We start from the raw sequence: 144,179 nt of genomic DNA on the forward strand, positions 1-144,179 counted from the left end.
TCTGAAATAACTGTTCAATAGATATTTTGATAATTTCTGCATTCTATATTAATTGTACACATCTAAAAATATGAACCTGGCAGCTATTGCAGATAGGACTTACTCGCCCCAAACCCTCATTATGAATAGAAAAGTCGCATCTGCTTTTTCATGATAAGTTGAAGTGACGGCAGAGTCCAATGTCGCTAATTCGTCGTAGAAGGGATGACGTAACAGGATTGACTTTCATAGCAATGGGTCAAAACAATATTTGAATATATCGCCCTGCACTGCAAGCAGGTTGCACCTGTATATGTCTGCAATCATAGATCGATACAATACCGCTCTTTTCAAAGATACTAATATTACAGGTGCGAGTGATCAACATGATATGAATATTCTATATATAGAATTACGATCTGGTCTTTATCCCTGTTCTTTGACATCTATGGTTCAATACAGAGGTACCGCGTGAACCTACTAGTGCTGTGCGATAAAATTGTTTTGACCTATTGCTATAATAGTTAACCCTGTTATATCATTTCTACGGTGAATATTTACTAAGTTATTGGCAAATTAAAGGAGTTCGAATTTGTTTTCAGCAACTGATCAATTGCCTGTAACCTAATAACCATATGAAGTTCAATTTATGGGTTTGCAAAAACGTAGTATTTTTAAAGGGCTAGTATTAATGTTCGCGACATTGGGCTGGCTAACTTTTTGCTCGTGTCACGTAACAATCCGTTTGTGCTTTGATTACTGAAGCTGAAGAGACGCATTAGAAATACACCATATTCTAAAAATATATGTCAATTATAAAAAACACCATAAAATACATCTTTCATTTTCACATGTCTGTATATATCTATACATATTCACGTATACAATTTGGCAACAATATATTTTATTCAATAAAAATTCTATTTTACGAATTAGATATCAAACCCATAATTATGTACATTATTCCATTGAAAAAGGCAATTTTGAGCGACGTCGGGGAATGGACTTATACGAAGTATACGAGTTTATGTTCACATTGTATAGAATTGACAAGATACTGTTCTTATTTTGTTTCCCTTGTACAATATAGACATATCGTATTTTTTTCTCATTATTGTTCTAATTTAACAATGTCATTGCGCTACATACTTCTTGAAGAATTAGTCCTATTTTACCAAATGTTTTGGTTCAAAAGACGGTTATAACTCATAAACCATATACTATGGTCAAAGTTTCCAGCATGACAACTGTTACTAACTGTCAACATTTGACAACCAATTGCATCAGGTGAAGGTCACTTTCTGGAAAGCTGGACTGAACACGATCATCTGATGTAACTGATTGCCTATCATGACACCTGTTACCAACTGTCAACATTTGATGACCAATTGTCTCAGGTGAAGGTCACTTTCTAGAAAGCTGGACTGAACACGATGTAACTGATTCCCAATTGCTCTCGGCTGTATGACGAACTTACTGGTAAATGATCACCATGTTCATTTCTGAGACAGGGAAAGAATTAATTTGGGAATCAAACCTGTTAAGAAGAATGTCTTGAAGGTACTTCTATAGTCTAATGATTATAGCTGCAATGAGTTTAACTCAATTTTAACAGGACTGGTGCAAAGTGCCATGAACAATAATTACGATGAATACTCGAAATCTGCTAACGTGGTGACCGTGGTCAGCCTTTTCCAAATACAGTAAAGGTTCGCCTAATGGCGCATATGCTCTCTTGACTTAATTGGAATTTCAGGCACAAACTAAAAATACCCTCCCGTAAAATTCCCACAGCAGATAAGGGCACTCACTAACTCTTAATTATTGGTGGAAATTTCAGAGGGGAAGCTCTCTATTTGTACGTGAAATTTACCCTAAGCCAAAGAAGCCCATGATGTGCGCTATTGGACGAACCTTTACGGTAGGCGTACATATAAACTATAGCTTGCTTTTTTAATCATTCCCAAGTGGCTGTCATGGTACATCCGGATGGTACAGCTACAGTGGTATCCAAAACCAGTCAAATAGACACTCCCTGTCTATATTGGATAAAAAAACATTTAAAAATAAGTTCACTTATGATATTTGTTCATAAGGCTCGTCTTCATAGCAAATTACAGCTGAAAATTGGGTTATTCAGTTGAAATGGAATACATCACCTTAATCTCTCACACAGGGGTGTAGATTTCAAATGCACCCATTCTAGTATACCCCATTTGAAATTCACTATACCTGTGTTGAAGATTAAGTGGTCATGTCTTCCCTAGTAGGTGTATAGATTTCAACTGGAATACTGAGTAGCCCCAAAATACCAACATTTTAATATACCTATTGCGCAACATTTCATACGTTTCGTGGTCAGAAGTAATACTGTATTAAAATCTACAATAAGTTACTATTATTATTAGGTCATGTACTAAAATGTTGTTTATAAAAAACGTTGCATAATCCTTGTCCGCTCACTATCACATTAGGTAAATTAAGTTGTAGCTATCATAGCCAGACAAGAGTTGGGACGAAACAACTTAAAAAGAACACTATTAGCTTCTGTTGAGGCTGTGGCTCATTGTCGATTTGAAAAATATTACAAAATGTCTTTGCTCCTTTTCTCCCGCAGCTGCTACTCTCTTCTTCCACGCTTCCACCTCCTCTCACCTTTTGGATGGTGTACAAAGTTGTCGTTAACCAGTGTAACAGGCACCATTATTTATGCGCACAAAGTACTGCGCAAGTGCAAGTAGCTGCAATTCGTTCATGTGGACGATTAAAACATCTAGTATGGGCCCAATCTAGGCACAAAACATACTAAGCCATAGGACTATCAAACCCAGGATTAGTCCGTCCATTGTCCGGATATGGATTATTCTGTGGCACATTAAATCCATTCGAAGGCCTGGGATTATATTTCACAGATTTCTCTGGCACATTGAAACCATTCGGAGGCCTGGAAGCAGGCTGATTTTTCGTGGACGGTAAAAGGACACGACCTCCCATTGTAGTTCCATTGAGTTTGTGAACTTCAGCGGCCTCATTCCGGAATCTTTGTAAGGCTGGTCCCCAGAGTTCACTGGGATTTGCTGCGACACGAAGTCTCTGAAAAAGCAATCAAAGAAAATACCTGTTGTTAAAAGGGCGTTTATGGCATGCATATTTTTTGCATAATGAAAGAGCAAAACCCTTTTTTCCGCGATATACCAGGTTTTCTGTTCATAAAACTGGTTTCCTGATAAACGTTGGCTTTTGTATCCAGAAAAAAATAGCTTATCGAATTTGATAAACCAGGTTTATCGATTCCAGAAGAAAGGTTTTCGTCAATAAACCTAGTTTATCGGTAGATCGAGAAACCAGGCTTTTCGGCATACACGCCTCAACCTACATCATTACTACATCGTTTGATATTGCTAACAAAAATCAAGGGATTGGTACAAGAAGGCCATAATCTGCAAAAGCTGTCCTGTAAACATTTGACAATTTCGATATTATACACATCTAAAAACATTGACACCTGGCAGCTATTACAGATAATATGGCCTTCGTGCTGTAATCCATCGAAATGTCCAAGTTAATGGACCCCGAGTAATGGACTGATGTTACAGTCACTCGAGTTTAAGCTTGCCACAATATGTGCCCCATCACGCCAAAGGGCACATCATTACTGATATATTTTCCCCACCCGTCCCACCCTCCACTCCCTCCCATGTGCACACACTATATACAAAAACCATACCTAACTCTCCCAACCCAACACACTGAAAATACACTCGGATGCTTGCATACTACGATACAAAACAATGCCCTCACAATATGTCATTGTTTTAGCGCAAAGTAGGTTTCCAGAACCTGGATGCATAATGGGCGAACAAGGGAGCAGGATCCAAAAAAGACACATAAATGACGATCAGTTCCCATTCCAGATCCTGCTAACACAAATTTGTCGACTGCATTTAAAACTCTTATGAATATTCAGCTATTTTACTTACATCAATGATATTTCCGGGTGCACTGTAAACTTCCCATATAGCGTTAAGCGGTATCCATATAATTCCTGATAGGGTGACCATCCAACCAATACCACGGGCCCATGGCGGGAATGGGCCGTTGTATTCTGGCTCGGACCAATTAATGAAGTTAAACATCAGGACAAACTGTTGCAAAATACAAATAAAAATATCTCCGTCACTTCTTAGTCAATTTTCATAAATGAAGTGTCAAATTAAAAAGAATGTACATTAATATTTTTATTGAATAAGTTCCTAGCAACAGTCCCTTATAAACTTGAGTAGTTACAGGGGCACGTTGACGCAACGGCACGGGCTCTACCTCACAATCGCCGCGGTGGTGCCATTGTGTTGTGCACTTGGGCAAGGCGCTTTACCTCACTTGCCTCTCTCTACCCAGGGGTGAAATGGGAGCTGTTAGGAATATTGTCCATTGGCATGATTGAGCACCGCCCAAAGGTATGAGCATGCTTTGGGCATTGTATGACAGCTGACATATTCTTCATGTTCAAACGACAGTGGAATAAATGTAAAGAGCTTTGATATGTATGTGAAACACACTGTATAAGTGACATTTATTTATTTATTTATTATTTATTTATTTATTTTCTCAGTGAGCTGAGATGAGTGGCATTATATACTCACGGTCATAAGGGCAGGTGTAAGGGCGCACCAACATATGGGCCACCAGAAAAAGGTGGGGTGATTCACGTACTTATCCCCAATCATCACTCGTACATCATTGACAAATCTCTTAACGCCGTATAACCATGCGATGGCTACGGTTTCCATGAGCGCATACACAAGATACGGGAAACCAGCCCCGTAGCTATCCAATAACGCTACCCAGTACGGACCAGTCTAAGAAAGAAATTAGAAAAATACATTATGAAACAACGTTTTAAGAACAGGACTATTATGGATTTGCCTTAAGTTTTGTAAAGTGATAAACATGGTAACGTCGGCATTCTATGTCAAACCAACAGGGTTCACGGTCCAAAATGACAACGTCGTTAATGCAAAAACTGTGAACACTGGCCTCAAGGCCGCTGAATCGTTGTCACTTGAGCTGGCTCGTCTATGTTGGGACATTTGCAGAGGTTGGTCGGTTTCGCCAATGTAAAGTTCTTTGCACTCCTGGTCCTTAGCGCACTGGAAACCGTAAACTACACCCACTTATGCGGCCATATAGGTTGCTTGTTCTTTGGGTGCTCTAGCGACTGCCGCAGGTATTAGTTGGCTGAAAGTGTTGCCGTGATCACGGTAGATTTTCTTAAGTTTCTCTGAAACATCCCCGTGATAGGGAATGGTGACATAAGTCTTGGCACCAGAAGGCGTGTTCAGTTGCCTTTGATAGCTGGTTTAGTGTCTTTCTTGCCACGATTGAGGTCTTTGCCAATTGCCCAGTCTTTGTAACCACACGTTTTCAAGGCGAGGCGCAGATGCTGGTGCTCCTTTGTATCAACCCTGTGGTAAAGCGTGTTCACCGTGCACACCAAGTTTCTGGAATGGATGATTAGAGCTGAACTGCAAATATTGATCAGTGACGTGTGTTGGTTTGCAAAATATGGATATGGAGAGAGTGCGATCTTGGTTTACAGTATAGTAACCAAGCAATCCAAAAAGGGACGTTTATTGTCTGTCAGACCTTCTTGGGAGAATTTAATTTTGTCGTCGACGTCTACTTGGTTGATATGCACGAAAAGGTTGTCGAGTTCTGATCCAGGTATCATTGACATAACGGCACCATTTGGAAGGTGGCGAACCGGAGTAAGACGACAAGGCAAACTGTTCAAATCCCATCATGTACAAGTTGAAAATAACCGGCGATACGGGAGAACCCATCGAACAACAATGGCGTTGCTGGTAAAATGGATTGCTAACTGATTGTTGTTAAAGTTAATCTGTCCTATGGTTGGGTTCTGGTCATCCAGCAACCTCGGATGACCCAAAATCATCCACCAGCTGAAGGCCAAAAGGTTTGGCCGCAACGTCTGTGATAATATCTAACCAAAAAGTGAGTTTTATGGTTGACATGATTTAATTAATTACAATTTGAGCATTTCCCAGATTGCTGAGTGTATACACAGGTTTATATATATAGTTCCGGTAAGTTCCCTTGCATAAAAGCGTGCACATAGCAGGACTAATGCCAAAATGTGATTATACAGCAGTAAGCTTTTAGTAACCTTTACATAATTTTCCTGCATACCCCGATTTCGTTGAAGTGATAGTTGATGGCCTCACCGGCACTCTGCGTGGGAATAAATCAATAATGTGCTTACTAGAAATCGACGGTTTTTTAATTTACGATTTTGAACCTCAGATTTCAGGATATTAATTAGAAAAAATGTGATCTATCATATGATACCAAAATTGGAATATTTGCCAAAGACATGTTTCCCCAAATTAGTGTAATTTTCGGTATGGTTTTGTTCTTGGCGCCGCGCCGCCACTTCAGACTTACCGTCGTAACGCACGTCAATCCGAGTATGTAGCCAATAACAGATGCGGTCAACATGACCCATACTTTGCGTTTGCGCAGTTGATCGGGAAACTCGTCTACTATTGCCGTCACTACGTTCTCCATGATTGTAAACTGAAGAGATAAGAAAACATTATGAATATTCATAGCTTAAACTTATGAATATTCATAGCCAATAGAAGCTTTATAGAAGCTTTTAGAATTAATTATATATTCTTTCTAAAAGTGCATTAAAAGGTGGGTATAGGGCTAAAAGGTATGGGGTGAGACACCCCACAATACCTAGATATGTCCGCAAAATGTTTTGGTATTGTCGGCAAAATAATGCGTTCGTCGGCAAATTACAATGCGTCATAGAAATGTTAATCTGTGTTGCTGGGGATATTGGAAATTGTATTTCAATATATATTATTTTGGTTGAAGTCATAATAAATAAGTAGTTGGCTAAGAACTGAGTCGCTCCTGTGAAGGCGCGCTCAGTACACACATCTCTAATGGATTGGTGTTTGGTAGATTGATCTGATTCAGAGATCACCCCCGCTCCGAATCTTTTTCTGGTGACAGCCTGCCAATTGCCAGATAAGACCAACTAACATGACTAAAGGATTAGGATTAGGCTATGTTTCATTTGGCAAAACAGGGTAGACTTTAGTACTGGAATCGGAAATACAATTTAAGAAAATACACCTTCTTACCTGGCTATCGAGACCCAATGTCAGAAGCATGAAGAAAAACAATAAAGACCAAATAGTTGGAACAGGCATACGTGCCACAGCTGCCGGGTACGCTATGAAAGCCAACCCAAAACCTGGAAAAAGACAGCAATGTAGGAAATCAGAAGAAGAAAAATGACAGAACGGGAGCTACATTTATATCATGATTCAAAATAAATTTATTCCGATGTGTACAATTTCAATACTCAGATATTAGCATTCAGAAAGACTGAAAGTGTCAAATGCCTCGAGCAGTCGAGTTTATTATTTTTAAAGAGGAATGTGACATATTACTGGGCCTCAGCAACAGAATTTGATCAAAACACCCAATAGCTCAAGTAAAATTGCTGCAGTCTTAACTACTTTTTTCCGGTTTTGGAGTGTCCCTGGACTTAGAACTAAATGCTAGGATCATTCATGGTTGACCTACATAAATGTGTTTTTAATATGCATGTGATAATTTGTATTCATGATATTTTGATATTTTCAAAATGGATACAAATTCAATGCATTTTAAAATCATTATTAGAGTATGGCATGAACACAAATTATCACTTTGCATATTAAAAACACAAACATTTTATTAGTATACGTCATAAGTCTGTTCCTCCCCCATAGGAAAACCATTTTAACATGCTTTAAATTAAACTTACAAAATTAATTTGATATTAATTTGTTACTGGTTATTGTTTTGGATTAATATAAATGTCACTTAGCAATTTATTTGAAGTTGTTGTCTTTTTATGGTCGATAACCACCGAATGTCTGCAAACCTCGGTTATTCCATTGAAAATCAAGGTCTGCAGACCTTTAAATCTGCCAAAACATACAAAATTAGCTCTGAAATTCTAGAACAACGGCCACCATATTTTTTTCGCTGCAATGAACCTTAGGGTTCATTGCAGCTAGTAGCCCAAAGGCAAATAAACAGAGGGGGTACTTCCATATTGATGCTATGCTCCAGGGGAATCGGAATATAGGCGGAACGGACTTTCGACACATGGTATACTTCAACCATGAATTTAGCTCTAGGTCCAGGGACACTCCAAAACCGAAAAAAAAATCTCCTGGAAGAATCTACTAGCTTATGCTACTCGCAGACTTGACACCTTTCAAATATCAAATGACAAAAATCAGTTATTACACATATATCTTTTCTTGCGCTACATATTTGGTATATTTTCTTTCTCTTACCAGCGTCGACGACTTCATCCACTTCTTTCCCTAATTCATGTGCCATGAATCCAATGATTGAAAAGATGACAAACCCAGCAAACACACTAGTACAACAGTTGGCCACAGCCACGAAGAGGGAATCACTGCAATGAATAATAATGGTAAGCTCTCACCAATTCCCGGGTACAATATTTTTTGTTTTGTTTTTTGGTTTATTTTGGGGTTTTTTTTACAAAAATTACAAAAAAGAAGAAATTATAGACCCTAAATATGATTCAACCATGTGTCTTTTTAGCAAGTATTTATAGGCGTGTATCCTTTCGCATACGTAGCGCAGCTCAGTACTTATAATTGTGTAATTATCCACTTACAGTTCTCCATTACAACTGGGTGAGGTGAAGCAAGTGAGGTAAAGCGCCCCCTGGAAAGGGCCATACCCTAGAACTATTATTATATAGCTCCGTTCGCCCATTGAATAGAGCGAGTGGAGAGCATTGTTGGGATATCTTATCATCAGTGTCCTAGCACAGAGCCTGTGCAGGCTGTGCTACCCTTGCACCCGTGCCCAACACGTTTGCGTTGCAGGGATTCGAACCTACGCCTCCAGCTACCACGCGATTACGAGTTTAAATCTTTACAACTGCGCCACTGCACCGTGCCCTCACAAGTGAGAAGGGACATATTGATCACAGGCGAAGGCAAGATAGAAATTCATTTTTGATGCGCTTTCAATTTTGGACACTTAAAATAATATTATTATTACTGACAAATAACAATCATTTTTGAATTTGTTATAAGAAGACAAAGTCACTAGACCACCACTAGCAGCACTTAATGAGTAGAAAATCTGAACGGCAGCATCCAACCAGACCTATTGGGAAAATGTAACATATCAAACAATGAATCACTCAGTCAAACAAATAACAGTTATTATATAAACAATATTATAGAATTAGTTCATTATTATAGAATTAGTTCATTAAGTGTTGGTAGACATCATTATTGTGCATTTTCAAATTTTGGGATCTCAACAGAAGATTAGACGTACTATAAATTTCCCACTCTTTTGTTTTTCATTGCTCCTTATAATTAATTAAAAATTGTAAAAAAATCACAATAAAGCAACTATTCTGCAGGACAGGTTGCTTCTAAAACTAAAACAATCTGTTAGGCCTGTCTCTAAAAGTAACCTGTCCATCTTTTATTATCAAACTTTGGTAACCTCTACTTTTTATCATGTATTGGTACATGTACTCTGGCGCTATATACTGTAGTTATCAGTGATGTACCGGGCACAGTTTCTAGGTGGAGTGCAAAATTGTTCAACTGACCCGCTACAAAATAACTTTACCGGGACATACGCGTGTAGCGCGCGAAAATGTGCAATTTTAATGCTAAAAGGGTTAAAAAAAAAAGGTTAATTGTGGCCTCGGACGAGCTGGTTTGGACGATAGCACATCCGATAACAAAGTAGCCCGTTTCGGACGGGCGGACGGGCGATATTTTACACAACCGTGCAAAAAATATCAAGCTCAGTCCCTTGACTATTAAGGGAGTTGAAATGTGTTCTTACCTGCGCGTTGCCAATCTGCTTAAAATCCGGGGTGACGAAGAATTTGATTCCTTTTTCATAACCCGGAAGTGTTAAACCACGAATCAGTAAAATAACGAGAACTAGATAAGGAAATGTTGCGGTGAAATACACCACCTGAAAATAAGTAAACAAAGATTTAAAAAATAAAACTTTGCCAAATTTGGCAGGAAAATATCAGGTTATAATTAGTACTTAAAAATAGAATAGTTCATCACAATGTTGGGAAATGTAGTGAAACAATGAATACGAGAAAGAAAAAAAACCCGCAAAAGTTGCCAGAATATGCTGTACTACAGCAGACAGAATAACCACAACAAATTAGAGATGAAGACTCACCTTGCCTGATGATTTTATTCCTTTGATCAAACAAAAGAAGATGAGTATCCAGGCAGCTAATAAACTTAGAGCCAATCCCCACACCACACCATTTTGTTCATTCATATTGGGTGATTCGTGTAAAACAGAATACCTGTAAATGGGTAAAGAAGGGAAAAATAAAATATTAATACATCAGACGTAAACACACTTTAAAGAAATGAATTATTATTAATTTTTTTGATATGATTTTATGACGGGAGTTCATTACAATTATTGGGTTTGTTTAACGGGTTCGCCGTCGTTTGGAAACTGTCAATGTTTCGTCAGGAGTAGCTCTGACTTCTTCAGGACAAAGTACTAAGAGTGAGACATGTAGGACGCCCCTTGCCTACTGATGGCTCTGAAAAGAGCCGTTCACTGAAGACTGCCCCTTGCCAACCGAGAACAAGCAGACCTCGCCTATCTGCTAATGTGAAAGATTTGGTGTTCATTGAAGACTGCTGTTCATTGAAGACTGCCCCTTATCAACAGAGAACAAGAAAACCTCGCCTATCTTCTAATTTAAAAGGTTTAGTGGCTCTGAAAAGAGCCGTTCATTGAAGACTGCCCTTGTCAATAGAGAACAGGCAGATTAATTGTTTCTCACAGGGTTTTTGATGGTTTATCAAAAGATTTTATTCCATAATTTCTTAACCGGATGCGGGAAGATTTAAGGAAAGTTTGTATTTTTCAATAAGGGTTGACTTACTTCCAGTATTCTTCACTCGCTGATACCCTATCTTTTTCGAGTGGGTCTGAATACCCGGTTGTGTTATATCCACCAAAGTTTTTAGTAATGTTATAAGCACCAAGTTCCGAGTTGCTTAGACTTGACAGCTGTACGCATGTGCCATTAAAAGTCACTATTCCACCTGCGTCGACGCATACTTGATATAGGTCACTGCAGTACAAAGTGTTGAAGTCATGATGACAACCGACCCACGGTAACACACGTGCGAATGAGGCGAAGAAATAATATATGGTGTATGTGATGATTACATTGTAGTAGATAGCTACGTAGGCACCGACAAAAATTTGGCCGTATCCAATACCTGCATGTAAGGAGAAAGTTAAGTTTGACGGTTAATTTAGCTTAAAGGATGTCTGCGGCAATCACAACATTATGCCTTATATGTATAATATTGACATTAAACGAATAAAAACAGACGCTTCCCAACACGCGATATTCAAAACTCCCGCCCCGAAATTGTCTAGTACAATGACGTCATGGTTACTTGTGCTCAGCCTTCATTGTATTACTGGGATGGGACGTCATTGCACTGGAAAATTTCGGCGCCCGGGAATTTTAAATATCACGTGTTGAGAGACGGCTGTATTAATTCGTTTTTATGGTCAATATGAGTGTGTTTCATATAAAACCACGTGATTCGTGCTTGATAATTAATTTTTTATCATATAAGGCATAATGTTGTGATTGCCGGAGTCATCCTTTAACTGTTAATAAATCAAATACGACACAGTGTTATATGAATTATCGCACCATACATAGCTAGCTGGAGCATATGGGCCTTCAGTAGTATCGTGGTAGGGGTGCTTATTAGAGGTATGCCTATTGGGGGCTTAATAGGGACCACTTATTGGGGGCCCTTATTGGTAACCTAATGTTGGGCGACTTCCTATAGAAATTAACGGTTCAGTGTGAAAAAATTTGACTGACTTTTCCGTTTGCTCTTGCGACAGTCGGCTAAAACCAATGGCTAGTATTATGAGAGAAAAGTTGGGCGACTTCTTGACTATGACCATGTTGACCCGCGATTCTGCTTGAAAATCTATGGCAACCAAAATCTGAGTCCGCTCATAAATTTATGCCCAAATCTTAAACCCCTTCTAAGCTGACCAACCCCTTAAAACAACTTTATCGTATTATGCGATGCTACATGCTATTTCACTACATTTAACATGTGTAATTTTTATTATTACGTAAAAGCATATGAAATAATCAGTACATTTAATTGAAAAGTAAATTTTAATTTAAAAATCAAGATCATTATGACATTTAGTATTACGCAATTTCCCATTAACAACAATAATGCATAATATTTTTTTATAATGACAGGAGGAATAATAATGCAGGGTGGGGTATGAACGTTTGGACAGTATTTATTGTGGGACATTAGAGCACATCAGACATATCGAATTGCATTCTGAATACGAAGAATGTCCTTCTGATATCAAATGATTTTTTGAAATTCGCAATGTAATACACATTTTATGACAAATGATTAAAAATTGATATTTTTGATATTTAACAGTACTCGAAGTAAACTTTATAAATCTGATGATTTATACTTAAAGTGTATGTAGGTGGGATGAAAGCCGACGATCAATTGAAAATTTTGACCTTTCGTATTGAAGATATGGATTTTTTCTCAAAACACCAAAAAAAAATCGGTCTTTTCAGCTAAATCCGTAACTTCAATATGAAAGGTCAAAATTTTCAATTGATCGTCGGCTTTTCCTCCCAGCTACATACACTTTAAGTATATAATCATTAGATTTTGACTGTTATATATCAAAAATGTGAAAAATATAAAATTTTAATAATTTGTCGTAAAATTTGTATTATATCGTGAATTTCAAAAAATGAAAATTATTTGATTTGATTTGATTTGAGTTTATTAAGCATATCATCGTAAGAGTCAAATAACATATTGCACAGAACATAAATACAAGAACATAGTTATTATAAAATACATATTAAAACATAAATATTGACACGATAATACGCCAAGGATATCCCTTAAAGTCAGAGACTTATTTCCAAAGGGGTCCTTATAAATAACAATGAAAATATAATATATATTACAACTATTTAAAACATGAAACACCTAAATTACAATATTAAAAACTATATAACCATGTGGTCTAAGAGGATAATTTTAGCATCTTTTTAAACCTTGATTTTATATTGCACAATTTTACATTTTCGGGTAGTTTGTTCCAATCATGGATTGCATTGTAAAAAAGGAAGCAGAATCTGCTGTTTTGATTTTTGGAACTTGGAAGTTAAAATCGCTACTCCTAGTGTTATAACGATGAAGATGAGATAATTTGACAAAGTTTTCTTTCATATAGCTTGGGCAAACGTCATGAAAAATATTAAAAACATGGTTCAAACGGAGCTGCTCAGCCCTTGTTCTGATATTCGAAATGCCTAAATCCTGAAAGTCAGCTTGGTTAATATGATACATGTGATCTTTTCCCAGGATAAATCTGATAACTTTGTTCTGAGCTCGCTGCAATCTGATTGAATGATATTTAGAAATGGCACAATACCAGGAGGAAATAGAATAATCAAACAGGCACAAAACAAGAGCTGAGCAGACCATTTTCTTCAATTTTTGATTTAAAAAATTTGCTTGTCTGTAGAGGAATTTCAAACGAGAATTAACTTGTTTCACAATTTTGGTTGCAATTTCCTCACCATCAAGAAACTGATTAAGTTCTAGACCAATATCAGAATACTTTGGAAAGACATTCTTCGTATTCAGAATACAATTCGATAGGCCTGATGTGCTCTCATGTCCCACAAAAAATACTGTCGAAACGCTCAAAACGCTCATTCCAGATCCCTTAAACCCAGGCTGGTGCACAACAGTTCAATTCAGTTTGGGCCAAGGGTGAAAATAAGAGCGTTTGAACCAGGGGCCACTTTGGCTTAAAAAGTAACACCTGGTTCACCAAGATTTGGAGTGAACCAGGAGTCACTTTGGATGAACCAGGGGTCACTTTGGATGAACCAGGGGTCACTTGGGCAGCTATTGTTCTTCTTGGTCATCATTCTCATCTCATTGCATTTTTCTTCAGTTCTTAATTTTCATTTTCATCTTCATTCTCGTCTTCATTTTTCTTATTGTTCACCCTCTTTCTTATGATCCACCTCTCACCCCTCCTTGATTTCTTTTGTCCTGGTAACATTACCAATTTGGGTTTAGTAACTTTAGTTAGACAAAAATTATGTTCTTCCATTCTACATGTAAAGACGCACCCATCCCAAATCGATTATGAGCATTTTACAAATGATATTGCAAGATCTGGTGAATCTACTATATTCACGCAGTTGACAGAAGCAACAAGTTGTTATTTAACGTAGTCTTCACCATTCACCATCCAAAACCACCCCATAACACTATACACACCCCTACTCAAAAAATAATTACTTACTTAACGTAGGCCTATAGTTATGTACAATGTGTAAGACATAGAAATTTATATTTTCTGAAACGGAAATCAGTCAGATTTTGGGTAAAACACAGTTTGGAGAAAATTTCAAAGAAAAGAAAAACACACATTTTTTGCCTCAAAATTTTGTAAATACGCCTACTAAATAAAAAAGTAAAAGGCAAAATTTGGCTTTTTGTGTGTTTTTTGCAATCTATACATAGTGTTTTTACTGTTCGGATATTGGCTTTATTTTTGAATTATTGACAAAATAAGTCCAATTTTGGACTTAATATGACTTCTTTTAGTCAAAAATGTTAAAAAGTCGTATTTTGGCATTATTTGGTCAATAATTTAAAATATAAAGCCAATCCCGGGGACACAAATTCATACGCACAAACACACATTCAGGCCCCTATTCTCATTACGATAACCTATATATACAAAGAGAGGGAGACAAACAGAAAGACTGACAGTAAACAAAGGAAGATTCACCTCTCATGATAGGCACTGATCGCCAGCATGTGATAGGCCCTGAGCTGCAGTATTGACCAAAGGCAACCTCGAGTAAAAACAAAGGCAATCCGGCGAATGCCAACATAATGACGTAAGGCACGAGAAAGGCACCTGTAAGAAAACGACATGTGAAAAATACAAGATCGTTATTATGCATATGGTGCATGCTTTGAGAAAGTCCCGCCAAAGCTGTTCTTCTGGGGTGAACCAACCCTGCTTGGTTATCAAATTAATCAGTGAAAAGGTTATCTCTGAATTTGACAGGTGCTAATTGATGTTTTAATGTTATTGCATCAACTAGCACCTGTCAAATTCAGAGATAACCTTGTCACTGATAAATTTGACAACCAGGCAGATTTGGTTCACCCCAGAAGAACTGCTCTGGTGGGGCTTCCTCTTTAAGTAATTTGCGCCAAAATGATTATTGTAGGCCTATAGCCATATAGCCTACCTTGTATCACCATGAAAATTAGTGCTCTGTAAGGGATGAAGTCAAAACTCAACCGGTGGTCGACCGCTGGTTCCGGGCGGTTCCGTTCGGTTGAAACCGGTTTTTATTGTTCTAAACAATGGAACGCCGCGGTTCAGCCGCCGGTAACCGGCGGTCAAGTTTCATCCCTTACTTTTAGGTGGAATGGAGCTGTTCTCTTGTATTTAAATATTAAACAATATTTCGGAAAACATAGGCCTATCTGTGACTGCTATGTGATCAAACTGGTATACATGTAGCTTTCAATAAATATGTTGACAAACAAACAGACAAACAAACCACTTACCACCTCCATTTCTGTACGCAAGGTACGGAAATCTCCAGACGTTACCCAAACCAACCGCATACCCAAGACACGAGAGGACGAAGTCCATCTTGCTGCCCCAGTTCCCCCTCTCCTTATTCTCGTCCCCATCATCGTCTGCATCTAGTAACTCGACTTCACTCTGTATAATAATTTATATTAAAATAAGCATCAAGAATTTAAGTGTTCTTCATAAGATCTTTCAAATTTTATGTCATTAAATGAAAGAACACACATATACTATAGCTTCATTTTAATGAACAATGTCCAATTCTCTTTAAATTGCAAATCTTGTGCAAGAAGTTACTATTTTCGATTGTTTTGTCATCATTACGGTTGTAAACTCAAAGAACTATGACTTTGCTAAAGAGCACTTACAAATTGATATATGCAACTTGTTTTGTTCATAATGACATGAAAGTGTATATATAAATAGATCTATGGTTATGGGATTTTTGTAAGATTGTGTAGGTTTATAAGGCTAAAATGAGCACCAAATGGAGGCAAGACCAAATTTTAAGAGCCCTCAACTTCATGAAGCTATTTTTTTTAATTATCTACCAATAATGATGGTTCGAATCAGTATCACCATGATCACCATTAGCAACTTTTTGAATACAATGAAGACCACAGTTAGCTACAGTTCACCACATCACCAGTATAGGGTAAGGTTAATATTCAGACCTAATTTAAATCCCGTGCTGGCCATCTTTCGGATCGGGTATCGGTTTCAAACACGCGCCGAGTGCATTAACTGCTTCAGTTAACATGCATTTCAGCTCACATATTTAAGTCAAACAAATTCCATATATTTATAAACGTGGTAAGATCATCTTTTACAACAATAGCACCATGTGTTTACCGCAGACCTGGGGTGCAAATAAATTACCATTTAAATAAAGTTTTGTATACATAACATGAATTCGTGTTGCATACAATTTTATAGCTATACTGATTTTGTGCAAACTATAGTACTGTCATCATGACTGTGAATTATTTTTTTCTTGTGTGCTTTTGTTCCGGGTCTTAATAAACTTGACAACATGCTTTCTATATAACATAAAAGTCTGATAAATGGGGTCACTGGGTTTTGTGAGTTTTTTGCGCGCAAACAAACCCTTCCATACATGTATTTCCGTCCGATTTGAAAACACGACGCAGCCGGACTCTTGTACGTGCAAATTTCGTTGTCAAAAAGGTTACAGTGCAACAGCTTTCATTCATTCAAAAATTTGTTTTCAGTGAAAATCGCCAGCATTGTGCAAACAAACAATAATAAATAGCCTTTCAATTTTGCCTGAGGCAAATTATTTTTAAAGGAATAACATGTAAATATAAGGTGAAGGGTTATCGGTTAAGATCTACATTTTTGTATATAGCGTTAAGACCTGAATTCTTGTACTTTTCTGTTTTTGAAAAGGTGACTATGACCGGGTCAGCTCTTCAGTTTAAATATTAACATGATTAATATTTTTCAAACGTCACCATGTGTATAAAAATTGTCGTTATTTGTTTGTTTATTTCCATATGAATGAAATATACATTCATTCAGAAGCATATCATCTCAGGTGGAAATGTTGACCTTGAACTCAGAGACGATTCAATATGGCGATCGTGCCATCTTCACATGTGCTTTAAAGAATTGATTTTCGTTATATGTCCTCAAATTGATATATCATGATATTAAACAACATCATTGCAGTCATAAAAGTGATATTTTGAATTTGAGAATCAATACATTCGAATTGCATTGATCAATGTAAAGCTATTTTTAGACATGTAAAATCACCATACATAGTGCTATGATTTGCGTATGCATGTGAAGGACTCTGCTTTCGTGATCTACCAAAATAGCAAATTGCATTTGCTAAAATGCTAAAAATAAATCTACCATAATTACTTTTAGTATACCAATTTGCTTGTGATAGCCATCATGGTAGTATACCAGAACAATGCTATCTGACAGCTCAAAATGATCTCCTATAACACAACGGAACAGTATTTCAAAATGAGCTGCGCGATTGTTACATCATCATCATGAATAAATTAGGCGATAACAATAGAATTTGATATGCTATAATGACACCAAGTCACTGCTTGCTATCTTCAGATGATAGTTGTAATCATTTTTGCCTAATTACATGTCTAATTACAGATAAATGGATAAATACGTTGTGTATCATGAATAAGGGTACTCATCTCATCGAATGGGCGTACTGAATACTGACTCACATTCGATGGGAGTATTGTAAAACGGTCACCAATATAATTTACGATATAATAATGCATGTCATTGCCCATTCAATTCCATCTATTGAGCTTTGTAGGCCACAAGGGTATGCTGTTATTATGCGATGCCATTGCTGCATGACAAAACAATACAATACTAATACAATACTGCATTGTAAAAAAAAACCCGTCAAGTCCGTCATACGGCATGCAAGCTATTTTGCTATCTTCAGCTGATAGCATTTCATATTACGGTACTACACCGTTATAATATGCAATGAAAATTCGAATTTACCGTAAATACTCTGGTAACAAAATGTGACAATTAATTATATTTCAAAACAACCATGAAACGTAATTTTCTAAAACAAATCCCTGGGCTCTTACCTTGAATTCTGAGGCACTAGGCGCTGCTGTCAGATCCCCTGTAGACGATGCGTAGGCCGTCATGACTGAACCACTGTTACCGTATACTAAAATTCAATAACTGTCATACATGCATTAGACAATCGCTAATATTTATGTATTGCATTAGTGTTTATGTTTAGTTTTTCATTTTTGCCATCAGTCATGTATTGTTATAGAGAGCGCTTAAAACATTCACAATACCATCATGGTCAGTTAAATTATAAGAATACAGTGGTTCCGTGATTTTCATGCAAACATATTAACGGAATGCGGCGGCGAGAGGTCAATTTAGTCCGGGTCAGTAAACACGACGGCCGACTATTGAATTTTGCAACCCACAGATATTATACATGTGTATTTTTCTACCAAGATAAATTGTATTCAAAATACATGGGGAGTGACGCATTATCGAACAAACCACTATTATTATATTTTTGCCTTTTGCTGATTCCGCATTCTTTTACCAATAATATACCCTACGGGTAGAATTAATTGAGCATGATCGAAGGTTGGGGATCATTGCGAGAGGTCTCGCTATTGTCATGTTAATAATTGGAATTTAACTCGATTCCAGAAGGCCTTTGTTCATATATTATTTTAATGGTGCGACGTGAATATATGGGAATTTGATTTCTGGAAATTGTGTTAAAGAATCACCTGATGATAAATAACAAAATTGACTTATAATTTATATATACAGAGCAAAGTTGATAAATTACTTCCAAATTACCAAACTTTATCTAAAGAACATATTGTTGGTGTCTTTATTCTTGATTTTTGGCAATGCAAAAGTTTCAACATTTGTCTAGGTTTTTTTCTTCAAATATTAGTGAATATCATGATGACCAAGTGACAAATAAATAGATTAATAATTAATAATATTAGGCCTAATAACAATATATTGAGCGCATCGTGTAATTAACTAGCCTCTAATGCGCTAAATAAAAAAACTGATGAATAAAACTATTATTTATTTTGATTATATAAATGATAAAAATTGTAAATAAAAGTTTTGTTTCCTACATGGAAGGAACTCATTTTACGACACTATTCTAATGTTTGTTTGGTTTTGGCGGGCGAGTTAATGGTATATGTACATGCATAAACATATTTCTAACTTGCTGTACAATTACAAGCGAATGTAATCGAAACCTTACCACGGATTTCAAATCAATTTCCCTAACATTTGTTTACTTTTCAATTTTATTGACACCTGACTTGACCATTATTTATAATGTTCATCATGTTCTCCTTTGTGTTCATATTAAATTAATGTTGTTGCGCAGTGAGCTGCTCTGACGGATACTTGCGAGTTATAAATTTCCAAAGTATTATTAATATTATAATGTATTGATGAATATGGATTTGACGCATATTTGAATCTTGAAAAAGAAAAGAGATTTGAAACCTTATCTTTTTCATTTTAGGCCCAAAAAAATGAGACCGCGCGCGTAGCTTTAAAATTTAGCGCATTTCTCAAGGTATTGGAAGTTTTTATTTTAGTCATTTAAAATGTTTTCAGAAATCTATTGCTTCGTGGCCTAAAATGCAATAAAAAAAAGTGGTCCAATAACGATAAAAAATAGTATATTAATTATCAAACACTATTTTGGTAGACCTATGACATTTAATCATATTGTTGCAGCTATAGTATTATGGATTGCCAAAACGCGCTAGTTTAAACTTATTTAAATTAAAACAGAAATTTAATATGCGAATAATTCCAACTCCAGACCCTGGATCTAAAAGACTCCCATTCATGCAACCAGACCTCACTCAGCTGGTATCTATGCCTCCGACACCTGTTTCAGCACATTTTACCAATGTTCAATTAATCAAGACAATGCCAACCTATTGTTTTCTCAGTGTCACTGTCTGGCCTACATTTGAAACTTGATCCTGTGATATTTGCATTTTGCTGTTTCATTTGGCTATTCCAATTAAAATCCACACTACCCCTGCGGAAGATTTTGGAAATATGTTCCTCAGGGGGAGTATGATTTTCAAATAAAATAAGCACTTTGGGCAGCTCCATTTGAATTTCATACACCCTCTGAGAAAGATTCAACCTGAATCTTCCCCAGAGGGAGAGTGAGTTTCAAATGGAGCTGCTAATGTATTCATTCCGTTTGAAATTCATACTCCCCCCTGTGGGAGATATTTCCAAAATCTTCCACAGGGGGAGTGTGAGTTCTAAATGGAATAGCCCATAGAATTAACGGGACTACAGTATCGTAGTGACTTGAAGGACGTCTTGGACATGGACAACATTACCTGATTTCAGGAGAACTTTGTTTTGGAGAAAAATATGACTCATTTATATGTTAATCATAGTATTTTCAAGATAATCTGAGGTCATAATTTTGATTTAAATCTTAAGCACCTAAAGATTTCGTTCCACTCAATGCATTCTAACAATTGCTCAGAAAACACACAAGGTGGGTTTCTTGCTTTTACCAAATATCTGCGCAAATTATTCCACGACACGGGTCCAATAATTGCGTCACCGCCATGTGACGTAAACAACCGAACAAAAACTAAAGCAATATGTTTGATGCTGATATTAGTTATTCAAATAGATGCAAAAACAAAATAACCAAGTATAATAGTTGTTGCGCCACTTCTTCAGATTTGGTTTAATTATTTAAAATATGGTTTCAAATCTGTACCAGCAAGTAAAGCGTTAAAGAGCATCGTGAAAACACTCATGGTGGAAGTTTGTAAGTTGTTAAAGTACAATAGTTTACGGGTTGGAACTGCCTACTTGTTTGAGTATGCATAAACTAAACATTTTATGTTTGCAGGAGTCGCTTTAACAATAGGAAATAGTGTCCTTTGCCACTTAAGCGCGAAAGCGGTCATTTTGGAATAATCTTGTGAAAAGGAAAATCTTCTTGGTCAATTTTTTCGGCGACAAAACAAACTAGTATTAGAAAGCAACGGGCTGTGATTCACCAAAGTTGGACCAGGTCGTAGTTGGACATAACTTTTGCCCTCTTTGTATTTTTGTTGCTTGAGTGGTCATTGGTCAGCTACTAAAGTGGATACAAACTTATGCATTAAGGTGGGCAGATAACACTTTGGACAGTCCAACATGGCTGAAGACGGGGTAAGTTGTAGAATAATTTTGTGTTTTTCGCTATTTCGGTCTATCATCAACCATTCCAACCATTAGATCGATTGGCATGATTGGTGTATGCACTTTTGGGCGGCACGGTTTGATACTGATACGTTGCAACTTTTAAGCAATTCGATATTTGATACTATCTTTAATTAACCCACAGGTAGTTGTCATGGTTCTGATAGTGATACGTATATTGAAAATTTAACTGCAAGATATTTCATGATTGTGAGAAAATCTGTCCTATTTTACAAATATAACGATCACAATATTTTTAAATATTAGGAAATCTTTTATTTCTACATGGGCTGGATGGGTATAAGCTTGAATAAGTCACGATAAGCTGACATGACTGACTTATCAAGCACCTCCAGTTTAAACTTGTTTGAGATGTAATACCAGAGATCGAGAAGATGGTATTAAAATAATAAACGTGGTAATATATACCATTGGAATTGTATGTTAGATCCTACAAGGCCAAGTAAAAAAAAATCAAGATGGTCGCCAATTAAAACAAATTCCACTGTTCAAATGAACGGGACATGCGGGGTAAGAGAACTGAGCATATTATTTACCATGTTTACAGTAGTTTTAATTATGTTGTAACACCATGTTACCACCAGATAGTATTTAATTCAAAATGTATGCATGATGGCTTAGAGTTACCACCAGATAGTATTTAATTCAAAATGTATGCATGATGGCTTAGATTTACCTATACGCAGTAAGGCTGTCAATCTTAAATTAGCTAATGTGTAAACGTATTTTTTTTGGCCAAAGAACTATTGCCAATAGTATTGGAGTTCAAAAACAAGTGTGGTTGATAACAAATGCTGGACCCTTTTACAACATTTTGAAATTATTAAAGAAAAGTGGACACAAAATTTGAAAAATAGACACTGTACTTTCACCCAACTGTCTGTAGTTGAATAGTTTTAACATTTTAATGAATGGTGACGTTCATATCCTAAGGTAAATTCAATGCATATTGAGCGTCTCCGTTCACTAAATTTTTAAAACAATAAAGTAAGGACATTCCGGTGATAATGCGGTGTCCACTTTTTCACATTTTGTGTCCACTTTTCTTTAATAATTTTAAATTGTTTTAAAAGGGTCCAGCCTTTGTTACCGACATTGTTGACTTGTTTTGGAACTCCAATAGTTTGGCTTCCGCGCTTTGCGCAACATAGGAACACATCCCCTGACCACGAGAGCCAAATCATTCATCTTAATTATTTAAGCCTTACTTGCCAAGAATTTTTACATAAAACACTCATTTGATGAAAAATGTGCATAGTATTCCAAGGATGAAATTAAATTTTGACAAGTTGTGAAGAAATATGACGATATAATGGAATGCATTATCATGCTCATAAAATTCAACATAGGACACAATAAGGGACGCACCATTAGATACCAAGGGGGGGCTGGGTAGTTTTTTGAAAAAAAAAATTTTGTCGCACCATCTGAGCAAAAAAAAAAAATTTGCTCCACCTCAGACTAAAAAAAAAAATTTGCTCCACATTGGACCAGAAAAAAAAAGATTTGATGTCAAGGGTGAAAAAAAATTTGTCACAGTTAGTGAAGAAAAATTAACCTCATATAGCTTTTATATTGCAAAATTTTTCACGCTTCGCGCAAATTTGCTCCTTTTTCACCAAGAATATTTATTTTAGCTCCGAACTGGTACGTATTTTGTGCGCATTTGATTGTGAAAAGTTATTAATATGTGAGCCGGATCTGTGAGTGAAAACACTTGATTCGCTCTACTTCACAGATTTTCACCAAATTCCACCCCAATGTCAAAATTATTATAGAAATCTGTGCCTGCCGGGGCCACATGACTGATTGAGAGCATAGGCGTAGATCCCGGGGGGCCAATATTTGCTAGGGGTGGTCCATACAATCATCACCAATGTTGACGCATGTATGTGGGTTTCTGACAAAATTAATTTGAAAAACCCCAATTTTTGCGCGCTTCGCGCGCATTTATTGTACATTTATACCATATTTCACCAGTTTAGCTTCAATATGCCAAAATTTTTCGCGCCAAAAGACGTTCATTAATCATTATACTTTAAGAAAGTTTTTACACATAAAAATATTGATGTTTTTTGTGGCACTCGAAATTTAGGTGCTACAAAACGTAAAAATGATCAAAAATATGGACAAAATTTGACAACTCGACAAACAAATTGTTGAAAATTATAGGACTTTACGATTGCAAAAAAAAAAAAATTTGTCTCTCCGAGGTGTTGAAAAAAAAAAAATTGCTTCATCCAGGGGCTAAAAAAAAAAAAATTTGCTTCACCGAGGTACTAAAAAAAAAATTTGTCACGACCCCAACTACCCAGCCCCCCCTTGATATCTAATGGTGCGTCCCTAAAGGTATATTAATTCGTATTAAAGTACCTTAATGTGACCTTGAAATGTAAATGTGTTTGTCCCACAGAATTCTGTGGTTTGTCCCAATCACGTGCACGCCTACATACAAACTTTGTTTGTGGCAGCTTTAACTTAGCCAAGGGTTTTGACTTCATGTATGGCATTGGCCGTATGGAAAGTAGACCAATCCCGGAGGCCAATACATTTATAAACGCATAAGGGCTGGGGGTAATATTTTCAAACGGCGTGCCAAAATTTACTCCCCCCCCTTTTGGCCAACAAATTATTGCCCTCTCCCCGGGCCTCTCCCTCTTGGCCTACCAAAAAATCTCTTTCCTTCAATCATATAGGCTATGCCTAATATTTTGGTTCCCAAATTTGCAAACTTAAAGGATATATTGTGCATTTGAACGTACGCGTATACTGTTTTCTTAAGCTTTTTTGAGCATGTTATTGTGTAAAAACATGCATTGCCAAAATATTCTTTCCAGGGATTATTGTACAGCCCCTACATTGTAACTTTGCAGGTCTTGAAGTCCTTCGTTTTGTTCACGTCATAACTATAGGCTATAGTTTTCAAGAAGGTTATTTATTCAATTAAAATTGTATTTTAGCATTAAATGTCTGACCTAGGCTTACATTCAATTTGTAATTAATAGCAAAGTATTTTTTAGCTTCTTTTGGTTTTGCCAGACTTTGTGAGCTTTTGCGGGACGGTGAAATAGCCGAATACTCGGATAGTGCAGGAGTGTCCTATAGGTCTATATGCAATCGGGAATCGAGCAGCACCGAAATATATCCTGACAGGGGAATTTTTGCATTATTCGGAGCTATTGGGCAATTCGAAAATAATATAATTTAGCTAAAATGGATGAAATTGACCCAATTTCACCCAAATGTATAGTGACATGGCATGGTCAAAGTGTTTACTACATACTGTATTAGGGACCGTTCAAAATTTACGCCATGGGGGAGTCACAGTTTTGAAAAAAGTTCCCATTACCCCCTTGCGTCCCCTCAAATTTTTGGATTCTCCCTTGTTTCCCCCTTTTCTCCACTTAAGGTTGGTCTGAACCCTGGAATTATGGAAACTTTCGGGCCTCATAACTTCTAAATTGTTGGTCTAAAGTATATAAAAGTATACATATTTAGAATGGCAAAGACTTGATAAGTTCATCTGTGAGGTCAAATTTGGGCCAAAATGGCACTTTTTGGCCCAAAATCCCTAAAAATAACTGTTTTTGGCCCACTTCTTTTTTGTGCACCGTAACAAAAAAATTCTTGGGCCAAAATTTTTTTGAAACTAATTTTTAAAAACTAGATCAAAATATCTAGGACCCGTTTTTTCATTTTTTTGAATTTTGACCAATTTCACCAAAAATATTTGAAATTTGTGCCAAAATCGGGCTTTTTATGATTTTTTGAAAAATCAGCATTTTTGACCATTTTTGGCGCAAATTTCTCAAAGTTAGTCGAAATTCAAAAAATGAAAAAACGGGTCCCAGATATTTTGATCTAGTTTTTAAAATTAGTTTCAAAAAAATTTAACTCCAAGAATTTTTTGTTACGGTGCACAAAAAAGAAGTGGGCCAAAAACCATTATTTTTGGGATTTTGGGCCAAAAGTGCCATTTTGGCCCAAATTTGACATAATTCCAAGGTTCAGACCAACCTTAAAACTTAACATTCCTCCTTCTCCATTATGATTCATACAGTAAAATATTCAGATTCCCCCATCAAAAGAAAAATTAAAACTCTCACCCTCGTAAATATTGAACGGTCCCTTATCACTATGTGATTTCAAAGTTATGAATTTTACTCTAAGCAGATTTCGGCCAGAAACGTGCCTTTTTTCACGGCAGTGAAATGATGCCACTTTCCCCCACATCTTATATGCACAGTTTATCCCTTACATATCATGTGTCATGAATAGGTATTGTAGCCCACTAGCCCTGTGGTTAAGAGTCTAGGAAATAATTCCTAATATCTCATACCCTAGTTTGTATGCCTTTATCTAATCTTGCCGCACATGACAACTTACTAATTAGCCCTAACCCGGAAAAGAGTCTATCCAGTGTAGGGATTTTTTAGCCTTTTTTAGAAACATGTTTGCAATTGGCTTATAGCCATCACATGCTGACAATACACATAACTAATTACAAAGTAAACATATCATTCTGTATAGATAACTGTGCAGCAGACGATTTACTTCAGAAAATTACTACATTGCACAAAACTAAGTCCATTATCTATAGTTAATTGAATGTTTATTGACTCTTGTATAAATAACCCATGTGTATAAACCTGTATAATATTGGTGTTCATGTGTTCATATTAAAGCAGGACTATAAAGAGACAAATATCCCTGACCCTGACAAAAGCTAGCAAGAGCAAGCTGTGTAATTTGTTTACTTTAGTGATAAGATACAATTTTCTTCATAGTTATAGCCAAATTTGTTTCCTAGTAGGTGACTTAATAAAAATCCTTTAAAAGGAATGGAGCGCCCAATGTGAGCTTGGTCGTGATGTGGTAAATTTCATGGTGTTTAGATTTGGTATTATTATCTCTTGCAAACCCGGTGACACCTCATTATAGAAATCAGACCTGTCGATAGGTTGTAAGAGGGGATAGCCTTTTCCAGGCACGAATTGGGCCATATATAAAGAAAGTTTTGCTACTTTGCAACAAAATAAAACCTAAATGCAAAACGAGATCCTGCAGGTGGCTCCCGAGGTGGCTTAAAAAAAACTAAATGCAAAATGAGGTTTTTAAAAAATATTGTTTTCCAGAGTCAAAACGCAGGTATCATTATTAAGCCTCATATCACTTATTTATTGTTGAATAAGTGCAGAGTAGGTCAGATATGAATATTGAATGTTAGACCAAAGTAGCTCAAGTACATGTACTATACACCTGATCCGTGAACTTGTCTTTTTTAAAGACATATTCTTGTTTAGAGTGCATTTTTCGTAAGATGTGGATAAAATAGTATTTTTCTCTACTGGTAGCAATTGTTCAAGAAAAATGCCTTTTTAATTTCAAAAGTGATTTTCTTAACATTGTAGCTTTCTCTAATATTGCTCAAAAAAAGAAGAAGATTTTTTAACAAGTACCTTCTTATGTGTAATATGCTCCAAAGCTTTCTGCTGTTAATGTTGCAGACTATAATAGCCTGGAAAGAGGTCATATTAGTTTTGTACCTTAATCTTATTATTATCATAATAACAAAAATAGTTGATATTGACCATTGGTCATGGTCATTAATTGTCATTGTCATTGCTAATATTTTTGAAGAAAAGTAATAGGAATATGTAAAAGGATAGGGACGTGAAAAATTATAATGCTGATATTCTTCCATTTGTGCTAAAACAGGTCCAAATCAAGGAGTACGCCAATGACGAGAATAAAGAGAGGGGTAATTGGGGCAGTAAACTTGATTTCATTCTATCGTGTACTGGTTATGCTGTCGGTTTAGGAAATGTATGGAGGTTTCCATACCTCACCTACAGAAATGGCGGAGGTAAGCTGCAATTTAAAGTTGGAAAGGGTAACGGCGGCTTTCAAAACTCAGTCGACCGGCGGTTGAAAGCGGTTGAACCGTGTTATATTGTTTTGCTTAGAACAATAGGAACCGGCTCGGCCGGCTCCAACCGGGCGGGACCGGCGGGCAACCGGCAGTTGAGTTTTTATAGCCATCCACAAACTCATAATCGCTTTAGCTTTAGGTGTGGGTTCGATTCCCTCTAGCGGCAACGTGTTGTACACTATGGGCAAGGCGTTTTATACCTCATTTGTCTCACAGTAATGGGGAGCTAGTAATCCTCTGAGAGAATGAGAAGAGAGATGCACTTCGGTTGGACCCTTGTCAAAGCTAAATGAGTCAGATGTATCTCAAGGGTAGCGCAAAAATGTAAGTGCCCTCATAAAGTTGGGTATAACTAAAATAGGTAAGGCCCCATAAGTTGATTTAAAGTGTGAAACATAGACTGAAAAGATAAACATTAAAGGGGGTAACCCTATTGGTTTTGGATATGGATTGTCTTTAAAATTACATAATAATATCAAATATCTCCCCTTTATGCTGCTTTGTGAAAAAACGAGAGCATTTTCAGCGTAAATGTGAATAAATAGCCAAATTTGCAATCCAATACCTTGTATACGTGAATTGCATTCTGGGTAGGCATGCAACAACAACAATTCCCGTTCGTATGACGAATGCTGACATGCTGCAATGCCCGGCCCGTATTGAACGGAAAATATTTGGTTTTTTTTTTTTTTTCGTACCGTTTCAGAAAAAAATGAAACAAAATATATTTACTCTTGCAATATGTACATTTCAAATTAATATAAAAAGTTTGGGTTAAAATGGAGAGGAAAAAACCTTCCGATACCGGGTTTTGAACCGGGTACCTCTTGGGTAAAAGAACGGCGCGCTAGCCAATTGAGCTATTTCACCAACTGAAATAATCAAGGAATTGTTTTAATTATATACGGCGGACCGTCTCCTCAGCACTTAGCGTAGTCTCCTACACAGCCAGTTTGCGTCGGTCTGACACTCGTCGATCCTCCTAATGTATGTTCGTGATAGCCACATACAGTCTGGCCGCGAGACTACACTTAGCGTAGTTCGCTTTTTTCTCTTCCCATGATCCGAAGTAATTTTTATTGTTTACAACTGGTATACCTGTAAAAACCGCTGTGATTCATGATTTCTCCGGAAATACATCGACTTGGAGCGTCAAATTTCAGGATAGTAATGAGAAAAATAGTATCTATTATGTGATACCAAAACCTCATCAACAATGAAAAAATCGGGGGATGATGCTGTCGATCGGGTCACGGACCTTTAAGGGCTGGGGTATGAACGTTTGGACAGTATTTATTTTGGGACATCAGAGCACATCAGACATATCGAAGTGAAGGCTGAATGCGAAGAAGGTGATTCTGATATCAAATAATTTTGATTTTTGGAAATTCGCAATTTAATACACATTTTATGGCAAATCATTAAAAATTGATATTTTTGATATTTAACAGTAGGCCTACTTGAAGTAAACTTTAGAAATCTGATGATTTATACTTAAAGTGTATGTAGGTGGGATGAAAAGCCGACGATCAATTGAAAATGTTGACCTTTCGTATTGAAGATATGGATTTTTTCCCCAAAACACCAACAAAAATTAGGTCTTTTTGGGAAAAAAATCCATATCTTCAATATGAAAGGTCAAAATTTTCAATTGACCGTCGGCTTTTCCTCTCTGCTACATACACTTTAAGAATATAACATTAGATTTATATAATTTACTTCGAGGACTGTTATATATCAAAAATTTGAAAAATATCAAATTTTATAATTTGTCATAAAATTTGTATTATATTGTGATTTTCAAAAATGAAAATTATTTGATATCAGAAAGACATGCTTCGTATTCAGAATGCAATTCGATAGGTCTGAGGTGCTCTCATGTCCCAAAAAATACTGTAGAAACGCAATAAACGCTCATTTTAGATCCCTTAATGTGAGGTACTTTTATGTCTAAAAGAAAATTGAGCCATTTATGAAATTTGATGCAGAAGTTCACATCTATGCTTTTCTCTTAAATAACTTGAATGACAAGAAAGTTGTACCTCACCGACGAATTGTACGATTACGATCGTAAGCTTTGATTGATTCCAAGGTCATCCGGGGTCATCTGAGGTCAAATAAGTAAAGATGATGGATTTTCATAAGATTTGGTCAAAATTAATAGCAATGGGTGAAAGCAAAAATTTTACAAGGTCGCTTAAAAAAATTTCAAGTTGGTGGGAGCAAATGCGGGAGCAAATGTTGACTGTGAATCCGTATTATTAAAAACATTATTTCTTCATTTGACAGGTGCATTTCTCATACCCTACTTTGTGATGTTGGTGTTTGCTGGTCTACCTATATTCTTTCTCGAAATAAGCTTTGGACAGTATTGCAGTGAAGGACCAGTGACTGCCTGGAAATCGGTCCCAATGATGAGAGGTTTGTACTAAATATATGGTTTTTGAAGGTATTTCGTTTTATACCGGAAGTGACCCCGTAATTGCCTTTGACCCCAAATCTCTGTACACCCCATAGACACTGGGTAATAACAATGCATGTGTGCAAGTGGCGTGACTGTTCTACATAATTTGTGGAAGAATCCCTCTTTTGATGTTGTCAAAAATGTTTTGTTTTTGTTTTTGTTTTTTTGTAGGTGTGATTTTCTCCAAACAGTTGTTTTTACACCAAATGTGTTTATAATCGGATTCCCCGATTTATTTCCTTTCGAAAAATATATTCATTTATATATCGTGTGTGAATAATTAAAAAGTTAGGGCACTTTGACTTCAAGCAATTCTGAGATTGCACAGCTGCATTCAATTTAGAAGAGGGTTTACAGGGTGTATCAAAATCATTGGTACCCGTCCGTTTTTGGTGTTTTCCAAATGCCTGCCTATTCCAGACATACAATTTAATCTACTTGAAATGACCAGACTTTTTGAATATAATCATTTCAGAATCCAAAGGTGCGTTTGGAAGAGGCGGGCTTTTCAAAAACACACTAACAAAGGCGCAAACACTAAATTTTGATGATTTTTGCGATTTTCCGAATGACTAAATCGCTGATTGAACCTTTAACCTTTATTGCAGGTATTGGCTACGGCATGCTCCTTGCCAACTACTTCGGTGGTATCTCCTATAACATCATCATCACCTATTCCTTGTATTACCTCTTCTCATCGTTCACCTCTATGCTCCCTTGGGTTGGATGCAATCACTCATGGAACAGCATATACTGTAGCGACCTATTTGACGACTGTGTTGCAAATAAAACCAGCATCATCGTAAATAATGGTATGTAAACGTTCATCAGAACAAATAAAAATGAGTAAAAAGGGTACAAGCGATGCATGATGTGTATAAACCAATAGGTTGTGGGATAGCTCTTACGACGGGACTACATAACAATTAGTAAGTTTTTAGTGGGTTCACCGTCGGACAAGTTTAGAACTGTCAAGCTTTCGTTAGGAGTAGCTCTGACTTTTTCAGGACAAAGTAACTAAGAATGTGATATGCAGGCCACCACTTGCCTACTGGTGGCTCTGAAAAGAGCCGTTCACTGAAGAATGTCCCTTATCAACAGAGGACAAGCAGATCTCGCCTATCTACTAATGTAAACTGTTTGGTGGCTCTGAAAAGAGCCGTTCACTGAAGACTGCCACTTGTCGACACAGAACAAGTAGACCTCGCCTAGCGCCTATCTGCTAAATTTAAAGGTTTGGTGGATCTAGAAAGAGTCGTTCACTGAAGACTGCCTCTTGTCAACAGAGAACAAGCAAACCTCGCCTATCACCTGATGCAACTGTAGAGAGTTTGCAACATACTGCAGTTACTGTCCGTTTTCCTATACACAATACACAGTGCTCTTACCATTGACGCGTGACCTCTACAAATGATGTATGTTGGAAGAATGGACACTTGCCTAGTTAACATCACTGTGTGAAAAATAACCAGCCAATATTTAATTTATTCTCCAAAACTTCTAGCAAATATGTTTCTCTAACATGACCTAAAATTACAGCTAGGTTAGATGTTCAGAAATGGTCGCACTTATGTAAAATATGAGTGAGGGCAAAGCATAGCTAGCTCATAGCTAGCCAACTCCCCGTGTTAATTGAATGGAGATTTGACCGAAAATATTGAGCTATATTGGTAATGGACCGCTCCGTTCTGAAGGATGCCACAAAAAACGGTACAAGCTACATTTAAACTATTCTAAATAGGTTCTAGAAAATATAGTTTTGTAACATGTCCTAAATTTTTAGCTAATTTAGATGTTTGGAGAGGGTAAGGATATGTAAACGACAGATAACACCAAAAATATGAAGAAATTATTTCCAAACCGTGTTAAGTCAACAATCATTATGTTGCTCATTTTGAAGAATGCTGGTTAACAAAAAGCAGGTCTTTGTCTCATTTCGTGAACAAAGCTACACATACCATTGTTTCCTATATAATACCAGCTTTATTGCGATGTCGCACATTGAAAACAGACACTTGTGCACAACCAGAGAAGATCTGATTTAATCAGTTGAGCTGCTTCGGTGAGTGTTATCTTGGTTTAATAGCTTTTAATGGGGTTTAAGTCCTGCAAAGGTCGAGATGAATTCTACTGTAGACATGACTGCATCATGACAAAGTATGTTGCCCCGTACCTCTTTGTGCTACCAATAGGGTTGCACGTTTTGAATTTGTACCTTCCATCGGTATATCAGTTTCATAACTTAGTTATTTCTGCATTTGATCTTTGAACCCTAACAATATCAATCATCTGCTCCACTGTTTCTCTTCAAGGTACATGTGTTCCGTTGGATTCATTAAATGACACATCGCGTGATTACTACAAAGTATCTGTTTTACCCAATGGAAGTTATGATATTTCAAATTATATGGATCCACTGGGTGACGGTCGTGAACGATCCGTAGAAGAATTTTGGATGTGAGTATGATTGTTTAAAAAACAAACAAAAGTAGCAGCTTTATGATGTTTGATTTGTCAGAGTCATTGGTGTTATTGACCATTGAAGACCTGTTGCGGCCATTGGATCTCATAGAACATGGAATTGTTATGGAAGAGATGAAAAGAAGAGCAGAGAAATATGATGAGGAAAGTAAAAACTGGAGGAAAGAGACGAGGGAAAAAAACATAGAATATTAAAGCAGGAAAGAAGTTTCCCCTCTTAACCCACCCTCTGAAAAAGTGCTGGCTACGCCACTGTAGAAGAGGACGAGGAAAAAAGTATATTTTGAGGACATTTGCATCAAATTGCATGATCTCGCCCACCCATTAATGAAGCTGGCTCTTTGTAATTAACCTGCCACCACTAATAAAATTTTGTTTGTTCATTCAGCAATGGTGTACTACGGGAATCCCCTAGTATGAATGAGACTGGTACCATCGTGTGGCAGCTGGCATTGACTCTCCTCCTGGCTTGGATTATAGTCTTCCTATGTCTCATCAAGGGAATCAAATCATCTGGAAAGGTAGTGTAATCAAATTAAAAAGACTAGTTTATATTGTCTGACATCAGGTCAAAGGTGCAGCGTGATTGGTTGCTGACCTACGCAGTACGACATTTTCGACCTGGTTGACAGAACGTCATACACATACCTTCCTCCTGCCTTGGATCATAGTCTATCCCATAGGTTGAAATTTCAACGTTGTATATATTAATGTTCAAATTCAACCTGATTTCAACAAACCTCTAGGTTGAAATCAGGTTAAAATCAGGTTAGGTTGAAACTTCGACGTTGTATCAACGTTGATTTAACGTCGAAATCCTAACCTGTGTCCACTGGGCTTATCAAATGAATCAAATCGAGGTGAGTTCATTCGAGTTCATTATTTATTTATTTGTTTCTTTCAGGTTGTATATTTCACTGCTACCTTCCCGTATTTGGTTCTCATCATCTTACTTGTCCGTGGATTAACTCTTCCTGGATACTACGAAGGAATCAAGTTCTTCATTACACCTGATGTTTCTCAACTCGCTGAGTCACGTGTAAGTAGAATCTAGCCTGAGTCCGTCGGCCCCGATCTCAAAACAATAAACATGGCGGCACAATGACCATGCGTAGCAGTTGAAGGACTGGTGGATCAAGACTAAGTAGAATCCGACATTTTGGTATTATCCCGAAAGACTTTGCATGCCGATTGGACGACCCGTGTATACATGATGCGCACATCTTTACTGCGCAATTCTGCCCATGATGCATCTTGATATTATTATTATACGTTGCTACATGTAGTCCTCGTTTTGCAGGAAAATTGCAAGAGAGTAACATGAGTGGGTATAAATTTCACTTTGAACACATGTCAGTCTGGGCCACCCCAAAATATACGCCATACAGTACAACTGTTTAGTATAATAGACTCTCACATCCACATCTGGGTTTTTTTAAGTGATGGCTTTAAGCTCTAAATGTGCAATCATGTGTGGTAGCCTATGTCTTGTGTAAGATATTGATGTTTACCTGGTAACTTGTTAAAATCGTGTGCCGAAAAATTAGTTGTTAAAATCAGTGTGTCGAAAAATGCCCGGGAATGTTGACATTTGCTTTTTTCCCTTACATTACAATGTCATACTTTGAAGTTCCAAATAGCTCAGTATTATTTCAATATGTTAGGTAACTATATATTTCCGCTGGAAAGCGCGCGAAAAAGTTGCGCTTACAATGCTAAAATGGTGTGTAATGTCTTTGTGACATCAGACATTTTACAAACGATCTTTTCTGACTATTTTATGTTTTCGTCCATAGGTCTGGCTAGATGCTGCAGTCCAGATATTCTATTCACTCAGCGCTGCCTGGGGAGGTCTCTTGACGTTAGCTTCTTATAACAAATTCCACAACAATTGCTACTTGTGAGTTTGAAACAAAATATCTTATAGATATACGGTGGATCGAGTAAATAAATTTCAAATAAACGAATAATTGGATACCTAAGAAGAAGAAGGGCCCAACTCCACCATTTTGCAAAAAATGAGTTACACCTGGGCATCGCATTTGACTGCCAGCAGACAGTTCTTAATTGAGTGTGAAAGAAGGAAACAAATCAACTCTCTAAATAATCTTCCAAGTACACTTAATCATGGTTTACATGGAAGAAAGGCCCAACTCCATGGAGTTTGTTTCTTCCACAAATATTGGGAATATTATGGAGATGGAGTTGGGCTCTTCTTCCTCTTAGGTATATTCAATTGTATGATTTTTCACTGGCAATGGATCTGAGCAATTGAAACTACTTTTGGGCGTACCCACTACAGTGGGTCGCCTAGTTTTAGTTTCATTTTTGACATTTTCATGACCTCTAGTGTTGGATGAAATTTTTGTTACGTCTAAAACAACACAAGTGATATCATACGCTTCTTTTGTTTTGTTTTTTGTTATTATAGGTTAATAATTGCGTATTAACTTAATATAGACAGAATTAGGATTATATACGTAGACACGGTACGGTGATCAAGTGACGTCAATTTGATGTTGTTCAGGAGTGTCGATGATACAGGAGTTAAAGTCGCATCAAATAATGACGTCACACGTTCGTGTACCGCGTCCTCGTACGAAAACCTCATCCTGTCTAATAATTGCTACGAGATACGAGCTATGAGCCCTTTTAAACAAAGAGGAGCTTCTTATGTTGATTCTGTTGTCTGAATCAGGAATGTTTTTAGTGTGCTCTTTTCAAATTAGATATTGATTTTGATTTTTACCTGTTACTAATTTCAAACACCAATTCTTTCAGCGATTCAATACTTGTCCCCGCTATCAATTCTTGTACAAGTCTTTTGGCTGGATTTGTCATCTTTTCCATTATTGGATTTATGGCGCATGAGTTGGATCTTCCAGTGTCAGAAGTGGCTGAAAGTGGTGAGTATGGTATCTGCATTAATTAATACGCATGACATTACGTTAGCGCTTGCCTTAAAGAAAGCTTTCATTATCACCACATTTTTAGTACGGTATCACCTGAGATTTGCTATCTGCGGGTCTATCTGTCATAAGGCGTATTCGGACGGTCATAGAATTCTGGAGGATCGGCTTACTCGAGAGTTATTGTGATTCTTAAGCCAATTCCAGACTGCGTGTCCACACGACTCCATTGACCGTTTTGCAATGCCTGGTGATGTCAGTTCTGGAATTACAACGGGAAGCTTACTGTCATCTATCTAGGTTAAGATCGGCACTAGAGAATCGCAAAATGATTTGTTCACACGGCACTCGAAGACCACAAGGGGAAATCGCGAAATCCACTAAATTTCTTGGGGATAAATTTGGGGACAACGTAGGAATTGGAATGCTCAAGATAGTTTACACAGCGGATTCCCTCCAAGATTTTGCTCGAGAATCGCGTTGCTAAAAGTTGTATTCTAAAACATCCCATTTAGCCCTGCTATGTAGCCTATTGTATGGCGTCGGACTCTCATTGTAAGGCTATCCATGTGCTCAAGGTATATCAAAGAGTACGCCGTCGGTATTCACAGTACCGGTGCAACCGTTCTCTGTGTGAGTCCAGATGAAGTCAGAGACACATCTGATAAGCTCGACCACTCACACAGGGACCAGTTGTGCCGGTACTGTGATAACCGACGGCGTACGCGTAGAAATACCGTTTAAAGCCATATTATAACATTTGCTGACGAAGACGCCCTCACTGAATTTTTAAATTTCCTTTTTTATAAGATTAAATTGTATTTTATTAAACCAATATACCCTGCAAAAATCAAGACTCTAGGTGCTGTAGTTTTGTCAAAATCCGAGATTTTGAATAAAACGCCGGCACCGGCGCTTTATTATTACGATGGAATTATTATGGGAGCACGGTGGCCGAGCGGAACGGGCCCGGACTCATAATCGGAAGGTTGCGGGTTCGAGCCCCGGCGACGCCATCGTGTTGTGCCCTTGAGTAAGGCACTTTATCTCGATTACTCCTCTCCACCCAGGTGTTTAAATGGGTACCGGCATTCTTAAATGCTGGGAAGGTAACAGACTCGCTGTAGAGGAGGTGTAGCGATCCTCCTATAGCAACATTACATGGAGGAGTCTGGCCCAATCGCCAATGAAAGAGATATGGGCACTCCGATCACTGTTTATACAGGGTCGTCTCCTTTACCTTTACCTTAGTAAATTCCAATTTTCTTTGCTTTGCCGTAGTTGTTCGGCTCAAAAATAAAAGGAGATATATGTGACAGTAAAAGCTAACATTTTATGGCAAAGAAATGCTAATCTATTTTGTTTGAAAATGTTATAATATGGCTTTAAGTGTAATCGTGTTCACGTTTTCCTTTCCTGCAGGTTTTGGGTTAGCGTTCATTGCTTACCCGGAGGCCGTAGCGCGCATGCCCATTTCGCCACTGTGGGCTATTCTGTTCTTCCTTATGCTGCTAACATTAGGACTCGATAGTGAGGTAAGTGCGGCAACCACGATCTTGCCCTTTCCTTTTTTTAAACACATGACTAAATACAGAATCGATTGTAAATTCTAGTGATAACATTGACATGATTTGTACTATTCATTTCATATCTCGTCTCCACCAACAGCCTTGAGAAAACACCCCACACAATCACAAAATTATGTACGTATCCCCACCCCGTGCTCTCACCCATAGTCCCATACCAATCACGTCACACACACCCCACAATCAGTGTTCTTGTGTTTTTTAGTCTTTATGCACAGTAAACTTGGGTCCAATTGGACTGGACCCCATAATTTGACACTGATGACCATCTCAGAATTTGTGTCCACAGACACATAATTCTTTGGGACATTACAGGTATCAAATTGTGCAGATTATCGGATCCAATTTAACTGGACTCTATCCTTTTTGGCCGTAGCGGCAACCCTGTAATCCACACAGTCACAAACCAAACGTCTAAACATACCCCGCACATACCTAAGTTTCGTTTCACTATTCGACACTTGCTTTCTTCTGTTTGTTTGTTTGTTTGCTTATACGATTTTTAGAGTTTTAAAATAAAAATAGCTATAAATTTGGCACACGATATGAATACTAATCATTTATCTGTCTTTGTTCTTACAGTTTGTAATCATCGAATCAGTAGTTACCGCAATAGTTGACGATTATCCAGATAAATTACGGAAGCATAAGACAAAGGTTACATTCTGCGCCTGTGTGGTTGGTTATCTCATAGGTCTTATATGTGTCACCAATGTAAGTTTCTAGATAAAACGTCTTAGCTTGATCAGAATAAGCGGAAGCAATGATGCTCCACATGAGAGCAGGATCCGCAAATATGCCGGGCAAATATGGATCAATTAACGTAGAACACGCTGAACTTCAAAGCTAGTGCCGGTGACTCGGGGTAGATAGACTAAAATCACAGACACAACGTTTGAATATTTCTGATAACGTTCATAGACCATTTTCAGTGAACCGCTCCAAACAATCTCACAAGCAGGGGCGGGCGTAGCAAGAGCTTCGGGGCCCATGGACAAGGAGCAGTGCGGGGTCCTTTTAACAGCTCCTTTATCAGCCCTATCCCTAACAAACTTCTTTTGCTCGGGGCCCTGGAACCGTCGGGGCCCATGGACTTCGTCCACCCTGTCCACCCGCTTGCTACGCCCCTGCTCGCATGTGTTTGAATGAAGTATCTCCAAAATAGCTCAATCATCTGCAATACCTTGCAAGTACATAAAATCTTTAGTCAGGTAGCTCTAAAAACGTGAATTGTATAAAATGACATAGGGGTAATATTTAAAATCGATATTTCTTTTCCAGGCGGGAGGTTATTGGGCATCGCTACTAGACAGTTACTCAGCCGGTTTTCCAATCATCGTGTTCGCCATCTTGGAATCTGTAGGAATATCATGGATTTATGGTGCCAAACGATTCACCAATGACATCAGGTCGATGGTTGGTGATGCTTACATAGATTTCTTAGGAGGATGGCCATTTAAAGTGTGGCCATTGATGTGGAGTATGATAACGCCAGCCATTCTAATGGTAAGACTATTTTGTGTTGTTAACTTTCAAATGAGCACAATGTCAATAGAATAGGAGCACACACGTAGCGTCATAGGAACTGAGAACTCTTACACATCCAAGTACAAAATGAGGGATATTCCATTGAAAATTGCCAAATGATGACAGGTGTCCTCCTGAATCAGGCTCAATGTCACTTCCTCATCAGATGACTTAAATAAAATGGTCACTATTTAATGTTTTGGTTACATCATGCAGCTGTATCATCATCATCATAATCTTCCAATACTGTGCCGAAACCTCCGCTGGAGTATACTCGCACATTAGTTGTAGTGCATTCAAGCAAGTGCAGACAAGGACTGGTGCTGATCCAAAACTATATACAAGGTGAATGTGCAGCTAAAAAGATGACTGGAAAGTGGACTGCTTAAAGTGAAGGAGACGCCACACACTCTGGACTTGAAGACGTCTAGGGTTGGTGACTCAACAACTTCCTGGGGCAATGAGTTCCACAGACGGATAGTGTCTGGGAAGAAAGAGCCTTGCAGTATAGCTGTGCGGGAAAATGGAACATGGAACCTCTGAGAGTTGCCCCTGGTGGTGGTGTTTGAGGGGATCAGTTGGCCGCATGTTAGGAATATCAATGAGATGGTTGACAATTCGATACATCATTAACTGGTCTGACAAATGTGTTGTAGCAACGGGTCTTGACGTCACGGGGACAGCAGCTCAAGTTGCGCCGTAGGAAACCAAGGGATTTCATGCCTTTCTTGCTGGTGCAGTCTGCTTGTCTATTCCAGGATAAGTTGTCAGTAAATTCAACACCCACGTATTTGGCGGATGGTAGCAAGGTACTGCCTCCAGAGGTTGGTCATGGATAGAATAAGAGGCATGTACTGGCTTACGACGTTTGGTAATGCGAAGAAGTTGGTATTTCTCCGGATGGAACTCCATAAGCCATTTCCTTTCCCAGTCTCACATGGGAATCAACAGAGATACAGTATGTGAGGTCGTTGGGCCCAGAACTGTTCCTTGGGGCACTCCCGATGACACAGGTGATTGGTCTGAAGATGTGATGCATTCCTCATCTAACATACGCACGAACAGCAGCTGGACACGTCTGGTAAACTTCTTTTTAAAAAGTCACGCAGCCCTAAATGTAAGACCCACCAAATAGGTTGGTCTACCTAAAATGGGAAATAAAAAAGAACTTTACTGTATAGATCCATCCAGCTGCTGTTAACTTAGTCAATAATGCCATAATGGTATGAAGACACCAGCAGAAATTCTAGCTGTCAGCTTTCAAAATCTGCTTTCAAAACTTTTAAGGATATGTACACCAGACGACTGCAGTGATACCAAATGCTTATTTCCCATTTTAAATGTTTTCATTGTCTTTTTTTTTCAAGTTTGTGCTGATGTTCAGTTTCCTGAATTGGGAAGAACCGGAATATAATGGACCATACCCAGTATGGGCGCGAATCATTGGTTGGCTGATCTCTGTTAGCTGTGTAGTCTGGATACCCGTCATAATGGTGTATGAATTCTTCAGAGCTGAAGGAAATCTACAACAGGTTAGTTGTGGTTATTAGAATTTCAAGGGTTTAGGGCAAGAAGGCTCAATCTGCAATAGCTGCCAGGTGTCATATATGTACAATATATAATAGGCTACAGAATACAGAATTGTCAAATGTCTATAGGGCAGCTATTGCAATTTGCAAGTAGGGCCTTCTTGCTGCTAGCTCAATTGCTTCACACAAGTACACACGACGAGCTTATTTTCCATTATGTGTTTGGGCAGTGTTATTATTATGGTAAATGTGTATGTTTATAGCATGTGACCACTAGTTGAACATTGGGAACTTGGAAAGAGTCGCGTGTCCGCAACCACAGGAACGGCAAGCTTCAACCACACCCTTTTTCTAGTTCTTTTGCATCAAGATTATTTAGGTAGCTCATTCCCATCTGGATAAACTGCCCTTAGCTATAAGTTATATGTTGCAAGTCATCAGTGGTCACCACAATGCATGTGAATAATCCCGAAGCAGCTCTATTGTTCTTCGCTAGTGAAGAACACCCCACCGTCGCGTCCTTTACCATATACATGATATAGATGTCTAGAGAGTAAAACAAAATATCAATATGGTAACAGTCAATGTCTGTATTGACGAAACAAAGTTGGACGTGGACAACTAGTTCTTCGCCTTACCATGCTTACCAATTACCTCGGAATTTAGTGTCATTTGAAGCTATTTGAAATTACGTGCAAGCAGGGATATGGGGCAATGTCCCTGGTGCAACAGAGTAAATGCAGTTAATAGGCATATATAAGATGAAGCAGGGATATGATACAAGATCTGGAAGAAATCAAGCGAACTATACACGCAACTAAAAAGTACAACTGAACCGTGAGTGCATGATGATGAGTGTATGCTTGCATAATATTAAACCTATATGTTATCTCTTTCTAGATATTAATGATATAATTACTAAACTGAGCTCAAAAAGAAACTTATAATTTTTTACAACTTGTGAATCACAAGGTCATATCTTAAAATACTGTCAATCAAAATGAACCAAAATTACACACAGGATTACCTTAATACTCTACTCAAAACACATGTCAGTAACCAAGCAGTTGTTCAACTGACACAACAGCAAAATGCACTGTCATGGGACAGCTTCCTGGACTTCCTTGACTTTCACAGCCCAACATTTGGCACCCAGGACAAAAAATCTGTGAGAATGCACACAAGATCCTTGCACAGATGATAAAACGGTGCTGCTTTCTGCTTTTCATACACTTTTTTCATGAAACAGGGCTGGGCTGTGAATGTGGTCCAGGAAGCTGTCCCATGTCAGTGCATTTTGCTGTTGTGTCAGTTGGATAACTGCTTGGTTACTGACATGTGTTAAGAGTAGAGTATTGAAGTAAATCTGTGTGTAATTTTGGTTCAATTTGATGGACAGGATTTCAAGATATGACCTTGTGAAAAATTATAAGTTTCTTTTTTAGCTCAGTTTATATCCTCAAGTTATTAACCCATTGCTAGATCAATAATGTCAATATTGCTACTTTGTTTTACAGCGTTGGAAGGCAATGTCATCACCCACCGATAACTGGGGACCAGCTCTTCAACAATTCCGAGACGAGGCTTGGGAAGTACACAAGGCTCATGGTACCACAATGGGTGGTGCGCTAAAGCTTCCTGGAGCAATGCCTGTGCAATACACACCAGATGGAGAAGTTGGACTAGAAAATATTGCTTACGAATGACCGTAGCTCTTTGCTCAATATGTATAGGCTGATATTTTTATATGGCATTATTTTTTATGCAGTTTGTGGTGGGTTTCCCGCTTTAGTGTTACACAATTCACTCCATCCATTCAGTGGCGTAGCCTGGATTTTTTTCAGAAGGGCGGGGAGGGGCAAGGCCCGGGGGGCACTCAACACAAATGACCATACGGATATGCTCCCCGGAAAGATCCCCCTTTTGGGTTTTGCAGCTCCGAAAGACCCCCTATATTTGACCAAAATACAGCTCCAAAAGACCCTTGATTTTGATAATTTCAGCTCTAAAAGACCCAAAAATTGCTCATTCCTCATATTTCTTGTTTTTTCAGGCGATTTTCAACCAAAAAGCCAAGAAAGACCCTTGATTTTGACTTTTCGCAGCTCCAAAAGACCCCATTTTACTTGTTCGCAGCCCGGTTCGCAGCTCCGAAAGACCCCTTTTACCGGTACGCCATCAGCTCCCAAAGACCCACCACCTCAAAATTCCGGGGGGGCAAGGTAACCGTCATGTGAGCAAACGTAGAAAAAAGGTCAAGATGGGTTAAAAGGGTTTTTTAAAAGGTCTAAAATCATAAATATCAAGATGGGCAGAGGGAAAGGCCAATGGGGAGACTTCTCACATGGGCAGCTTCCCCCTTGGCTACGCCACTATACACACATTTGATGCAGCATTTCAACTCTTCTTACGTGCCATATGCCATATAATATAGGTATTAAGCGCCATATAATATACCGGTAATAATTGAAGGAAATACTTTCTTCAGAAGTTAGGCCATTGGCATTGGATGCTGTTGTATACTATTAATGAAAATTAGAGTATGTATTGTGCTATTCTATAAAGTAGAAAAGGTTCTTTTTCAGATCCAATTATGCTGGTACTTACTCAGAAATATTTCAATTCCTATCAGGAATCTTGATCACTCTGTTGTGGTGTTTCTAGATGTTTGATGAAACTCGACAAAATCTACGATCAACTCATCAACAAACGGCAATCAGGAAGTTTGTAAACGTCATCAACATGATCAAGACCAAACAGTGTTGCCGTATCATCAAACATCTAGAAACACCACAACAGAGTGATCAAAATTCCTGAGTAAGTACCAGCATAATTGGATCTGAAAAAGAACCTTTTCTATTTTATTGAACTATGAACGATCCTGATGAATCTGTTTCGAGAGTTGTGCTATTGTAGTTGAAATCCATACCCCACATGGTAGACAATTTACCTTAAGCTTCCACAGGGAGTTTTAAATGGAGTTGTATACCTGAATGGGTGACTTATTTAAAAATTTACACCCCTTGTATGGGACATAATTGAGATCATGTCTTCCATAGGGGGTGTATGTATTTCAACTTGAATAGTCCATTTCATGAACTGATGAATGACAACTCTTGTTTTTTTGGAACGCCCAATTTTTAACATAATTTTTCGTTCGGTAATATTATTAAAGTAATATATGAGGTGTTTCATGCAAAGGTACGTATTGTGGTAAAATGGTATATTTTTGGTGACTCAAACTAATTTCAATACAAATTTGGGTATTATAATTATAAAAAGTTCATACTCAAAGTTAGCCTATACCTATCAAGTCATGTATTACACAACTCCAGAGGATGGTTTAAGGAAGCCCCGTCATGCACTGTAAAAGTGTTATCACTAGAGTTTCAACTGCCACTTTACTTTTCAAATCCCATTGTGTGCAAAAGATGTTGTTTTAGAATTGCCCGTGTGTCATTATTACTTGGTCGATTTCAGATCTAAAGTGATGTATGCATGAAGGATAATTCACGCCTTCTGTAGATAACATAAAATGTGAAATCGACCAACTTTTTGAAGGTGTTTTTATTGTAAATATATCTGTCCAAATTCAAATTTAACCATGCACGTGTGTATGCAGTGGACGGGCAGTGGTGTCATGTTCACTCACACAGCTGTGCTAACCGCAAGACTTGCTGGGAAGTGCTTAAATCATCCTCTGACACAACTCCATCAACGAAGTCTTGGCAATTGGCTCGTTTACCTCATTTTGAATTTTTAATCTACCTCATTTTAAAGCCCAAAATGCTAGATAAAACAAGTACTGCACAGATGCGACAAAACTATTCACGAAGTCGTGATAGCGGCATGTTATGAAGAGATGGAACAAACGTTGATGTTTTGTTGTAAGTTATAAATTCATCATTTTTTTCAATGAAACGGAATTGTGTTTCTTACGTTTGAACTCGTAACATATCTCAAAGTATATGTTATAACCAATTCAAGAAATGTCACAGATGTACGCTCGTATATATATATCAGGAATGAACGTGTATACATTACGCAATAACATTTTTTCTACAAATTATTTTATTAAGCACTTCATATTGTGTAAGACATTTGTGTAATCAAGAGGTTTTTCAGAGGGGGGGGGGGCAACTTTCAAGGGGAGTGGGAAATTTGACGAAAATGGTCAAAAGTGGGCTAAAACGTACAAAGAAGACCTACAAGTCTATTATTAGTGCGGCCAGCATATCACGGGGGGGGGGACTTCTCACAAGAGGGGAAGCTACCCCCTTGCCCCGCTTGGCTACGACATTGGTGTTCGAATACTATCTATGTTAGTTATTATACCATGTCTTTCAGTATAAATAAAGTTACCTGTGTTGAAATGTATGTGTACAATTTGATTATTATTTGCCTACCCCACACATTTGCATGACTGTTCTGTAGACGCCTGTTCATCGTATGCAATTTCCAAGACATTCTTTTCCAGAACATTCCTTCCACTAAACTAACGTTATTGTGCCACATCTAAAAGGAAAATAACCCTATAACTTTTCTTTTTTCTTGGTATGTTGTTCAGGAGGTTTTAGAGATTCATGCAAGCAATTCTTTATGTTACAGGTAGGCCTACTGTATGTCTTGACTGGGCTAATTCTGGTATTTACTATCAACATGATAAACATTGTAGTCTTTGTGTACAACATTTTATTACGGATTTCAAAAATAAAGTGATTTTGATAAGGAATGCTATACTGCGCCAATAAAATATCCTTACACTTGGCAAAATAATCACAATTTCAAAACTGAACAATATTGGGGTAAATTTGTTTTTTAATAGATGCACTATCTAATTCTGCACATTATGACACCACATTGAATCCAATGTGACCTCAAGAATAAAGTTACAAGCAATTGAATAGACGAAGGTCCAGTTTTAAAAGTGACAAACTGGCCTATACAAGGCGCAAAAAGATTCCCAACAAGCAAAACAAAGAGACAACACAGTTTCTTCAATGAAGCGTTATTTAAAGCAGTTTTACTTCTCTGTACTTTTCATAACTTTCATTTTATTTGTCAGTTCTTTTGTTTCAGTTTTCTTTTGTTCCTTTTGTTTTAAATCAAAGCCAAACGCATAAATTAGCCATTCCCCACTCTCAAACCAGATGTCTAGTCTGTGGAGTTTTGAATAGGCCAGTTTGTCACTTTTAAAACTGGACCTTCGTCTAATCAAATGCTTGTAACTTTGCTTCTTGAAGTCACATTGGATTCAATGTGGTGTCATAATGTGCAGAATTAGATAGTGCATTTATTAAAAAAACAAATTTACCCAAATATTTTTCAGTTTGGAAATTGTGATTATTTATCCAAGTGTAAGGATACTTTATTGGCGCAGTATATATAAAACTCTATAAGCTTCTATACATGCAATATAAAACTAAGCTTTAATACAATACCGTATTGCACCCTAATTTGGTCATTCCATTTGAAATTTGCCATACCCGTGTGGAAGAGTTCAGAAATTCTTTTACAGAGGGAGTATGTTTTTCAAATGAAACTGTCTAGGGTTATTTTGAAACCCATACCCTCTGTATAATGCTTTATCTATATCTTCCACGAGTGAGTATTTTAAATGGAAAGACTTGAGCTAAATCGTCCACAGGGGGAATGTGGATTTCAAATAGCCCGTTATACTCGTTTCTTAATTTTTTTAAAATTCTATCGGTTCGTTAATATGAGCTTAATCAGTGGCGTAGCCCGGATTTTGGAACCGAGGGGGCACAACTTGTAAATGTACCGACGGAAATATTTTTTGCCGACGGAAATTATTATTTGTTGACCCAGATTTTTTTGAATGGTTTGAAAAAATAAAAAGAAAAAAAAAAAAAAATTCAATTTCATTCACAATTTTTCATCATTTTTTTTTTATAATTCTCCCCTTTATTTCTGTCATCCTGGATAAAAAATAGTCGATTGTTAACCCGATTTTTTTCTCACCAACGCCTTCCGTCTACCGACGGCCTTACATCAACCGACGGCCATGACGGGGGGGGGGGGAGCTTAATTGTTACCATGTGTGCATATGTATAGAAGAAACATAGTGCTCTCGAAACAAGTGTTTATTTTAACTACATTTATTTACATTGCTTGGTATGTTACTAAATATACACACATAATATAATTGACCTGAAAAATATTATCTCAAAGGATATAGGCATATTAGTTTGAAAGACACTGATTGTCATGTTTTACAATTTAAAGTTTTTGACCAATATCACTTTCCTAGCCCGCAGCTAAGTCAACTTTATATTCCATCAAAACTTAAATCTACATTAACTTACTTACGGACACTTTGTCGCAGCTGCTGATTAATATTCTAATGTCCCTTTTGTTTAATGCAAGTTCCGTATGACACATGAGTTTGAGTTGTAGAGGGCACTATAGATGTGTTACTTGTTTGAAAGTTCTGGGAACTTACAACAATCAACAAGAAAAATTGACGCTCTCCTTAAACTTGGAAGAAACTACAGCGCAACATATTTTAATTTAAAAGAAATATATCCTATATAATATTGTATCATCTAAAAAATTGTGCTTTTTATAATATTATTTATTCACTGGGCACTTTTTATTGGATTTTTCTAACTTTGCATGACCCAAATATGAAATCCTTAAGAGAACACTGTCGTTTACTTCAAGTTATGTTTCGTAACTAGTATTTTCATATCCTTGGTGGTTCTCTCCCGATCCCTGCGTATACTGCATTCCCAGTACATCTGGTAAATTACGTAATCCTCCCATAGTTGTACCATGTTCCTAATGAACCCCGTCGTTATGGTGAATTTGAAGCGATGGGGTTTCTTTCACTTTACCTTCTTATTTCGGCTTAAAAGGACAGAAACTTTCCCGACAGTTAATACTAACATAATTTCAGCATTTTAGAGTTAAGAATAACGAAATTAAAATTTGTACATTATGGCTTTAACAAGAGACAATGTGCTTGTTTTTATAACGATTAAATTGTATGCTAGTACATATTATATTGGAACGTCAGTTATATATCATCACTTCACGTAACTTTGGCCCGATTCAATCGCCAAAGATACGACAATGATGAAACGGGATGTTCTCGAAAGAAGTTTTATTTTAGCTGCATTTATTTACATTGCTTGGTATGTTACTAAATGTATACATAATATATACTGACCTGAAAATGTAATAATATAGGCATACTAGTTTGAAAGACACTGGTTGTCACCCTGTTTTGCAACTTGCGACTAATATCACTTTTCCAGCCCGCAGCTAAGTCAACTATATATATTCCATCAAAACTTAAATCTACATTAACTTACATATGGACAATTTGTCCCAGCTGCTGATTAATGTTCTAATTAGAGAATAAAGGTATTGTTTTTAGCCACTGGAGTGCATCTATCGTCTCATATAACACGGGCGACATCATTATTTTTAAGTAAAACACCGAGGCGAAGCCGAGTTGTTTTTCGCCAAAAATAATGATGTCGCCCGTGTTATATGAAACGATAGATGCACGACAGCGGATAAAAACAATACATTCTTAAACACTTCAATTCAAATTTTTAAAAAGTATTACAAATTTCAAACAAATTAAATCCTACATTTTAAAGGAATTACCCAGGGCATAAAATCGATCAGTCTCGTTGTTGCTATGCATTTCCGATTGGTTCAAATAACGAGTACGAGTATCGGGTTGACACTCACGCGCTAAAGTGTGTGATATCGTGTCATATCACACAGGTAAGAACCAATAAGATTGCAGGAACGTTCGCAATATATCATATAAAAAAATTGGTTTTTTTAAAATTATTATTCACTGGGCTCTTTTTTATTGGATTTTTCTAACTTTGCATGAGCCAAATATGACATCCTTAAGGGAACACTGAAATTTAGTTCAAGTTATGTTTCGTAACCCGTATTTTCATATCCTTGGTTGTCTGGTCCCGGCGTATACTGCATTCCCAATCCACCTGGTAACGCCAGTAATCCTCCCATACTAGTACCGTGTTCTTTATGAACCTCCCATGCCTCGTTACGGTGAATTTGAAGCGCCGGTCCCCATTCATCACTTGGGTTCGACATCGCGCTCCATCGCTATAAAATAACACGATAAAGGAAAATTATTGCTATGGAGTGGCAATCCACGTGAATTTCTCAGCATTCTTATAACGCCCAGCTGCATGCACTACTACTTTCTTACGGCGCCTCTGATTGGTTGATTATGCGACAAATTATTTTGAGTGACCAATTAAAATACAGCTAAATAGTTACGCTCAATCCTCTTTAGTTGTGTAAACCGATGTTCCTGATTACTGCCAATCAGTGCATGGGGTTAAACGAAGCCTGAGGTCCTATTCTACCAACATATTTTAGCTGAAAGAGGGGGAGGGGGTAATAACTCATTCAAACATAATGGTCAAAATAATCATGCCAATGCTTCCAGCACCTGTTGCCAACTGTCAACATTTGTCACCAATTACCTCATAGTAGGGTCGTTTTCTGAAAAGCTGGATTGTATGCCTCTAAATATATGTGACGCGATAAAGCAAAATCAGTCGGAACTCGGAAATATTAAATTTTCAGTTTCTTATAGGATAGTAAAAAACATTTATAAATCTGGATTTTGCAGAAAACACCATTGAAATTGAACAGCCGGTTCCAAAGATATGAGCAATTAAAGAGTTTCCAAAACAATATTTGCGAGTTCCGACTGATTTTGCTTGATCGCATCACATATGTGCACACAGCAAAGCAAAAAAATGGGCACGTTATATCAACAGTCTAAATAAACGGGCGTAATGTTGAGCAAATTTTAACCACAATTGCTTAATTTTTGCGCAATATTTTTGATTGTTGATATTATAAAAGGAGTATTTCGTGATCCTAGCATCCTCTTTTTATGACATTTTCCAGTACATATCCACGAAAAAAGCATATTCCCAAAATTTCAGTTGATTCCGATTTTGCGTTTGCGAGTTATGCATTATTATGTATATTGCACTGCTCCATAGACAATACGTTGTAATTTCGTTCTGGTGCACCAGAACGAAATTCAAATTTCGCGATATCTTTGCTAAACGAATTAATCTGCAAGAAATATTTTGTACATAAACAGTATGTAGCCAGAGTATTCCAGCGATATAAAAATCTCAACTTTTTTTGAGAAAAGTGGGGGGATGAGGCTGTGGATCACGAAATGCCCCTTTAACCAACGTTGGGTAAAGCTAATTTTGCAGAGTGCCCTTCCCTCGCGCTATTATTACTAATACTTACTGCGGCCAAACTACCAGAATTGCGGAAAAATTCGTAGACCATGACCACGGGTATCCATACCACAGCGCTGGTTGTAATGAGCCAGCCAATAGCGCGTGCCCACACTGGATACGGACCGTTGTATGAAGGCTCCACCCAATTTAACCAATTGAACATGACGATGAACTGAAAATCAACAAATCGAGAAGAAAAATCATTATAGCACAAGGGTTCTCAACTTTATTTGGTCGAGGGTTATGGGGGTCAACACATTTCACACAAGGCAAGGGCCAAACACACCCCGGTTTCTTAGGTTTCCCTTACATTTTAGAGATAATCAAGGATCGGTGGTTGGTGATTTTCTCACGGGATTCTTGTTTACAGCCTGAAAACATGATTTCTATATGTCTTTGCAATTGCAATCACGGATTCATTTGCTTTTGCTGCTTCTTATTCATGACAAATCCTTTTTCTTGCTTTTTTCTTCGTCGTCGTCTTCTTCTTCGCATTCTTCGTGATGCGTATTCTTCGCATTTTGCGTCGCATCTTTTTTGCAGTTGCATTCTTCATTGCATTTTTCTTCTTCGCATATGTCTTTGCATTCGCAATCTACTTCACATTCTTTGCATTTTTCTTCGCATTCTTCACATTCTGCTTTACATTCTTCTTCGAATTCTTCTTTGCATGTTTCGCATTCTTTGCATTCTTCTTCGCATTCTTTACATTCTTTGCATGCTTCGTATTCTTCACATTCTTCACATTCATTCATTCTTCTTCTTCACACTTCTTTCGCATTATTCTTCAACGCGTTCGTCTTCTTCGCATTCTTCTTCGCATTCTTCTTCGCATTCTTCTCATTATTACAACATCACTTTATCGCTGTACTTACAAATAGAATAGCAGGTGTAATAGAAGTCCATAATAGTTGCCACCATCTGAAGAAAAAGAAATCCACAGCGCCATTTCCAACCATGCAACGTATGTCATTGGTAAAGCGTTTGATGCCGTAGATCCAGCCCAGACCAATGCATTCAGAGATCGCAAAGAGTAACACAGAAAAGGTGGTCGAATAACTGTCTAGTAGAGACGCCCAGTAAGGACCAGTCTGTTTGTCAAATAAATAGTTGGAAAAATACACGTGAAGATATTATAATTGAAGACCGAATTAAAAATACTAGTTTGCGTCTGACGTCAGGGCAAAAGTACGGCGTGATTGGTTACTGACCTGCGCAGTACGACATATTTGGTCTGGTTGACAGGACGTCATACGTAAACTTGTCTGTTTAATTCGGTCTTATTATAGTTATTATTTTTCAATACTTTTACAAAGGACTTTTGGCACAAGTTGACTTCCGGTAGAGAAACCCAGGATTGCTCTAACCCATTGCCTTAATCGACTTGTGCTTCGGTTTTCTTTTTCCAAGAACACCGTCTCCAGCGCACAAAATATTTATTGTATATACCCACAGACCCTAGAAAAAAAGGCTTTAATTGACATATACCGTTGGGAAAGGGGAGTCGTAACTTAGGTGTCGGACAAGTTGCAACATAAATCCTTGATTTACACTCCTTCGCTGAGCGACGAGTGATTGGTCTTTGACCAATGAGATAGCGCGCCTCACCCGATATTACAAAAACGCTCTATCTCATTGGTTAAATACTAATCGCTCGTCGCCCATCGACGGAGTGTATATTAACTTGTCCGAGTGTCAAGTTGTAAAGTTGTACAATTTGGTTTACAAGTATAGGCCCTAAGCGCGATCTCGCATAAAAGGTTAACAAGTTAATATCAAGGGGTTAGTGTAGGAAGGCCCTATCTACAATAGCTGCCCTAGAAATGTGTGGCTATTTTTGCATTATGTTTTGTATATATGATACCAGGCAGCTATTGCAGATAGGGCAATCTTGTGTAACTTACATGTGTAACGCACGCCAGACCACATATGAATCCCAGAATGCAAGCACCCAGTGTGACAAACATTTTTCTCTTTCTTAGTGTTTCTGGAAATTCATCACATATAGCGGTAACGACAGATTCGATGATGGTGAACTGTAGGTCAAAACAAAATTGGTATTGGGGAAGAAGAATATAGTTCATTGATCAAGCTCGATAATTTCAAAAGCTGTGGGATGGGACACCATGTTTGTCTACACTCCTCTTGTTGGACACGGTAACCTAAACCTATAACCATTTAAAAAAAAAAAAAATCAATACTCTTTTATTTATGATCCCAAACTATTCGTTTTGAAGAGATATACTGTTCATTTTGATTAGTTATATTATCACTTTGAACCGACAATCTTATCAAAATGAATAGTGTCTGATTTATTTTAACAACTACTCAAATTGACAAGATCTCCAACTCATTATCTGACAAAATTGTCCATTTAAATTTGACAAGATTCTGTTATGTCCACCTCTGAAAAGATAAACTACTCAAACTTGATAAGTTGGGTCATTTTTGACAAGAATCTATTCATTCTATATAACAAAAAAAAACATCAATGCCGCAGGCCCGAGACCAGCGACTCCCATGCGACGACTAAATACTCCAAATGGGACCCCAATATAAGGGCCCCGCAGGGCAAGAAAGCAAGAGTGACCTTAATGTAATTTGACACCACAGAAAATATATATTCTACTTTCATTATTAACGTTTTAAGCTTTCCCTCATTGTTCAAGCCATACCCTCTATCAGGGGGCTAATTTACAGTTTAAGCTTGTTGGATATCCGTATTTCGCGGTTATTGGTTCTTTGTAACCCTGCGGGGCAAACAAGTTTGATATCCAAATTATGCGGTTATTGGTTATTGCTGTAACGCCCCGTAGCCACCCCAACCAGCCACATACCTCATCCCGCTATACTCACTAGTTTCTATATATATGCTGTGGTGTCAAATATGGCGTGACAAATTATCCCGCTACCATGTCGACATCCATTTTTTTGCTAAGTTGTCTTGGCATGATAATTTATTTCGCCAAGACGACATCCATTTTTTGGTATGTCGACTTGGCATAACGCTTAGACGCTTCCGTATTAAAAGTAATAAATGTTTGCAATAATTTAGATTGTCCTACCTGACTATCGAGCCCAAGAGTAATCAACATGAGAAAGAACAGTATGGCCCATAATGTAGAGGGGAATAATCGAGCCACGGCTTCCGGGTATGCTATGAACGCTAACCCAAATCCTGGAAGTTACAAATAAACATAAATGTGATAAGCATGATAAGCATGATAAAATAAAAAGTACAAATGATCTTCACATGCCCGTTTTGCTTAATTCCCGGGAGACCATTGTATGGTTTTGACACGGAAGGATCATAGGTGACCATGAAGTCTCAAAAAAAACACCCTAATTAAGTATTTGCGACTAGGTCTGAAAGTGCATCCCTAAACAAGCATGACACGTGGAATTTCCTACCTTAAACAAGTATTGACATTATTTTTTATCCCCATTAGAAGCAAGTAAGTTGTTTTCCTGACCCAAAAGCCATTCCTAACAACAGGGAAAACACATATTATGCCATGCTACATTTTGTCTCAAAGGGGAAAACAGATTGTTATTCCGTAGGACCGTTATTCTGAAGGCTCGTTATTCCAAGGCAAGGGTCATTATTCCGAAGGGTCATTACTCCGAATTTACGGAACAAGGCTCGTTATTCCGATGGTCAATACTCCGAAGGCTTGTTACTCCGAAGGGTCATTACTCCGAATTTTGGTGACCCCGAATTTTAAAGTAATGACCCTTCGGAGTTAAAAGCTTTGTTTTAAATTCGGAGTATTGACTATTCGGAATAACGAACCTTGCAAATTCGGAGTAACGGTGTATTGAACCTTCGGAGCAATGATCCTACAAATAACGAACCTTCGGAAGACCCTTCAGAATAACGGTCCTTTGGAATAATGAGGTGTAACCTTCAAAGGACACCAAACACTGTGTTTTATTGTGCAGGGTATATATTTTTCTGATTTTCTTGTTTTGGATGCCCTAATCATGCTAATTCATGGTAACGTAGGCCTACAGTAGGCCTACCTGATCATGAAAAAAGACCCTTTTTACGTGAACCTTTGATACTCTCTTGTCAATGACCAAAGATCTCCGGGTCAGTTCGGGGTTGTTGTTTTTTTCAGGAAAGAACAAAATAAGTAACTGAAACCATACCACCATCGGCTACGTCCTCAACTTCTACTCCCAATTCATTGGCCATAAACCCAACGATTGAAAATATAACGAAACCAGCTAATAGGCTAGTTGCACAGTTGATAGCAGGCACCACCATTGAGTCCCTGAAGAAGATAGAACAATGAAATGTATTCAGTTAAACAGTGAGATTATGTGGTTATAATTAATGGATTAAAAGAATAGCACGTCGCCCATGGGTGCCTCCATAACAAGACCACCAGATTAACCCCATCAGGTCAAATTGACACCTCTTAACCCATACTATTTCTCTTATGTCAACTTGAAGTTATTTTGTCTCAATGTTCAGTGCAAACACCGCTAGATCATGCTCATAACTTTTTAAGAGTTATTCTTTGTAAAACTTCCCTTCGACCCACTTTAACCTTACATAAGCTTACATATAAGCTAACGTAATTATAAGCTTACATATACGTTTACATAAGCTTCTAATACTTTCCTATCACCCGAAACTTACAGATAACAATTGTTTTTGAATTTGTTATAAGAGGCCAACGTCAAGAGACCACCCCAGGCAGCACTGAGTGAATAGAATATCTGGGTTGCTGCATCCAACCACACCTACAATTAAAACAAATAATATATATCATTTATTTATAAGGGTATACGAGGTATTGTTGGTCGAAGCAGTCCAAAAAAAAAATCGATTTTCATTATCTGAATCAATATATTATTGAAAAATAACACTTTGGTGTTTTGCAAAAGTTCATTCTACAAATCATATACTTTGAAAACTTGCTTAATTTATTGTTGTTAATGATTTATGTACGTTTTACAAAAGTGTTGTTGTTTCAGCCCTCTTTACAACAAACTCAAGAACCTACAAAAGTATATCTGTGATATCTAAAAGGCTTCTAAAGCTCACTACCATTCGCAAGATACTGTTTTTTTCTGCTGCTTCGACCAACAATACATCGTATAACCTTAAAGGGAAGAGGCTTACGCATCATTCACTGGAACATTCAAACATTACCACTGTAAAACATTACTAACTACCACACGAGATCAAATTACTGATGCTGGGGGGGCACTATTTGATTTTTTTATCGCCGCCTGAGGAGGCGGATTTTAAAAAAATATTTTTACAATTTTAATGTGTACCTTTATACAGAGTTTGGTGGATTAATTCTATTTTTTTTACTCATCAGTGTCACTAGTGGGCGAAGTTTTTTTTTTCAAAAAACTCCCATGCCCACCCCTGGAAATCTAATGGTGCGCCCCTTATTATTGTTATTCTACACAGGGGAAAGAAGAATCACGCATCTCACACTAGCGCAATTCAACTTGAAATTACAATGGCTTTTCTGATTGGCTAAGACTAGGGATGTGAAACTATTGTGCCGAACTCCTTTTCCCGGGTGCATTAAAACTTTTCTACAACAAACATTTGGCTATTCCAATTCCAGACATGTTCTTAATCTTCCCCCACAGTAGTGTGAATTGCAAATGGGGTTATCTGAATGGGTGACTCCTGGAATAGCCCATTTATAATTCAATAGGCTTACCTTAGGCTCAGCAACACGCGGCCAATCTGGAGTTATGAAAAATTGGATCCCTTTGGAGGCACCAGGCAGAGTGACACCACGAACCAGCAAAATAACTAAGACGACGTAGGGAAAGATTGCAGTAAAATAGACAACCTAAATGGTATGAGAATAAAGAATATTGAATTCAACATGTGAACAACTGGAGACTAAAAGTCAGGTATATTTTAGGAACAACGTAGTTTTCCACTTTTCGCCAGATCATCTATGCTCTCCTGTTCTTGGTGTTTAACCAGCGGAGGAGGGAGCTTCACCCCCACACACCGACATCGCCTGGCTAATAATTATTTGGTGCAGCAGAGATACTAAAATAAATACCCGGGATCGATACACGTGAATTGCTATGCACGATTTTGATATCAGGCGAAAATCTTCGGATACCGGGGTGGAAAATGATGAATATCTCCCGTAAATGATTTCGTCTCAAGAAACCAGATCTGGTCTCATACACTTGTAAATACGTGTTGAACAGATATGATAGTCGTTAGTTTGCGTCTTGAGAAAAGGCCGTGCGTCTTGAACTCAAAATCTGACCAAAATTCTAATTTTATATTGCGTTGGTCCTGTACATGTATGGACTACAGCGCCCAGGCTATAGCTGCACTCACTACTCCAGTGGAGGCAGTATGACCAAGCTTACTCACACAGCGAGAAATCAATTACCCCGGCTATTGTCAGTAGCCTTAGTCAGGTCACTTGGCTACTGCGTCTCATATTAAAGGTCGGAATAAAATGACCATGCGTGGCTGTGGATTCAACCTACCATGGCGATTTCTACCATGAAGATATCGGGGCGATGACACTGTGCCCCACCCCATTGGAACCGTTGACATGTACCCCGCTTGCCCCAACCCCATGCACACACCCCATCCAATATTATTGGTTGACCGTTTGAATATGCTTCAATAAAGAATCGATACTGTGACCCCATTTGGTCACCCCTTGTGACAAATGTGCCCTCTCCACGGCTGTCCCTCGATTGCGAAAGTCTAGTAATTCGCTACTGCACTGCCCGTTCTACATTTCTACATGTAAATACTATAGTATTCCATCTAAAATGTTCATCAATGGTATTGTTAGATCTGGAGAGTCTATTTTGTTGAAATATAACAGTCCATGACCATGATAATGTGAATTGACTATTCAGACGGGCTGACAATTTAAGGTGGCGGACCCTCGAGGGTCTGACACCCCAAATTGCATCCCAAGTATCACTGTACAACTTGGAGTGTCAGCCGACCACTCTAGTTTTTTTGGTTTTTTTTTGGTTGGTTGGAAACCTCGAATTATCTTGGGGTCCGACACCCCAAGTACGTCCACACGGTCAGAATCTGTCCCAACCCCCGAATTAGGCCCACCCCTTTAATTTGTCGACACATAATATTTTCGGCACCCGTCTGGACACAACTTATTACTCGAGATTTTTCTTTACCTTGCCCGATGATTTGATGCCTCTAATTAAACAAAGGAAGACAATAAGCCAGGATAATGCAAGGGTCCCGGCTAGTTCCAGAATGATGCCACCTGTCTCGTTCATGTTATCAGCCTCTTGAAGAACTCGATTTCTGTGAGAAGAAATTAATAATTGGCAGAACAAGTTTTTTAATCCAATGTTGTGACGTAACGTGACGGGGAAGGGGACCTGAACGCTTATATCGGTTAACAGCGCATGAGGAATTTACCTTTACGGTAAATCCAATAATTCCTTGCGGTTAGACCCGAGACAGTAGAGAGTTTGTGAAATGAAGTTCGACTTCCACGGCAACTTCACAAAATCGATTGAATTTCTTGCTCAGATTTACTTCAACGCGAACGTCTGTTTGGTTAATACACCAACAGCGTCTTGTCGCTTACACTCGCGACATGTGTATCAATGGGCGATCAAAAGAAGAGCAGGTGTAAGCGACTGCTTCAAACTTTCTCCCTTTTGTTTGGTCAAGTGGGTTATTGGTCACGCTTTAAGACAAAAGACAAATGCAATGTAGTTTGTTTTTCTTGCCAGTCATTTTTTGATATTGTTCCAAATCCAGTCAAGTGCAATTATCATGGGTTCTTATTTATTTTTATGTTTTAAATGTTGAGTGATTTACATGAACAGTCCTCTGTGGCTCCTCTCCCTAGTAAAAGTGGCACAATTGTGCATACTGCAGTTACTGTCCGTTTTCCTATACACAATACACAGTGCTCTTTCCCATTGACGCGTGACCCTACAAATAGCCCTACGTTAACAGTATGGGGATATGACTAGTTAACGTCGCTGTGTGAAAAATAACCGGCCAATATAAAAAGTACTCTTCTAAAGTTCTAGAAAATATAGTTTTTAACATGTCCTAAATTTTTAGCTAATTTAGATGTTTGGAAATATTCGTACTTTGGTGTTTTAGTTAATGTTATAGGTAATAGTACATTGCCTAGTTAACGTCGCTGTGTGAAAAATAACCGGCCAATATTAAAAGTACTCTTCTAAAATTCTAGACGATATAGTTTTGTAACATGTCCTAAATTTTTAGCTAATTTAGGTGTTTGGAGAGGGTCGTACTTTTTGTGTTTTAGGAAGGACATGTAAACGACAGATAACACCAAAAATATGAAGAAATTATTTCCAAACCGTGTTAAGTCAAAAATCATTATGTTGCTCATTTTCAAGAATGCTGGTTTACAAAAGCACGCCATTGTCTGATTTCGTGAACAAAGCCACACATAACATTGTTTCCGTTCGTTTCCTTTATAATCGGTTACCCAACTGAAGCTATGAATACCAGCTTTATTGCGATATCGCACATGAAAACAGTCACTTGTGCACAACCAGAGAAGATCCGATTTAATCAGTTGAGCTGTTTCAATGAGTGTTATCTTGGTTTAATAGCTTTTAATGGGGTTAAGTCCTGCAAAGGTCGAGATGAATTCTACTGTAGACATGACTGCATCATGGCTTTTACCCTTTCGTTGTTAACTAAACATATCTCGAGATTAAAACAAGCAAATTGAACAGAACAAACAGCATTTGAGAGCTAAGACGCCGCCCTTGACGTTGATATAAGCATCATGTCATAACGGTATTTCTAATTGCCAAAGAGGGCGCTTTTCACTTGCACAATTTTTTTTAGACAGGCTGTATTCCTGGTTTGGGGGAATGGCTCATACATATTACATTTTAACATTAAATCAACCAATCAATCAATCAATCAATCAATCAATCAATCAATCAATCATCGATCAACCAACCACATGAATCAATGTAATTTAAATCAAAACATCAAGCAATGGAACTTACTTCCAGTATTCTTCACTGGGTGATTTCCTCAGTCCGGCTATTGGATCACTGTACATACTCAAATCATATGTGCCGTCAGCATTCTGTGATATGTTGTAGATGTTGAACTCGTCATTTGTAAGGTTGGCTATATTTGTACACTTCCCTTCATAGGTGGCGTTAAGAACGATGGAATCGTTATTTGCCGTGCAAAGGCTGGATAATAAATATGACAAAAAGATGATGATAATAGCGTAAAAACGTTACAAAATGCTGATTTTAATAGTCTTGGGTCTGCTATGTATAAATTTTAACAACGCGCGGACACCCATGCACCCATGATACCCCCACAACCCGTTCATGCACCAAGCACACAACTACCTCACTCACACCCCTCCTTCAAATCTTACCCACGGCATAATTACAAACGTAAATAACCGTTTGTACGTTAAAGAGGACAACGAGCATGCACAGATCGTAAAAAATAGTCATTTCAGCTGATATATGGCAACACCGCATTCGTAATGGAGAAGAAGTGTGTATTTTTGTGGTAACCTGTAGTGTGCTTAGCCTGAGTCGATTGGCCTATCTCGAACAAACACGCCATGCGTAGCTGTTGAAGAATTCGCCCTACTATCATGGCGATTTCTGACAGGGTGTAACAATAAAATTTGTACAATTTTGAAAATAGAATGACACAAGTATGCCGCTTATTTTTTGGTTTGATATTTATATGTCTATCAAGATCATTTCTTTAGCCACCAGATACGCTTTGTTCCAATAAAATCGATGGTATACAAGTGAAGATATGGCAAATTATGTAACCTAGTCTTAAAACCGCTTGGGCCACTTTTGTCTAAGTGTTACAAAAGTGACTGAATAGAGTTGAACCGTGTACAGTTGGACGGTGCTCTTAGGTAGCTTTAAACAATGGGGTATTCGAAGTGGTAGAAATGATTCCTTGAGTTTTTGAAAGCCACAACTAAGCACTGACATTAGTGACATAACAACCTCATTTACTAGAAATCGTGGCTGCAGCTCCACAACTTTAACCCCTGGCAATTCACGTTGGAAGAGCGTATTTTTATGGTTGTAACATTCGGTATCACATGGAGTAAGCAGAAACCATAATATTGTTTATAGCTCATTTTCCAAACTCACATAACTTTGAGAAGCATGTAGAATTTGTTAACAGAAATGCTGGCAATAGTCCCAGAACAGCTAGAAGCCCAGCTTAACTTAATTTCAAAATTGTATTGTTTTGTACTTATGAATGCAAAAACTGTTCTTAGTTTTATCAATGATATCTCAGGGATATGACAAATTAATGTACTTTATTTTAATTTGAAAGAAATTTCATGACTTCATTTATAGATTTGAGAGAAATATCATATTATTATTAAGTTCATGTTAATTACATGAAGAAACGCCACTTATAATTCTTTTGTGTCAGTTCTTTAATGCACGATGAACATATCTACGCAGTTCAAACTTGATATGCGCAAACATGGCAAAAGTGGCCCAACACGTTTTTGAACCCATGCTAGTAAAGAAACCAACTAATCGTTTATCCAAGATATTACTGATTAAAGTGCATATAACATTTGTGCCATAACTCTTTTAGTCTTTTCCTGAAACGTCAAAATGCAATTGTACAAATTTTATTGTTACACCCTGTAGGGATGATGACGCTGTGTACCATGCCTCCAATAAACATCCACCATCCCCACCCTGCACACCCCACATAAAATACATCAAACTGAACTATACACGATATGATCATGAACAATACATACTCAAATGCTCCTCTGCATAGAGGTGTGTTCCAATAATGGTCACATCCAATCCATGGTAGGTCAAGGGTGAACGACGAGAAGAGATAGTACAGGGAATATGTGATGATAACGTTATATGAGATACCAACAAAATAATTGGTTAAAATCATACCGTATCCAACACCTATAAAAATATAAGAAAATAGAAGGGCATCAGTAAAAAGTTTTTAAAATCAATAGAAAATTTGACCACGGTTATGGTGGTGGAGAGATAGCAAGAGAGATTCCCCTTTCCAAACGTACGTATCCTCGGGCTACGTATCATACGCGAGTGCATCTATACTCTCATGTTAGGGATTTCGAATAGATGGAAATCGCAAACTCTCTATTATTTTAGTCTTTTACTCCCTTCGTTTGTAGCATTTCATTTGGATTGTTGATCTTGTGAATGACAGAGGCTTCCAAGCCAGTTCCGATCATCTAATTTCGGTACGCTCCTCTGTATTGTGAATACTACCCATTGTCCCTAAGACCGAACCTTGCTCTACCAGTCAATGGTCTCAGCATGACATGGATACACTTCGCCAAGTTGTGATTTATTGTAGAACTATCAAAAACAAAAGCCTCACTCAACCAATCGTAACTTACCTCTCAGCATACTGGCATGGTTACACTTCGCCAAGCTGTGATTGGTCATTTACTGTATTACTGCCTTAAACGGAAACCTCAATCAACTAATCACAAGTTACCTACCAGCAATGTGTACACTTCGCCAAACTGTGATTGGTCATTCACTGTAACACTGCCTAAAACGAAAACCTCAATCAACCAATCATAACTTACCTCTCAGCAATGGGTACACTTCGCCAAGCTGTTATTGGTCATTCACTGTGACACTGCCTAAAACGAAAACCTAAATCAACCAATCATAACTTACCTCTCAGCATAGGTACACTTCGCCAAGCTGTGATTGGTCCTTGGCTGCAGTATTGTCCAAAGCTAACCTCCAGGAAGAATATTGGAAGACCAGCAAGCAGCAGCATGGTGAAATACGGGATGAGAAAAGCGCCTGATAAAGAAACCAAATCAATAATTGCAATGAAGAGTTTAGACGTCATATTTTTCTTTAACATATTCTTTCACCCGACCTGGGTGACGAAACTGTCTAAGTGAGTAGATTTCTACTGGATTTGTACACATAACTGAGAACTTGAATTTACTTCACAATCCTGATGAATTTGTTTCAAGATATTCTTTCATGGATGAGCAACTTCATTATCACATGATCACTGCCGGATGCCATCGCCCTAACCAGAATCCTTACCTTAATCCTAACCCTACCCTTATCCTAATCCTAAATCTCTTGTGGTGGCCGCAGTGAAATTTAGCTTAGTTGGTTTAGGGAACATGATTGTAGGTCTAGTATTATACTCATGGTACTCTTCCCCAAATGAGGGGGAAGCCCTTTTTCTCTCACCCCTTTTCAGATTTTTATAGTGAAAGGTAATATTTTAAAGGTATTAAAATAGGTCATGGTCAATAGGGCTCAATGGTAGGCCCTACTTGACCTATTTTGCTGTGTAACCTAGGTAACGAAATAATCCTAGATTGTGCAATCCTTTCTTTATTTGAATTGTTTTATCAAACTGAACTTTTGATACAACTCTTGTCAAAATATTGTCAACTTTGATGTTTTTGACCCCCATAGAGCCAAAAACGTGACCTTTGACCTTAAGTTTGTAAAGTTCGATGACTTTTTCCCGCCAAAAGTTACTCCAGTTTGATTGCTATTAGGCATTTTTGCGTAGTCCATGATGTCAACTATGGTAAGAGTGCAGCTTTGCCCCCTCCCCCTCACAACCTCACAACCCCCGGGTTCACCCACTGTTTTGAATGGTTGTGGAAAGATACTAGGAACATCTTCTATAATCTGTGCTAATAATTAGCCTAATTATTATCGTTACAATCCATGGAATTTTGTCAAATACAATAATGATATAACGTAACTTCAGAAATGAAACAAAGTTTTAAAAAAGGTGAAAGAGGTGAGAGGTGGTTTATTCACCGCGTGAATTTCTTAAGAAGAAAATGGGGTTTGTAAGTCTTTGGGTATATCCATGCTATAACTATTATACACTGAAAACTTTAATTGGTCAGCTTGACTAACGTAAAGTTAGTCCAGATGGTGCCCATCTTGACTAACGTAAGGTTAGTCAAGCCTGCTTGACTAACGTGCTTGACCAACTTGACGTTAGTCGAGCCGGCTCGACTAAATTGCTTGACTAGCTTGGACGTTAGTCAAGCCTGCTTGACTAACGTTAGGTTAGTCGCTCGACTAGTTTATGACTAACTTTAAGTTAGTCCAGATGATGTCCATCTTGACTAACCTAACGTTAGTCAAGCAGTTCTAAGCTAGTCAGGCAGCTGCTTGACTAACTTGCTTGACTAGTGTGCTGCAAACCACGTTACTGGTAAAAAATTGAAAAAAAAGAGACAAACATGGATGTTTATCTTGTCTGGTGGGATTTATTCTCATAGTTTTGCGTTTTGAAACTGATAATATTACTTGAAGAAAATCCTCTTACCTGGTAATCATGTTGACAACACATTTATGACCACTTACCTTCATTGGGAATTGAACTCGGACCTGGAGATTGCAAACCCTATACACTCACCACTAGACCATTGAGGCACTTACAAATCATGGAATCTAATATTAGTACTTATCATGTTCAGTATGCTTACCTTAGATTTTAAACTCTGTAATCGCATGTGAATATCCAAAATATCACTAAATTACATTAAAAACCATCAGAAAGCTTTTACAAATATAAACAGTAGTGTTGTTAACAATGATGCTAGTGCCAGGTTGTCAATCCTTAACTTTCCATTCCGATAATATTATTTAACTATTACTAGACAACTACGTATAATGGGGTAGCCATTTCAAAGCAATTTCCTATGTGTTGAACATGCACGTGCAAAGTTAGTCAAGCCATCGATATTGTAAGCTAGTCAAGCCCCGGGGGGGGGCACTCAACTTTGGAAGTGACGGTAACTATGTGCCTGTCAATAGGCCCCCTCTTTTGAAGTCGACTATACCCGATGACCCCTTTTTTTTTTAAAAGCCATACCCGATGACCCCCCTTTTTTTTAGTTGCGGCTACCCAATGACCCCCTTTTTTTGGTTGAGGCTACCCAATGACCCCCTTTTTTTCTAGAATAGCATCATCAAAATGGAACAAAAAAATGCCGAAACTGTCAAATTTTGCTCAATTTTTTCAAAATTATGCCGAAATTCTCAAAATTTTGCTCCACTTTTTCAAAATTTTCTACCCGATGACCCTTTTTTTTAAATCTTATACTCGATGACACCCTTTTTTCAAAATATTGTACCCAATGACCCCCTTTTTTATTTTGTTTGTACCCAATGACCCCCTTTTTTAAAATAACGCTTTGTACCCGATAGGCCCCTACTTCGCGACTCCGGTAGGCACATGCCCGTCACTTCCAAAGTTGAGTGCCCCCCCCGGAGTCAAGCACCGCATTACACCTTAGTCAAGCAGGCTTGACTAGCTTATCAAAATTGCAAGCTAGTCCAGCAGGCTGGACTAGCTTGAGCTACGGGCTTGACTAATGTTAGGTTGGTCAGGCGGGCTGGACTAACCTGCTTGACTAGCTTTAAGTTAGTCAAGCAACTGCCTGACTAGTTTAAGTTTTCAGTGTAAACTCAACCCAGAAGGTATCGAAACGATTATAGATGGTCAGATATATCGGGAACTGAAATATATAGCAAAAACTTATTTAACATGTTTAATGTATATAAAGCGCAGCTTTCACCTGCGCATTTTGATATCTCTTTTGTTACTCTACGATATCATTTGGTCGAGTTATGTGCGCTTGAGTGGCTAAAGTCGCTGCACTTATCTCCTATTCAAGCCAATGAAAGATAAGACATCTGCGACGACGAATCCAGGCAGTGATAGACAGTGATGGTGGTCACACCAAGTATTGAGATGTCAGCAGAAAGAGACTAGTTCATGAGATAAGTCAGAGATAAGTAAAGGGTAGCAAGTATTGAAGTTGGAAGTCGAAGGAGTAAAATAAAGTAAAGTTCATGGTTAAGTAAACAGAGCACATCGGTGTCCTTTATCTTGATTGTGTGTGTGTGGGGGGGGTGTACATGACGAACGCATTTGGCTTGAATAGTGCAACATTCAAAATCCGACTTGAAGCCACTCAAGCGCCCATAACTCAACCAAATGATATCGTAGAGCAACAAAAGAGGTATCAACATGCGCAGGAGAAAGCTGCGCTTTATAATAAGTTTTTGCTATATATTTCAGTTCCCGATATATCTGACCATCTATAATCGTTTCGATACTTTCTGGGTTGAGTTTGCGTAGCTTCGTACGTAAATGTCACAAAGCTTCAAATATTGATATTTTTTACAATGTTGTAACAAAATCAACGTCATTTATGCGCAATGGAATTGTAATTATGATTTTAAAGGATTATAGTCAGTTTGTGCTGTCGATAAAAATTAATCCAAACAATTTTAACAATAATTTACATAATTGCATTTCAGCAATACAAAATAGGCCGTCTCACATTAGTTTGTAGAGCAACGAACTTTGTCAGAAAAAAAATCGAAAACCACCTTAGGTCTGTTTACCATTATTTCTATAGCATTCCCAAGGTCGCCTTTATTTGCACTTGGCAATGGGAATTATATACACTGTCAAATCATGTGTGATATTTTCTTCCAGAATTAAAGTTTTACCGGTGCATTAACATTCTCATATTAAAAATACTGAAGTAAAATTATTTCCAATTTTCAATTCTTTTATGAATTCAAATTAGTCATTTCTGCATCATTTGCCATCACTGATAATCTCAACACTAGGATCCACAACATGCTCATCTATCAAGGCACAGTTCTTTAACCACAATACATTTGAACATTCATTGAATGACCTTCGAAAATTTGGGTACAAAAACTCATACTCTGAAACTTGAGGTCAAATTTTGCACTATGATTGTTTAATTGAGGTTATTGAACTATGCCATTGGGATGAAGCCATTGTGGTCCATAGTGATAGAAAATAAATACACTGTCAAATAACATGTGATAGTTACTCTCATCTCACTTAGGGAACGTTCATAAATACTTTGGTAGGGGGGGCTGGAAAATTTTGATTTCGGTATGTCAAAACTTTTTGACCCCCCCCTCTGTCTGTATGTTAAACTTTTAGAACCCCCCCTCTTTATGGACTGAAAACTTTTTTCGCCCCCCCCCCCTTTTGTATACACCCAAACTTTTTACCCCCCCCACACACACACATAATGAAGGTATACTAGTAGTACTTAATATAATCCGCACTTGTTTCCACTATAAGTAATGCTTTATTTTACTAGTATAGTGGATTAAACTTATACAGTTTGAACCTTGTTACAAATTCAAGCAAACAGATCCGCAATAAATTTCTCATTTATCAGTGTCACTCTTACAGGCCTTATGTCTATAATAGGCCTAAATTGTCAGGACATCATAAAATATGAATAAATTGCTTTCAAATAAGGTCTCAAAAGTTATTGCACGGATGTATCAGGGGTGGATCCAGCTTTCTTGGTGTGGTGTGGGGGCAAATAAAATTTTGGGGCACAGACGAAAAACAATTGCAGTTGCTTTACATACATATATACCGGAGCTTTAAAAAATGCTTTACTGGATGTGCGCGCGTAGCGCGCAAAAAATTTGTATTTTACTCTATTTACACCTATGATCGGGATGAAAAGGGCCTTATTGAGACAATGTGCGCGCGTAGCGCGCACAAATTTTGTATTGAACTTTTAGGCCCCCCCCCCTTTATGGGTGTCAAAACTTTCTTGACCCCCCCTTTTGCCACGTTAAAAACTTTTTTGCCCCCCCTTTTTGGAAGGTCAAAACTTTTTTGACCCCCCCTACAAATTTTCCAGCCCCCCCCCCACCAAGGTATTTATGAACGTTCCCTTAGAATTAAAGTTTTACCGGTGCAATAAACATTCTCATTATAAAAAATACTAAAGTAAAATTATTTCCGTTTTTCAGTTTTTTTATGAATTCAAATTAGTAATTTCTGTATCATTTGCCGTCACTGATAATCTCAAATTAAAGCAAACATCCTTGCGATCATTATGGTCACCATGATGTTTGAAGTCAACCCTCACATTGGCTCTAAGGTCATGATTCTGAACTGTAACCTTCTTTATTATGCTGACTGTATATTTATAATTGAAGACCGAATTAAAAGACTAGTTTGCGTATGACGTCCTATCAACCGGAACAAAAATGCTATACTGCGCAGGTCAGCAACCAATCACGTCGCGCCTTTGCCCTGACGTCAGACGCAAACTAGTCTTTTTAATTCGGTCTTCAAATATACTCCTACTCCGATCCCCGCCTATATACTCTCTTACCTCCGCCATTTCTGAAGGTAAGATATGGAAATCTCCAGACATTGCCTAATCCAACAGCGTAACCAATGGTAGAGAGGAGGAAGTCCATCTTACTCCCCCAGTTGCCTCTTTCTTTATTCTCATCCCCGTTGTCAACCTCCATTTCCATCACCTCGACAGCCTCGTTCTGAAAAAAAAAAAGAAATTAATGATATGTCGTCAATTGTTCTTTACGTTGCCCCTATGCCTTCCCTACAATAAAACCCCAACATAACAGCATATATTATTATTGATTGGGTCGAAAACAATGAGACAACTGTTGGGATTTTCCTAGACTTGTCTAAAGCCTTTGACAATGTTGACACTAATTGATCACAGCATTTTATTACATAAATTGGAATATTGCATTCTGGATTTAGAGGATAAGAGGAAACATAATTACATAACAGAAAGAGTTCTTGTAAATCTCAGTATCGTGAATGATATAATACCGTAAAGATTCGCCTAATGGCGCACACGGGCTCCTTTGCCATGCGGTAAATTTCATGTGCAAATAAAGAGCTCCCTCCTCTGAAATTCCAACCAGAATTAAAGGTTCCGTGCCCTTATTTGCTGATGCGAATTTTACTGCAGGGCACTTTTAGGTTGTGCCTAAAATTCCACTTATGTCTTATGTCAAGGGAGCCCATAGCTAGCGCCATTAGGCGAACATTTACGGTATGTGGATTACCCAAGGCTCCATCTTAGGCCCATTACAGTATGTATCAAAATGATTGGTATCCATCAATTTTATGTTTATTAAAAAGTCTGCCTCTACCAAATGCAACATTGGATATATACTCTTGAAATGTCCAGAATGTATAGTTAATACAATTAATCTAGAAACTATTTGGATCTTATGTTAAATTCTAATGTGTCAGATTCATCCATTGTTAATGAAAACTGATGGGTACCAATTATTTTGATACAGCTTGTATTTTGTGTGTTAATGTCTGCATCACCATAAATACTTTAACCATTCTAAAATTCCTCTTTGCAGATGACACTACTAATACTATTACTTATTCACATAAGGACAATGTGTCTAAATGTTAAAGGGGGCCTCCAGCAATCATAACATTATGCCTTATATGTTAGAAAAATATTTATCAAGCACGAATCACATGGTTGTATTTAAAACAGACTCAAATTGACCATAAAAACGAATAAAAACAGTCGGCTCTCAACACGCGATATTCAAAATTCCCGCGCCGAAATTGTCTAAGTGCAATGACGTAATGGTTATTTGTGTTCAATTGTCGTCAGCCTTCGTTGTATTACTGGGTAATATCGGCGCCCGGGAATTTTGAATATCCCGTGCTGAGTACCAAATGTTTTTATTCGTCACAATGAGTTTGCTTTAAATAAAACCATGTGATTCGTGCTTGATAAATATCTTTCTTACATATAAGGCATAATGTTGTGATTGCCGGTGCCTCCCTTTAAAAGAAGTTAATAAAAGTTTAAGGCTAATAACTTGACTCCGTGAATGGTAGCAAGACTAATGGTGCTCAAAATACAAATCATAGAGCATCAAATAAAATTGTACAATGTTATCAGTTTAATATCATATCGGATAATGTAATTCTGGAAAGGATGATAAATACCTCGGAAAAACAATTGACAAAAATCTAACTTGGAAATTTCACATTGCCAACATCTCAAAGAATATATCCAGAGGTGTACATGGTGTAGGAATAATAAACCAACTAAAATTATTTCTTCCCAAACGAATTATGTACTCATTCACTTTAATACTTCAGTACTTTATGGTATCCTAATACTTGTAAACTATATTATTATTGAAAAGAAAGAGAGCAAGGTATAGCAACTTGATGTGGGGAAACAAAATACAGGCTAGACGGTATGCAGAGGGGGACAAAAAACAACAAATGTAGGCATAGAAGTAGGTGAAGTTCGACAGCCAAAAATTACCAATTCCATGGCCCACAGAAGTGTTAAACCTGCAAAAACAACAGGGATCAATGGGAATACAAAAGTGCACTAAGTGATGAAAATCACAGTGCACATAAGCAGACCAAACAGACAACAACAAAAAACCGACGTTTCGAGCAGATAAACTGCTCTTCTTCAGGGACAGACAACAAAATATAAAATCAAACATCGAAAAGTCATAAAATCAGCCATTTGTTATTTTGTGAACTGAAATTTGTTAATAAATCATAGACAGTAACACTATGGCTGTCGAACGATAAAAAAATTCAAGTCAAAAAGTGAAGGCAAGTTCAAATAGAACTCAGTAGCAAACACGACAACAAGCTCAGAGCAAAATAAGCTGTGTCTTTACTCTATGAAAGCAAGTTTACTACATAATAATATATTATTATTATGGAAAAGATTTTTAAACTTCAAGAACAGGCACTATAAAGAATCATATCTAGTAGTCCCCTGTTTAAGTCACTCAGCCTCAATGTTCAAGAATGACAAATTTGCTTATGTATTTGCCCTACATATTTAATAATAATGCTCCTGGGTACGTACATTTAACTAAGCACAACTACAAAAGCAGTAATCTTTCAACATTGTTTGCTATTAAACAAATGTAATATTTGTACGCTTCTGAACAACATGACTGGCACTAAGCGTATTTTGAGAAAATATGGAATCGCCGAAAATGACGTGGATGTGTAAAGAAAACTCCAATCAAATGACGATTGTTTGATGAAAACGTTTAAAATCTCGTTTAATAAATTTTAGTGAAATTAGCAATAATAGCACTGATAATATCAAATACTAATATCAAATCTTTTTATAAGCATGTAAGTGGCATTTTTATTTTCCATGTACATGAAGTATTATCTTTTGCGTAATGCATTCAACTTTCATATTGTATTTATCACGATTAACGCTATGTACCGTATATTAAAGTTCACCAGACCGTGTCGTTCATACACCGTCAGTACCAATGCCCATGATTTATTTTCATAAAATCAAAAGCCTTATACTTACCGACATCTTTGGTCCTTCTTCAGTGACCCACCAGTTCTAGTAGAGTTATTTTTTAATTCCTTTAGTTTCTTATAAACCGTTTCACATGTAATATTTCCTTAACGAAGATCCACTATAGTAAAGTTCAGGTGTACACCATGATACGTAGGTAATGAAGACAATAAGGGCACCAGTGTTGCCAAAATGCTCAATCCGAATTGAGGATCAAATTATAGAAAAGACGCCCAATTGTTCTCTTAAGGGTTCGTGCAATAATGCCTGCCCTGAGGGCCTGAGGTGATGAATTCTCACAATGATCTGCCAAAATTCGCCCCCCCCTGTCGACATGTCAAAAATAATTATCCCCTGACCATTTTCGACATGCCAAGAAATCTTTGCCCCCTCCCCTTTACATATGATAGAATTTAGATAAAACCTGAAATTATCTAAGGGAGCGATCGTTATTTATGACAGAGGGGGAATGGGAAAATTTAAGGGGAACACAACATTTTTTTGGGTCTTTAGGGGGAACCTGAAATTTTTAGTTGAACCAGGAGGGGGGATTGTTAAATTTTAAATGGAGCATATTGGGAAAACAAGGGGGAACGCGAAAATTTTGAGCGGACGCGAGGGGGGAACGCAAAATTTTTGTCGATATTTTTTCCAAAACGCCCATTCCCCCCCCTGCCGTAAATAACGATCGGTCCCTAATCATGTGATTCCCTTTCCATTATTTGGACGTTTCTTATAACGTTTCTACACCTTTTCAGTTCGCATTATAATATTGAAATGGTACCCAAATATCTGTGCCGAAAATCGATCCCTATGTCCACCTCCTGTGAAGATTTAGCTAAAAAGTCTTCTATATGGAACAGCAACCTACCGCCAATGTCGAAAAATTCTTTTTAAACCATTGTTTTTTTTATCGACATAACAGGAAATGTTCAAAAAGCGAAAGGGGCATCTTTAAACGGCACCCAATTGTGCTACTAATTCGCGGTAATTGGCAACCCTATATGGCACCCTTGCATGGAATATTCAATACAAAAGTAGGTCTGTAAACATGGTAAACCCTCTGTAGTAGTAATTCAGGCAAAAAAAAAAAAAAATTCCTCACTAAATTATACATCTATACTTGGAAGACATTCAAAATAGTAAAATTGTTCGTAATAGCTCATACTAGTGAGACAGCGTATAAGTATTAATGCTCTGCCTGCTAGCCATGCGCTTCAATGGAAAAAGTTCAAGTTTTGAAATATTTTCTCAAAATATCAAGAGCTATCTTTTAACTACTGAATCAATACTAGGCTTGTTTGTACTCATTTTAATGTATTTTTCATGCTGATTCCAAATATGGTCATGAAATTTACATTTATGAAATTTTTGAATTTCTTTAAAAAATTTGAAACTTGTCGTCTGCAGTCGACACCCGCGTGAAGAGAGTTAAAGTGACTAAAAGACCCAAGGAAAAGCTCTCAGAACTTTATGTTTATGGTACAATGAGCAATGCCAGGTGGGTTTGAATAATAATAATAATAATATTCGGCAATATGTTCAACTTTAGCACGACTGCATGTAAGGCATAATACATGTGCATTAATTGTCTGGAGTTGTTCAGTCATCGCACTGGAACGCTGTATAATAAGGATTTGAAGCGTAACCAAATTGAACAGAAAGAATAGCGGTTTTGTGTGACTTTGATTTTGATGATTCCTTTATTAGCCTTGTTTATACTCCCACACACGAACTATGACGAATACGTTTGCCTTCCCAAGCGAAAAAGTAGTATTTACACTTAATTATTAACAGATATACTGCATTTTAAAACAGGTTAATCGGGGAGTTTCCACACGAAGTAATACTGTGCATTGAGCTATTCCATTTAAGATTCACACTCCCCCCGTGGAAGATTTTTGAAATATCTTCCACCATGTCCACGGGGGAGTGTGAATTGCAAATGGAATGAACACATTAGCAGCTCCATTTTTAACTCACCGTCCCTTTGTGGAAGATTCAGGCTGCATCTTTCTCAAAGGGTGTATGAAATACAAATAGAGCTGCCTAATATTTTCATTCTATTTGAAATTCACACTCGCCTTGTGGAAGGTATTTCCAAAATCTTCCGCGGGGTTGGTGTGGATTAAATGGAACAGCCAATTGTATTTCAACTTTGACCAGAATGGGATATTCCAGTCAATCCATACACCCCTATGGAAGACCCAGGGAGTGTGAATATCAAATGGGGTTACCTGTAAATCAACGTACTACATTTGAAATCTACACTCCCTGTGTGAGTGATTAAGGTCGTGTCTTTTAGGGGGTGTATGGAATTCAACTGGAATAGCCATTGATTCAAAAACACATGCTTTTCCAGTATAAAAAAAACCCAGTATCTCCAACAATTATGTTGAATGTGTATTTATTTAATTTTACACTACGGGGCTACGGGCAATTATTGAGTAAATACACCTCAAAAAGTTAGGGTCTTATAAGTTGAGTCAGATTTTAGCACCCAAAACCATTACAACTCAATTTCAGATGTTTTAGAAATTTATATAATGATGTATATTCATACGTAGCGGTAAACGTAAATAGAAAGCAAATTTATACTTCTACGCTACTCAAATTTGGTACACTCACCGGAGCGCTTTCACCGGGTCAACCGGCGTCTTCAGCGGATGTTATTGCTCTGAAGATTGTTGTTGCTAGTGATGTAGTACTAGGACACCTCCGATGACGTCACAGATGTTGATGACGTCAAACTTGAAGATGTTGTGCCGCCCCTTGGTTCCGGGGGTCAGGAGGTTGTCCCAGACAGGGTCGATGTCCAACCCTTTGTCACGGTTCAGTCTGGGTCTTTTAGTTCTGATATGGATTGCTTCCAAGACCCTGCGAGGGAAGTCCTTGGACTCCCTTTCTAACACTTTTACGTTCTCCCAGTCAATCTGGTGTCCTTTGCTCCTGTCGACGTGTTCCTTGATCGCTGTCTTGGAACTGGCCGCTTTGGATTTATGTTCTGTTAGCCTCTTTTCGAGCTTGCGTCCAGACTCGCCGATGTATAGGGAGTCACAGTCTTTGCAAGCGCTCCGGTGAGTGTACCAAATTTGAGTAGCGTAGAAGTATAAATTTGCTTTCTATTTACGTTTACCGCTACGTATGAATATACATCATTATATTAAACGCGATTTTGGCAGTGATTGCCTTCGCTTAGTGAGAGATTTTGAGAAAACATCGCTCAAAATCGCGAGGTTCAGAAACCATTTACGTTTTAACCTTACGTGTTTTAACAACCGAATTACACCCAAATACCTCCGCCTTCCGAACCCGGAAGTAACTGGTCATAATCGTCGTCGTCGTCGATCTACTCATATCTGAGTATTCGTGACCTTTCTGATGAAGTTTCTCCACTCATGTCGATCTTGTGCTTTGGTGTAACAGCTGTAAATTGACATTTTGGTTAACGAAACAATTCCATCTGTCCACCTGAGTCTCTGTCTTCCTCTGCTTCTCTTCCCCGCAACTTTTCCGAACATTATCACTTTCTCTAGATTGACTCCTTCTCGCCTGGCAACATGTCCAAAATACTGTAACTTCTGTTTCCTCACTGAGTTGATGAGTGAGACTTTCTCTCCTATTTCATGCCGAACACTCTCATTTGTCCTTTTGGCGGTCCATGGGATGCATAGAAGTTTTCTCCAGCACCACATCTCAAACGCTTCAATCCTTCTTTGATCTGCCGCATTGATCACCCACGTTTCACACGCATATGTTGCGATCGGGAAAATCAAAGAGGAGACAAGTCTAATCTTTGTTGTCTTGCTGATGCTTCTGTCCTTCCATAACTTGTGCATGGTGCACATTGATGTTTTTGCCATTGCTATGCGACGTCTGATCTCAGTAGAGCATCCGCCTTGGTTTGAAATCATGGATCCAAGGAAGTTGAACTGTTTGATAACCTCAATTCGTCGGCTGTATTCCATAGTGGCGTATAGTGATTTTTGGTCATTTTTTTGAAAATTGGCACATATGTCTTTAATGATGTTCTCTTTCATTTTTTCTCTTTCATAATTAGCTAATTAATTAGTAATTAATTAATTAAATGTGGCGTATAGTTACAAAGTGACATTTTTCGTATTCCATAGTGGCGTATCGACCATACGCCACTTTTTATACACATTTTATAATTATGAAATATCGGCAAAATGAAAAACATCGTATGTCATAGTGGCGTACGCGTATCGGACCTATACGCCACTATGGAATACGAACGACGAAAAGTAACGCCATAGGGATTACACGGCGACCGAGGTGGCGTACGGTTAACGTAAGGTTAGGGTATTGCGTTTTGTTCGTTTTCCATAGTGACGTATAGTTTTATTGTCAGTTTGCCAGCAATAGTATGTATTTATTTCTTTTGAAAAATGTATAACAATAAAATCTATTTAGTTTACTACAGAAATTTCACATCATTTACAAAATATAATGAATGTCTGATTTACACAACTCGATTTTAAATTGACATTTCTTCAAACCCGATTTTCTCGAAAAGTTGTTTATTCGCGGCGCCCCACTATACGCCACTATGGAATACGGACGACGAATTGCTTGGTTTCCTGCATGAATAGTGGTGTTCTCTTCTTGTTGGTTGATGACCATCACCTTGGTTTTGCTTACATTTAGAAAAAGCCCAAAGTTTTCACTCTCCATTCTCACTCTTTCAATCAGGTCCTCAAGTTCACAAGCACTGTCTGCTAGTAGGGTAGTGTCGTCTGCATACCGTAAGTTGTTGATGGTTCTGCCTCCGACAGATATTCCAATGCTGCAACTCTCAAGGGCCATTCGCATAATATACTCTGCATATGCATTAAACAGATGAGGAGACAAAATGCATCCTTGTCTCACCCCTTGCTCGATTTTGAACCAGGTACTGTCACCACATGTTGTTCTAACAATTGATTCCTGATCGTCATAGAGTGTCCTAAGCAGTTCTACCACATGTTTTGGGAAGCCCATTGATACTAAGGTGTCCCACAGTTTTTGATGTTGAACAGTATCAAATGCTTTTGAATAGTCGATGAAGCACATGTAGATTGGACGGTTGAATTCAATAGCTTTCTCTGTAATATTTCTGATGTTTGCTATTTGGTCTCTTGTGCCTCTGCCTTCCACAAAACCGGCCTGCTCTGGGGAATCTCACGACGCATGTGCTGTTTGATCCTCTCAACCGTAATGTACAGCATGATCTTACTTGCATGGGAGATTAGAGAGATGGTCCTGTTGTTTTTGCATTCTCTTGTGTCACCCTTTTTGGGGAGTGGTAGGAATATTGATCTGGTCCAGTCTATCGGCCAGCTCTTGTCTTTCCATAGAAGATTGCATAATTTGTGCATCACATCCACTCCTTCGTCTCCGGTTTCTTTGATCAATTCAGCTGGGATATCATCATATCCTGGTGCTTTACCTGTCCTCATTTTCTTCATTGCCATCACCACTTCTGATCTCAGTATGTCAGGTTCATCTTCATCAACCTCAATTGGTTCTGTTTCACCTCCTAAACCATCTTTACTTGCATACAGCCCTTGACAGTACTGTTGCCACCTCTGTTTGATTTGATCACTCTCAGTTAGAATTTCACCATCTTCATCTTTGATTACATCCAGCTTTGGTGTTTTCTTCCCTGTGATTTCTTTCACTGCTCTAAAGAGATCCCTGGAGTGGTTGGTAGAAGAATGTGATTCAACCTCTTTGCATTTCCTTTCAAGAAAATCCTGTTTATCTTGTCTGGTTCTGCGTTGAATTCTCCTGCTTAGGTCTTTATACTGCCTTTTGTCCTTCTCCGTTAGTATGCCTCTTGCTTTCACCTGTCGTCTTTCGTCTGCCATTGTACCCACTTCCTCTGATATCCATGGCGATCGGGTTTTCTTTGGTTTCGGCAAGTTGTTCTGTGCTGCTGTAGAGATTGCCTTCTTGGTTTGTTCCCATAATTCATTAGGTGTCCACTCTTCTTCCTGTTCGAGGAGTATCTGAAAAGAGTTCCTGACTTCCACTCGGTACTGATCATTAATACGATTAACATCATATCTACGTGGAGGAGTGTCCCGTTTGACTGACTTAAGCTTTGATCGAATTTCAGCAACCAGAAGCTGGTGATCTGAGCCACAATCTGCTCCTGGGTATGTTTTTGCTACATTCACACTCGACCTCCATCTTCGTTTGATTAAGATGTAATCTATCTGATTTCTGGTCCTCCCATCTGGAGATATCCAGGTGTAAAGCCGTCTAGTTACGTGTTTGTTACGATCAGCTCATTTTCGTTGCAGAAATCAGCTAGTCTTTCCCCTCTCTCATTAGCTTTGCCCAGTCCAAACTTTCCAACGGCATCATTGTTAACCAGGTCATTTCCAACTTTGGCATTGAAATCCCCATGATGATGGTAATATCTCTATTAGGAATTTTGTTGATGGTTTCTTGGAGTTCATGGAAGAAGGAATCAATTGTCTCATCATCTGCTGTCGAGGTTGGAGCATATGCCTGAACTACTGAGATGTTGACAGGTCTTGCTTGGAGACGGATGGTTATCAGTCTGTCACTGATTGGATTGTAGCCGAGGACACATTTTGCTGTTTCTCTTGATAGAATGAAACCTACTCCATTCCTCTTTAGTCTATCAGTGCCAGAATAATATACAGTATGTCCATCACCAAGAGAGAAATGACCTTTGCCAGTCCACCTGACTTCTGCTAATCCACAGATCGGAATATTACATCTCCCCATTTCTCTTTCTATAATGTGCAGTTTGCTATCTTCTACTTCTACGTAAATTCTGGGTAGACCATACATGGTATCACGCCCAGCGGTGCAACTTCACATCCGGTGCAGAACAGACAAAATCACAAAATCACTCCCACCACCGATGACGATGATATAAATCACAAAACTCACGACGAAGGGTGCAAAATTATATACAGTGAAGACTTGGTGCAGGACTAGTTGAGTGACGCAGCTGCTGGAACAACTGAGCCCATGTACAGCTCAGATTGATCACTGGAAACCAGCTGCTGGATCTTGGTTTTGAACGTTTGGCTTGATGTTGAAGTCACTATAGAAGCAGGAAGTTTGTTCCATACTGGTATGGTTGCTGGGAAGTAGCTGTTCTTGTATACTTCTGTTCTTGCTCTGATGATCTTATACTGCTCCTCATGTGTCCTTCTGGTTTTGATGGAGGGTGTGTCTTGTGGTATGTAGTGACATGGTATTTGGACAGAGACTTCCTGGTTATGGATCTTGTAAAACAGAGTCAGTCTTGATGCCAACCTTCGTTGCTGTAGTGTTGGAAAACCCAAGTCGGCTCTCAAAGCAGTGACACTTGATCTTCTGCGGTAATTCCCTGTGATGAACCGGACGGCCTTTCTCTGGACTCTTTCTAAGCTGTTGATATCCCGTTGATGGTATGGGTCCCAGATTGTAGCAGCGTACTCGAGGGTCGGGCGAATTAAAGAAGTGTATGCTTGTGTCCGGACCTTCTGAGGGCACTTGTATAGATTTCTCTGCAGGAAGTTTAGAGTTCTCTGCGCTTTGCCGGATACATTTTGAATGTGATGCTTCCAGTCCATACTTGATGCCAACTCCACTCCAAGATAAGGATGGTGGTCTGTTGATTTCAGCTCAGTACCCAACATCGTGTAGCTTGAGTTGATGATCTTTCTTATTTTAGCAACACGAAGAAGGGAGCATTTGGCAGGGTTGAATCGCATTTGCCATTTGGTGGACCAGTCAACAAGTTTATTTAAATCATTCTGAAGAGTATCTGTATCGGCTTTGGATGAAATGTGCCTATATATGAGGGCGTCATCAGCGAATAATCTGATGGTAGAAGATGTTTCTTCTCCGATGTCATTAACAAATAAAATAAACAGCAAGGGGCCAAGAACTGTGCCCTGTGGCACACCTGAGATGACATCGACTTCCTCTGATTTCTCTCCCTCAATCACTACAGTTTGTTTTCTTGATGTTAACCAGTTCCTAATCCATGTATGGGTTTGACCACGAATGCCATACCAGTTAAGTTTATAGAGCAATCTTTGGTGTGGTACAGCATCGAATGCCTTAGAAAAGTCTAATATAAGGCAATCCATTTGCTCACGGTTGTCCAGGCTTCGTGTAAGGTCTTCTACTGTTCCAAGCAGTTGAGTCTCACAGCTGTGTTTCTTCCTGAACCCGTGTTGCGAGGTACTCAGAATGTTGTTGTCATCTAAATACCCTCTGATGCTGCTAGCAAGAACATGCTCCATCAACTTACAGGTCACACTGGTGAGCGACACCGGACGGTAGTTGGCAGGATCATTTCGCTCCCCTTTTTTGAAGATGGCAGAGATATTTGCTAACTTCCAGTCTGCTGGGACATCACCTGTTCTTAAGGACTGGGTGAATATTTCCTTAAGTATGGGGGCCAACGTTGAAGCAAATGTCTTTAGCATCCACGTAGACACCTGATCTGGTCCTACCGCCTTCTTTGGATTTAGCGCAGTAAGCAGTTTTTCAATCCCATTAGTTGTAATTTCAATGTCTGGCATAGTAGCATGCTTACTAGGTTCCTTACTTGGCAAATGGGATGTGCTTTCAGAAGTAAAAACTGAACGGTACTGTTCAGATAGGGCCTCAGCCTTTTGTTTAGGTTGGCTCACTAATCTGTTTTTGTACAGCAGAGGTGGAATTCAATTTTGTCAATTTTCAAGGACTTCACGTAACTCCATAATTTCTTGGCTGGATTACCTGTATCTTCTTCAAAGACACCTTCAATATATTCATCATGGGCATGTTTCAAGGCAGTCTCAACTTCCTGTTTTAAGTTCTTATAATCAGCAAGGTCATTTCTGTCGCCAAACTTTTTCCATGCGTCATATCTCCGGCGTCTTTTCTTCATGAGATGCTTGATGTTATTATTCATCCAAGGCAAGTTCCATCTTCCGGAGAGGCGTTTTGTAGGTATATGTTTGTTCATAGCATCTTGCAGAGCCTCCTTGAAGCACTCCCAATTATCAGAGCAGGTCTTTTTCTCAGTGGAAGAGTGAAAATTGTCTGAAAAATCCTGCAGATCTTCCTCAATTCCCTTCAAGTTTGCTTTTTTGTAGATGTGAACAGTTCTAGGCTTTTTCTTATTTGTTTGGACATTTGTTTCACAGTTAGCAGTCACTGCCTCGTGGTCGCTCATGCCAGGCACAACATTCACACCCTGGACACTGTCAGGCACATTGGTGAAAATTAGGTCAAGGATGTTTCCTTTCCTGGTTGGTTTGTGGACTTTCTGTTCAAGGTGCAAGCTATCCACCAAATCCAGCATAGATTCATTTACAAGCCGACCATACTGTGGGTTTTCACTGATACTGTGGTTTTGCCAATGTATAGATGGTAGATTGAAGTCACCACATAATATTAGTTTTGGAATCTTTCCATGGTGAAACAGTTTTTCCAGATCACTCTGAAGTGCCACAAGGGGAGCAGGATCACGAGTTGGAGTTCTGTAGAAGGATGCTATATAAATCGGGTTGCATTTCCACACCTCGATCTTGAGCACCACCAACTCAGAGTCTTTCCCTATGCCTTTCACTTCATTAACCACCATATTGTCCCGGTATGCAATAAACACGCCACCGCCATTTGCATTGCGATCTTTTCTTTTCACTAGATACCCTTCAGGAAACACCTCTGAGTCTGTGTAAGAGCTGTCTAATTTTGACTCTTGACCCAAGATGATATCTGGTTTTTCAGTGTCAATGATGGTAGCTAAGAAACTTTGGCGTTTCTTCCCTTTCAGGCCCTGGCAATTAATTGTCATAATTTTCAGTTCCTTTTTCTTGACTTTGGATTTTGACTTAGATTTTGGTTTCTGCTTTGTACCAGTTGGTCCTGCATAACTGCATGATTCACTTCCATCCTTATTTTGATGATCTTTGGATTTTGGGCTGCTGGTACTTAATGGTATACAATTACTCGAGTTTGGAAAACATTCTGAGCTTGAATCAAGTTCTGATATAGAGTCATAAGGGTTTTTATCAGCAAGATTACTTTCATCGAAGAAGCTGTCACTGAAGTTTGGGAGAGCACAATGGGGCATATCCATGTAAAATGATCTTGTTTCAGAAATTTCTCATACTGCTTTGCTGTAACATCACCACACCTGATGTGTACCCAAAAGCCACATTCATCGCACTCCAAACCTCTGTGACTCTTGGCTACGGGACGATCACAAATGCCACAAGGGAACTTGGTCGGGCCTGGGTTTAACTGCACGTCACCACCAAGTAAGATTATTAGCAGTAGCATGGTAGCATTTTTCTTATGGTCTGCCCTTCTTCTGTTTGTATTTGATAAATTCAGACCTTGGTTACTTCTTTTACGTAAGTGCTGAATGGAGCATTGAATACAGTCTAGTAATTTCATACTGAAGATAGCAGGTGCAGTACTATCATCTGTCATACTTCTCACATTCCATGTGCCAAAACGATTATTATGCCTTAAGTTTAAGATTTTGTCCTTTGTTCCAGCCCTTTCATCAGCCTGTGAAGCGTCATTACAGGACCTTCCAAAGGTACACGTTTGTTGCCCGTTCCTTTCCCCTCCGGAGCCAGAGGTATCACCTTGGTTTGCCGGGCTGGTGACTGCCCCACTCTTAGAAGACTTCATCATTTAGGTTGTCTTGGGAAAAATAGTGAAGTGGGTTCCCGTTTCCTTCTTCACCAACAGTAGTCCTCTAACTCGACCATTGCTGCCAGTCATAAGAAAGATCAAATCATCCGACTGCCAGCTTCCATCATTCTGCTGTTGGCTGATAGCTCTTCCACCAAGAATGAGTACATCAATGCTGCTGCCCATTGATGGTCGCCCTGCGACATGTGTCTACCTTTAGATAGCATTTCTTCTATCAGGGTGTTGACGAAAAACCCACTCAGAAAAATCTGAGTCGGTCGGGTTATTTTATTTACCGCCGCCCGGTGGTCGGCGGTGGTGCTAACTGGCAATACTGACTCACCATTATGGCAATTAGGCCTGGTGTCGCCCCACAGTAGCAGCAAGAACCTTGATCTCCATGACCAAAGAACTCCCTGGCCAGACATTCACATCCCAAGATGTTAAAAACAACCTACTTTTACTCTATGATTGGGGAGAAAGAGAGAAAGAAAGAAAAGATGAAAGAGATAGACACAATACCAGTTAGCGTCCACACTGCCTGCTCCTGTAAACAGTATAACTGAACACGGTATACAGGGGATGGCACACAAGAAGGTGCCCATGTGGCGCTCGCCTTCACCATCAAACTGGGGATCTGTATCCTGTACCCCAGAATGATATTACAGTCGGTAATCGCCCCTGGGATCAGGCGCTAAACCCTATACTAAGGACAAAACCCATTGTCCTAGACAAAACCTGATGTTAACCATCCTACCAAGCCAACTAGTTTGACTCACCTATCCTTGCTAACTGGATTGCGAAATGAAAAATTATAGCAAGAAAAGATTATAGAAAGAGTGAAAGGTGAAACATAGAGATGAGTAGGTTGGGAGCACCCCCATAGATAAATCCATGAGGCAAAATCCAGCTTCTGCACCTACTGGTGCAGGTGCTGGCAAAGGGTTATTTTCAGCTCCTCGACACTGGGACAGTGCCTCCCCTAAAGCTAAGAACATAATTAAACGTGCGGAAAGGTCCTTGTTGAACGAGAGGATCCGTCAAACCAATTTTACGCTTGACATTTTGAAAGAAAAACATCAAGAAATTGAAAAGAAACTGCGCGGGTGTTTACCGGAAACTGACTTCATACAGGTGTCAAAGTTCACGGAATCAAAACAACTGTCAGAACACTCCGCGGTGAAAAAGAACCAAATTCGGAAGTTTGAACGGCTCGTGGTTGAGAAGGAAAACATCGAGAATTCGACGAAAAGAGTGAATAAATCAGGAACTGTTAATAAAGACAAATGGGTTGTTAATTTATCATCAAAACAACTAACGTCGGAGGAAGTGTCAGTGTTAGAAAAGGGATTAAATTTCGCGGTAAGTCCAGACAGTTTGCCTGTAAACGATGTGATTGTGGCGACCGAATCGGCATGTAAAGATCTTCCCGATAAAACAGCTGCTGAATTAAGAGCCCGAGTGGTTAATATTGTCAAAACTGCCAAACCCCCCGCTAGTAATATAACCCGCGGTGAGAGATCAGCAATTAATAATCTGAGAAAGGATGAAAACATCGAAATAATCCCTGCTGATAAGGGTAGAGCCACAGTTGTAATTGACAAAACAGTCTATGAAGAAAAAGCTCTCGCATTACTTAGTGATGAAAATGTGTATTCCAAACTGAAGAAAGACCCAACTCAGATTTTTCAGGCTAGACTTGTGAAATTACTCAAAGAACTGAAAGACTGTGGAGCGATTGACAGTAAAACATACTGGAAATTATACCCGACAGTATGTGACATACCCAAATTTTATGGCTTGATCAAGGTTCATAAAGCCGGTGCTCCCTTGAGACCTATCGTTTCCAGCATAGGATCGGTGACATATGAATTGGCACGATTTGTCGCTGATATAATTTCACCTCTTATCGGCCAAACAGTGCATCATATAAAGAACACTCAGACTTTTGTTGATCAGGTTAGGGATCTGGTTGTACGTGCGGATGAGTCCCTGATATCCTTTGATGTCACTGCGCTGTTTACATCCATCCCGGTCAAAGATACCCTGAATGTGATTGAACAATTGCTTGAAAGTGATACAAGCTGGAAAGTGGACAGTGCTGAAAACCTTAGTGTTGATCAAGTTATTCAGCTATTAAGCTTTTGCCTCAATACTACGTACTTTGTGTTTAGGGACAAAATTACCAGCAAAAGATGGGTGTGCGATGGGCAGCCCTTGTAGCCCGTTGGCAGCGAATGCTTACATGGAGCACTTTGAACGTATTGCTCTAGCGTCTGCTCCTCACCCACCGCGTACGTGGTATCGTTATGTGGACGATACATTCTGCGTAATTAAATCGGCGCATGTGGAAGAGTTCACAAATCACATTAACAGTCAGGACCCTAATATCAAATTCACGCGCGAGGAAGAGGGAGACGGGCAACTCCCTTTCCTCGACACGCTAATTTCACGAACAAAATAATCCCTGCTGATAAGGGTAGAGCCACAGTTGTAATTGACAAAACAGTCTATGAAGAAAAAGCTCTCGCATTACTTAGTGATGAAAATGTGTATTCCAAACTGAAGAAAGACCCAACTCAGATTTTTCAGGCTAGACTTGTGAAATTACTCAAAGAACTGAAAGACTGTGGAGCGATTGACAGTAAAACATACTGGAAATTATACCCGACAGTATGTGACATACCCAAATTTTATGTAAGCTTGATCAAGGTTCATAAAGCCGGTGCTCCCTTGAGACCTATCGTTTTCCAGCATAGGATCGGTGACATATGAATTGGCACGATTTGTCGCTGATATAATTTCACCTCTTATCGGCCAAACAGTGCATCATATAAAGAACACTCAGACTTTTTGTTGATCAGGTTAGGGATCTGGTTGTACGTGCGGATGAGTCCCTGATATCCTTTGATGTCACTGCGCTGTTTACATCCATCCCGGTCAAAGATACCCTGAATGTGATTGAACAATTGCTTGAAAGTGATACAAGCTGGAAAGTGGACAGTGCTGAAAACCTTAGTGTTGATCAAGTTATTCAGCTATTAAGCTTTTGCCTCAATACTACGTACTTTGTGTTTAGGGGACAAAATTACCAGCAAAAAGATGGGTGTGCGATGGGCAGCCCTTGTAGCCCGTTGGCAGCGAATGCTTACATGGAGCACTTTGAACGTATTGCTCTAGCGTCTGCTCCTCACCCACCGCGTACGTGGTATCGTTATGTGGACGATACATTCTGCGTAATTAAATCGGCGCATGTGGAAGAGTTCACAAATCACATTAACAGTCAGGACCCTAATATCAAATTCACGCGCGAGGAAGAGGGAGACGGGCAACTCCCTTTCCTCGACACGCTAATTTCACGAACAAAGGACGGATCGGTGAAAATCCAAGTATACCGTAAGCCTACTCACACGGATCAGTATTTGAACTTTAGCTCGCACCATCCGCTGGAACACAAACTGAGTGTTGTGAGAACTTTGTTATACAGAGCGGACGCGGTCGTTTCTGATCCTGACGACAGATCTAAGGAGATAAGACACGTGAAGGAGGTGCTACACGAGAGCGGCTATCAAGACTGGACATTGTTCAGGGCTCGTCCAAAACAGAAAGATCAAAAGAAGGACAGCGACGAAGATAGCAATAAGAAAGGCATATTTGTTACCTTGCCTTACGTGGAAGGACTTTCGGAACGGTTGCGCAGAGCTTTCAACTCTGCAGGTGTTAGCACAGCGTTTAAACCTCAGAATACTCTGCGCAGAGCTCTTGTCTCCCCAAAGGACAAAACTGAACAAGAAAAGCAATCTGGTGTCGTGTACAGCATCCCTTGCAAAGACTGTGACTCCCTATACATCGGCGAGTCTGGACGCAAGCTCGAAAAGAGGCTAACAGAACATAAATCCAAAGCGGCCAGTTCCAAGTCAGCGATCAAGGAACACGTCGACAGGAGCAAAGGACACCAGATTGACTGGGAGAACGTAAAAGTGTTAGAAAGGGAGTCCAAGGACTTCCCTCGCAGGGTCTTGGAAGCAATCCATATCAGAACTAAAAGACCCAGACTGAACCGTGACAAAGGGTTGGACATCGACCCTGTCTGGGACAACCTCCTGACCCCCGGAACCAAGGGGCGGCACAACATCTTCAAGTTTGACGTCATCAACATCTGTGACGTCATCGGAGGTGTCCTAGTACTACATCACTAGCAACAACAATCTTCAGAGCAATAACATCCGCTGAAGACGCCGGTTGACCCGGTGAAAGCGCTCCGGTGAGTGTACCAAATTTGAGTAGCGTAGAAGTATAAATTTGCTTTCTATTTCTGTTTTAGAAATTGTTTAAGGGAATATCATCGAAGGTAGTCATAAAAGATGAAAAAAAAAATGGTGAAGACCAAAATTTAGAGATAAAAACCATAAATATTACACCCTTGACCAAATTCGTATCTCGGCTATAAGTACCAAAAACTCAACGTCAACTTGTCCCTAACATGCCCTTATTTGTGATTTGATAACAAATTTGCACCAAAACATACGAGATCATTTTTCTCAATTTGAAGAAGGTAGCTGCTGAACAGACACAAATGCTCTCGCGCCATCTGCAACTGGTATGGATTCCGAAACTCAAAAATCAGTCTGTCCAGGTCTGTCGAGACTCGAGGTGTTCCGGGTTTGCGAGAATGCTCAAAAGGCGGCATGATAGGAAGTGAACATAGTCATGAATTGAACAAAAGTTTTTATAGCTTATTTCTATAACATGATTGAATCCTGAAATGTTTGGAAATGGGGGAAATGACATGAAATAATGAAACTGTCATATTATAATAGAGGTTATCCGTGTTCTATAAGCTGCATATCCTACCAGCGACTCCTATACCTTGTTTAGGACTTTCAAAAGAAGTGCCTGCATGTGCAACCATGACTATTTCAAAATGCAGGTAACTCAGAGGTCGTGCATTGAATTAGTTTGAATGATGAATACTACGGGAACCAGCGCCTTTTGTTAGAAGTCACGCATGAGTAAAGTGGATAACCTCTATAGCTGACATAATAAATCGATCGCAATAATCATATGCAGAAGCCAGAAGCTCAGTTCAATACAGACAGTCAGCTACCTGCACAACCGATTCTTTTGTTCTGCAAGGCTCACTCAGTCATTTAATGAGGCAATACAAACGATCGAAATTGGTGTTGAAATGAGCAAAATTTTGAGTTACACCTTTTCAGTGTAAAAATTTTTTTCTCAGCCAAATGAAAAGCAATAATTTTCATTTTTTCAGTAAATGGCTGGAAAAACTATAATGCTTGATACTGATTTCTTTTTAATCCTGGTGTTAAACTTAGGCCTGAAATTCAGTCATTTAGTGTAAGATATTCGATTTTTATAGGCTTCAGCTCGGCCCGCGAGCTTTTTCTTGGATCAACCTTTTAGCTTTTCAAAGTAATATAGTTCGCTAATGAAGGATTTTCCCCAACTTTCTAAAGCACATCACCGTGAGCTATATATCATAGTTTTGTCAGAATTTCCGTTTTGATTTCACCATCTTTCACTGTCGGCTGAAAAAATTTCTAAATCAACACGTGAAATCTAAAGGCTAATACTAGCATTGTGGATCGATATCCCTGGGTTTAATAGGAATACCGGCATGGCTATAGTGTTGCCAGAACTTCAATATAGCAAAGAAATTCCCAGACCTATAGCGCTCCTACTGATCATGTTTAACCAGAACACCCAATTGGGGATTTAATCGCTGGTCGGGCAATTTGCTTTCAATGAAAAATTGACCTGGATAACAACAAAGGAAATATCGACTATTTCAGCTGGTTGCTCTCGAGATAAAAGTACTCACCATTGCCTACTTTTACTTAGTTTGACATTTTCGGAGACTGAATGGAAAAAGGGTAAAACAAAAACGGAAATTCTGACAAAACTATAACATATAGACCCACACGATGTGCTTTACAGAGGTGGGAAATATCTTTCTTTAGCAAACTATGTTAGTTTGAGACGCTGAAACATGAATTCCGTAAAAAGCTCGCAGGCGAATTCAAGGCCTATAAAAATCAAAAATATCACACTAAAAGACACAATTTGATGCTTAATTTTAACACCAGGATTTTAAAAAAATGTATATCCAAGCACCAAGTTTTTAACTGACATTACTGAAGAAAAAAAAAAAATATTGCTTTATATTTGACCGAGAAAATTAATTTCATAGCAAAAGGTGTATCTCTGAATTGTGCTGATTTTTACATGTATCGATCGACTTTTAGCGCGACTAAGCATTTCTAAAGAATTGGTTGTCCAGGCGGCAGACTGCAGAGGCTAGAAAAACTATTCCAACGAGCTAAAACGGTTGTCCAAAACATCCACGATATTTGCGCGCCAAAATTGTGTTGTTGTTTAGAATGTAAGAAAGAACTTTAACAAAAGACTGGCCTAAGGTCGTTTGTGCATATCTACAAATCTCAATTACCAGGAAACATTTTCATTGACCATTCTTATAATACAGGTTGGAATACGGGTTGAAATATCCACGAACTTTTAAATAGTTTTGAACTTGATATGCTGTGTTCGATGGAAATCAACCTGGTAATGTAATCGAATATAAACTTCCTGTCAAGAACAAAACATGAAAGAAAGTAATAGATGGGTATTGAATGACTGCTATATTTTTGGAAATCGCGCTAAAATGACCCGTATAAAATAACATTGCATTTAGTCGTACAACACCAGGCAAAGAATTTTTCCCCGGAGGAAATCCCATTCTACATGTTCTAAGCGATTATATCGATATAAAAGTATCAGAATTTAAGCCAACTGGAGTAATGATTGCGATTTATATTATAGTTCTTTTATGATCACACGGGTGCCTACCTCTGTGTTAGTGTAATACGGAGGTAGTGCAAGGTCATCTTTTAACATAGATACTTGTCCACACAGTCCCTTCCCACTGAGCTTAACGCTAAAGTATACCATTGCGAGAGCTAACACGGACTGATCGCTTAGTCATGTTAGTGGTAACTCGCTACCACAAATATTTCTATGTGGTAAATTCTTTGTGTTTAATTAAATCATGTGTCTCAAAGCTGCCGCACGCGTTAGTAAAATCGTGCGCGTAGTCCTCTTTGAAAATCAAGAAATTCATTTTTTATGTCTTTTTATTTTATTTTAACAAAAAGGCGAAAATAAATCTCAAAATTCATATTCGATCATAAGTTTCAGATTTTTTTGTTGCAAATTTTGGGACACGAAAACAATAAAAGAGTAAAATAGTAGTGTTATAGTAGTGACTTTATTTGTCTACTATTCCAACATTTGCAACATTGGATAATTTTGGCACAAAATTCTTGTCCGAAATCCTGTACTGACACATAAAAAAATAAACATTAAAAACAAATATAATAAAAACCCGCATTCTATTTGGTTTTCAGACGGGCACCACCATGCACTAAGCTACCTCAGAGGTAGCTTTGTGTTTGTGTCTACTAAGGCTTGTTTAGACGGGCTTAGCTTAGAGGTAGCGCCCGTCTGAAAAAGTATTGCATTAACAAACACGAAGATTAACACAAAGAATTTACCACAGATAAATCTCTGTGGTAGCGAGCTACCCTAAGCGATCAGTCAGTGTGCTCTCGCAATGGTATACTTTAGCGTTAAGCTCAGTGGGAAGGGACTGTGTGAACAAGTGTCTGTGTTAAAGGATGACCTTGCACTACCTCCGTATTACACTAAACACAGAAGTAGGCACCCGTGTTTATAGGTGCCAATATGTTACTCTCAGTATGGCTTTGTAACATTACAAGTAGGACAGCAAAGAGCTGCAAGGTGGCAATAATTCGTGACATGCTTCATACTATTTCTATTCGCTTAAAAATTAACCAATAAGATTATTGGCGCTGGATTTGGCTATAGAACGGCCACTTTCTCCTTTCAAAATATTGAATTTTTGATGATATGAGAACAAAACTAAGAAAAATAGCCGAACATAATTTGGATAGGTCTAACACGATGGAATCATGGATGTGAACATGATGTTAGTTAGTGTCTTTATCGCTTGCTTTATCTTAAAGACTTGTTTGCCCCTATTCAAACAAATTATTCGTTTAAAGCCGCATTCAATTTTGTGGACATGAAAATTTGAACTTGTAGCTTTTGCATTATTCATTGTGAGGATATGCGGTGCTGTAGACGGTGGTACACAACGTCTGCAAACAATGAAAGAAGACTCCACATATTTATATAATATTGTTTTATTGTTAGTTTACTAAAATTCCATATAAAACAGTCGTATAATTCTAAAATATTCTATGGTTTCGTTATTTAACAAGGTTTGCAATTTCAATATTACTAGCTAATACTTCACAAAAGATGCAAAATGGGTCATGAACAAATGAAAAATAAGTGATTTGTTTAAAATATACATTTCGAAAATATAGATGGTTTATGTAATATCGGCCCCCATCTGCAATAGCTGCCAGATGTCATGTGTTTACAATATACTATGCAGATGTCCATAGGGCAGCTATTGTAGATAGAGCCTTCTTGTGCTAAATCCTGTGTGTGTAGTCTATAATTGAAGACTGAATTAAAAGACTAGTTTGCGTATGACGTCATGTCAATTCCAAGCCAAAAAAGCTGTACTGCGCAGGTCAGCAACCAATCACACCGCATCTTTGCCCTGACGTCAGACGCAATCTAATCTTTAATTCGGTCTTCAATTAAAGGCTACCCATTGAAATGATTTTTATTCACACACAAACAGCCTCGTTAATACAAGTCACGTGACAACCATACATGACAACTCATGAACATTGCTAAATGGGTATACTTTTAAATCACCTCAGTAAAATGCAAAAATATGATATGTTCGGCATCGGGACCCCTGGGTTCGGTACTCAATCAAAAGGTACCACATCACTATACATGCAATCACGATCAAGAGAACCCCAGGTTAACTTCATTTTTAATTGGCTCATTTTCAGGTAAAAATCAGAAATCTGAATTAAACTTGTCAAGAGGAATTTCCCAAACTCCTCTGCGAATCATGGATGCGCACATCGTCACTGCGAATCTTGAATTTGCGCATCGACATGATACGTCATCAGGGTAAAATAGCAAAGGCTTTTGGGATTGTCCGATAATTCCAGGAATTCCAGACGTAAGCTTGGAATTATAGCAAATCATTTAGAACTTCCTCTATACCGGGTGTGTTTCTATTTTCTGAAGAGCCAATTTTCATGAAGATGATTAATATCACCCTACTTTCATTACAATGCATTTTGGGTAAGATAATAAAGTATACCAGAAAATACCCATCATTAGCAATCTTTTCGTTAATTGGTTCATTTTATATATTATCAGCACCATATCCTAGTCTACCACCTTATCATTGGCGGAGAAAAATCTTTCAATTCCCTTCATATGATACATAAATAACCTCATAAACACATGTACGTTTGCCTTAGCTAATCTTGACACGCCACCTCAACCCTTCCTGATTCTTTTAATGCTACTTGCGTGGTTCACAAACTTATCATTCATAAGGTAGAGTTTATTGTGTCAAATTAACCTCTTCTTAATTATTTTGCTTACGACTTCAGATAAAAAAAGGTATCAATTCAATTTTTCTTTCAACATGTCATTAGGTTAGAAGTGCCTTAAACAATATGTCATATTTCACTGCCTTGTTTATGCAAATTGATGGTAATAACTCATTTTGTCAAACCTGTAGCATACCTCATGCATGTGTTACACTGGCAACATTAGATAACCAAATGCCTCAGACGAATGTCACTTAGTACGAACTATACATTGGTTCGCCTCAAGTTCGGGAGTGACGTTGGTGCGTATTTCGCAGGTCGCAGTATCGAAGAAGGCGCGCATGTTAAGTTATTAATTGCACGGAGAGTACACGCATATGTACTATGGCGGTTTGTCGGCATACTTGCAGCGCCACAGCGAAAAAGCAATGACCTCAAAACCGAACTTCATGTGACCCAAACAATACATGCGCAGCACATCTTGTGTAACTCATTTACCCATCCGTTCCTGTGGTCACCTCAGCGGCAGATTAAACTTCAGGCGAAACTCAAGTTGGGAAGTAAAAATGCATATTGTGTTTAAGGCAGAGGTATAGTAATGCCAAGGACGCAATTCCAAACAGTAATGTTCAATATACGGTATATATGTCAAACATATAGTATAACATATACATACAGTATGTACAACCAACTATGCATCGGCAGTACATTGCACAATTGTTTTACATACTATCCCGTTAAAATTCGACTGCTCGGTGCCAGAAGTGGGTATGTGCAATAGCTACACATGGTTGCTATTGCACTTACCCATTTTTTTCACTTTGCAGTCCAATTACATTTAAATAGTAAAGACGTAGCAAAATAGCACTTCTATAAAACACCATGTTGTATAAACTACATTACTGTACATATCACCAATATTTTTTTAAAATTGTACATCAAAGAAATAAATATACATCTTTTTTGTATTATAGTAAAAACATGTTTTACATACAATAAAAAAATATTAAAAAACATACATTATTTTGAAAGACTTTTTTCATTTTCTCTAAGCTTTAAAAACGGAATCCTGCTCGATGAGCATTAGATATATAAACAACCAGGGAAGAGCTACTGGTTTAACATCACTGAGGTATTCTTTAATCCGCATGTCAGAGGAAGCTCTATGCAAATTTGGGCAACTTTCGCAACTAGAACGTGATTTGATGTAAAGCCAAAGTAACGCAGCTGTTATAGGCATACCTTCAAAACAATCATATTCGCAATATTTTAACACAGAAAGTACCCCCATCACGTCCAATGTCGTTCAATATTAATAACACAGTAGTATTTTTATAGGAAAAAACACAAAATTTAAAAGTTGCACTTACAGCGATCAATGGTTATTAAAAAGAAGCATTGTGGCACATAGCATGTAAAACCCGTGATGTAATCATCTACGCGCTGAATTCAAATCAATGCAATTTACTGCAACTTTCAAATTTTCTTTGAAAAACTGATACTAGTGATGTTAATATTGAACGAAAGTGGGCGAATGGGTTTCAAAATCAGCATACGAGTAGTACATAAACTACCTTTCTTTCTGTGTTAAAATATTGTTAATACGAATAATAGTTCTGAAGCTATTAGCGTATTTGCAATGGCTGCGTTACTTTTTGTGAAGTCTTTATAATGACATATATTATGTCGTATAATGAAAGACAGAGATAAACCAATCACGATGCGCATTTGCCCTGACGTCAGACGCGAACTAGTCTTTTTGATCTCTGTCTTTCATTATAGGAAGCATCCATTATACTTTCTACGACGTATATGCTGCATTATCTGCTCCCTTGTCAGCCGAATATTTCACACCATGCGAGTCTGTCTTCTCTTTGTTCCCACCCATTGTTGTTCCATGATTAAGATGGACTTCCCAAGCCTCGTCGCGGAATTTTTGTAGAGCTGGTCCCCAGGTACCGCGGGGTTTCGACATTGTCTGTAGCCGCTGTAATAATGAAAGGGGAAGAAACAACGCATCAGTAAAACGACAGTTTTCCATTGTGATAGTGATTTTAACGGGAGCTTATTTTGTTTGATGTATTCGAAGTAAGGGACCGTTCACAAACACTTGTTAGGGGGGCCTGATGCAAAAGGGGGCCTGAAATTTTTTGACCCACCTAAGGGGGGGCCTGAAAAAATGACAAATTTTCCTGGGAAAATTGAGTTTATATGCTTTTCTATGGGGTTGACCCATAATTTTCATGTCAAAAAGGGGGGCCCTGAAATTTTTTGAGGTCTGTGAAGGGGGGCCGAACATTTTTCGTGATGAAATTGTTTTGCATCAGGCCCCCCTAACAAGTGTTTGTGAACGGTCCCTAGGTGCTTTTAATTATGTGTGTTATGAAATCAGGCCCATGATATTTACACCATTTTACCAAAAAATATTCTCAATGCTCTCGCTAGATTTAACGTGTCAAGCCTGAATTTCAGGCAACAAAATAACATTTCATACCAAAATTGAGTAACAAAATACCCCATAATAAATTTAGCTACACGTTATGTTTCTACCTCTCGGAGGCCCATCGCCCAAACATTCCTCCAAGATAAGTTGCTCCAGTGGCTTGAATTCTAATATCGAATCACAGTGGTCCATAGTGGTCCATTGAACAGTGGTCCTGGTAACTTACTTCTTTTGCACTTCCGGATGATCTAAGAAATTCAAACACCATAACAACAGGTATCCATATAATAACGCTAATGGTAAGCATCCAACCAATAGCCTGGGCCCATGGTGGGTATTCCCCATTGTAGGATGGTTCGCTCCAGTTGGCCCAATTGAAGATTATCACAAACTATATGAACAAGAAACGAAAAAAGATACACCAGTGTGAGAACAACGTCAACAATGTCTTCGGACCATCTGTAATTTTGGTGGGCTTTTGGCTAGGAGGAGTAGGGATTGTAAAGTTTCTAACACTGGACCAAGAAGAAGAAGAAACTCCGACTGCAATTCTGTACTACATTGGATGACAAGTAAAACTAAGGCACTAGTGCATATTTGTATCTGCTTGGCTGCTAGAGGCATACCACTGCAGTACTTCGCACTTAAACATTTGGATTACTGGTTGAGTCAGCTATTATAATGACTAGCGGGATAGCACTTGGGGTATCTCGTGTGCTATCAGCGACTACAAAGAATATTTATTGACCTAATTAGATCGAGTGCTTCCTCGTGAGAGTATTTGTTAATGCATTTCGTGACCGCTGCAATTGAACTTAGAGACCGCTACACTGTAGTGGCCAAACCTTGTGGCCACCATCAAAGTTAGTGGCCGAATTATGCAGTGCTGCCAAAGTGACTAGACGGTGACAATTATTGAGCTATGATTGTTAAATGAGGGTTATTGAACTTGGTGATTGAGAAAAGATGCTGATACTCACAGTTAGTAACCCAGGAGTTACAAGACACCATAGGAATGGCCACCAATAGAATCCAACGAAATCCACCCAAGGATCACCAATCATCGTCCTGATGTCATTCATAAATCTCCTGACTCCATAAATATAACTGAGACCAATACACTCCATAATGGCAAATAGGAGCAGCGAGAAGCTGGTAGAATAGCTGTCAATGAGCGACGCCCAGTATGGACCAGTCTGAAAGAAACAAACGCTAGTTTAATCCCTGAGAACTTGTGTCTTTCTTACAGCGTTTCTGATTGGGCAATTACGAGATATGTTCATGTGAGTGACCAATTAAAATGCAGTTAAATCACTTCAGCCCTACCACCATTCTTACCATGTTGCTGATTGGTACAATCTGATTCAAGTATTCTAATGACCTATACTTTAATTCAATCGAACTTTTGCATTGGGCTATTGTATTTAAAATCCACACTCCCACTGTAGAAGATTTTGGAAGTGGAATGAACACATTAGGCAGCGCCATTTGAGAAAGATTCAACCTGAATCTTCCACAGAGGGAGAGCGAGTTTCAAATTGAGTTCCTTAATGTGCTAATTCCATTTGAAATTCATACCCCCCCGTAGAAGACTTTTCTTAAATATTCTACAGGGGTATGTCAGAGTGTAAATGGAATAGCTCATGCATTCTACCGCGGGGTGCTTGAATTAATTCTGGCCGGGACTCTCACAAGTGGGTATACACTATATAGCCTCTTCTGGTCCTGCTAGGGATATCAAATTCGCCTCTTATAGTCTCCAAAGGGGGTCAAATTATTTGATTCCATGCCCACGTATCTTATTTTTGGGAGTCCCCCCGGACATTCTACTTACTCTTGTAACGCACGTGAAGCCAAGCAGATAACCAACACAGCAGACGACACCAAGGACATATGTCTTTTTCTTTCTCAGTTGTGGAAACTCATCGATGATAGCAGTGACAACAGTCTCTATGATGGCAAACTGTACATAGATATACGATTCAAACATTAATATCATTTAGATGATGTATTTAATCATGTTAATAGGGATTTATCAGGTGTATGGAGTACTGAAATGAATTATTGAAGCCTAGTGTGAAAAATATGTCGTAAATATCAACATTTCTCCACCAGTTGTCTATTTTTGCTTGTCAAATTGTATTATATATGCTATTTAATTGTTTTTTATATTGTGCAATGTATGTAATTCAGCTGTTTGGCTGCGATATGCATTTTAATAAACCTTGAATAATAATAATAATAATAATAAATAATAATAGAAGAAAATCCTAGCATAAAGTTTTTAGACAATCCAGTATAAAGAAGTTATTCAGACAATCCAACCATAAGCTGGACAGGTTTGTACTAAATTGTGGACAATCCTAGTATTAAGAAGTTATTCAGACAATCCTACCATAAGCTGGACAAGTTTGTACTAAATTGTGGACAATCCTATCATTAAGTAGACAAGTTAAGTTGTTTAGACAATGAATATCGCTAGTGCAGTCAGTCCAATCAGGACTTGCCAGCGCATGCTTCCACATAAACATAGAAAAGTTCTTTTAAAACGGATTGACAGAGGTAGATTGATTGATATAGATTGATATATTTCATTGATTGATTCGTCGGTCGCAACACATAGTGGCGTACGTGAAGGACAAAATACGTCTCCGAACAAAACATTTTTGAAGGATATGCTACTAGTAACGGAGTCGATACTCCTCCACTGTTATCTGTCAGTGGCCCGATTCCATTGAAAATTGAAGTTTAAGGTTCAAACTATTAAACTGTATCTTTAATAGCTAACAAGAAATAACTATTATAGGATAGTAGCTAGCTCAAAACCTATACGACACTATGTGAAACGGAAAATTTGGAAAATCACTCTACGCCACTATGTGTTGCGACCGACGGATTGATTGATCGAAATACCTGACTGTCGAGACCCAGGGTGATGAGCATAAGGAAGAACAGGATGGCCCATAGAGGTGACACAGGCATCAGGGCAACTGCTTCTGGGTAGGCAACGAAAGCTAGGCCGAAACCTGGTGAGAAAAAGGACAAATCAATCGTCATTGTGATTTATTTGCTTACTTCTTTATTATTTGCTTTATTTTATTAATTCTTTATTTACTTGTTCATGTTCTTTGTTTACATGATTATTTTGATTTGCATCTATGCTTTATAGTGTTTTATTTTCGTTTCCTTTCTTTGTTAACTGATTGTTTTGCTTCATAGTTTTTTAACTGTGTCTTGCTGGATTTGCATTATCTTCTTTTTTCAGTGAATAACATTGCTTTTTTACAGAGATATTTCGAGGATTTTGCAAAAACAGTCTTACTTGCAATAGCTGCCTTATAGACATTTTGCAATTTCTGCATTCTATATTGTACTTCATGTGTATCTTTGTATCGAGGCACACTGGTTTTGTCGTGCTATACTCACCGCCTTTAGCAACCTCCTGCACAGGCACCCCCAACTCATGAGACATGAAACCAACGATTGAGAAGATAGCAAAGCCTGCGAAGAAACTAGTCGCACAATTCGCCAACGCCACGAATAATGAATCTCTGCAAGGTGAACCAAAGTGGAAAGGGGTAAATATTAATGCCGCGAGGATATAAATGGCCCGGGATAAATGGGCTATTGAAACAATACATATCGTATGGAAAAAATGACCTTAAAGCCATATAACATTTTCATACATAGATTAGCATTTCTTCAAGTTGCTATAAAATGTAAGCTTTTACTGTCAGATATATCCCCTTTTATTTTTGAGCTGAACAACTAAGGCAAAGCAAAGAAAATTTGAATTTACTACCAGCGCCGATGTCGCCAATACATATCACTCCTTCGGTCGTGTTATGGTATAATCCTTTGTTGTGTAGATCACCGTCCCGCACGCCATGTACGTACTGTGTTATGAACATCGTGTACATGTGTTCGACTAATAATTCCATCGTAATAATAAAACAATTGAAGATCACAATTGAAGATCTTGCTCACAACTTAGACCAAAAGCACCAAACTGACCTCCAAATATTAGATTTCCAGAAAGCATTCGATGTTGTACCCCACCAGAGGCTGTTGCAGAAGTTAGATTTTTATGGAGTGCGCGGCAGCCTCCTGGCATGGATTAACAAATGGTTGACAACAAGAACGCAAAGAGTTGTGGTGGACGGTGAAACATCGGACCCAGCAAATGTTAAATCAGGAGTTCCTCAAGGAACGGTATTGGGCCCTTTAATGTTCCTCCTATATATTAATGATATTGCAGACCACATCGATAGTTTAACAAAAATACGATTGTTCGCTGCCGACTGTCTTCTATACAGAGTCATTCACACATCTCAAGATACAGATATTCTGCAGAAGGACTTGACATTTCTTTGTAATTGGGCTGAAAAATGGCAAATGCGGTTCAATACAGCTAAATGTAAGACACTCAGAATCACAACCAAGAAAAATCCCCTCATTAGTGCATATACGATGTGTAATGATGAACTGGAATATGTCTCTCACCATCCCTACCTTGGAGTAAACATTTCGCATAATTTAAAATGGAGCATCCACATTAACAACATCATAGCTAAGGCAAACAAAGCTCTCTGGTTCTTGCGTAGAAATCTTTGGAGATGTCCGCAGAAGGTAAAGGAACAGCTATACTTCATGCTTGTAAGACCTCATCTAGAATATGCCTGTGCTGTATGGGACCCTTTTACATCATCGGATATCCATCGTCTTGAGATGATACAGCACAGAGCAGCGCGCTTTGTCACAAAGAACTACAACAGAACAGAGGGCTCCATGACACAAATCCTCAATAAATTGCAATGGCCTACACTGGAACAAAGACGGAAACAAGCCCGGCTTACCACTATGTTTAAAATACAACATGAATCTCTTGCAATTCCCAAACCAGACTACGTCCAACGTTAGGTTGATAACAACACTAGGCAATACCATCCAGCTAAATACAGAGTTATGAGAACCAGAATCAACAGTTACAAATTCAGTTTTTGGCCACGTACAATAGTTCAATGGAATGATCTCTCACCAAACACTCTCAGCATCACCAATATTTCAGCTTTCAAAACAGCTTTAAGTAACAACTAATTTTTTTTTTTTTGTAAGATTATAGTGTCTATATGTTTATGTGTTTTTCATTCAATGCCACCGTACTGTTTCTCAATTAGATATTGCTTCGGCAACGTTTTTGAGTATAAGATAGATGTAGAAAACGACGGTTCCTGCGTTTTATTCAAAATCGCGGATTTTGACAAAACTACAGCATCTAGAGTTTTGATTTTTGCAGGGTATGTTGGTTTAAAAAAGTACAATATAATCGTGTAAAAAAAGAATTTTGAAAAATATTGAGTGCTTTCTCCTTAATATAATATGGTTTTAAAGCCTTTAAGGGTAGTGATATCTTAGATGTCCATCGCGTATAATACGTGACTGCACTTACTCTACGAAGTACTGATGATTTAAAATGACTCATAACATTAAAACCAGGTTTTTTTCCATTTCAAGTATTTTAGGTTAAATCTTTATCTACACACAGATATTGGATCTGTGATTTAAATCTAGAAATATAAATATTCGAATCACACTTCTTTTAATTAATTAATTGAATTGAATCAGAATTTTTTCGTATAACTACTTACGTGTAACAATTGTTATGGAATTTGTTATAAGAAGCCAACGTTAGGAGACCACCCCAGGCTGCACTGAGGGAATAGAAAATCTGGGTTGTAGCATCCAACCAGACCTATGAATGTGAAATAAAAATATAGACATTTTCAATTAAAACTTACAAGTGCGTAAGTTTAAACTTACAAGCACGTAAGTTTATTTTGGTTTTCCAAAACTCGTCGTGATTTGTGCATAATGTCGAGTAAAAGATTGCCATAAACCGTCCTTATATCTCACACGTGCAGTGCTTTACGCAACTCGTTGAGCGCGAGTAGCGAGCAAGGCAAAAAGGCATAACGCATAGTGCATTATGTCCAGTAACAGATTACTATAACCGTCCTTACATTATCGAACACGTGCAGTGCTTTACGCGACTCGCTGAACGCGAGTAACGATCAAAGCAAAAATAATCGGCAATGTCGCCCTCTGACTGCAGACAGAATAATATAGGGGACGAGGACGGTTTATAAATGGAAGTGATTCGGTAGTATGCGGTATCACAACCAATTACAATGGGCTGTTCCATTTTAAATCTGCCATACCCTGTAGAAGATTTGAGAAAAGTCTTCCACAGAGGGAGTATGTTTTACTAATGGAACAACAAAAACCATTCTGTTGCTGAATGTATGCACAACATTACCCACAAATCATTCCAAGATCTGTGTTATCACCTAAGTTTCAGGATTTGAACGGTTCAATGATACCAAAATTGTAGCCAAAAGTCTCGATATAATTATTGACGGACTGGTAGACAGGCGGAATTTGACCGACGGCTCATGATGCAAAAAAGTCTATTCCTTCGGACGACCTAAAAACATAAATTGTATAATCTTACCCTTGGTTTTGCCAATGTTGACCATACTGGTGTAATGTAGAATTTGATACCTTCTTGGTACCCTGGTAGAGTCACGCCACGAATAAGTAGTATGATTAACACCAAATACGGGAACGTTGCTGTGACGTACACCACCTGCAATTGGCAAATGGATTATGAATACTAAGATGTGCACCATTAGATTCCAGGGGAGGGGCAAGGAAGGTTTTTGAGACAAACAAAATTCGCCCCACTAATGAGTAAAACAAAATTCCCCACTCAACTCTATAAAGGTATATACTTAAAATTTGAAGAAAAATCGACACAAACTTTCATGCCTCCCTTGAAAATCTTATTGTGGCCCCTAATTAGCCCCGTTAATTAGCTAATAGCTATCACTTAAATGGACAAGAGAGTCCCCTGAATCCCAATTTTCTACACAATCATAATAAATAAAGATATGTAAGTGTTGGCACGCAAAATGGGAAATCATATAGCTTGTTTGATGAACAAAACATATATATTGGACCAAAAATGTTTGGCTACAAAATCGTATTAACATGCGATTGTCACGGGATCTTTAGCTATTATATGACAGTATCCTTGAATTAAGCATCACATAGAATAATTTTGTAAGAGCAAAAATAAATATCATCTGATCATTGAGCTGCTCTGCACGTGATATTATGCGGCCCATACACGTACTGATCAATATTTTGCATTACAATCCTCTGCTAACCAATATAAGGTCGTAAGTGCGTTTTAATTGGTTGCAAAGAAATGAAATATGGATATATCTTGTGTTGAGCCAATCAGGGATATGGTATAAGAATAGTCGGTAGGGCTGAAGGGGATTTTGATATGCTCAGATGATTGAATCAGGGGCACTGTAAGAAGGGCAGTAGTGTTACCTTGCCAGATGATTTGATTCCTTTGATGAGACACCCGAAGACGATGAGCCAAGCGAATAGAAGGCATAGAGCTAGCTGCCACACTACTCCACCAGTCTCATTCATGTTATCGGCTTGACGCAGAACACCATTCCTGTAATAAGGACAAATCCATCAAGTAAATTGGATTGCTCATTTGTTTCTGTACTATCATAAGTGGGGTCCCTCAAGGATCTTTACTTGGGACTACGTTTGACTCCACCAGTCTCATTCATTCTGTTGGATTGACGCAAGACCCCATTCCTGTAATGATGGCAAATTCATCTAGAAAATTGAACTATAGTGGGATTGCTCATCCGTTTCTGTACTACCGGTATCATAAGTGGGTCCCCCAAGGATCTTTACTTGGGACCACATTTGACTCAATCAGTCTCATTCATTCTGTCGGATTGACGCAGAACACCATTCCTGTAATTAGGGCAAATTCATCAAGTAAATTGAACTAGTTGGATTTTCATTTGTTTCTGTACTACCATATCATAAGTAGGGTCTCTCAATGATCTTTACTTGGGACCAATTTGACTCCACCAGTGTCATTGATGTTGACGGAGTTAACACTATTCCTGTAATTATGGCAAATTCATCCAAAAAGAAAATTGGATTGATCATTCGTTTCTATATTATGAAAAGTGGGGTTCCTCAAGGATCTTTACTTGGGACCACTTTTATGGGAAATTTAAAAGTTATTTCATTATTAGATTAATTATTGTTACTGTACTATCTTAAGTGGCGTTCCCAAGGACCTTTACATGGGACCACTTTTTACTGTAAATAAATAAAGAAACGCGAGTTTTCTTATCATTGACTCCCAGAACTCTTGAATGGGTTTTTTTCTAACTGAAGCAAATTGATCTGTATATCAAGCCGAATTCAATCCACATTCTACTATCAAAAGTGGGGTTCCCAAGGATCTTTACTCGGGAACACTTTTTACAACTGCAACAACAAACAAACAAAAACGCACGATCACTTACTCCCAGAACTTTTAGTCGGTCATTGTCTATATGCAATTTATGGATCTGTATATACAGACATATATGTAGATTCCATTAGGAAGCTCGTTCAAGCTCAAGTTCATAAGTGGGGTTCCCCAAGGATCTTTATATGGGGCCACTTTTCGGGTGAAATAAAAAATAACGTGATTTTCACTTACTCCCAGAACTCTTGACTTGGTCTTTGTCTTCCTGAAAATAATGGATCTGTATAGTCAGATATATTGTAGATTCCATAAGAAAGCTCGTTCAAGTTCTACTATCAAACGTGGGGTTCCCCAAGGATCTTTACATGGGACCACTTTTCGTGAGAAAATAAAAACAAAAAGACTTACTCCCAGAACTCCTGACTTGGTCTTTGTCTTCCTGAAAACAATGGATCTGTATAGTCGGATATATTGTACATTCCACCGGGGAGCTCTGTCACATTGTAATCCATCAACTCCTCGTCACTTAGATCACCCGCCGTCAAGTTTGCGCATGATCCGTTGTTTAGAATGATACCTTGTCCATACTCCATGTTTACACAATCGCTGTACAAGTCACTGCAATATATGGTGTTGTGGCTACGACCACATCCTACCCAGGGTAATTGACTGGTAAAAGATGAAAATAGGTAGTAGCAGGCGTACATAATGATGACATTGTAAGAGATACCAACGTAGAATGAGACTAACACCATGCCGTAACCAATACCTGAAAATTAAAAGGGTGAAAAATATCTGTATTAAGTCATCCAGCAAACGCATAAACGTTTTTAAAACGTTAAAAAACTTTTTGCTTTGGTTAAAACGTTTTAACAACACTAGCACTAAATGTCGTGAAAATATTTTACAGGAAAAAAGTACAACAACATTGTTTAAATGTTGTCAAAATGTTATTATAAAAGTGACTAAGCATGTCTTGGGCGCCGATTCGACCAATTTAGCGCCCACTAGATCGATTCTGCGCCCAATCCAAGCGGTGAAAGTCATGATTTTCGTCCGCTTCCCGCGTATTTCAACATAAATAGTCATTTGAAAGACCGTTTTAAGACCAAAATTGTACTTATTAATTAAGTTTTCATGTGTTCCGCGCGCAAATGTTTCACTGAGGAGTAATTGGGGAGGCAGGCGCCATTCTGAATTTTTGACACGGGCGCCACCTCCTACGCCACTAACGATACGGTAATAATGATGCTTCGAAGTAGTCATCATGCCGTTTTGGTTGATGGCTAGTCGCTGCAATAGCTTGCCATTCATTTGGGATTGCATCGACCTCTAAAGGTCCGTTCATACTACCACCGCATTTGCGATGCGTTGCTTTGCGATGCGGTGCGTTTCCGCACTGCATCGTACTGCAAACTATTGCATTGCGACATCGCAATAAAGTTAAATACATTTTAACTTGGAAATGCGACGAGTTGCGTTGAGTTGCGGCAAAAAGTAATCGATATATCGGCATCGCAAAGCAACACATCGCAAATGTGGTGGTAGTATGAACGGACCTTTAATTAGTGCTTCAAGTCTGATGAGATATCAGATGAATTCATCCTAACTGAAGGGCGTATAATTTCATTTGTCAAAATGTATTAACACATAATAGGAAAATGTGACAATCTCGTGTGAAATTGCAATGTCCAAATTAATACCTTTGCTCCTAAATTAACCCAAATGTCATGAAGGTCAAGCAAATTGTTAACTAAATTTGCAAAAAGAAAATTATATTGTAGGCTTATAGCAAGGTATTTATCACATCTTCATGATGTCTGAAGGGCTCACCATGTGATTTTCAGGGGGCATGGGGAGTTTGGGTCGGGCGACATTTGGTTCAAAATGTTTGGGGTTTTTTGTTGTTGTTTTTTTGCTGTGATTTTTTTTTCAATTTTAACTCAGCAGTGTAATTAATTGCATGGGTCCAAATAGTGGACGAAGTTTTTTCTACTTCTTCAACAATCTCCCAACCATCCTGGAAATCAGATGGAAGGTATTTTCTTCTATAAACTATAGGCCTGCCTACCATTTTGGATGTTTCACTTATGTATATCATACCATTTTTCATTTGATATTTTTCGTATGAATATTCATAGCAGGTTTAGGCCCTGTACTGGGACTATAATGTTTATTATACCTCTCGGCCACTGTGAATTCATTGACTGTAGAATTTAATAATATTGCATTCATATTTTATCATTATTATTATTATTCAAGTATTTAATAAGAGTCCAAACAAAGAGAGTAGTTTCTTTTCTTGTCGGACTTTACATACTCGTATAAAATAATCCCCCATAAAACACCACAGTTAAGCAGCCATGATATAAAGTGGTTTTCTTTCATTTTACCTTATTATTTCGGCTTAAAATTACCATTAAACCTTCCTGACAGACTATGACAGTGGCATTATAATTTTTTGCAAAAAATAACAATATTAAAAGTTAACCAAATCGTATTATTATGCATGACTTTAAGTTTGAGCTGATCATTGAAATCGGATAAGTTGTTTCAAGTTTTGTAGTATACTTCGCAGTTTAATAAGCTTTAATAACAAAAGCGTCGCAATTTGCCCGGGCAAATTTGACATAAGATTGTGTTCAAAAAAGGTTGAGAACCCAACAAATAAGTATAACACCTTAACTCGACACACATTACGTGCCCACAACAAATTGTGACAGCTTCGTGAACTTCTTAACCAAATAAGCCATAGAAATATAGTGTATTTTTGGTTTTCCAGTCACGAGTGCCGATAATATCATATTGTGGGTTGCATACTTTTCGATTTATGTGCAAAAACATTATTGGTTCGAATCCTCATGTTTTAAAACCTTTTTAGTCATCGTCTATGTTATCTCACTTGTTTGTATAAGATTGACAAATGGCTCAAAGCATGCACCCAACCTCAAGTAAACCAAACCAGATTCCCTCAAGACCCCCACAAAATCGGATTTCCAACTTAAAATTCCCACTCTAGTGATGACAGTCCCCAAATATTAATATACTGTATACGCCTTCTTGTATAATAATCAGGCCCGAAGTGGGACATGTGGGAGTACGAGACTAGTGCAACAGAAAGTCCACTTTCAGGGTAAAAATGTCCATGTCCATTTTTAGAGGGTCCACTTTTTGTAAGCACGCGATTCTTTTGGAGGAAAAGATCCACATTTTGCAAATCAAGGTACGTAAGGTGTACACTGATTGGTTGATACACGGACGTACCGTGCATAAATTAATAACTTATTATGCAAATCAAGAAAAGCTTTTAAAAGGGAGAGAGTGGTGCGTTGTAGTCTTTTCACTCACCTCTAAACATTGGCACAGCCCTCCATGCTGTAATTGGTCCTTCGCTGCAGTACTGGCCAAAACTAACCTCCAGAAAAAAGATGGGTAGACCCGCCAGCGCCAACATAAGAAAATATGGAATAAGAAAAGCACCTGTAATAAATAAATAAATAAAATCATTAATTAATTGAATCACATACCAAGGTGCATTGTAAAAAAGTAAAGTATGATTATTAACATTAAATAAATACAAAATTGGTTACATATTATTTATTTAAATTATGAAACATGGAACTATTTTGGTTTGTTTATATACCGCTTTCAAGGAAGAAAAATAAAGACAGGAGTAAAGTAAAAAAAAACACTCAGGTATGCATACAAACAAACAAACAGTAGAGGGAAATGGGGGATTAAAACAGGTTCATCATTTTTCCTAGCAACTTGAAATATAAAATGTATTTGTTGTCGTTGTTGTCGTCGTCGTTGTTATTTATTGTTGTTGTTGTTATTATTATTATCATCATTATCATTATTATCATCATTATCATCATTATTATTATCATCATTATTATCATCATTATTATCATTATTATCATCATTATTATTATCATTATTATTATCATTATTATCATTATTATTAATATTATTATTATGAATGGTATTTTTTTAGTATGAAACAGTATATAGTATTATATAAGAGCAAATTATACTGTCAACCATACAAAGTATTGTACCCCTTGTAAGTATCTTTGCCTGAACAACAGACATGTCAGCAGCTGCGATTGCTCTAGCACAGATATCTCTCCACATGTCGTGAATGATCCTTCTGATTTCCGTGAGCATTTCAATATCTGACGTTTACAGTAGAACAGGCAAAGGTACTCCTTCTGAATAAATTCCTCAATACAGCTGCGGTACAATTTGCTCGCCATGTTTATTATATTAATTACACGGTAAATTTTATCTTATAATCTGAAGGACGATCCTTGTGTGTGAAAGCATTATACAAAGGGGGGATGGGCAATTTTCAAGGGGAAAATTTTGATGAAAATTGTCAAAAATGGGCTAAAAAGTATAAGCAGCCAGCATTCCATTATTGGCGGAAAGAGGGGAATGACTTCGCACAGGGGGCAGCCCCCGCCCCTCCTTGGCTACGCCACTAGGCTCAGCCAATATAACCAGCCCAAAACACATCTGCGAAGTTGGATTCTCTGATTACAAAACAACAACAAAACTGCTAAAAACTGCACCTTTCATAGTGGTTTCAATTATTTGTCGAGGATTTCAAACTTTCCAATAATCCTTATCCCAAATAAATTACTTTTAATTTAAGTATATATTTTGCCTATAAATCATAAAATTACGTCAAAAATGCTTGCATTGACTTCTCCAGCGTATTAACGGTCACTCTAAATAACACTATTGTGATTCTTGTGAAATCAAGCATGATGGCCGAAGAGTTGAATTGTTACCACGTAATTATCAGATTTATCAGCAGTTAGTCATTATTACAGACGTACAAATAACAATAGAATGGTATGGATGTACGATCGCCCATCAACTGACCTCCGAAATATTTTCCCATACAATAAAAAGAATTTATGATTTAAAAAAAGGTGCATTTTTTAAACCAGCCCTGTTAAACCAGCCCTATTCAAATAATGAGAGATAAGTGTATTTTCTCAATATTTTCAATTAAGTTTTCCATATTAAAAGTAAAATTTTCTTGATGATACCATGCTGCCACTTAAAATGCCCGGCAAGTATTTAAGGTGGTATACTACACCCCCTGATAAATTTATGACTATTTTTGCATTTTTCTAAAAAAATCAAAAAGTTATGTATATTAGGGGCAAAGAATACAGTTACTACACTGGAATTTTAGTGACTCTAGACAAGCGGTACGTTATTTTTGATAAGAAAAAAGAGGTACTGCTAGAATGTACCTCATTTCTCAAAATTCAGTGAAGTAATTGGATTCTTTGCCCATATAATATACATAACTTTTGTTACCAGTGTGTAGTTATTTTTTGAAAAAATGGCAAAATTTATCAGGGGGGGTAGTACCACCTTAAGGTGCATGATGACGTAGTAGATATACATGCATTGTAGGCAACAATAAGGAGCATAAATCAATTAAAACTTTTAAGTTTTGACTATGCTTAAGTTTTGACTATGCTTTAATTGACTATGCTTAAAAGCATATTCAATTAGTCATGTTGGTAACTTTAGTTGAACACGAAGTACAGTATGGTAGTATTATGGTATCTTCATTAGATATCACAATTTAATGGTACATAATCTTCGATAGCATAATTTAAATATGGTGCATTATGTTATCTTTGTTATAGCATGATTTATGGTGCATAATGTTATCTTCAGTAGATAGCAAGGATTAAATGTGGTACTTTCTGCTATCTTCAGTAGGTAGCACGATTTATGCAAGCGTCAATTTAAAGCTTGAATGTACCTCAAGCCTCGACATATTATTATCGACGTCGATTCGATGCCGATGATTGAGGTCATATTTTGGTTGACCTCAATCATCGGCACGGAATCGACATCGATATTATGCCGAGGCTTGAGGTGGGTAGGTTCAAGCTTCAAATTGACGCTTGCATTAAATATGATAATGCTATAACTGTTTCAATAGCATTATGCACCATATGCTATCTTCAGTAGATAGCACATGTAAATGTTAAATGTGGTACATAGGCGCGGCCTAATGCTATCTTCAGTAGATAGCACGATGGATTCCAACATCAGTAAGTTAAGAGGTACAGAGAAAGTTAGTGCCAGAGAAGATGATAATATCTTCTCATCCCGGCTTCTCATCTTTCCTGGTAATATAACAACTAACTCGTCCAAATTTCTGACTTTGGTTTGAGTGGATCAGATCATGTTAATTTTCCCCCTGCTGTGACAGTTGTTGTTTTTGTTTCAAAACGTGTGGTGGTCTTCGCCAATGAATGCCATTGTTTTAACATACAACAAAGTATTAGTTACTATAATAGTATCCAAACATAACCTCCATTATATTCAACCTACTGTATACAATAGTTATCAAAGTTTGAGGATAACTTTAGATTCCTTCAACGGGATTTTCATGGAATTATGACATCAATACACCATTTCGCATGGCATTTATTCCGTGACTGAACATAACATCACTTTTGCTGATGTGGATTCACACTTTTCGTTCATTATTAGCTTACGTACATTCGTTTGAAACCCAAAATGGCATCCATTCGCAATACATGACCTTTTCTTCTATTAATTTGTATTACCTCCTTTGCTTCCCTGCATAAATGGGTCGATCGAATCACAAACAATCTGCATGTGTGTGGCATGATCGATATTTTTCGACATGGGATATTAATAAGCCATAAATTAACCCAGTTATTTTAGCAAAACATTATAATTTCTGAAAGGAATCAACCACTGAATCCAGTGATATGGGCGGCTATCATATCCATTTGAAAGCAAACAAGTTTCAAGGCCTGGTTTTTCTGTTTGGCAGATACATTGTTTACTTCCCTTAAATGTCCTTGGCTCTTCTCAACTCTATCACTATATAGTCTCCATACACTCGTTAATATATAATTATCCAGTTTTGTAAAAACGCACACAATATCGAATTATTTTGCTCTGATAAGGACTGTGCAAAAATTACGAGCCCCCGGTGACGGGGTGGTAAATTTTCCAACCCTTCCCACTTCGCACTGCCAATTTTTTGGTTCCCAATTTGCAAACCTTAAGGGCAGATGAGGTATTGTTGGTCGAAGCAGCAAAAAAAAATGATTTTCATTATCTAAAACAATATATTATTGAAAACTAACACTTTGATGTTTTGCAAAAGTTCATTCTACAAATCATATACTTTGTGAGCTTGCTTGATTTATTGTTGTTAATGAGTTATGTACGTTTTACAAAAGTGTTGTTGTTTCAGCCCTCTTTACAGCATAACTCAAGAACCACAGGACCTACAAAAGTAGGCCTATATCTGTGATATTTGAATACTTCTACACTCTTGCTATAAATAATTGATCAATGCAATTTTCGCCAAAGGTCATTACCATTCACAAGATGCTGTGAACTACTAAATCGCAACATGCGAGCACGAGCAGGAAATTTTGCCTATTTCGTTTCTATTAATTTTTTCTGGAAGGTGTCCCCCGGGGTGTCCCGTAAATATGTGCCCCTTTCGACCTGCTAAAATTTACCCCCCCTTCGGCTTGCAAAAATCTTGCGCCCCCCCTCTTTACCCTCTACAAGGCTCATAATTATCGCACAGCCTTTTAACTCCCATTATGTTGCTGCCAAAATATACCGCAGAAAAGTAACCATGGTAACAAACTGACCACGTAATTTGCCAACATTCCACCGATTTCCTCTGCAGTCAAAATGTTGATAGAACAATATCGTTCATTCTACCTTTCATATGGGATCAAGATTGATCCAGGACTTTCCGTCACGTACGTAACTCATTTCAAAATGGGAAAAATATTTTAGGGCCCAGAACCGAACCTTGTGGAATACCTTACCTCCTTGTCATTGATCAAAAATATTTTAGGGCCTAGAATCGAACCTTGTGGAATACCTTACCTCCACCATTCTGGAATGTTAAATATGGAAACCTCCAGACGTTTCCAAGCCCTACGGCATATCCGAGACACGAGAGGATGAAGTCCATTTTATTGCCCCAGTTTCCTCTTTCCTTGTTCTCGTCCCCATCATCGTCAACTTTGACCATCTTGACCTCAGGCTGTATGGGTGTGAAATAAACGAAAGAAGAAGAATGACAATGAAACGTGTACAAGTATTCAGCTGTCATTATGCAATTTACTCTCTTTTCCTATTGGGTTCTTATATTAAAAAGATTTGTCAGGGATGTGTGACAGATTTTCAGGCTTTTTTGGTAAATTTGGGCTGCAATTTTCAGGAAATTGGTTTAGAGATGGGCGTTTTTTTTCTTCCAAAATTGTCTCTAAATATCTGGAAAAAAGAGCAAATTTGTCATTGTTTTTAGCAAAATTTACGAACAATTTCATTGGGGACATTTACGTACCACACGTAACTTTCACTTGTATTAACTCTCTATACTGTCAAAAACATTCATTTTTTACTATCCAATTTGTTAACCGATCTTATCATGCTTATCTTGTATACCAATCTTGATCCCGGGGGTATTCCTGGTTGAAGGTGAACGGGGGGATGTGCACGGCTTTGGGCAGCAATTTTGGTACTAGTATATCGAAGCATGGAAGTACGGCATTTGCAATTAATTTATTGTTTACAATTTGGGCGTATTAGGCAAAGCAAAGTTCACACACAATTGTGTTGTGTGCTCTTTTTTGGTGCTTTTTGTGAAAATTTGGCATACTGATGGGTTGCAAAACCAGCAAAAAGTAGGTATTGAGATTTAAGGTCAGATCCAAAAATCTGCGTGGCACATGTACTTGATTCCACCATGGAAGTCTCGCACTTTCATGAATCAACGACCTTGGTATATGTCACCTTTTACAAATCAAAACACTCTTTTATTCAATTGTGTCCAATTATCCATGGGCAAAAAAAGGAATAATGAGAACCCGGAATGAGAAAAGAATGGATTACTTCCAGATCTATGACAGTAGGACAATATTGTTAGTCACAATGAATCAGTGTTTGAATAATCTTTATAGTTGTAGGAAGTTCGCAACCGAACGGGAAAAGGAATATACGGGGGAATATAACGTGGCCGCACACAGTGACATCGCCCCAATATCTTCATAGTAGAAATCGCCATGGTAGGTTGAATCCACAGCCACCCATGACCATTTTATTCGGACCTTATGAGATGCATATTATTAGCGAAGTGACCTGACTAAGGGTCGGTTCATAGTGCATATTCGAAGACGAATATTCGGCTTCGAATACTTTTTGTGACGTCAAAATATATACGGCAACGAATAAAATATGAGTTGAACCGGATTAAATATCGCGCAACTGATAGCGAGATACTATTAATTTATATGAAAGGCTCGAGGTCACCTGAATATCGTTCGACGAACGATGATTTCAAAAATCCCCAATGAAAATTAAAGGATCTGGAATGAGCGTTTTGAGCGTTTCGACAGTATTTTTGTGGGACATGAGAGCACATCAGACATATCGAATTACATTATGAATACGAAGAATGCCTTTCTGATATCAAAAAAAATTTTTTTTTTTGAAATTCACGATATAATACAAATTTTATGACAAATTATTAGAATGTGATATTTTTCACATATTGATATATAACAGTCCTCGAAGTAAATATTATAAATCTAATGATATTTTCTTAAAGTGTATGTAGCTGGGAGGAAAAGCCGGCGATCAATTGAAAATTTTGCCCTTTCATATTGAAGATATGGATTTTTTCCCCAAAACACCAAAAAAAATTAGGTCTTTCAACGGAAATTCACGATATAATACAAATTTTATGACAAATTATTAGAATGTGATATTTTTCACATATTCAAATTCAGATTTATGCCTCCACCCCGGTTTTACATAAATAATGTTTGGCCCCAGTTCTAGGTCCCCATATGCATCTGCCCCTGGCAGAGGACGAGTGAGGGTCCGGGGTGGTAAATCATTAGTTATTGATATAAAAATGCGTTTGCCATGGAAGTTCACCCATTTTTGTTATTTTGGGCCGAATAAAGATGTAATGCGTTGTTATCAGTCAAATTCATAATTATAATTAATAATTAAGAGGGCAAAATAAGTAATATGTAGGAATGGATATATAGCGCTTTGCAATGAATCTCTTCATAAACTATGCAGAACAACCAAAACCACGAGGATTGGTACCCTATCATTGCGTGTTCTTTTAAAATAAATTCTTGTTTATTTCTATAATTTGTGAATCAGGCATTAAAACACACTTAGGCCCTAGCAATGTAGGCCTACACAAGTTCGGAACGAGACTTTTTATCTTTTGACGCGTATTTCGGTCGAATGCCAAAATTGATTGCTCAATGAATCATGAAATGAGAGCAATACTACTTTGATGATACCGATCTCTAGTGGATATCAGCCAATGAAAAAAGTATTCACCGGAAATATGTTTGTGGGAGTTGAATTTTGTTGAACTCGACAGATATATATTTGGTGGGTCACCGTGGGTGGTCTCATATATAACACTTGTGAGGGCTGTCATATTTGTCGTCGCTTCAATCATATCTTATGATATTTATATATTTATTTATATATTTATTTATTTATTTATTTATTTATTTTATTTATTTATTTATTTATTTATTTATTTATTTATTTATTAATTTATTTATTTATTTATTTAATTATTTATTTATTTATATATATTTATATATTTATTTATTTATTTATTTATTTATTATTATTAAATGTTTTAATTATTTATTTATTTATTTATTGACTTATTTATTGACTTATTTATTTATTTTTTATTTATTTATTTATTTATTTATTTTCTTTATTTATTTATCTATTACTCATTCATTTCATGATTTGCTTTGCAGTTGAAACCTACAAGAAGGTATGGGTCATGGGTCAACCTCCGCGCCTGCTCCTGGTTTTTTGCATATTAGAAAATATCAGTGTTTCAGAGTACAAATTTCACAATGAAAGTAGTAGGCCTATAGATCTTCTTCTCTCTTTCTTTCCCTTTTCTCTTCTCCCTTGAGTCCCTTCCCCTTTTCTCTTTCTCTCTTCCCCCTTTTCTTCCCTCTTTTTTCTTTTCTTCTTTCCCCTTTCTCTTCCCTCTTTTTTCCCTTTTTTCTCTTCTCCCTTCCCATTTTTTCTCTTCTTTCCCCTTTCTCTTCCCTCTTTTTCTTCCCTCTTTTTCTCTTTCCCTCTTCCCAATTTTTGACTCTTCTTCCAGGTTTTTGTGTGTCCGGGGGGCAGCTTGCACCCGGCCCCCACTGGTTACGCCACTGCTCCTATTTAAACCCATTTATCATGTTTATACAGACATTAAATCATGACAATAGTTCAATGGAGTTTACCTATTATGATTTTATTAACTTCGTTAAAGAAATTCTCTAAATTTTGCTTACCTTGGTCAACGGGCAATACTTGTTAACAGTCGGGCAACGCTATGAACTGTAGAAATATATCTTTCTCCGGTTCATAGTTTTATATTCGAAGCCGCATATATTTTGACGCCCAAAACGTATTCGAAGCCGAATATTCGCCTTCGAATATTCACTTTGAACCAGCCTTTAGGCTACTGACATAGACGGGGTAATTGATTTCTCGCTCTGTGAGCAAGCTTGTATACGACATTGCGGTCAATGGTTATACTCTCTCCACTTGAGTGAGTGCCGCTATAGCCTGCTGCGCGCTGTAGTCCATACAAGACCAACGCAATATAAAATTGAGAGTCTTGGTCAAATTTTGAGTTCAAAGCGCACGGCCAATTTTCAAAGCGCACGCTAACGACTATAATATCTGTTCAACACGTATTTTCAAGTGTATGAGACCACATCTGGTTTCTTGAGAAAAAATCATTTACGGGAGATATTCATCATTTTCTAACTCAGTATCCGAAGATTTTCGTCTGATATCAAAATCGTGCATAGCAATTCACGTGTATCGATCCCGTGTATTCATTTTAATGTCACTGCTGCACCAAATAATTATTAGCCAGGCGATGTCGGTGTGCCGCATAGCTGATGGTTTACAACCAAAAGAACAAAAGCCTTTTTTGTTCAGAGTGAACTATTTCTCACCAGTGACGGCGCCACGGGGGCATGAGGGGACAAATGCCCCCGTCAGAACTCTTGCCCCCCTGTTGCTCCTCCCAGCAAAAACCCAAAATTACGAACATTTCCACTTTTTGCTGCATGTTTTGGCAAAATTGTTGATTTTGCCCCCCCCCCCTCCCGAAATGCACTTTCCCCTTCAATTCCCCCCGAAAAAAGTTCTGGCGCCGCCACTGTTCCCCACTTGAACCCGTCCCTTCCACGGTGCCCTGAATAGCTATTGTAGCCCACCAACCCTGTGGTTAAGAGGCTAGGAAATCATTCCTAATCTCATACCCGGTTTGTATACCTTTATCTATGATACTATACGCTGGCGAAGTTACGTAATTAATCGGATTAATTGTCATAGCAATAGGTGAAAACAATTTTGAACATATCGCGCTGCACTACAAGCAGATTACACTCATCACCTGTGTATGTCTGCAATCATAGATTGAATACAATACCGGTCTTTTCAAAGATAGGGCCTACTAATCCTACAGGTGCAAGTGATGAGCATGATATGGTTCAATGCAGAGGTACCGCGTGAACGTATACAGTGCAGCGCGGTATATTCAAAAATTGTTTTCACCTATTGCTATGGTAGTTAATCCGATTATGACATAACTTCGCCAACGTATACTCTTCCTGAATCCTTGTGAGAATACATTGGTATGGATTTTATTTAAGATTTGACCCAACTTTGAAATTTCACCCGCTGCATAAGCGGCCATTTTGTATTTATGCAAATTATGCACTAATTTCACTGCGGAGATTTTCCGGGACTTTTGATGTCTTATTAAGTATGCTTTTATGATGGTGATTAAATAGATGCTGTTGCACTTAGGGACGCACCATTTGATACTCAGGGGGGGGGGAGGGAGGTGGGGGCGGGGAAATTTTTTTCGCCGCCGAAGGCGGCGAAGTTGTTTTTTTTCACCGCCGAAGGCGGGAAGGTTTTTTTTTTTAATTTCATGCATTATACACAGTTAGGTGGGGAAGGGTTTTTTTTTTTTTAGTGTTGGTGGGGAAAGTTTTTGTTTTTTTTGCTCATGTAGTGGGTGAAGTTGTTTTTTGTGTGAAAAACTTCCTACCCCCACCCTGAGAATCTAATGGTGCGTCCCTTATCTATTCCAGCTCTAGTGACACCTCATTAATTTCCCTGGATCTTTGGATGCAAATGGGTATTGGCATTTTACTTTGACAAATCAATTTAACAGAGCTGCTTTTTATGCTCCTCCAGCGACCATTTGCCTAATCCTACCCAGAAAAATATGCATAAGGTGTCACTGCAGTTGGAACAGATAAATAGTGGTGGGAGATTTAAGATTTTGACTGGCCTACAACCAAACCAAGTACTGAACCGTTGAAAATAAAAAGCACTTAGGTCAGCACCGTATAAAAAGAAAGAATGTAAATCAGGATTGCCAGATTTTGATCCTTTCAATTTTTTCGAGGAGTGATGTAAATACCCAGTGTAAATCTATTCGTCCATGAAACCTTTCTATTTAAAAGCTCTTTGCATGAAACTAATAATTGTAAATATTGAATAGCAAGCTTTATAAATTTAATAAACTATTAAATCCACCTCCAATTGATCGATTTCGGTTTGACCAATGGTTCAATCGATTTAGGTCACTATCTCCAAGGCCATATATACTCCAAAGGAAAAGGTGAAACGCAGGTTATTTTGTTTAAGAAAGAACCTTTGATATGGGTTTTCATTGCAGACCAATGTGGCCAATCATTGGATAAATTTGGGTCCTTCTTGTGAAACATCAAAAAGTAGGTAGGCCTATTTGCTCGAGAAGTCTAGCCAAGAATTTCATCACCGATAGATTTATTATAGGCTAAGCCTTAACTCAAGAACCGCCAGTGGCGGCGCCACGGGGGGCATGGGGGGAGATCCCCAGTCAGAGCTCTTCCCCCCCTTGCCCCCACCCCGAAAAAACCTAAAATTACGAAAATGTCCACTTTTTGCGGCAATTTTGCGCAAAATTGGTTGATTTTGCCCCCCCCACCTGAAATTCACTTTGCCCCCTCAATGCCCCCCGGAAAAAATTCCTGGCGCCGTCACTGAGAAATATATATGCGATTTAACTCATTTCCGAAATTAAAGATCAATGTAGGCCTACCCTACTAATACTATTGATAAAGAAGTACATTTCATTTTTTAGTCAAATTGCTAAAACTGAAAAAGAAAAATATGGCTCCTGTCATTCGACTCGCGAAAGAAAACGCTAGCTGATATAGGCCTACATGTTTTTTTTCCACTTTCATCGTTTTACTGAAATGTCAGTTGGCAATCAGTTTTGAAGCAAATTCGATACTGAAATATAACGCAACTATTCTCCAATCCATTTTCTGTTCGAACTACAGGTAATTAATTTAGCTTCGAATTTGAACACGGTGGTTCCGCATTCGATCGGTGAGCAAATTCGTGGCTAGACTTTTCGAGCAACAGGTAAAATTAAAAGTAGAAAGATTTTGAAAGTAAATACGATTTTCTCAGGGTGTTTAAATTAGAAGTCCATGCAAACATTTGGGAGCACTTAGTATGGTCCTCGTACAGTCATCAAATCATAGGGGCGTGTCTACTCGGTCTAACCAGCCCCTGGTCTAACTAATATAACAATATTTTTATACGCGGAAAGATTTATAGAAGGTTTGTAATTCACGTTTTAACACTGTAAAATACCACTCATTTATTTAATAATGTTTTAGTTGCCCTTGTGTACATAACTGCTGTTTGAGTTTTAGTTGCAGTATACGATACATGATATGCGATATTCATGTCGAATAATTATGTACAATGCTTACTTTCTTTGATCATGTTGACATCTTGAAATGTACAAGTCCGATACATAAGATGTAGTCTATCGCCATTCGATTTTTAAGTTCATGCAATACCTTATTTACTACCAAGTTACTTTTGCTTCCACAAGTTTATTAGGCAAATTCAAATTCGTGTCATGCTTATGCAGTCGCTGTTACTTAAGGGGGTACTACACCCCTGTGGTAAATTTGTGGCTATTTTTGCATTTTTATCAAAAAATAATAACACACTGGTAACAAAAGTTATGTATATTAGTGGGGCAAGGAATCCAATTACTTCACTGAAATTTCAGTGATTCAAGACAAGCGGTTCAGTAAATATGATAGGATATGAGGTACATACTTGCTCAGTTAGGCCTACCTCTTTTCTTGTCATAAATAACGAACCGCTTGTCTTGGGTCACTGAAATTCCAGTGTAGTAATTGGATTCCTTGCCCCTATATAATACAGATAACTTTTGTTACCCCGTTGTTACCACTGTAATATTAGTTTTTGAGAAAAATGAAAAAAAAAAAAAAAATTTATAGAGGGGTGTAGTACCCCCTTAAAATACATCGCAATGAAATAATCATAAATCTGAAGTTTAAAACAATACTCACATCACCCATAATGAGGTATAATTCCTTTAAAAATGTCTCCCTAAAAAATAATATTCCACAACTCGTATATCCAGAAAACAAATACAGCAACAATCCGTCCTGTGGCTGTGTGTCAACTGAGTGGACCGAGATTTTCCGTGAGTTATTTGGACCAATGAATAGCGACCGAGCAAACAAAATGAACAAAGCCACTTTGTACTTCTTTATACGTCATATTTGAATCGAATTTCTTACTTGTTAATCATTCATGCATACATAAAGAATGTCCAACGCAAATCTTACCTTGTATTTTCCATATCAATGGTCACTCTTGGTCATTACGGACTGGAATCGCCTTACGTTTTTGACTGAGTGTTTTGAGGAGTTCACACGATGTTGCTAGAAGTTCTGTTCTTTGTATTCGTTCAAAATCCTTCCTAAGATATTTATGGAGTCTATAGGTGGTCTTCACATACTGAATAACGGGTCAGCGCTCAGGACATTCATAAGTAGACAGAGATTTGTAATGATCACATAGTATCTAACGAATACACTACTCAACAAATTAAAGGATCCGACATTTTATAAGATAATTGCAGACTATAGTCGCCATAACCCTAACAATCTAACCTTATTAAACCCTCTAACCCTAACCCTCTAAAACCCTAACCCTTTAACCATAACCCTCTGACCCTAACCCTACTTATCTTAACCCTACTAATCCTAACCATCTAATCCTAACCCTAACCCTCTAACGCTAACCCTAACCTTCTAACCCTAACCCTCTAAAACCATAACCCTTTAACCATAACCCTCTAACCATAACCCTCTAAAACCCTAACCCTTTAACCCTAACCCTCTAACCCTAACCCTACTTATCTTAACCCTACTAATCCTAACCATCTAATCCTAACCCTAACCCTCTAACCCTAACCTTCTAACCCTAACCCTCTAAAACCATAACCCTTTAACCACAACCCTCTAACCATAACCCTCTAAAACCATAACCCTTTAACCCTAACCCTCTAACCCTAACCCTACTTATCTTAACCCTACTAATCCTAACCATCTAATCCTAATCCTAACCCTCTAACCCTAACCCTAACCTTCTAACCCTAACCCTCTAAAACCATAACCTATAACACTACTCAAACAAATTAAAGGATCCGACATTTTATAAGATAATTGTAGAATATAGTCGGCCATAACCCTAACAATCTAACCTTATTAAACCCTCTAACCCTAACCCTCTAAAACCCTAACCCTTTAAAGGGACCATTGAAAGAAAATATGATTTGGTATCAAAATAAAGCTAATAACATATAGAATCCATTTCTAAAATGAAAAATGCAATTTTCCTTCATTTTACCCCCCAAATCAGCAAATAAAGACAACGCGCCCAATATTGCGTCGTTCCGCCCAATTCATATGTTCAGAGACACATGGCAACCCTTGTGACGTCAAAGTGGTTATCCTTTCCGCTGCATGGCAACACTGCATAGGCCAGACTTGGTCCTAAACCAACGCGTGAACGTGTTTACGGCAATGATCTTTTCTGTGCCTTTTAGACCTAAACAAGTATATTAAAACGGATATTATAATATAAATTATAAAGCTACAATGACTGTTGCAAGATGCCGACCATGAGACAGACACTAGAATGGTAGGCCTACTATGATAGGTCTAGTTGCAAAATTGGCCAACAACGGGGAAACACAATATATTAGGCATTGACAAAATCAAAGCTGTGCTAGCCCCTAGCTGCTCGGCTTTTGCAAGAGAGTATCATTTGTTTTGAGACATTCTGATATAGCAACTCTTTACTTATAATTATTTCCTCTGAAATATCTGGTGAGGATAGGAAAGAGAAGGCCATGATGTTTCGGGTTAGCCCATGCGACTTAATTTCTTCAGGCCTAATGACCTACCTCCCGGGCGTGCGGCCTAGGTTTAGGCCTACCACCGCCGGGCCTAAAACGCAAGCCGATCCTGACTCCGAAATTTGGAAGCTGAATTGCGAATGTTTAAAGTGTGATTGTTTGTTTCTTTAAACGGTCGCTCCGTGTAGAGACACACTTACGGGACCAGGTTAAAACAAAAGCCAGGCTCGGGAGAGCGAGTTGGCGCAGCGGTTGTTCCCTCGCCTTGCACCACTGAGGTCCCGGGTTCAACTTCAAGTCCCGGCGCGCGGCTCAAGGACTCATGTGAACTTGGTTTATCCCGATCCCGGGATCCCGATTCAATGCTCGCTCTCGCAGGTTTTCTCCGGGATCTCCAATTTCCTCCTGCTCCTGCTATATATAAAAGCCGAATTTTTTTATATTTTTTTTAAAAGCCTGTGAAAAATGAGAAACAAATTTGAAGATAAAGAACCACGAGAGGAACATATAAAGGCCACTCCAAACAATCAAATGAACGATATTTACTGTCGGCTTTTAGTTTGCGTTATGGAAATGCTTATAGGCCTAATCCAATCTCAACTCCCACTGAAACTTGAAAGTGCAAACTGCAAAGTGTCCGAGCGTTTTATCAAAGGTAGGCCTACAGTTCCAAAGTTTATGTTGATTGGGTAAATGTTGTAAAATACAGCGCGCCCGGCTGGATAGTTCGTTTTTAGAAATGACTGACATCAATTTCGCATAGCCGCCTAGGCCTACCCCGGGCCTAACCACCCATGGATTAAAATATTTAAAAAGTGTAGGCCTATATTACCCATTTGATGTTTGTACTTTTATTTTTGTAGCATAGGCTTTTTGAAGGCCTATTAGGCCTATGTATGTTTGTAGGAACTCCTCGTAATTTATTTCAGGAGCTTGCATGTCATGTTCTTCATCTGCCGTTCAGCTACTGTCCCAGTGCCAACGGCTCAAATAATAATGAAGAGTACTTTTGATAAAGTACTTTTGTACGAAACGTTAGAATATAATTTTATGTCAATTAAAACATCGTTGAACACTACCAATTTGTTCAAACTACTCTTTACTTTAACCATACGATGTTACGTTGGAATCTTAATTTTTATCTGCATCAAATAATATTGGCTAGTGTCCCGTATACACATGGTATAAAGGAATAAATATGCAAAATCGGTAGGGTCTACTTTGGCATGTTGGGGGTATGAAAATAAGCACTTTTGAAAGTTTAGATAACTTATGGAAGAAAGGCTTTTTACCAATTGTCAGGTTTTGGGGAAAAATAATCATCTCTTGAATATTTTAAGGTAGGCACTACGGAAAAATAAAATACATAGGCCTATAATAATACCCATGGGGCCCAGCTAGGCACGAGAGGTGCTCGCGCCGGCACAGCATCTGCAATTTAGGTGTTGCGGCAAATCTCGGCGATATTCCCTCTATTCCCTCGCCTCGTCATCGTCACTATCATACCCATAATTAGTTTTATGGTTTAATACATGTCATGTATAGGCCTACATAAAGTAATCGGAATCATATCTTGGTCATGTTGACCGGGGGTTGAATTTATGAATAAGTAAAATAAGAAGCTGCATACTTGATGATGTAAAAAAAATAACAATTGTTCGTCCCGCCCGCTTCCTTTTGTAGGGCATTGCCATTGAGGGAGTCTGAAATGTTGCTAAAAGTCTTTCTTCTTTAATGTTTCAAAAGTTAATAATATTGTCAATTGATTAGATTTGCTTCTGTCCAATAAGCATTTCAATTTACAGGCTTTTTTTGTTTTAATCATCCTCTCAGAGAACCATCAAATAACAAGAGCCTCGATCCTATCATCCTCCTCTACAAGTTATACAACTAATAATGTCCGGGAATAATAGGCCTACATAAATGATCGATTTGCATTGTAAAAAAATAATAAATGATAAATAAAAAGGCCCTCCACTTCCTCTTTTAGAATAACATGTGGACAATCAACTCGTATTTTGTTTTTACTTGACCTTAAAATATATAAGTGGTTGTATAAAATATTGCATCTGATATTTAGATCGCGATCGCTGTTGTCAAATCGTACCGGCACATGGGCAAAAATGTCAACACAACACAAAACGCGTAACCACAATGACGTCATCGGGAAAGCGCCCAATTTTCTATTTGTGATAAATAACGCGCGATGTAGCGTCGGAAGGGGGTAAATCGAGTACGTTGTTTTCATTGTATTTTTATTTCTAAAATACTTAGTTCTTCAATTGTTTTAGATATTGATTCTATATTTTATGGGCTTTATTTTGATACCAAATCATATTTTCTTTCAGTGGTCCCTTTAACCATAACCCTCTGACCCTAACCCTACTTATCTTAACCTTACTAATCCTAACCATCTAATCCTAACCCTAACCCTCTAACGCTAACCCTAACATTCTAACCCTAACCCTCTAAAACCATAACCCTTTAACCATAACCCTCTAACCATAACCCTCTAAAACCCTAACCCTTTAACCCTAACCCTCTAACCCTAACCCTACTTATCTTAACCCTACTAATCCTAACCATCTAATCCTAACCCTAACCTTCTAACCCTAACCCTCTAAAACCATAACCCTTTAACCACAACCCTCTAACCATAACCCTCTAAAACCCTAACCCTTTAACCCTAACCCTCTAACCCTAACCCTACTTATCTTAACCCTACTAATCCTAACCATCTAATCCTAATCCTAATCCTAACCCTCTAACCCTAACCCTAACCTTCTAACCCTAACCCTCTAAAACCATAACCCTTTAACCACAATCCTCTAACCATAACCCTCTAAAACCCTAACCCTTTAACCCTAACCCTCTAACCCTAACTCTACTTATCTTAACCCTACTAATCCTAACCATCTAATCCTAACCCTAACCCTCTAACCCTAACCCTATAACCTTCTAACCCTAACCCTCTAAAACCATAACCCTTTAACCACAACCCTCTAACCATAACCCTCTAAACCCTAACCCTTTAACCCTAACCCTCTAACCCTAACTCTACTTATCTTAACCCTACTAATCCTAACCATCTAATCCTAACCATAACCCTGACCTTCTAACCCTAACCCTATTAATCCTACTCCTCTTAACCCTAACCCTCTAACCCTAACCCTACCCACCGTAATCCGCTAATCTTAACCCTGTAACCCTAATCCTCTTACCCTAACTCCCAACTCTGATTTTTTGAAATTGGCAGCAACTTGTTCATATATTGGTGGGGATTCAGAAAAAGAATAGTTTGCACTATCTGCAATGTCAAATTACTGATATATGAGATAATAACTAGTTTCAAATTTTGACCATTTGGTTGACATAATTACGGAACTTCCCTAATATTAATTTTTATACATTGATTATATAAATGACTCAAGGAAGCCAATACTATTCTCTCATGGGGTTCTTGAGCGTTTTCCTCTCCCGAAAAAAATGTGAACGGCCTTGGGTGGAGATGACATCCCTTATCTCAAGCCTTGTGATCTCCTTTATAGAACCCACACCATAATTCCTCATGTTCACCAGCTATTTATTTCCGAGTTTATTTATCTCCATAAGTGCACACATATGTCGTGCTCCCCTCCGACCCGCCTTAATGTGAACTATCTATATCATTCCCATCATGCATTATGATTTAGTGCCGATTTCACGATATCGACGCATCTGTTTTACGTAAAAAGTTAACTGCTTGACTTGTTAGCGAAAACATTGTTAAATTATTAAACAACGGAAAATCATTGTATCGCACTTAATTAACTGCATGTTCAATGTTCATTCATCGGTGGCCTCAATTGTTTTCTGTGAAGATTGTCCAATACTGGCTGTAACTTGACACCACTGATTCAATTTACCATACTTCCTAAGTTTAATGCTGTATTAGAAAAGAAAATCATCATGCATTTCTGTCAAACATCAGTGCAGTGACCGAATTTAATGTTTCAAGAATCGCAGTGTATTTCTTCTTACTTTTATAATTTATATTTTTCTGTTATTATTAAGGGACCGTTCATAAACACTTGTAAGGGGGGCCTGATGCAAAAAGATTTCATCGCAACAATTTTTCGGGCCCCCCCTTTACAGACCTCAGAAATTATTCACGTTGTATACCTATACGTATGTATAGTCATCAATCAGAAGCAACAACTACCTGTAGTCGTACCATAACTTGCACTGCCATTGATCACGGCTTTAATATGTTGAATCAGACTCTTCTTACAGGCTTCTATGACCATGATGACGAAAAAGAACTGTTACATCTTGTGGATCTTGTTGAAGCTGCTGCATAGAAAATTTGACTAGGCCCGTACGCAGGATTTCTTTTTTTGTTTGGGGGGGTGCGAATATTGAACAAGTGGACATTTTTAACAGGAGTAGAGGGGGTGATTTTGTGAAACGTGGACCTTATTCCCAAAATTATATCCAGACGCGAAGTGATAAACGCATAAACCAATATCTGCGCCGTGCAGCAGGTTGCGTAGGAGGCACTGCGACAGAGGTTGTACTATATTTATGGCTAGTCATAATGTTGGTGAAAAACAGCTCCAATATCCTCCTTTGATGGAGAGATACTAGTATTTGTGATCAGGGTCTCTGACATCTGATTTTTCTCCTTGAAAGTGACACAAGTCATATTGTTTGCTTTGTTTAGCTGACTATAGCATGACAGCAATACAAACATTTCCTTTAAAAAGACTGTAAAAAACGCGGAACGTGAATGACTTTCCCATAATATATACGTAAAATAAAAGTGTGATTTGCTCCACAGCGACGCCCTCAATTTTTGTTTCTGGAATTTCTACTTTTTGCATGATTGTAATGCCAATGGTGTGCTAAAATACCAACACTAAGCATGAAGTGCTTTAATTACAGCAGAATTTAAGTTTTTATAATAAAATCAATGAGATGGCACATTATCATGATTATAACATACAGTGCACAAACATGGACAGTAACATTCAAAATGAGGAAAGCTATTATAAGCTATATGGTTGCCACACCAGTCTCTTGCGGTTTAGATCTCACACCACCAAATCAGAGTCCCATAGAGATATATGCTAAATTTGCTTTAAGAAAACGTCACTTTTTCTTCACAGGAGCGACTCAGTTTTAAGCGACAGCTATGATGGTTGAAATCAGCCCATGCCTGATCCCTCTGGCTGGGAAAAATATAGGTTGACAGTCATTATTTTTTACGACTGGCCCTCAAAGTCTACGATGTCTAGAAATTGCCTATTTTACAGGCAAAACCATGCCAGTGTTTCTGTAAAAAAATCATTAAAAGTTATTCGATCTCTCTCATCTGTGGTACACTTGCAGGAATTAATATTACTAATCATGACTAATCCAAATTTGGCTAAAATTATGCAAATTTCTGCTCATTTTAATGCTTAAATTGAGACAACCATATAATTCTATTTGATGGTGTGAAATCTGAATTCAGGGCACTATAAAATTTCATGGCAAACACACACCACACATTTTCATGTATTTATAGTACCATTTTTTCACAATTTTTTATACTTTTTCAAATTTTTTCCGCCATTTTTTCTTTACTAATTCTTTTTGCCGCCCCTTTTTCTTCCGTCGCCCCTTCGTTTTGGTCGCCCCCTGCTTTTACCCCGGGGCTCACTCCCCAAAGCCCCCAAAAAAAAGATACGCGCACGAAGCAAGCAAACAAGCAAGCAAGCGCAAGCAAATGGAATTAGACATTTTGCATAATAAATGCGCACTATCAAAGAACTCACAGATAGGCACGTAGGCCTACATTATACAGAAAACGAAAAAAGGTTTGTTGGTTGTAATAAAACAAATCTTTATGGTCCAAGTTGAACTTTATAACAGAGATAGCGAGCCAGTGTGAGTAAATAGATGGTTGGTAGTAAAAGAAAACACCTGTATTATCACCGACACAGTTGAGAGTCCTCGGTCTGGAATGCCGTGGCTGGTACTTTTGGAATAATATTATGGAATAAAACATCATCACTGAACTAGAATTTATTTATTTGTTGTATAAATCGAATTTATATAAAATGGCGGACAAGGTAAGTCATCTATTTTAAAATAAGAAGTATTTCTGTGTTAAATTAAAGTTGATGTAATAACGTTAAACCTATTATTTTAAGTTTCCATAATTTGAAACCGTCCAAAGGGCGTTTCCTTTCAAAACAATTTGATAGTTCGCATAATGCACAGAATTTTTTTTATGTTTATCATGTTTATTAAGTCGAGATTTTAGACTATATTTATATTTGAAATATATTTGAAATGGGGAAACCCGCTTTATTTTAATAATCTTTAACGGGTAGACAATGGTAGATGTATCATATAGAGGTCCCAAGTATTTAAATGAGGTTTAATAAAAGAAACCACGTGAATAGAGTGCCCTCTCAAGGATGTCTAAAGTGGACGATAGATGGAGAATTTTGTTCTGCGTATTTTGATACCTCATTCGGCACGATGCGACTTTATTCCCTCAAGCTATATGCAGTTGAAAGACACCAGGTCACAGTTTTAAAAGTGACAAATTTTGATATTTCCTCATTCAGGGCGAGTCCCGTCGCCTTTTGTAACGAGCTCATTACAGCTTGGCATACTAATGCGCCGTCCTGTGTTCATCTGCGTGTTTCGAGGGATAAAATTTGTTCGCTTTTGAAAAGTTCTTTTTTTTTTCATTCAAATTACTATAAGTTGGGGAAATAAAATCGCATTGTGCCGAATGAGGTATCAAAATATAGGCATGATATGCAGAACAAAATTATGCATCAGTCACTTTATACAGGGTGGGTCAAAAAAGTGCAATAGGGTAAATAAGTCATCTTAATTTTAGAAGCAGGGTGAATTCTTTAGATTTTAAAACGTTATATAAAATGATATATTTTGGATGTCAGCACACTCGATGTAAGGTAGATTTGAAAAATGACTGCTATTCATTGGCACTTAAGTAGAACAAAGTTCCCAAAGTTTTATTGCCCCTGGTGTTAAGTAGGAGAAGCATTACGGTTATTTTCTCAGGCTCAAAGTTTAAATAACCGAATGAAGAAACATACAAATTGGTGGGTGGGTTTTTCAAATGTCGAAGAAGCGGAATGTTTTTCAATCGATAAACCTTGTTTATCAAATCGAAAAACTTGGTTAATTATCATTCGATTTGAAAAACCAATTTTTCAATCAAAAAACCAGGTTTCTCGGCTAATAAATTAGGTTGTCAAAAATCTTGCTTTTTGAATTTAAAAACTTGGTTTTTTTTTAAATCGAAAACCATGTATATCGATCGAAAAAAACCTGGTTTATCGTCGCAAAATCAGATTTCTTCTCTCTTTTATTTATGCAAAATACGGGTCGATCCTTCATGTAATTATTTCGTGTAATCTAATCCTAACTCTAACCCTAATCCTAACCCTAACCCTAATCATAACCCTAATCCTAACCCTTATAACCCTAATCCTAACCCTAAACTAACCCTAATTCTAACCATAATTTCGTGTAAAATTACATGAAGGAATAACCAAAATACGTGCCATATGCACCGCCCATATCACTAACCTTTTTCGTTCATCATCATGATCATAACTAGGAAGCAACATTTTTAAGTAGTGAAGACATAATTATTTGAATTCTTTACACGTGTTACAGAAAAGTGGAGATGAAAATGTCCAGAGAGGAAACTGGTCCAACAAAATGGACTTTCTCTTGTCCTGTGTTGGTTATGCAGTGGGCCTGGGAAATGTGTGGCGATTTCCATATCTCACATATCAAAATGGAGGCGGTAAGTTGCAAGCTTTAAAATTACAAATGATAAAGAAGTTACTAAGTTCAAAATATCTTGACCATTTTAACTGGTCAAATTTAAATCCGTCAAAACCCAATTGTCAGCAAACTTAAGTTTCGTTTTGTTTTGACGGATTAAAATTTAACAAGTCTACAATTTTTATCAACATGTTACAAAACTGGATGAACCTCTTTCAAGACTTGAAATATATTCTTGTTATTATCTTTTTTCAAAGTTGGAACTATTTATTTGAACATCATAAACTTCACTTTTACCATCATGTATCTTTAACTGGTTCAAAATCGAGCAAGGGGTGAGACAAGGATGCATTTTGTCTCCTCATCTGTTTAATGCATATGCAGAGTATATTATGCGAATGGCCCTTGAGAGTTGCAGCATTGGAATATCTGTCGGAGGCAGAACTATCAACAACTTACGGTATGCGGACGACACTACCCTACTAGCAGACAGTGCTTGTGAACTTGAGGAGCTGATTGAAAGAGTGAGAACGGAGAGTGAAAACTTTGGCCTTTTTCTAAATGTAAGCAAAACCAAGGTGATGGTCATCAACCAACAAGAAGAGAACACCACTATTCATGCAGGAAACCAAGCAATTGAGGTCATCAAACAGTTCAACTTCCTTGGATCCATGATTTCAAACCAAGGCGGATGCTCTACTGAGATCAGACGTCGCATAGCAATGGCAAAAACATCAATGTGCACCATGCACAAGTTATGGAAGGACAGAAGTATCAGCAAGTCAACAAAGATTAGACTTGTCTCCTCTTTGATTTTCCCGATCGCAACATATGCGTGTGAAACGTGGGTGATCAATGCGGCAGATCAAAGAAGGATTGAAGCGTTTGAGATGTGGTGCTGGAGAAAACTTCTATGCATCCCATGGACCGCCAAAAGGACAAATGAGAGTGTTCGGCATGAAATAGGAAAGAAAGTCTCACTCATCAACTCAGTGAGGAAACAGAAGTTACAGTATTTTGGACATGTTGCCAGGCGAGAAGGAATCAATCTAGAGAAAGTGATAATGTTCGGAAAAGTTGAGGGGAAGAGAAGCAGAGGAAGACAGAGACTCAGGTGGACAGATGGAATTGTTTCGTTAACCAAAATGTCAATTTACAGTTGTTACACCAAAGCACAAGATCGACATGAGTGGAGAAACTTCATCAGAAAGGTCACGAATACTCAGATATGAGTAGATCGACGATGACGATGACGATCTTTAACTTGATAATGGTGCATGGGAACGTCGGAGGTTCAATAAATTTGTGAAATTTAGGGAAGGGGTATGAACGTTTGGACAGTATTTTATTGTGGGACATTAGAGCACATCAGACATATCGAATTGCATTCTGAATACGAAGAATGGCCTTCTGATATCAAATAATTTTGATTTTATTTGGATTGGTTCCAGAACCCTAAGAACATTCAAGAAAACATTTTTGATACTATTTCTGCTTCGCTTTTAGATGCAGAGAAGGTTTCAAAACGTGCCTACTCAACTCTTATAGGAACCAAGCCACTGTTGAAGCTGAAAACAAATGGGTTGATTGTCTCGATGTGTTTGATGAAATTGAATGGAACTGTGTGCATAGTAGCAATTTTAAATGTACTATTGAAACCCAGTTACGCTCTTTTTATTTTAAAGTTTTTCATAGGGCAATTTGTACAAATAATTTTCTTCACAGAATTGGTAGGGTGGATTCACCCAATTGTTACTTTTGTAATGAATTGCCCTGGAAACAATTTTGCATTTATTTTGTGAATGCAAGAATGTGTCTCCCATGTGGGATGAACTATGTTTTTATATCAACAGTGTCACTGGGGATTCTTTTACATTTTCCAAATTTGATATAAAATGTTTGGTATCAGGGATACCTCAGAACATGACCTTTGTATTAATTTCCTTTTTCTGTGCCTTAAATTTTACATTCATAAGTGCAGATTTAAACAGACTAACCTTAGTTTCAATGCCTTTCTGAATATGGTCAAATTGAAGCAGAAAATTGAGTATAAAATTGCTGAAAGTAAAGGTAAACTGCGGCTCCATTTCAAAAAATGGACCATTGATCTTGAAGCATCTTAAATTGTTGTCCTTTTCTTCAATTATTTTCAAACTGATTACGGCAGGATCAAGATGGGTGTAACCAAGTAATGTGTGCACTTGTTTGACACAAGACTGGTGCTTGTGTTTTGTTTGTAAGAGTGAACGTTCTCTTTGTCCATCGTCTTTGTCTCTTTTGTGATTGTCCTGTGTACCTGTTCTTAAAAATTTTGACTATAATATTATGATTTAATTCATGATCGTTGGGAACTGGTGACCCATTTTGTATGTTTTTTCTCCCTCCACCAGTTCCAAGAACAGGGAATAAAAAACTTCAAAAAAAAATAAAATAAAATAATAATAATTTTGATTTTTTGAAATTCGCAATGTAATACACATTTTATGGCAAATCATTAAAATTGATATTTTTGATATTTAACAGTACTCGAAGTAAACTTTATAAATCTGATGATTTCTACCTAAAGTGTATGTAGGTGGGATGAAAAGCCGACGATCAATTGAAAATTTTGACCTTTCGTATTGAAAAAATCCATATCTTCAATATGAAAGGTCAAAATTTTCAATTGATCGTCGGCTTTTCCTCCCAGCTACATACACTTGAAGACTATATCATAAAATTTACTTCGAGGACTGTTATATCTCCAAAATGTGAAAAATATCAAATTTTAATAATTTGTCAGAAAATTTGTATTATATCGTGAATTTCATTAAATGAAAATTATTTGATATCAGAAAGACATTCTTCGTATACAGAATGCAATTCGATAGGTCTGATGTGCTCTCATGTCCCACAAAAAAACTGCTGCTCAAAACGCTCATTCCAGTTCCCTTAAAGTTTGCACCCATTTTCTTTCACCCTAACTAGTGATAAGGAGGAAGAGTGACACAAGAAAGTATGGAGCCATATGGCATGTCTGGTAGAGAGTGGAGCAGCCGTCAACAAAAGCTAATAAATAAGAATATAGAACCAGCTGGGAGACCCGGGCCATCAAAAAGATCCCTAGTCGTCTTCAAGTATCACATGACCACCCAGTGGCTCAATTGCCTGATGAAGTCTGGTGGTATCAGACGCAACGTATAGACGAATCCAACGAGCCAAGTCATGGTCAGGATTTGGTCGGCCATTACTGGGTCCCCGCAGCACCAAATTGGCGTTGTGACTGTCCAATTGGGTGGATTAAAGCCGCTTAAAATTCGATGTTAGATTCTTTTGTGTTGTAAACTGTCATCATTCTTTTGTCTACGTGTAACACTGGTGATAGAATGCAGTTTAAAATACCCTCCAAGGCCGAATCATTTCACATTTTAGGTGAAATGGAGCCGACGGGGATCGGACCCAGCAATGGCTGCCATTGAGGTGTAGGAATGCGTGAAATTGGATTCGTCTATAGCAAGTAAAACTTCAATACTTTGTGTCTCTACTGTTAATTTCAGGTGCTTTCCTCATCCCGTATTTCATAATGTTGGTATTGGCGGGTTTACCCATCTTCTTCATGGAAGTGAGTTTTGGTCAATACTGCAGCCAAGGACCATTAACAGCATGGAGAGCTATACCAATGATGAGAGGTAAAGCGTTTGTTTGTTTATTTGTTTGTTAGCAACCCCGTAGCAAGATTTATTTGGGGCGGGCGGGCGGGGGTGCGGGAGGGGAGGGGCTAAAAAGTTGACCTTTTGTAAAATTATCCTTCATAAAAGAGCTGATTTCAAAGTTTTAACAAAATGTGGACCTTTTGAGAATTTGTCCTTAAAAATGGGCCAATTTTCAATGTTTTAACAGAAAAACGGACCTTCCTATTCGGATTGGCATGGCTTTGTTTGTTACTAATTTGTGGTCTATCTTCAAGAAATTTGAATCAAGTTTGAGCAATATGTTGTCCACTACCACATTTTGCTCACTAATAACATGAACATACAGCACAGAGACACAGGAAACACAAAACGTGTGCAAAATAGAACAAAATTGCCAGAAAACGTTTATGCGTGTGGAAAGGGTATAAATGGTAATATAAAACGTTTTAATAACATTTAAAAATATTTTTGAAAACTTGCTGCAAAGAGTTTTAACAAAAATATTATTTTTATTGTTGACAAAATATTTATAAGGGCTTTCGGTTTAGATTCAGAATGGTTATAAGGTGAGGGTTATTGTTAACAAAAGGGTAACTGTTACCTGCTGCTGCTGATTTTCCTCACGAACAAGCCCTTAGTCCAACTGCTACGCCATACCACAAGAGAAGCAAACCAAACTATGCAATGCAATGATCAATGATCGTGATAAACCAGTAGAATTTCACACCTCACGGAATTGTCACGCAACACCGTATAATTGCGATATGCGTGGTGAGGCGAGTTGCACAAAGATCAATTACATTGTGACCCGTTCCCTCAAAACGCAGAACATTTCGGTAGACAATACTTCACCATGTCCGATATCATTAAAAGCATACCAGAAACAATTTGTCGAACTATCTGAAATGAGGTTTAGTGTTTTTGGAAGTAGTACTATTTCCCAGCAAACACAAAACGTTTTCGACATTATTCGCAGAATATGCGCAATATCCTGCCGCAAGCATTGTTTTTGTTTGTTTGTTTGTTTGTTTGTTGTTGTTGTTTTTTTGCTTCTCATGTCAAACCCGATGATGCAAATTATGTAAATTATATTTTGAAAACTGAATATTTTAATGGAAAGCATGAATGTGAGATAGAAAACAGATTATGACACAAATACTCTCTATCTTCAAATTTTACAAGACAAATTTGGTGATCATATCTTTACCAGTACTTAGAAGTAAAAGTGTGACTCCATTCCATTGTCATGTTAATTGTGGTGTGCGATCAAATACAAAGAGCCATTGGTCAAGCTATAGTCCAGTCAACAGTCAACTGGCTGTGCAATTTCTTAAAAAATTCCTTAGATATGGTATGATTAATTTCATTTCTTCGCAAAAGAAAACAACTAAACAATATAACGAGGGGTTTAGTGCAGGAAGGCCTTATCTACAATAGCTGCCAGGTGTAAGAAGTATACAATATAGAATGCAGACATTATCATATGTCTATAGGGCAGCTATTGCAGATAGGACCTTGTTGCACAGCTCAATAATATTGACCATTTCTTTCTGGCCATATCTCAAAGTCAATTAAAGTGAAAACGTTTGCTATAGTGATTAGATATACCGTAAAAATCGTTAATAAGCATATGTGCCTATTAACGAGTTGTCAGGACAGGAAAGAATTTGTAGTGTAGTTTGCCAAGCTTTTTTTATTTTATTTTCCTTTTAATTGATCGGTAAAACATATATTTATACATTAAAAGAAAACAAAAAGTTTAGCAAACTACCCTAAGAATTCGTTCTTGTCCGAGAAACTCATTAATATGCACATATGCTTATTATCGAATATTTACGGTATTTCGTTTCGAGTTTGCCAAGTTTGTGCGACTGCGATTATTGATATAAAATTGGATAGATTGAGCCCATATTTATTGGTCGAGCTATGAGTTTTAAAATATTGGACGAGACGTAGTTGAGTCCAATATTTTCAAACTCATAGCGAGACCTATAAATATTGGGCGTAAAGCATCCAATTTTATCATTTATGTTTTGGATCCAATATTTTTACACACTTGGATTCAACAAAACATAATAATGAAACAAGTTGGACGGATATAAAATTGGATCGATTGAGCCCATATTTATTGGTCGCGCTATATATGAGTTTTAAAATAATGGAGGTGGGGTTAGGGTTATAGGATTAGGATTAGCTTAAACGAAATTGGTCTTTAAAGCATTAAATTTCATCATTATTATGTTTTGGATCCAATATTTTCACACACTTGAATTCATCAAAACATAGTAGTATACATGAAACATATTTGTCGTTGATGCTGTTGTCTGTTCGTCAATGATCTAGAGCAAAACAGTTGCGGGATAAGTTAAAACATGTTAAGTGTGCCTGATTCCAGTTAGGAAAGACAGATTTCGATGACATAATCGTCCCAAAATGTTGTGGTAAATGTAATCATTGTAATACTAATAGTCTAATCGCAATTTCATGAAATCGCTGAGTATATTTTGCGGGGCCTACATTTACCACATAGGCCTACAACAATTTATGACCATTATGTCATCATACTTTATCTTCCCTGACTACTTAGAAACAACACATATACAACATTACAATCCATTTATTGCTTGTATTAGAACACATATCCTGGAAAGAAAGCAGGATATGTGATTTGAGGTATATCTAGACCTCAGGCCTGACACCAAAATGATATATTTCCCAAGTTTTAAGTTAAAATCCATAGCTGTTTTGGTACTAGCAGTAAAAAAACGTGTTTCACAATGACCCACGATCACTCACAAATAGCCAATATGAAATCACAGCTGATCACATATTAATGTGCAATGTAGATTATTATATAAACAATAATATTTTATTGATTAGATTCTAGTTCAAATAGTATAATATTAACATAATTTCTAGTGTTTGTATATACATTCCAAAACACTCATTTCTGTCTGGCCGAATGATGGTACAATATTATTTTATTTCCCTCCACATTTGGGCAAATCCGATAAAGATTTTTATTATGTAATTTGTCCGATTGTAGAATGGGATTCTTTCTCATCAAGTAGACCTCACATATGTAAATGTATGCCAGTACAAACAAACCAAATTTGGTATTGTGGTTCTTGCAACAACTTCAAAACCTAAAGTATAAATAATATTATATAAAAATATTTTGAATCAATATCAGCCGCCACCATACCGTGTGCCAATATTGACTCAGTTATGGACTTTGTTTTGTGTAAAATAAAGCAAATAGTTGACTTCGGACCCGGTATTTCAGAAGGGTGTGAAGACCAACCACCGCCACTAAATGATAAATTATTTCAACTTTCGAACGCAACAAATCGGTTGAACGGTTGAAATCGCTAGTAATACTGCGGACAACGTTTACAAGTAGTTTATTAAATTTCAAACAAACAAGTTACTGCCATGAATGCATATAAGGCGAAGATTAACCAATAAAATAGTTCTTGCTTGTAAGCAAGGAGAAAGAACAAAAATGTCCTACGGGCCCGACCGAACCCAATTTTTATATAACATTGCGCATCAATTGGTTGAGCTATGAGTTTTTAAACATTGGACGAGCCGTAGTCGAGTCCAATATTTTCATATTAGATAATTGTGGATGCCTAACAAACACAAAAATGTTCTTAAAACATTTATTCCAAAACGTTTTTCAAACATATAAATGTCGGGTTATATAAAGACCATAAATACGTTTTTAAAACGTTATTGTAAAATATTTGGGGCAAACATTTTTGCAATTTTGCTAAATATTTTGTCAACAATTAAATAACATTTTGTTAGATGTTTTGAATCACATTTCCAAAAATGTTTTATAAATGTTTTTGTGCCCTTTATAAACCCGATATTTAAACCTTTTCTAAAACGTTGTGTATTTGCTCGGTGTGGAAACAGCCCGCAGTTTAGATATTTACCCTGGAAAGAATCAAGATTCATATAACAAATACATGTATTACTTCTATAATCAAAACCATCATTTGTGCGTTTGGCAAAGTTAATCATAAAAACATACTTATCAAAAATCTGCAGAAATAGTTTTAGTGAATTTATGATTGGAAATAAATCCATTTCATGATTGGACTGACCACTAGCACACCGGTCCAATACAAGGTGCAAAGGTGCGTGTCAGTCGGAAATCTTGTCCGAAATTCAAAAATAATAATAGATTTTACATTTTGCTTGGTTAGCCATACGCATTGAATTTAATAAATCGAATAATAGATTAAACAATTTTACTTAGAAGTGGTGTCAAGTACGTTCGTATCAACTAAAATTCTACAACTCTAAATTTACGGTGAACTAACCGACCAAAAGGCACTCCCAGCTTCTGATATGAAGATCATAATACTATTACTTTAGGCTGCGTTCACATAGAAGTATACTATTCGGGTATACGGTGCACGTTTTGCAGGTTCACGCGTATAGCTTAAATCGAGCAAGGCAATTTCATAGTACCGGGTCACATAAGGCTACGATCGCATAGAAATATACTATTCGGGTATACGATGCACGTTTTGCAGGTGGACGCGTATAGCTTAAATCGAGCAAGGTAATTTCATAGTACCGGGTCACATAAGAGCTATTCGAAAAGGCCGTATACCTGCGTTTAGTATAGTATAGTGGGAATCGCGCGTGTTCGATTTTAGTGCAGCGTATACCGTCCAAATTTAAAAAAACCTAAACCATATGTGGGTAAATTCATTTTTTTAATAGATGCACTATCTAATTCTGCACATTATGACACCTCATTGAATGCAATGTGACTTCAAGAAGTAAAGTTACAAGCATTTGATAAGACGAAGAAAATGGGTAAACTGACGTACTCGCTGTTCGCTATACGAAATACGCTCATTCGATCAGGCTGAGTTCACATAGTATACTCCTATATGAACTCAGCGTGATCGAATGAGCGTATTTCGTATAGCGAATACCGTATACCATATACTTCTGTGAACTCAGCCTGTCGCGCAATATCAGCGAGCATGATCAAATCGCAACAATGGCATACAAGAAATATAAATAAATCGAAATACTCAACTGACAATATCAATAAAAATGTGATTTCTTTTTTCTCTTGAAAACAAGAGTATCAAGAGCTTATATCTCATGATGATGATGTGGCAATGATTGCCGAAGTGAAGTACCTGCAACCGATAAGGTTTCTTATAGCCAATACGTTTCTTGCAGTTCTTGCATTTAAAGGAGTTGGTCTACCTTCCCTGCAAGCACAAAATATTTTTAAAACGTTATAAAGTATAAACTCAGGTTATATTTTGGGTTTTTAGTTTTGGTAAAAACGTTTTAATAATATTTAATGTCGGGTTTGATAAAGGTCATGAAAACGTTTAAAAACGTTTTGTATGAAAACTCACTACAACATTTTAGAAATTTTGTCAAAATGTTATTGAAAAATGTTTTGCAAATATATTTTGTTAAATATTTCGTCAACACTTAAATAGCATTATGTTAGAATATTTTGCATTAAGTTTTCAAAAATTGTTTTTGAATGTTATGTTTAATACCCTTTATATATATATGGCAACCTTTTCTAACCTTTTGCGAATAATGTCGAAAACGATTTGTGTCTTGGGTACTACTACTGGAAAAGCAGGCAGCTTGGAAATGTTGGCTTACATACGGACGGGAGGAAGGGGTGGGTGGCATATTATACATTTTTGGTGGTGGATATGCCTCCCCGGAATTTTGAGGTGGTGGGGAGCTTACTGCATACCGCTAAAAGAGGTCTTTTGGAGCTGCGAACAGTCAAATTCAATGGTCTTTCTTGGCTTTCTGGTTGAAAATCGCCTGAAAAAAAAACAGAAATGCAAGGAAAGAGCAATTTAGGGCTCTTTTAGGGCTAAAATTATCGAATCCAGTACCGTAGATTTGTACGTTTACGTTGAATATTTTAAAATATTGTTTCACCAACATTTGGCCTGTTCAAAAGAGAAGGGTAGAGTGCTTTGGCATTCTAAGAGATGGGGCAAGTTATTACAGTATTGGCAAACTTATTGGCAAATATCTGAAAAGATACCCTCCCCCTGAACTTGAGGTTACTTGGTCAGCTTTGAAATATACTATAGTTTATTTATATTACTCTAGGGAAATGGCTTAAACATGTGTTAACTTTGTAACATAATTTGATTACCACATAATGAATGGTATAGCCAGTGAAACAAAAGGACACTGAATCCAGGATTTGAATCAGGGACCTGTTATTAATCTGGTTTGGATTGCCCGTTAATTGAATTGTTTTTCTTAGTTAATATTTTCACAATTATGTTTTTAACGTAACCCTAATCTGACAATCATTTAACACTTGTAGGTGTTGGTTATGGCATGATGATCGTCTCGGCATATGTGGGCATATACTACAATGTTATCATTATGTACACCATATATTACCTCTTCGCATCCTTCACAAAAAAGCTGCCCTGGGTAGGATGCGCAAATGAATGGAACACAAAATTATGCAGTATCTTATTCACCGATTGCATCAATGCTGGTGGCATTGTCAATAATACTAATGACTGTGTAGAGCTGACGACTCTAAGTGAGGAAGAGTTGGATTATTATAATGTGACAACAAATCCAGACGGGAGTTATAATATTTCTGATTATACGGATCCATATTTTAGCGACAGAAGGCTACCGAGTGAGGAGTATTGGAAGTAAGTACCTGGTGTCCCTCAAGGATCTGCAGTAGGCCCCAATTTGATAAAATGTAAACACAAATGTCAATCTAGTGTTAAACTTGGAATCTTTCTGATTATACGGATTTATATCATGACGACAGAAGACTACCCAGTGAGGAGTATTGGAAGTAAGAACCTGGTGTCCCTCAATGATCTGCAGTGAGCCCCCGTTTGATCAGATGTAAACACAAATGTAAATTTAGTGTTAGACTTGTAATCTTTCTGATTATACGGATCCATATCATAACGGCATGGCAGAAGACTACCCAGTGAGGAGTATTGGAAGTAAGTACCTGGTGTCCCTCAATGATCTGCAGTGGGCCCCAATTTGTTAAAATGTAAACACAAAGGTGTTTATGGTGTTGGAGGATTCCAAGTGTGGGCTCGGACTTTGCAGTGGGCTTAGACTTAACTAGGACTTGGAACCTGTTGGAATTGGACTTGACTTTGATTCGAACTCTGCCCGGGACTCACACTAAATCGACTCCAACACTGGTTTCAAAATAACCCAATATTTGATTTTACCCGTTTGCTTCTTGCAGAGAAGCAGTATTACATGAGGCAGATTCCATGAACGAAACTGGTAAAGTGATCTGGGAATTAGCGCTATGTCTTCTCCTTGCTTGGATTATTATCTTCCTGTGTCTCTTCAAGGGAATCAAATCATCGGGAAAGGTAATGGGCTGTATTCAAGTTTAATGCTTTCGTGGTGACCATAATTGCTCAATTATATTTTTTTCTTCTTAGAATATCAAGAACTATCTAAAAAAAAAACACTGAAGATATTGGGCTTGTTTGTACTCATTTTAATGTATTTTTCATGCTGATTTCAAATATGGTCATGAAAATATACAATTCTGAAAAATTTAAAACTTGTCATCTGCATTCGACACCAGCATGGAAGACATGAACTTCAATCTTCCACACAGTACAGGCATTGTGAATTTTTAATGGGGTTACCTAAATGGGCGGCTCCATTTGAAATCTACAGCCCCTGTGTTGGAGATTAAGGTTATCTCTTCCATATAGGGTGTGAATTACAGAATGAAGTTTAAATCCATACATTCCTCATGGAAGACATGACCTTAATCTTACACACAGTGCAGTGTAAATTTCAAATGGGATTACCTGAATGGTTGACTCTGTCTGAGATTAAGGTTGTGTTTTCTTTTTCTTTCTTTTTTTATTTAAAATTTTTTTTATTCCTGTTATGTTTTTTATTTAAAGTAATCGGGTCGTGGAATGATGATATAAAATGTTTGTCTTGACGTTTTCTTTTCCCTACCATTTAGGTTGTCTACTTCACAGCAACATTCCCCTATTTAGTGCTGATTGTTCTCCTGATTCGTGGGGTCACTTTACCGGGATATTTTAAAGGCATCCAATTCTACATCACGCCAAGATGGGAGACTTTGTCAAATCCAAGGGTACGTATTTTAAGTATCTTTTTCTCTCCTATACTTCACAGGGGGCCTATCCAGATTTCTTGGATGGAGAGAGGGAAAAATCCTGGTTCTTGGTAGGGGAAATGACATTTTCCCAATGTGGATTACTAGTATTAATGGCGCCGTATAGGCCTATGTATATTATACCACGTGGGTATTTTGTTTTTTATCAGAGAGACTGTAAACGCTTCCTGTTTCAACAAAAGGCTTTATTATGGCAGAGTGCGCTCGTACCATGCGAAAATAATGTGATTTGAACACTATTTGCCCCATTATTAAGGTGCATTTTGGTGTGAAACGGCCGATAGAAAAGATGCACAGGACAATAACATTATTTGGCACTTCTTTCCTTCCCCTTCTTTTTTCCTTTGCCTTCTCAATTCTTTCTTTCGATTTTTTGTCGCGGGGGGGAGGGGCACTATGTGATCCTTCCCCTACCCCGCCACTCTATTACACGCTGCAGTTACTATGGTAATTTATTTATGTATCAAATCACAGGCATATAGGCCTACAGTACGGTCGATAAAGCTATTGGTGCACCGGTGGTAGCGTTGCGCCGATAGCGTTATCGGCCAGAAAAGGATGTCCCACCTTACTAAAACTCGTCATTTTCGTCTATAGGTCTGGCTGGATGCTGCAGTCCAGATATTCTATTCACTCAGTGCTGCCTGGGGAGGTCTCTTGACGTTAGCTTCTTATAACAAATTCCACAACAACACATACTTGTAAGTTGTAATACTAATAGGCCTACTTAGAAAATAACAAATATGATGCAAATCGATATATTCCTTGTTTTTCTTCTCCTTCCTTGCTCCTTTTCAACTTGTTCGTATTCATAATTATTGTCATCGCCACCATCACTCATCTTCATAGTCATTGTCAATCATTATCGTCATTTTGATGATGATGATGATGATGATGATGATTATAACCGTCGTTGCTGCATATTTATTTACTTTTTCCTAATCTACATAATTTGTGGAAAATCCAGGACAACTAAAAAACATCAAAATCTTGTCTATCATTTAATAACGTTACAAGACTGATCTTATGCGCGTAAAAATTCGTATGTGCATTGGCTGCCTCATGTAAAATTTTGAAATCTTGGAAGAATCTCAATCCAACTACCCTCAGATCTAATATCTTAACAATGCTACACATTTTAAATAGCAAAAGGCCGCTATTGCACTCTCTAACACTCCCATTCTCTGTATAATTATTTGATTTCAGCGATTCCATGTTTGTTGCTACCATCAATTGTGCAACCAGTCTGTTTGCAGGGTTTGTAATCTTCTCAATTCTTGGCTTCATGGCACATGAGTTGGGTGTCGAAGTTGAAGATGTCGTTGATGGTGGTAAGCATGTCTTCCCAGTCCCTCAGATGACAAATCATTCAGACAAACACCTGTGTTGGGTGTACAGACACCCAGGCGTTACCCCGAAGCTGAGCAGAACTGGCTGTGAGATCTTTGTTGTTCACTACATGTCCCATAATTCTCGCTATTCGCAATAAGGGCGCCGCCAGCGGTTTGCAATGTAATCGTGATGTATCATGGGAAAAGGTCGACATCCAAGTCCGCGCAATACGAATATTACCATGCTATTACATAGGAACATGTGACAATATTTTTTAGTTTGTCAATATAACGGTATTACACGCAAATCGATAGAGAAAAATTAATTGTGCACATTTCAAATCACATTATTAAGTATTATTGAGTATCGATTCGCGTGTAACACCTTTATTTTGACAAACTAAAAAATATTGTCACGTGTTCTTATGTAATAGCATGGTAATATTCGTATTGCGCGGACTTGGATGTCGCCCTTTTCCCATGATACATTACGATTACATCCCATGATACATCACGATCATCGCAAACCGCTGGCGGCGCCCTTATTGCGAATAGCGAGAATTCAAATGCAGTAATGGATAGAGCGGATAATTTTTTTTTCGATATTTGCCTCCATCAAAAATTGAACCAAGGACCCGTTGTACCAGATCAAAGACTTAAACCGCTGGTCACGCTGCTCTAATTTCCAGATATGACATTATGCTACAATCCTATCTACTGGAGATGGTGCACTGTAAACAGCTATAAATAGCATCGCAGAGTGATGTTATTTTAGAAGATAGCATTGCAGAGTGATGCTATCTTCAGTAGATAGCATTGCAAAGTGATGCTATCTTCAGTAGATAGCATTGCAGTGGTGCTATCGTCAGTTTATAGCATTGCATACTGCATAGTGATGCTATCTTCAGTAGGTAGCACTGCAGAGTAAAACTATTTTCAGTTGACAGAATTGCAAAGTGGTGTTGTCTTCAGAAGATAGCATTGAAGAGTGATGCTATCTCAGATAGCATTGCAGAGTGATGCTATCTTCAGTAGATAGCATTGTAGTTGTGCTATAGCATTGTGGAGTGATGCTATTTGCAGTAGACAGCATTGCAGAATGGTGTTATCTTCAGAAGATAGCATTGCAGAGTAATGTTATCTTCATTAAATATCATTGCAGAGTGGTGTTATCTTCAGAAGATAGCATTACGGAGTGATATTATCTTCAGAAGATAGCATTGCAGTGGTGTTATCTTCAGTAGATAGCATCACAGTGATGTTATTTTCAGTAAATTGCATTGCAGAATTGTGTTATCTTCAGTAGATAACATTGCAGAGTGATGCAATCTTCAGGCGATAGCATTGCAGTGTGGTGCTATCTTCAGTAGATAGCATTGCATGTTATCTTCAGTAGATAGCATCACAGTGATGTTATTTTCAGTAAATTGCATTGCAGAATTGTGTTATCTTCAGTAGATAACATTGCAGAGTGGTGTTATCTTCAGAAGATAGCATTGCAGAGTGATGCTCTCTTCAGTAGATGGCATCACAGTGATGTTATTTTCAGTAAATTGCATTGCAGAATTGTGTTATCTTCAGTAGATAACATTGCAGAGTGATGCAATCTTCAGTCGATAGCATTGCAGTGTGGTGCTATCGTCAGTAGATAGCATTGCAGTGATGTTATTTTCAGTAAATTGCATTGCAGAATTGTGTTATCTTCAGTAGATAACTTTGCAGAGTGGTGTTATCTTCAGAAGACATCATTGCAGAGTGATGCTCTCTTCGGTAGATAGCATCACAGTGATGTTATTTTCAGTAAATTGCATTGCAGAATTGTGTTATCTTCAGTAGATAACATTGCAGAGTGATGCAATCTTCAGTCGATAGCATTGCAGTGTGGTGCTATCTTCAGTAGATAGCATTGCAGTGATGTTATTTTCAGTAAATTGCATTGCAGAATTGTGTTATCTTCAGTAGATAACATTGCAGAGTGGTGTTATCTTCAGAAGATAGCATTGCAGAGTGATGCTCTCTTCAGTAGATGGCATCACAGTGATGTTATTTTCAGTAAATTGCATTGCAGAATTGTGTTATCTTCAGTAGATAACATTGCAGAGTGATGCAATCTTCAGTCGATAGCATTGCAGTGTGGTGCTATCGTCAGTAGATAGCATTGCAGTGATGTTATTTTCAGTAAATTGCATTGCAGAATTGTGTTATCTTCAGTAGATAACTTTGCAGAGTGGTGTTATCTTCAGAAGACATCATTGCAGAGTGATGCTCTCTTCGGTAGATAGCATCACAGTGATGTTATTTTCAGTAAATTGCATTGCAGAATTGTGTTATCTTCAGTAGATAATATTGCAGAGTGGTGTTATCTTCAGAGGATAGCATTGCAGAGTGATGCTCTCTTCAGTAGATAGCATCACAGTGATGTTATTTTCAGTAAATTGCATTGCAGAATTGTGTTATCTTCAGTAGATAACATTGCAGAGTGATGCAATCTTCAGTCGATAGCATTGCAAAGTGGTGTTATCTTCAGAAGATAGCATTGCAGTGATGTTATCTTCAGTAGATAGCATCACAGTGATGTTATTTTCAGTAAATTGCATTGCAGAATTGTGTTATCTTCAGTAGATAACATTGCAGAGTGGTGTTATCTTCAGATAATATCTTTCTTTAGCTATATAAATATTATAAGGTACCGGTATGTAATATTATGTAGGCCTATGGGGGTGGGGTGGGTACTCAACACATTTGAGCCATGACTTACAATGCAAGGCTCATTGTTACCATAAATGATTTTTCCTTTAGGTCATTATAATAGGTTGTTATAAACTTCCGTGTTTAACCTTGTATTGTTTTGGCTGCTTCATTATGACTTTCGGTGGGTTTAAGCAATTTCAAACAAACACAAACAAAAGGCACTATACCGAAACACTAGGTAATTTCTTTGCTATATTGAAGTTCTGGCAAAACTGTATCCAGGCCGGGCACCCAGAGATATCGATCCACAATGCTAGTATTTCACTCGTGGATTTGAAATTTTTTCAGCTGGTATTCAAAAATTATGGAATCAAAACGGAAATTCTGACAAAACTATAATATATAGACCCACACAATGTGCTTTACAGAGGTGGGAAATATCTTTCTTTAGCAAACTATATTAGTTTGAGACGCTAAAAAATGAATTCTGCAAAAAGCTCACGGGCGAACTAAAGGCCTATAAAAATCAAAAATATCACACTAAAAGACACAATTTGATGCTTAATTTTAACACCATTGGATTTTTAAAAAAATGTTCATCCAAGCACTATGTTTTTATTTGACATTACTGAAGAAAAAAAAATTTGCTTTATATTTGACCGAGAAAATAAATTTCATAGCAAAAGGTGTATCTCGGAATTGTGCTGATTTTAACATGTATCGATCGACTTTTAGCGCGACTAAGCAGAACAAAAGAACGGTTGTCCTGCGTTTAGACTGCTCAGAATATGAGTCCAAGGCCGTAACCACTGAGCCACCGTGGCCTCATAGATAACAACATTGCAGTGATGCTATTTTCAGTAAATAGCATTGCAGAGATGTGTTATCTTCAGTAGATAGCATTGCAGAGTGGTGCTTTCTTCGGCAGATAACATTGCAGTGATGCTATTTTCAGTAAATAGCATTGCAGAGATGTGTTATCTTCAGTAGATAACATTGCAGAGTGATGCTAACTTCAGTAGATAGCATTGCAGAGTGATGCTACCTCAGTAGATAGCATTGCAGAGTGGTGCTATCTTTGGTAGATAGCACTGCAGAGTGATGTCATCTTTAGTAGGCCTAGATAGTATTGCATAATTTACCACCGTATGGTTGATTTTTGTCTTCCGGTTGACAGGTTTTGGTCTAGCATTCATTGCCTATCCTGAAGCAGTGGCACATATGCCTATCTCAACATTATGGTCCATTCTATTCTTCCTTATGTTACTCACATTGGGTCTTGACAGTCAGGTAAGTCTTATTGCATCGTCTGTGTGTCTGTCTGTCTGTCTGTCTGTCTCAACATTATGGTCCATTCTATTTCAAAGTTAAACAAAATTGTGACCAGCTCCAACAAAATAAGGAACAAGTCGCCAGGCATGCTTTTGAGCTATAGGGCTTTAAAGATGACATTCTCATAAAAAATTTTTTTAGAATTTCATGGTATTTAACTTTGGGACTGAGTGGACTTTCAAGTCCTTGAAAGTACTTATTAAAAAGAGGTTTATTTAATCAATAATTGACAGTTGAACTATGATAATCCCTATTCAATCCTGTGTAAAGCAGGAAACTAATTAGCCCATTAATCAGCATAGCAGTTGAGCAAAAATCATGAAATATCAAAAATGTGACTTGTTCCTGGTTTTGTCAGAATGGGTCACAATTGATATAAAAGTAAAATATACTAAAAATTCAACATATTTTGTTTTTTTGTGATTAGTTTACTATCATGGAGACAGTGGTAACAGCCTTAGTGGATGAGTTCCCAGATCAACTCAGGAAGAGGAAAACTTGGGTAATGTTGTGTGCTTGTATTATAGGCTACTTCCTTGGCTTTACATGCATCACTGAGGTAAGTAGATCTACTGCCGTAAAACCTCGTCTACAAGCATATAGAGTGCTTCTTCTGAAAGCTAAATTAATCCAGGCACCATTATGGAGTTTGAGCAAATAAGTTACAGATCAAGCATATACAAACTAGTATTATTGCAAGACCAATATATTGTATTGGCTAATCTAAGCTTGTTTCAGTATTAAGTTAGCTTTCATTAAAACACTATATGTGCTTGTAGACGAGGTTTTACGGTATTATCTAGACCATAAACTGTAGAAGAGAAAGAGGACACAAATGTGGTGGCATCCCCCAACTTGCCCCTCTGGTTGCCCCCAGTCAGAACAAAGAATCACCACAATTTTAGGCAACTTCCCCCCTTTACTCCCCCAATTAATACCCCTCCAAACAATCTACGTTATTATTATCAATTCATTTTAAGTCGCTGGTAACAGTATTTCAAAAAAGGGTGTAGCTTTGAATTGATGTGATGGGATTCAATTTTATTCAATATCTATGCTGACCAACAGATCGTTCTACGGTTTAACGATTTAAATTACTATAGGCCTATGGCCCGAGATTGCCGAGAAGGCATTGAGGCAAACAGCATTAACTTTATCATGTTTGTCTCCCTGTGCATGAGTGCGTATATTTATGGCCTTTACAATATTTTCTTATGTTCTTGGTTAGGTATGGGGTATTATTAAAATAAAAAATGGTTATATTAAA

At 37.8% G+C, this 144,179-nt stretch overlaps 5 protein-coding genes across 5 annotated transcripts in view; 2 read left to right on the plus strand and 3 right to left on the minus strand.

Annotated features, from left to right (window-relative positions):
- Positions 1–2,440: 2,440 nt before the first annotated feature.
- On the minus strand, positions 2,441–18,761 carry LOC140139887 (sodium- and chloride-dependent neutral and basic amino acid transporter B(0+)-like). Its single transcript, XM_072161648.1, has 13 exons — positions 18,411–18,761; positions 15,777–15,936; positions 14,980–15,111; positions 11,012–11,354; positions 10,282–10,414; positions 9,925–10,059; positions 9,119–9,222; positions 8,370–8,494; positions 7,158–7,270; positions 6,445–6,576; positions 4,623–4,838; positions 3,960–4,124; positions 2,441–3,072 (listed from the first exon to the last, which is right to left on the minus strand). Exons 1-13 carry the CDS (start codon positions 18,471–18,473, stop codon positions 2,785–2,787), a joined length of 2,109 nt encoding a protein of 702 aa, XP_072017749.1. The 5' UTR covers positions 18,474–18,761; the 3' UTR covers positions 2,441–2,784.
- A 2,467-nt stretch (positions 18,762–21,228) lies between these two features.
- On the plus strand, positions 21,229–41,876 carry LOC140139888 (sodium- and chloride-dependent glycine transporter 2-like). The gene is made up of 14 exons (XM_072161649.1): positions 21,229–21,540; positions 27,310–27,457; positions 29,813–29,944; positions 30,596–30,799; positions 32,300–32,444; positions 32,857–32,989; positions 33,373–33,507; positions 34,265–34,368; positions 35,250–35,374; positions 36,800–36,912; positions 37,546–37,677; positions 38,245–38,469; positions 39,858–40,022; positions 41,537–41,876. Exons 1-14 carry the CDS (start codon positions 21,526–21,528, stop codon positions 41,723–41,725), a joined length of 1,965 nt encoding a protein of 654 aa, XP_072017750.1. The 5' UTR covers positions 21,229–21,525; the 3' UTR covers positions 41,726–41,876.
- A 4,246-nt stretch (positions 41,877–46,122) lies between these two features.
- LOC140139889 (sodium- and chloride-dependent glycine transporter 1-like) lies at positions 46,123–69,673 on the minus strand. Its single transcript, XM_072161650.1, has 14 exons — positions 69,517–69,673; positions 66,529–66,694; positions 61,007–61,138; positions 60,091–60,253; positions 58,316–58,510; positions 56,474–56,606; positions 55,003–55,137; positions 53,955–54,058; positions 53,459–53,583; positions 52,372–52,484; positions 51,211–51,342; positions 50,182–50,397; positions 49,314–49,478; positions 46,123–48,134 (listed from the first exon to the last, which is right to left on the minus strand). Exons 1-14 carry the CDS (start codon positions 69,520–69,522, stop codon positions 47,940–47,942), a joined length of 1,980 nt encoding a protein of 659 aa, XP_072017751.1. The 5' UTR covers positions 69,523–69,673; the 3' UTR covers positions 46,123–47,939.
- A 20,235-nt stretch (positions 69,674–89,908) lies between these two features.
- Positions 89,909–116,184, minus strand: LOC140139890 (sodium- and chloride-dependent neutral and basic amino acid transporter B(0+)-like). The gene is made up of 13 exons (XM_072161652.1): positions 116,035–116,184; positions 108,452–108,611; positions 103,868–103,999; positions 100,928–101,288; positions 99,562–99,694; positions 98,672–98,806; positions 97,809–97,912; positions 95,587–95,711; positions 95,074–95,186; positions 93,995–94,123; positions 93,141–93,356; positions 92,387–92,551; positions 89,909–91,704 (listed from the first exon to the last, which is right to left on the minus strand). The coding sequence occupies exons 1-13, from the start codon at positions 116,041–116,043 to the stop codon at positions 91,519–91,521; spliced, it is 1,968 nt and encodes a 655-aa protein (XP_072017753.1). The 5' UTR covers positions 116,044–116,184; the 3' UTR covers positions 89,909–91,518.
- Positions 116,185–123,976: 7,792 nt separating this feature from the next.
- The window catches only part of LOC140139582 (sodium- and chloride-dependent neutral and basic amino acid transporter B(0+)-like), a 25,404-nt gene continuing 5,201 nt past the window's right edge, over positions 123,977–144,179 (plus strand). Inside the window, exons 1-12 of the mRNA XM_072161287.1 lie at positions 123,977–123,988; positions 125,580–125,712; positions 126,078–126,807; positions 127,200–127,315; positions 129,230–129,361; positions 135,720–136,065; positions 136,632–136,764; positions 137,382–137,516; positions 138,156–138,259; positions 138,765–138,889; positions 142,758–142,870; positions 143,340–143,471. Of these exons, the coding sequence (XP_072017388.1) occupies positions 123,977–123,988; positions 125,580–125,712; positions 126,078–126,807; positions 127,200–127,315; positions 129,230–129,361; positions 135,720–136,065; positions 136,632–136,764; positions 137,382–137,516; positions 138,156–138,259; positions 138,765–138,889; positions 142,758–142,870; positions 143,340–143,471 (2,211 nt within the window). The remainder of the gene's footprint in view (positions 123,989–125,579; positions 125,713–126,077; positions 126,808–127,199; positions 127,316–129,229; positions 129,362–135,719; positions 136,066–136,631; positions 136,765–137,381; positions 137,517–138,155; positions 138,260–138,764; positions 138,890–142,757; positions 142,871–143,339; positions 143,472–144,179) is intronic.

This window comes from Amphiura filiformis, chromosome 18 (assembly GCF_039555335.1).
Source record: "Amphiura filiformis chromosome 18, Afil_fr2py, whole genome shotgun sequence".
NCBI lineage: Eukaryota > Metazoa > Echinodermata > Ophiuroidea > Amphilepidida > Amphiuridae > Amphiura > Amphiura filiformis.

What these genes read in the sequence shown, in the direction of transcription:
- LOC140139887 (XM_072161648.1), bottom strand. Translation starts at nt 18,473, where the DNA reads ATGACGGCCTACGCATCGTCTACAGGGGATCTGACAGCAGCGCCTAGT. An exon ending in GCGAGTGAAGAATACTGGAA is followed by an intron (nt 10,415 to 11,011) that starts GTAAGTCAACCC and finishes ACCCATTTACAG; the next exon opens with GTATTCTGTTTTACACGAAT. An exon ending in CACCCGGAAATATCATTGAT is followed by an intron (nt 3,073 to 3,959) that starts GTAAGTAAAATA and finishes TTGCTTTTTCAG; the next exon opens with AGACTTCGTGTCGCAGCAAA.
- LOC140139888 (XM_072161649.1), top strand. An exon ending in TCCGTAGAAGAATTTTGGAT is followed by an intron (nt 32,445 to 32,856) that starts GTGAGTATGATT and finishes TTGTTCATTCAG; the next exon opens with CAATGGTGTACTACGGGAAT. An exon ending in TTCCACAACAATTGCTACTT is followed by an intron (nt 34,369 to 35,249) that starts GTGAGTTTGAAA and finishes CAATTCTTTCAG; the next exon opens with CGATTCAATACTTGTCCCCG.
- LOC140139889 (XM_072161650.1), bottom strand. An exon ending in CTATGCAGAGGAGCATTTGA is followed by an intron (nt 58,511 to 60,090) that starts GTATGTATTGTT and finishes TTTATTATCCAG; the next exon opens with CCTTTGCACGGCAAATAACG. An exon ending in TTACACCTGCTATTCTATTT is followed by an intron (nt 49,479 to 50,181) that starts GTAAGTACAGCG and finishes GTTGATTTTCAG; the next exon opens with TTCATCGTCATGTTCAATTG.
- LOC140139890 (XM_072161652.1), bottom strand. An exon ending in GAATCAAATCATCTGGCAAG is followed by an intron (nt 98,807 to 99,561) that starts GTAACACTACTG and finishes TGCCAATTGCAG; the next exon opens with GTGGTGTACGTCACAGCAAC. An exon ending in CATCCGGAAGTGCAAAAGAA is followed by an intron (nt 91,705 to 92,386) that starts GTAAGTTACCAG and finishes TCATTATTACAG; the next exon opens with CGGCTACAGACAATGTCGAA.